Source organism: Muntiacus reevesi, chromosome 3 (assembly GCF_963930625.1).
Source record: "Muntiacus reevesi chromosome 3, mMunRee1.1, whole genome shotgun sequence".
Lineage (NCBI taxonomy): Eukaryota > Metazoa > Chordata > Mammalia > Artiodactyla > Cervidae > Muntiacus > Muntiacus reevesi.
The window spans coordinates 111,296,319-111,426,359 of NC_089251.1; the positions used below are offsets into that span (position 1 = coordinate 111,296,319).

The following is a 130,041-nucleotide window of genomic DNA, read 5'->3' on the forward strand; positions in this document are numbered from 1 at the left end:
CCAGGAACTTGAAGATGGAACCTGGCCCAGCAGTGAAAGCACCAACTCCTAACCACTGGACCAGCAGGGAAGTCCCAAGAGTTCTATTTTAGATATGTTAAAGCTGAGATGTTTGCTAGACAGCCAGTGAATTTTCAAGTGTATATTTAATATATGAGTCTGGAAGGTCGGGGAGACAGGCAAGACTGGATTATAAGTCAAGTGGTCAATGGCAGTATTTAAAGCTATCCGACTGATAGGGCAGAGGGTGGGTAGAGTAGAAAAGAGCCAAAGAGAGAACCAGTCTTTAGAAATTACATAGAGGAAGAGGAGGATCCAACCAAGATGACTGAGGAGTGGCCATGGAGGCAAGAAGCAAACTAGAGAATGAAGTGTCCTAGAAGTCAAGAAAAGAAATTCCTTCAAGCAGGGAGTAATCAATAGTGTTGAACAGTGTTGAGAGGCTAAGACGAAGGTAGAGATGGAGGTTATAATGACCTGAACAAGGCAGCTTTGTAGAATGGTGGGAATAAAACCTAGGTTTGAATGGATTGGAGAGAGAATAAAGATGAGAAAATAAAGATAGCAAATAGAGACAAACCCTTTAAGTGGTTCTGTAAAGAATTAGGATGATAGCTGGGAGGGAACTAGGTCAGAGAAAACTTTGAAAAAAAAAACTTTTTTAAAAAATAGAAACAACTTTTGAATAGGTTGAATTAGGTACAAAATTATAAAGATACAAAAGGGTAAACAATAAAAAGTCTCACTCCCACACCTTTCCCCCAGTCACAGTGTTTCCTTTCCTCATTCCAATGTTTCCATTCTATTTTGAATCCTTCTGGAGATATTCTGTGTTTGTACAAGCAAATATACATGTATTCTTCTACTTGCCCTCCTTTTAAACAAATTCACACATGATAGCTCATTCTACACACTGTTTCTGTCTCTTGCTTTTCTGTTTCTCAACATATCTTGGAGATTGTTCCATTTAGGTATACAAAAAGGTCTTCCACTTACTTTGCTTGTGGTTACATTGTGTTGTTATACTATAATTTATTTATTCAACCCCCTAGTGATTCCTCTTGATGAATATTTAGATTGTTTTCAATCTTTTGCTATTACAAAATTGCAATGAATAATTTTATATATAAGTCTCTTCACATGTGTGGCAATATATCTATAGGGTAAATTTATTTAGAAGAATTGTTGAGTCAAAGGATAAGTACATTTGTGAGTTTGATAGATATGGTTCCAAAATATTTCAATATAATTTGTACCAATATCTCTACCACCAGCAATGATATGAGTATGTTTCCCTATATCATGTTACTAATTGTTTTTATGTTTGCCAATCTAGTTAATGAAACATGGTTTCTTAGTGTATTTTAAATTTTCATTTATTTCTTTTAAGTGAGGTTGAATATATTCTCAAAAGTTAAAAGTTATTTGTGTTTCTTTTTCCTTGAATTGTTTCTTCTTATCTTTTTTTATCTTTCTTTCATCTTTCTAAAGTATTATTGGTCTTATTAATTTGTTGGACCTCTTAATATATTAGGCACATTAGCCTTCTCTTTGTGATATGAATTGTAAATATGTCTTTTCAATTTGTTTATGTTGATTTTTCTCTGAAGAAAATTTTTTTTACACAGTTGAATTTTTCTGAGTTTTGTGTCATACTTTGAAAACCATCCCCACCCCCAAAGTTTTCATTTGTTTTAATCTTCCAGGAGAGTTTTTTAAGTATGGGGAAGGAGATAACTAGAGTATGATCACACGATTTCAATAGAAAGGTAGAAATTGATAATGCAGGAAAGATTAAGGAAAATTTCAAGAACAAAGTCTATAACTAGGCTAGAGGAAATGTAAAACAAAGCCTAAATGGGACAATTGGTCTTTAATAAGAACAGGACACTCCTGAGAATATGGGTGTTCATGCAGATATAGGTTGGTGGGTTTGGTGGTGAGAGGATGAGAAAGTTCTTATCTGGTTGCCATGTTTTCCCAGTGGCATAAAGGCAAATTTATTAGCTAGGTGCAGAGCAGAAAAGGATGTTAGGGCTTGAGGGCAGTTGAATATTTAGAAGGTTCAGAGGCCTTACTGGATTAGATGTTCTAGTTCATATTCATTTTCCCCACCTTGGAACAAAAGATAATTTATTTAAAATTTTTGTTGGTATAATGATTCAGTCTGATGGAATGACTTTGTTTCCCTTTGAAACCTTTATATTTGGAGAATGCTTCATATAATTACATTAGTATAATTAACTTGGCACCAATGTGTTATGCATGGGTTCCTAGCAGTGTGGGCTTGTCTTCAAGAGGTATTTGGGCTCACTCTTTGGACAACAACTGAAAACTCTTCACAAATAATTCATTTTCTATACTTACCACACAGCTGGTAAAAGCTTAACAACTTGGACTTGAGTTATTTGCCTTGTTTTGTTCACTTGGCATATGTCCCTAAAGAGATAATTTGATTAGGTTGATTTGCCATTACTCAGTACTGAGTTCTGCATTTGTGTTTTTTGTTTTTAGTTCTACCTCTGTTTATTGGAGAAGGAAATGGCAACACACTCCAGTATTCTTGCCTGGAGAATCCCAGGGATGGAGGATCCTGGTAGGCTGCCATCTATGGGGTCGCACAGAGTTGGACACGACTGAAGTGACTTAGCAGCAGCACCTCTGTTTATTGCTATCAACCCATCTGCCTCCACCCAGCTCATGATTGCATGCTCAGTCATGTGACCCCATAGACTGCAACCCACTAGGCTCTTCTGTCCATGGGATTTCCCAAGTAAGAATACTGGAGTGGGTTGCCATTCCCTTCTCTAGTGAATTCTGCTTTTGCACGCTAAGCTACTGCTACTGCCTCAATGGCAGTTGTCTAGCCTGCATATAGCTGCCTTCGAATTTTGTCTTGGCCTCTGGTTAATCAGTTGTGATAGCAGAGTATATTTCATTCAAAACAGATTGTATGAGTCATATCACTTGAGCAGGAAAGAACAGTTTGGATCATTTTGCCTAGAAAGGGTCCAAGTACCTGGCAAGCCCAAATGGCTGCGTGAACTCCTTCAGTCCTCCCAATGAATTGTTCAGATCCTTTGTTTCAGTAATTAATTCTACAAGGAATCTAACTTAAGAAAATAATCCTTACCAGGCAGTATAGCAAAGTGGTTAAGAGTCAGATAAACTTAGAGTTGGATCCCAAACAGTGATGAGTAAGTATCTCCTAGAGTTTTATTTCTGTGGCTCTCGTCATCACTATGCAATTAAAAAATGAAAGAGCCTGGGACCTCCCTGGTAGCCCAGTTAGTAAGAGTCCACCCCAATACAGGGGACATGGGTTCGGTCCCTGGTCTGGGAAGATTCCACATCTCGTGGAATGACTGAGCCTATGTGCTACAACTTTTTTTTTTTTTTTTTTTTTTTACAGTCCAGGTCTTTATTTTTACACGCTTCAGGCCATGAATTCATAGGGAATGGGTTCTAACAGTTCGGGTTCCTTTCCATTGGTCCTCACAAAATTTTGCTGCTCTGGGTGGAGCAGGCTGGCGCTTCAGCTGAACCCAAGTCCCTTTCTCTTTGGCTTCCTTCTTTTTCTGATCATTTTCCTTCACACATTGTAGGAAGCTGTCTCAGCTCTTAGAGTGCTTAATATGCTCGATACGCACATTAATTCTCTTGGCAAGAATCTTGCCCTTAACTTGTTTGTTTACAATGATGCCAACAGCATGCTGGGTAACACTGTAGCCTCTCCCAGTTTTGGCATGATAACATTTGTGGGGCATTCCTTTTTGAACAGTACCCACTCCCTTGATATCTACAATATCACCCTTCTTGTAGATTGGCATGTATGTGGCCAAAGGAACAACTCCATGTTTTCTAAAAGGCCTAGAGAACATGTAGCGGGTGCCCCCTACTCTTTCCCTTTGTGTTGGTCATTTTGGCGAATTACTGGAAGATGGTGGTTCCGGCCAAAAAGTGTGCTACAACTATTGAACCTGAGCTCTAGAGTCAGCAAATCACAACTATTGAACCTGTGCTCCACAACTACTGAAGCCTACCTACTCTAGGGCCCGTGCTCCATGCTGAGAGAAGTCACCACAATGAGAAGCCCGAGCACTGCAACTAGAGAGGAGCCCCTGCCCTCTGCAACTCGAGGAAAGTCTGTGTGCAGCAACAAAGACCTAGCACAGTCAGAAATAAATAAATAAGCAATTTAAAAAACAAACAGAAACCCAAAAAACTCTACCACATCTCCATGGGGAGGTAATTCACATACCATAAAATTCACTCATTTTAAAGTGTAAAATTTAACGATTTTAACATATTCACAGACTTGTGCAACAGGAATCACTTTTGAAATATTTTCATCTTCCATAAAAGAACCCCCAGTCCATTAATCACTCCCATTCAATAAAACCCTACACAATCACTAATCTTTTTGTCTTTATGGGCTTGTCTATTCTGGACTTTTCATATAGAGGAATTATGCTACGTGATCTTTTTTGACTGGATTCTCTCATTTAACACAATGTTTTGAAGTTCATCCAAGTTGTAGCATACACCAGTACTTGAGTCCTTTGAATTGCTCAATTATAATTCCATTGCTCGAATATACCACTTTCATTGATCCACTTATCAGTTGATGAACATTTGAATTGTTTCCACTTTTTGGCTATTATGAATAATCCTGCTGTGAACATCCATGTACATCTCTTTTCATATAAGTATTTGTGAGGATATATATTTTTATTTCTCTTGGATATATCTTTGGAAGTGAAATTGCTAAGCTGTAGGGTAATCCTATGTTTGGCTTTTTGAAGAATTGCCACTGTTTTCCAAAATTCTGAGCCATTTTGTATTCCTGCCTGCAATATATGAGGATTCCAATTTCTTCAACCCTCACCAACACTTGTAAATATTTGTCTTTTGTATTATAGGCATGTTAGTGGGTGTAAAGTGGTATCTCATTGTGATTTTGATTTGCATTTCTCTAATGGCTAATATGCCAGCAAATTTGGAAAACTCAGCAGTGGCCACAGGACTGGAAAAGGTCAGTTTTCATTCCAATCCCAAAGAAAGGCAATCCCAAAGAATACTCAAACTACTGCACAATTGCACTCATCTCACACGATAGTAAGGTAATGCTCAAAATTCTCCAAGCCAGGCTTTGGCAATATGTGAACCGAGAGCTTCCAGATGTTCAGGCTGGTTTTAGAAAAGGCAGAGGAACCAGAGATCAAATGGTCATCGAAAAAGCAAGAGAGTTCCAGAAAAACATCTATTTCTGCTTTATTGACTATGCCAAAGCCTTCGACTGTGTGGTTCACAATAAACTGTGGAAAATTCTGAAAGAGATGGGAATACCAGACCACCTGACCTGCCTCTTGAGAAACCTGTATGCAGGTCAGGAAGCAACAGTTAGAACTGGACATGGACCAACAGACTGGTTTCAAATAGGAAAAGGGGTATGTCAAGGCTGTATATTGTCACCCTGCTTATTTAACTTCTATGCAGAGTACATCATGAGAAACACTGGGCTGGAAAAAGCACAAGCTGGAATCAAGATTGTCGGGAGAAATACCAATAAACTCAGATATGCAGATGACACCACCCTTATGGCAGAGAGTGAAGAAGAACTAAAAAGCCTCTTGATGAAAGTGAAAGAGGAGAGTGAAAAAGTTGGCTTAAAGCTCAACATTCAGAAAACTGAGATCATGGCATCTGGTCCCATCACTTCATGGGAAATAGGTGGGGAGACAGTGGAAATAGTGTCAGACTTTATTTTTTTGGGCTCCAAAATCACTGCAGATGGTGACTGCAACCATGAAATTAAAAGACGCTTACTCCTTGGAAGGAAAGTTATGACCAACAGCATATTAAAAAGCAGAGACGTTACTTTGCCAACAAAAGTCCGTCTAGTTAAGGCTATGGTTTTTCCCGTGGTCATGTATGGATGTGATAGTTGGACTATGAAGAAAGCTGAATGCCGAAAAATTGATGCTTTTGAACTGTGGTGTTGGAAAAGACTCTTGAGATTCCCTTGGACTGCAAGGAGATCCAACCACTCCATCCTAAAGGAAATCAGTCCTGGGTGTTCTTTGGAAAGACTGATGCTGAAGCTGAAACTCCAATACTTGCTTCCTCATGCGAAGAGTTGATTCATTGGAAAAGACCCTGGTGCTGGGAGGGATTGAGAGCAGGAGGAGAAGGGGACGACAGAGGATGAGATGGCTGGATGGCATCACTGACTCAATGGACATGAGTTTGAGCAAGCTCTGGAAGTTGGTGATGGACAGGGAGGCCTGGCGTGCTGTGATTCATGGGGTCGCAAAGAGTTGGACATGACTGAGTGACTGAACTGAACTGAACTGAATGGCTAATGATTCTTGAGTACTTTTTATGTTTTTTAAAGAAATTTTATTTTTAAAAATTTATTTAATTGAAGGATAATTGCTTTACAAAATTTTTCTATTTTCCATCAAACCTCAACATAAATCAGCCATAGGTAATTTTATTTTATAAATTTATTTATTTACTGGCTGCATGGCACAGCATGTGGGATCCCCAACCAGGGATCAAACCAACGTCCCCTACATTGAAAGTGCAGAGCTTTAACCACTGAGCCATCAGGGAAGTCCCACCTTTTTACGTTTTTACTGACCATTTACATATCTTCCTGAGAGAAAGTCTATTCAAGTCCTTTGTCCATTTGGAAAAAAAATGGACTTTTTCTTTTTTTTACTGTTGAGTTATAAAACCTTAAAAAATATATATTCTGGATGCAAGTCTCTTATCAGATTTGTAAAAATTTTTCTCCCATATGGTAGGTTGTTTTTTGTTTTCTTGATGGTATCATTTGCAGCTAAAGTTTTTTAATTGTGATACAGTCCAATTTATCTTTTTTTTTTCTTTTTCTGTTTGTCTCATCAATATTTTGAAGCTTCTCTCGTCTCTCTTGAACCTACTCCAAAACCAGGCTTTTGCCCTTACCACTCCTCCAAAATTGCTCTTGGTCAGGTCACCTGTTAGCTCTCTGTTGTTAATCCAACAGCCAACATTCAGCCTTCATTCTTTATGACAAAGCTCTTACCTCCTCCTTCTTGAAATATCTACATTTTATCCACTAGATTTCCAGGTCACTACACTCTCTTGGTTTTCTCCTACCGCACTCACTGACTGCTCCTGTCTAGGATTCAGACCTTGGCTTCTCTATTTTTTCTCTATTGGTGATTTCATCCAGCCCGATGGCTTCAAATATTATCTATATGCTGACAACTCCTTGACTGGTCAGAGTTCGTCTGTCCCAAACTCTGCCCAAAACATTCTTCCCCCAGGGAGCTCAGTTCGGTGCTCTATAATGACCTAGAGGAGTCATCTGATGGGGGAGAAGGTAGAAGGGAGGCTCAAGAGGGAAGGGATATCTGTACACACACAGATGATTCCCTTTGGTATACAGCTCCACATAACAACCTTGTGGAGCAATTATGTGCTGTGCTGCGCTTGGTCGCTTCAGTCTGGCTCTTTTCAATCCTCTGGACTATAGCCCACCAGGCTATCTGTCCCATCTGTCCATGGATTTCTCCAGGCAAGAATGTTGGAGTGGGGTGCCATGCCCTCCTCCAGGAGATCTCCCAACCCAGGGATCAAACCGAAGTCTCCCCCATGGCAGGCAGATTCTTTACTGTCTGAGCCACCAGAGAGGTCCAAGAATACTTGAGTGGGTAGCGATCCCTTCTCCAGGGGATCTTCCTGATCCAGGAATTGAACCTGCATTGCAGGCGGATTCTTCACCAGCTGAGCCACCAGGGAATTCCGAAGCAATTATACTCCAGTTTAAAAACAAAACATTCTTCCCCCAGATATACACATTACTGATAACCTGCTATGGACTGAATTGTGTTGACCCCCCGACCCATATTTATACATTGAAGCCCCAACCCCTAGTATACTATTTGGAGATAGGGCTTTAGTGAAGGTAATTAAGGTTGAACGAGGTCATAAAGGTGGACCCTGCTATAACAAAGTTAATGTCCACGTGAGAAGAGATACCTGAGAGCCACCTCCCTCTCTGTCCCCTCCCCTCTATGTCTCCTTGTGCGCACAGAACAAGAAGGCTACCTTCCATAGGCCAGGAAGAGCTCTCCTCAGAACTGGACCATGCTAACTCCCTGATCTCTGATTTCCAGCCTCCAGAACTTGAAAAAAATGAATGCCTATTGTTTAAGCCACCCAACCTATGGTGTTTTGTTATGGCAGCCTGAATTGATTAACACACACCACTTTCTCCAAGTTTTTGCTCAGCTGTTGCTTTCTCACTGAGGTATTTCCTCACCATCCTGTTTAAAGTTGCAATCCCACCTAACCCTGGCATTATCTTTCCCTCTTTCCTGCTTTATTTTTCTCCAATGAATCATTTGGCATATTATACCTATACTTTAATTATTTTTTATTGTTTAGCTCCCATCACTAAAATGTCAGTTTTTAACAGTAGAGACTTTTGCCCATCTTGTTCACCCCGTTTCCTTAATACCAAAACTAGGGCCAGGCAAATCATAGGCTTTTTTTTTTTTTTTTTTTTTTTTTTTTAAATCATAGGCTTTTAAAAAAATAAATGGATATTAAAAAAAGATACACGTCAAGACACTTAAAAAAATGAAATAAAATCTTTTCTATCACCAAAATTAATGTATAGCAAAATAAATACCTGATGAATGACCAAGGGGGGGGGAATATGAATGAATGATTGCCATCGTAGTTTGAGAATATATAATAAAATTCAGTATATTAAATAGGGATAACATCAAATTGGTTACTTCTGTGAAAATTAGCATTCAGGCCTTCATGGTTATGTCTTCGGAACCGTTAATTAACGGTTTCATCTGTTAACAAAATTCCTTCCCTCATGACTATTGCAAGCCACAGTTGGAGCTGAGATGGTCTTTACACCAACACCGTACAAACATAGCCCTGTCCTAGAGCATTGCACTTTTATGTTTCATTAAATACCAAGTGTACATTGGTGGCTCTGACTTCATTGGGAGATCCTCTTCAAAGCTGTGTGATCCATTGTTGGCCTTACTGTGCCCTCCTGTTTTTTACTAAATATCCAAATGAAAATGTTTGAATATGGGAGTACCAGCTTAAATATTATCTTTGCTTTTTTTTTCCTTTTAATCAAGATATCTGTGTTTTATGTTGGTCATTATACTTTGACAATATAAGATAGATTTGTTCTTGCTATTGCGTTATGGCAATTCTTTGTATATGGGATGAGAAGGTCATCAACAGAAAGACCACCAGTGAAAGACATGACCTCATTATTTTGATGATGGAACTCTTTGATGATGGATTATTTTGATGAATAAGTTATACTAGTAGTCATTGCAATAGGGACTGTAAGTAACAGAAGAAAAGTAACTGATTCAACTCTCAGCCATTCCTAAATCAACAGATACTCTGGCTAACTTTCATTAGAGTGTATACTTATTACATAATTTGTATAAGCAGCTTTGGTTACAGTCAGATATATCATGTTTGATACCTTCTAGTATAACATGGTACTTTATATTTTTAAGTTAATTTTTATTAGAGCATAGTTGTTTTACAATGTTGCATTAGTTTCTGTTGTACAGCAAAGTGAATCAGCAATAGGTAACTCCTTTTGGATTATATAACATATATCTCCTCTCTTTTGGATTTCCTTCCCATTTAGGTCATTACAGAGCATCAATTAGAGTTCCTTGTGCTATACAGTAAGTTCTCATTAATCATCTATTTTATACATAATAGTGTACATATGTCAACCCTATTCTCCCAAATCATGCTAGCCCCTCCCCCGCTCTATATCTTTACCTTCATTCTCTACATCGGTGTCTCTACTGTGTTCTCCATCTGCCAAATTGAAGCAGCATTTGGACCAGAAGATGCTACTATCCTTCCTCTTGTTTATTGTCATTCTGAGTAGAATCTCTTGTTTAAATTTGGTTTGGTCAATGGGCATTATTAGAAGGGTTTTTTAGAAGGTTTTTTTTTTTTTTTTAATTCAGTATAAATTCTACAACAAAGAAAAGAATCCTCCAAACTGCAGAGAATGAGATGGCATACCCTCAAGTCTTGAATGGTGAGTATCATGAGAAGTCCATCCTTAGTCATTCTGCAGATTGATCACTTCTCTTACTTTGTCACTCACTAGCATTTATTGAACACTTTTGTGGTGGCTACTTGCAAATGCTGGAAAGCTGAGTCAATAAGCTAAGATCCCTGCCTCATGGAGCACACAGAATGCCAACTATTACTATGTGTGATAATGCTATTATAGAGGCACATATATGTTTTAAAATTATGTGAAAAATGATTTAGGGAATGACATCACTATAATATTTTTAGAGATATAAAATGTTGGGAACAAATCATTCTTGAGTTTAGGATTCTTCATTTTGTCTGTTATTAGATATTTACTAAAACATATTTTAATGCTTCTTGAATGCTAGGAGTTGTCCTTGAAGAAAAATTAGATGTGGTCTCTGCCTTCATTGAAGGAGATAGACAGACATTAAACAAATAGAGAATTAGTTATTTTCAAAACTAAGAAGAGAAGTTCAAGGTGTCTTGCAAAACTATAGGGAATTTATGATAGAAGGAAAGCCACAAAGTCTATTATATGCTGTCTATTGCTATATAACAAATAATTTCCAAAATTAGAAACTTCAGACAAAAATTAACATTTATTATTCCACAGAATTTATATGGGTGAGGAGTTCAGGAGTGTCTGAGTAGTGTGGGCTCTGAGACCGTCATGAGTTTATAGTCAACGTGTCAGTCACAACTGTGGTCATCTGAGACTTAACTGAGGCAAAAAGAGCCAGTTCCAAGATGGCTCGTTCAGCTGGTTGTTGGCAGGAGGCCTCAGTTCTTTGCCTCATGGATGACTTTATAGAGCTGCTTGTCTCCAAGACATAGCCATTAGTTTTTTTCTGGGAAGAGTGATCCAAGAGAGAGTAACGCAGAAGCCACAAGTCTCTTATGACTTGCCTCAGAAATCCTGTACCTTTATTTCCACACTATCGTACTGGTTCCAGAGGTCATCCTTGTCAGCATGGGAGGGGGCATGACTACCAGGAGGTAAGACTATTAAAGACCATCTTGGAGGCTGACTCACTATGAATCTCCAAATGCAAGCTGGCTGAAGTCAGACTTTCAGAAGAACCCAATGTAACCATTTTATAAACAGCCTCTGTTCATTTTACTCAAGTCAGGTCATATTCAACTGCATATCAGTAGAGGCTTAGCATGATCCTGCTCCCTACCTTCCCCGGTGCTTCACACAGGAAAGATTCTGCCTGCAGTGCAGGAGACCTGGGTTTGATCCTTGGGTGGGGAAGATCCCCTGCAGAAGGAAATGGCAATCCACTCCAGTAATCTTGCCTAGGAAACCCCATGGACGGAGGACCCTGGTGGGCTACAGTCCATGGATTCACAAACAGTTCACACGACTAAGCAACTAACACACCTCTTCCTACCGTTCTGCCCCACTATCTTCCAGAAATGTTCATAGAGTACCTACAATCACTAGAAGCTCAGTTTTGCGCAGTGCAGAAAGATGTAAAGACAGAAAATTTATTCTCAAGGTACTCATGTTCTAGTTGAGGTAAACTCACAGTACAAGTGAGATAATGGAAGCATGAACAATTAGGTTGAAAAATAAATATCTGAGTCAGAACTTCCCTGGTGCTCCAGTAGTTAGGACACCATGCTCCCAGTGCAGGGGACCCGGGTTCAATCCCTGGTCAAGAAACTATATCCATCATGCCACAACTAAGACCTGATCCAGTCAAATAAATAAATAAATGTTAAAAGAATATATATCTGAGTAGAATAGGGGTCAACACACTATGGGCTTAATTTAGTCTATTACCTATTTTTATAAATAAAATTTTGTTGCAATACAACCCTTCCCATTTGTCTATTGTTTATGGTTGCATTTGCACTGCAGTAGGAGAGTTGTCTCATTGGGACAGAGACCTTATATAGCACCCTCTTTGCCCTTGACCTGTAAAACCTAAAATATTTACTATGTGATCCCTTATAGAAAATATTTGCCAACCCTAGTTAGAGAAATTAGAGGCTGCTTCCTAAGGAGGTGATATTTGAGATGAGACTTGGGGGAGCCACAGGAGTCCTTCTGCTGAAGGGAGCAGCATGAAATAAGTTATGAAGGGATATTTCCTAATACATTGGAGCGGAGTCTTTATTAGAGCAAGACCACACTATGTTAACCCCCGTCTCAATCACTGCGGCTTATGACTATAGGAATGGAAGGAACAAGACGCTGACAGGAAAACACAAGGCCCAACACTAAGGTGGCACCATAGCTCACAGTCTCACATACTTCTTCCTCCTCCTCGTATAAAGACATGAAGCAAAGCTTTTTTTTTTTAATAAATTTTTTTTTTAGTTCTACCACTCTATTGCTACCAACCCATTTCCCTCCACCCTCGTGCACACATGCTCAGTCATGTAATCCCATGGACTTCAGCCCGCCAGACTCCTCTGTCCATGGACTTTTCCAGGCAAGAATACTGGAGTGGGTTGCCATTTCCTTCTCCATGAAGCAAAGCTTTTAACGGTGAATTGTAGGCCTCTGTTAACTTTCAGTTAAACTGAGTTTTGATCACACTGAGTTTTGACCCCAACTTAGATGGAATAGAGGGGTCTGAAGAAAGGAGAACCCCTAGAATCCCAATCCAGTTGACCACAATGAAGATGAGATGTTTCACATCTCCTAGGTAGGAAGACAGTAGGTATGTAGAAGGCAAAGAAATGAAGTGAAGTCGCTCAGTCATGTCCAACTCTTTGCAACCCCATGGACTGTAGCCTACCAGGCTCCTCCATCCATGGGATTTTCCAGGCAAGAGTGGGTTGCCATTTCCTTCTCCAGAGAATCTTCCTGACCCAGGGATCAGACCCAGGTCTCCCACATTGTAGTCAGATGCTTTACCGTCTGAGCAACAAGGGAAGCCCCTGTAGAAGGCAAAGTAACACACAAAACTATACATCTGAAAATCTGCAGGCCAAAAAAAAAAAGTTATAGGACTTCCCTGGTGGTCCAATAGTTAAGAATCCTCCTGCCAATGAGGAAACATGAGTTTGATCCCTGGTCAATTTGATCCCTAAGATCCCACATGCCGCAGGGCAACTAAGCCCGTGAGCCACAACTTGGCCTGCATGCTCTAGAGTCTGTGCTCTGCAAAACAGAGTCACCACCTGAGAAGCCCTCACCCCACAACTAGAGAGTAGCCCCGATTGCCACAACTAGAGAGAACGTGACATAGATATAAATATATCTATATATAAATATATAGACAACTAATTAAAGCAGAAACAGAAAGTGGAAGAAAGACCAAGAATTAATTGAAACACACTAGAATTGGTGTTTATCCCAATTAGAGGGAAAAAAAGGAAGAAAAGATAAAGAATTAAACACTTTAAAAGTTGCTGTAAACATTAAATAAGAACTCAGAAAATCACAGTTCTAACTGTCATTCATTCATTAGGGGGCTATGCCACTGCCTGACAAAGCTTGTAAGTGGCTCCTATGATTCCAGTCATCCCAGGTCATCACAGAAACCCTTGTTCCTTTTAAGCAAGGTTGACCCCTCTGTATTCTTTCAATAACAGCTGTTGTAGAAAATTGCCTAAGATTTCCTTTTATTGAACTATGCCTGTGCTCGTTCTCACCAAAGTATCAATGCTATACTATTTTAACTCAACATTTGCCTTCGTACTCTGGATGGGGTGTTCATACCCCTTATTATCGTTGTTCAGTTGCTCAGTCGTGTCCGACTCCTTGAGACCCTATGGACTGCAGCACGCCAGGCTTCCCTGTCCTTCTCCATCTCCCAGAGTTTGCTCAAATTCATGTCCACTGAGTCAGGATGCTCATATCCCTGATTGCCTAGTATTTGGCCATTTGGCTTTCATCAAATGTCTTTAGAGCTCCTCTTATGGAACCCAATGCTAGCCTTTAAGCCAGTTGGCCTTTGGCCCTAGCTAGGCTAGTCCAGGGCACTTCTGACCCCTCCCTCAGAGGGAGATTCTAGCAACTGGGAAGAACCACTTCCACTTTATCTTCTAATGATAACTGCCAATTACAAACACAGCTGGTTTGTTACTTGTATTACCAGTAGGTCCATGGGCAAGTTGGTCTCAATTACGCTGCTGAAAACATGCTGAACATTCTTTTATTACCTCTCAGGAATAGTAGAAGGAAAACAACTTGACTTAATAGAAAGCATGCAGACTTTTGAGAGTAGCTTTCTAGGTCTGGGTACCAGAGAAAGGAAGATGGGTGGAGGTAGGGAGATGGGCAACCCCAGTCTTTAATAAGACTCCTCATTTATCCAGGGGCACCCAGACTCCCTCACTCTCTTCTCCCTCAACATACAGGACTTGAAGGGTCCCTTACCCACTCCAGTCTGACCTCCACCATTCCAGAGCAAGCTGGACCAGATGTGCCTGTGAGTGAGTTCTGACCATGCAACTGAGGTGATATCCTTAAGAGCGGGCAAACCAAAAATAGGAAAGGAACCCATCTCTGACTGACCAGGGACAGCAAAGCTGCCTGATGTTCAGCATCTTCCAGATTGCTATTTGAGGAATAAACTTCTGTTTTCTGTTTTTTAAAAAGAAAGAAGAATGTAGACTCTTGATTTAGGGTGGTATTTGAATATTAGCTCTTACATTTAATACTCCTGTGAACTGATTAAATCCCTTTAATGTCTATTAGCTTCATAAGTATAAAGTAAGATTGTTATATACTTCACAGTACTGTTCTAAGTAAAGAAACTAGGTATACCTGGAATATAGTGGGCAATCAATTTTAAATAATAGCCGTTACATTTCTAAAATTGAATACATTGGTTTTAAGTTAAAATTACAACTTGGGCCTTTTTCCTATCTCTCTCTCTCTCTCTCACACACACACACACACAAATCCAAAACCAAAATTGTGTTTAGAGCATTCCCTGTGATCTATAAGAAGATCAGGTTTCTAAGTTACTGAGGTTTTCTTTATGCCCATATTGGAAGGACTAACAGTTTGAAATCAGGAGGAACTGAAAAGAAAAGAAATAAAGGAGAACTTTTGATGGGAAAAAGCATATCTGGCTAAACTGTGTTAACAGAAAAGTACTAAGGTAATTCAATTTTCAGCAAGGTAATTTATCCAACAATTTAGGGCATCTGTAGGGAAACTGAGGATACTGGAGCTAGTGAAAAGGAACATTGAACTGTCTTTAAAAAGCCAATGCAACTCACTTCCAGGAAAAACTCTCAGATTAACCTATTTGCTCCTACTTTACACACAGCGCTAATAAACATAGTTATCTGGTTCCTAGGACACAGATTAGGAAGAGGACTGCCAAAGCCAGGTGCCTAGGAAGTAGCAAGAGGTACTATCTAACAGTTTAACAAAGGAAGGGGGAGAAGCCAGAAAGAAAATTATTAGAAGTACTTAAAAAAAAAAAAAACCCAAAAGAAGTACATCAAAGAACACAAAGACACACCAGCTTTGGGTCACTTCGGTTAGAGCAAAGAATTTGGTGTTTTTTAATATTTCCCAAGACGGCTCAGTGGTAAAGAAACTACCTGCCAATACAGAAGAAGCAGGAGATGCGGGTTTGACCAGTGGGAGAGGAGGAAATGGCAACCCACTCCAGTATTCTTGCCTGGAGAATTCCACCCAGAGGAGCCAGGTGGGCTGCTGTCCATGGGGCTGCAAAGAGTCAGACACGACTGAGCACAGTAGCACAACATGCATTACTTCGAACTCTACTTCTTAATGCTAATGCTGACCATGAGAAGAGCTTGGAGTGTATTTGCTGTGTGTTTCAAGAAGGCAAGCATCTATTTTATTTAAAATAATATTTTATTAAAGGCAGATTTTTAAACATCTTGTACTTAAAATGATTCATTTAGTTAATTAATTTAAGTTATTTAGAAAACTAATTCAGAATTTTCACATTCTCCAAAGGTGTTAGATAAATGAAGCTTTTCTAAATTGTAACAGCAGGGCTTCCCTATTGGCTCAGTGGTAAAGAATCTGCCTGCCAATGTAGGAGACACAGGATTGATTCCTCATCTGGGAAGATTCCACATGCCTTGGAGCAACTAAGTCCATACACCACAACTACTGAACCTGTTCTCTATGGAGCCCGAGAGCCACAACTGCGGAGCCCACGAGCCACAACTACTGAAGCCCATGTGCCCTAGAGCCCATGCTCTGCAACAAGAGAAGCCACCGCAATGAAAAGCTCACTCATCACACCAGACAACAGTGCCCACCACAGCTAGAGAAAAGCCTGCAGAGCAATGAAGACCCAGCACAGCCAAATATAAATAAAGTAAAAAAAATTTTTTAACTGTTAAAAAAATACATTATAATAGCAAAGTCAGAGTAAATACACATCTGTTTACATTGACAGGTCTTCTAAATGTGTCTTTAGATCTGGTTGGTTGCTTTGACCCTCCCCCGCCCCCCAAGCAAGAAAGACTAAATCATGCATTCCTCTACAAACTGACTAACAGTAAAAGTGTAACAAGTTCCCATTGGTATGCCCAGCCATGTAGAAGAGAAAAAGAGTAGAAAATAGGAAAGTTATGAGACACCAAGTTCTGAGTTCCCAAGGATTAAAGGATGATCGTACAAACAAACTCACAATGTAAATTATTTGTACTGCTAAATAACATGAATCTATACAAATTAGCAAAGATTATATACAAGAACAATTTCTAAGCCTAATGTGGTTTAGTCGCTAAGTTGTATCTGACTCTTGCGACCCCATGGACTGTAGCCCACCAAACTCCTTTGTTCATGGGATTTTCCAGACAAAAACACTGGAGTGGAATACTGGAGTGGTTGCCATGTCCTTCTCCAGAGGATCTTCCCAATCCAGGGGTCAAACCTGAGTCTCCTGAATTGCAGGCGATTTCTTTACCGACTGAGCCATCAGGGAGCCCTCTAAACCTAATACATACAAGCTATTGCTTAAGAACGCAATAATATGAAGTCCATTCATGCTCTTGTTCTCACCCTCTAAGATACCTCTGTGGCTCTTAGGGTTATTTGGTATTCAAGGGTCAAAGTATGTTGAAAGCAGAAGGTTCTGCAAGGCTACCAGCCAGGAACTCATGAGTATATCTGCTTTTCTTCCTTGCCGTCCAAGACCTCAGGGTCTTTCTTTCCTGCTTCACTCAGGAAGAGCAGGACTGTTCAAGACACAGTGAGGGAATCACCCAAGCACATGGCAGGTCGGTCAGGGCTGCCGTCTGTCACATATCCTCCCTCACACCCACTCCAGGGCAAAACCCCGTGAGAGCTGGTACCCTGTGTGCCTGGCATACAGCACAGGGCTGGCATGTGGCAATATCCAAGCATTTCTTGAATGAACATGATAGAGCGGTAAAGAAAGCTTGAGGTACCTGAAGCCTTCTTTTGGAAAGCTTTTCCCAGGAATAAGGGCATGACCTGGGGACATATAGGCTATTCAGGGAGTACTAAGCAGTGTACAACAATCTGTAACGGAACTATATGCCCCCAAATGAACTCAGACAAGTTTCCAAATCTAGGAAAAGGCATCTAGGGAAAATGCTTTTGTTATCACGCTAGTTTTTCTTTGGGACTGATCATTTACGTTTCATAACAAAAATTTGGCTTTGGGCAGCTTCATTCATTAAAGAAGAACATCTTGATTTTGGAGAACAGAAAACCGTTTCCTTGTTTTGCTGTTCAGTAGGGCAGAATGTTTAGACTGGCTGTCTTTTTTATAGAAGTAACTTAGCATACCCAAATGTCTATGTACACAACTGTTATGTTGCTGGAAGTGACAAGAGAAAACAATCCAGGTAGAAATGAACAGGAAAAGATGTTTAGGTTCCCTATTCTGTGAAGAGTAACGTAGGGAAATGAAAGCGAACTAAGGAGAGGAAGAGAAATGGGAGCTGAAGAAACAGCCAAGAATCAGGAAGAGAGATTGCAAAACATGCCCCCCTTAGCCCAAAGTGTATCTGCGTTTGCTTCTTTCTCTGGCTTTTTGGCTGTTTGGAGGTGCCAGGCATGCATGGCCACACAGCACACCCTCGACCTCTCCTGGTCACACTCTGTCATGAGTCACACACTTGAGTGCTGAGCAAAGAGCAAAGAGCTGGGCTCTCGGGGAGGAAGACGGTGCCTGACCCTGTGTCCACTGCTTCAAGGAATGGGCGTAAGGTGGCAGCACTGGTAGTGCCTGCAGGGGCTGCGGGGAGAAACTTGGCCTAGGGCCAGCTGTCCTTGAGCTGCTAAGTCCCAGGGAAAAGATGGAAAAGGGGAACTCTGCAAAAGGCCTCCTCAGTAGGGTAGTTAGTGATGGAAGGAAAAAGCCTTCTTCTGGGGGAGCGGTGGCACCCAGGAGCTCCCCTGAAAGGAATGCGGGAGGAGGTCACCTTGCTTGACACCTGCACACCTGTTAAAAGAACAACTACCACTTAAGAGGAAGGAGCAAGACGGACTGATGAACAACATGGATGGACCTTGCCAATTTCACCCGTGTGAAATGTCCCACACAGACAAACCTATAGAGACAGAAGGCAGGTTAGTGGTTGCCGAGGACCTGAGGCTGGGGGCAGAGAGAACGGTGCCGGTGGTCAGTCACTCAGTCGTGTCTGACTCTCGGCACCCCGTGGACTGTAGCCCGCCAGGCTCCTCTGTCCGAGGGATTTCCCAGGCAAGAATACTGGAGTAGGTTGCCATTTCCTTCTCCAGGGGTCCATCCTGGGTCTCCTGCATTGCAGGTGGTCTCTGGTATTGCAGGCAGACAAAGAGGGGGTGACCGCCTAAAGGGTATGGGATTTCTTCTTGGGGTGATGAAATGTTCTAAAATTGATTGTGGTGATGGTTGTGCAACCTTGAATAAGCTAAAAACCATTGAATCGTGCACTTCAATGGATGAACTGTAATGAAACCTCAATAATGCTGTTACTAAAAAAAAAAAAAAAGAATATTTAGTTATAAACCAGAGAGGAAATCTGAGTGCATTCTTAACCATTCTCTCCCCCCTTGGTCTTTGAATATGGAAGACTTCAGTAGGGATGAGAGAAATTCCTTTACCTGGAATCCTGTATCTCTAAGTCAGTGCCTCTTAAATTTTAATTTGCATACAAATCACGTGGGGATCTTGTCAAAATGCAGATTCTGTTTCCGAAGGTCTGAAGTGGAGCCCAAGACTGTGTATTTCTAAGAAGTTCCTTGGTATCCAAAAGCTGTTGGCTTGGAATTACACTTTAAATCGTTGTTGTTGTTTAGTCACTAAGTCCTTCTTAAAGACTCAGTCCTCCTTAAGTCACCATTTCCTTCTCCAGGGGATCTTCCCAACCCAGGGATCAACCCCCATCTCCTGCTGGCAGGTGGATTCTTTACCACTGAGCCACCAGGGAAGCCCCACACTTTGAATAGAGAGACTCTAAGAGACTTGGTGAAATTATATTTACTCTTTGATTGGAATCAGTATTATGTCTGCTCTGTATGAAGTTAAAATGCCAAGTAAATTTTTTATTTTGACCTTATCTTTACTTGTTAGAGGCAGAATATATATATGATGCTTCTAACAACAGTTAATACAGGTATGTTGAATAAATGTACATTACTAACATTATGGGGTCTATTAGCTTTTTCTTTATGGGCTTCCCTGGTGGCTCAGTGGTAAAGAACCTCTTGCCAATGGAGGAGACACAGGGGTGACATGGATTTGATCCCTGGGTCAGGAAGATACCCTGGAGAAGGAAATTGCAACTCACTCCAATATTCTTGCCTGGGAAATCCCATGGACAGAGGAGCCTGGCAGGTTACTGTCCATGGAGTTGCAAAGAGTTGGATACAACTTAGCCTGTGAGCACAAGCATGATCCGTTTTTCATTGATAAGTTCAGGATTTGGAATTTGTAAGAGAGCTGGGTTTGAATCCTGGCTCTATCATTTACCAATGTCATGGCCTTGGACTATCTGTGTTTCAGTTTCTTTGTTTATAGAATGGAAATACTAATACCTATCTCAGCAGATTTTTGTGAGTCACTCTTAAGATAACCTCTATTACTGTCATCAAATCTGTGTGAGGCGAGAGAGTTACCCCACTTTCCTTTTCACATCTGCACACTCTGTATTTTCTTTTGAATCTCCTAAATCTTGAAATTTTAGCTGTGTGGGAGATGCTTTTCTAAGATTATTTTTCTTTATCTGCTTGAAGAAGGTGTTGTTTAGAACTCTAGTAAAATCCATATGGAAAATAATTTTTAATACATAGATGTGTGTTTTCTTTTTTGTATGGGGAGATTATTGGTTCTGATATTAAGAGATTCAAAGTAAAAGTTCAGGATATTTAATTTAATAAGGAATTTTGGTCTCCCCAGTTCTCAAGTGCAAAGCTGAAATAATTCCACCACGATGGCTTTTGTTTTTGCTGAAAGGAATTTTCAAGCTGTTACTCAATTTCACTTCAGGGCTTCTGTTGTTTTCCTTTTCCTGTTACAGGTACAGCCGCAAGTTCTTCTAATGCCTGGTCCTCAGGGAAGCCTACGGAGAGAGGCAATTCGGGGAACCCTGTTTTAGAGCAGAGCTGCTCCTTAGTAGCTCCCCATGGAAGAGGGAGTCCTGCTGCAAATGACATGACATCACAGGCACACAACGTGGGCTAGAGTGAGGACTGCTGCTTCTCCCTCTTGTAGAACTCTAATCTGGGAGGTCCATGGACCACAGTGTTAGGTGAGCGCCCAGGTGCCTTGTTCTCCCATGTTATACTTGGGCTACTATCTGAATGTTAGTAGTAGGAGACTGCCCAGTGTATTTGCTTCCTTTTGTTTTTATATTCTTTTGACTTTTAAGCTGACTTTATCTCCTTGATTTTCCTGGTTTTTGGAAGAATATGTAGCAGATACCAATTGTCACTGGGGAGTTCCTGGTATGCAGCATTAGTGAAATTCATTTCTTAGTGATAAATCATTCTTGTTTTTATTTTTGTAAATTTAGTCTCTTGCCAACACCTTCTATCACTGTGTACTCAGCATTACCTATATGAAGACCTAAGCAATATGGAGACTTAAAAATACATTTCCTTCTCTGTTTTTTCAATTATAGAAGACTCTAATGGTGTCAGCTGGTAAATGTTTAGAGTTTAAGGTAAACAGCACTCTAACTTTTGTAAATACTGTAGTAGAAAACTGGTTTTGGAGATGTCAAAAACAAATTAAAATTTTTGTTTTATGGAGAATTATGTTGAAGACATAGTTTCAAATTTGAAGAAGGAAACAAGGGGTTCTGCCTCTTCAGTGCAGCTTTGAATATTTAGAATTTCTTCTGTTAACTGTTCTGCTTTATGTCACTGTTGCATGAGGGGCTCAGAAAGGCTGAACTAGAAACACCAGCCCCCTGGAAGGGACAGTCACGTGTTCATGGAGTGAGGAAGTGCTAGCTGCTGGCTGGGGATTTCCCAGGTCACTAATTTTGAAAAACCCCCTAAACATTGATCTTAATGACCAAATTCTTCTCTTCAATAGCAAGGATCAAAAGGTTGGAAGTCTGCATCCTGTTTCCTCATCTAGTACCAGGGTTCTGGTGAAGAGTTACCCTGGGGTGGACTCTAAGTAGACTTGTTCTTTCCTTTCTCATCTGGCCAATTAAGGACATTATTTGGTTTGGTGCATCTTAACCATTCATTTTGGTGGACAGTTGTTTCTCTTGTTAAAGGCCAAAGACCATTCTAAACCCAGAGTCAGCCAAATAGGTAAAACAAATATCTCTTAATTCCACATACCTGGCTTAGGAGGACTGGACTCCAATCTATCCAGGAATCACAGGCATAAGCACTGTGCCATACAGAAGCCTGAGCTCTGAGTGTAGCCAGTGTGGCATAGATTGCGCCTTGTGGACATTTTTGTGCCATTTAGTTCAAGTACAATTACCCATTGTGAGAGCCTATGTGACACTGAAACAAAAAGACAGAAGAAGAGGAGGAGCAGGAGGAGAGAAATTATCTCAATTCTCTTCTCCTCTGGGGGAAAAATGACTAAAATATAACCTGAGTGTAAGAGCATTAGTAATATGAATATCTTTGATAATTAGGCCAGTGATCTCAAAGTACTTTTAAAATCCACTATTTTCTTTGTACTCACCAAAGTCTCTTTAAGTTCCCATAGAATGGGAATTGCCATGTCTTAAGTTTTTCCCTGTTTCTCTTTATTCATCAACATTCTTGCAAAATGAGGGATTTTGCTCTGAGTGTTAGAAACTCATAAATTTTGAAGGAAAAAGGTATATACTGTTTTGGAGTTATATAATATCTTTCCTGTTAGAGATCATCCTACACTGTATTTAGGGGATGTACAAAAGTAGTGTATATTACAGTGTTGTACATCACAGCAGGGTAACTGTCAGAGAACCTTCCACTTACTGTAAACTGAATGAGAGGACTGGCATCCAAAATCAAAAAGTGGAAACTTCTAGACTGGTTTCAAAGCATCACAGTGAAAAGACAGTCATTTGACTCACAGAAAACCTGTGCTCTGATGCTTCAGAGCATACATAGTCCACATGATTAGATTTTTTGAGTCTGAAATCTTGATCATTACCCTCTATAAATGGATACAGCCTTTTGGAAATCTGACTTAGAATGAAAGTCTGGATCTTTATCCCCAATGATGAGATATTTTCAAACTCTTGGCTCTTTGCCTTGAATATTAGGTAGTTTGTTCTCCTTTAACTTTTTGTCTTCCCTTTCCACCCACCCCCAATCACTCCTAAGAATTACACTTCTAAGAGAGTTTTTGTTGTCTTTCTAGTACCTCATTCCTGTAAATTCCTTCTTATCCATGTTTTTGTTCTGTTTCAAGTAGTTTGGAAAATGGCAGTGTAGAATGTGTTTGATATAACCCTAGTCCTGATCAGGATTTGTGTGTATATATGTTTATACAGAGAAAGACTAGGTTAGATAGTACAGTGTATTCAATGGTGAAGCATTTACTAAATTAATTAATATCCAATTAGCAGATCACTCACAGGCAGTTAAAAAGTGATGTCAATGAACAGTTATGGGTCAACATGATTGCTTCTGTTTGCTGTTGCATTTAGTCCTAGCACCACTGCTACGGCAGGGTTCTCCTCTGAATTTTATTGTGGGACTTTAGAAATGTCTACTGCCAATAGTAGCATAAATAAGTATCCTAGGAGATAGTTAAAACAAGGAACAGGTTACTTAGTGTGGTTTATAAATATGGTTTTATACTGATACTATTGGAAATAGTCATAACATTAATTTCTAGTTGAAAAAATAAAATGCTTACAGGAATTTGGAGCCTAAATAGAAGACCCATTTGGGTGGAAATTGGGTCAGAACAGCACACGCAACTCAAGGATTGCTGAAGAAGGGCAAGCGCATAGAGTGAAGTTGCTTCATCATGAAAGGTGAATATTCAATGTATAGACTGTGTGCCCTTGGTGAAATTTATAAAATGGTTTCTACCTAAACTTTCTGTAATAGTTACCACTTGTGCTCATAATAGATTATTAAAAATTTCAGTAGCCGATCAGGTTGTGACCTCCTCAGCTCTAAGCTTCTTCCTAGAAAATATCTTTTTGTAAAAAATAATTTTATTTGTTTACTTATTTATTTTTGGTTGTGCTGGGTCTTCACTGCTGCACATGGGCTTTCTCTAGTTGTGGCCAGCAGGGGCTACTCTTTGTTGCAGCGCACGGGCTTCTCATCTCGGTGTCTTATCTTGTGGCCGAGCACAGGCTCCAGGCCCAGGGGCTTCAGTAGTTGCAGGTCATGGGCTCAGTAATTGTGGTCCATGGGCTTAGTTGCTCTGCGGCCTGTGGAATATTCACAGACCTGCATTGGCAGGTGGATTCTTATCCACTGTACCACTAGGGAAGTCGTAGAGAATATCTTAGGAAGGTTATGTAGTATCTCAGTTCTCCTATGTTTTCATCTTGAAAACACTGGCTGCTAGTCATAAAAAACCAGAGTATGTGCGAGTCGACTAGAATTCTTCTTTTCTAGTTACTTTGGACTTCCAGCTTTAGCTGGGCTAAAGCAGAACAACATCAGTCATGAACTCCGAGTTTTGTAGGACAGACTGCCATATTTTTAGGTGACTGTGATTGCCTGGGGGAAAAAATTACTTAAATGAGCTCTTGGACTTTGTTCTGAGGTCAAAAGTAACCTCACATTAAAAAATGGGTATTTTATATCATGATCTTGGTGTTTGGGGCAAAAATCGTACCTAATGTTGTGTGATATAATGTATTCTTTTGCTTGGACATAGTTTGTTGATGGACTCTATTAGACAAAATACATTGTGGTGGAGAGGAACGTGCATGAGTGTATGTGTCTGTGTGTGTGTGTTTAAGTTTTAAACGGTCTTTTGGGTAGGCTTGATGCAGTGTGTTAGGTTGTTTTAGCTTTGTCTTCTGTTCTCTCTATAGCAAGACTGGAAGAACAGCAACACACTTATACCCAGGCCTCCAGGATTCTCTTCGAAGGGTAAGCCAATTGGAACCAACCTACTGGTCTCCACCCCCAGCCCCTCTGTAGCTTCATTTCAATGTTGTTAAATCTCAGGGCAGAAAGTGATAATTTGGAAAAGTGCCAAAACCGACTGCAATTTTTCCTGGCAGCTTTCCCTTGGTGTCACTGTTAAGTTCTGCATTTCACTGGAGTACCACACCACTACTACTACAATGCCCCACAGCAGACTTTCTCAACTGGTCCACTTTCATCTTCGGAAGAAGCCATTTTTCAGTAGGGATAGATGGATTTACACTCTCTTAAAGCTAGTCTGAATGCTTTCCCTTAAGGGCCATTCACTTCCTGCCTTATGCCTTGTAAGTTCCTTTGGCTTTTCCTTGATGCTTACATAAAAAGCCTGGGATGATCATGCTGGAGTGTTCTCTTGAGGTGGCTGTGTTGCACACTTGCTGCTTTAGCCTCCTTTCGTGTTTCACAGGACTGTACGCCCTGCCTCCTTCCATTTTGTCAGTGCTCACTGGGTTTTTCTTTACTTTCCACCTCTCTTCTACAGATTTGTGTTGGAGCAAAAGACTCCATTCCAGATCCATTCCAGAGTTGCTATGAGAAACTTCCCCATTCTCTTTTTTTTTTCTCCTATCTCAGTAAAATGGCAGTGTAAGAAAGCTCCGTGCAATCAGGGTTGAAATAAATACCCACCTAGAATTTTTGATTTTCTTTCTGATATTCTTCTCCACTCTCAACTTTCAAAAATTTCCCTCACAATCACTTTACATGTGTGAAATGTTCTAGACTGGCTTTTAAAGAATAAAGCAGAACAAAAGCAGCCTGTATTGGTTTAATATGGGAAGTCAAAGAAAACAGACTTTTCCTGTTCCTGAGCAATACCTTCTGTATTAAAACTGGTGACCTTATCTTTCTTTGGTAGTGTTGTGAGTGTGTTGTTTGTGTTTAGTTCTCCAAATCTAAAAACAGCTTTGAGTATTAAGTGCTAAATACAAAATTGTCCTGTGTCTTCTGATGGACTATAAAGTGGCTTTCAAACTTCTTCGTAAGTAGGTTTTTCAAATATGCTCTGTCTCTGTGTCAGTTGGTGAATACAAACCTTCAAGGAGGCTTAGCAGAAATGCCCAAATTCCTGATATTTTCAGTGGTTTTATAAAACTCCTGTCTGCAATGGTTTGTCTTAAAATATTATTAATACTTTTACACTATCTTCTGCAAAAGAATCATCAGCAAGCTCACCAATGAGACAGGTGGATAAGGAGAATGTATATATTACAGTGTGAGAGAATTGGTGCCTTTCTCCTTCTGTTAGATTGACTGAGTCCTTGCTTTGTTTGAAATCTACCACAATCCAGATCAGCCTGGACCTTTATCTTATTTTACATTTCAGTTTTGAGGTAATTGATGGTGAGGCTAATTCTTTTTATAGTGGTACAGAGAAAGCAAGTTGACTTATACCTAAGGTTTTTCTTTTTTTTGCAGGGCTCCTCTTCTGGTGGAAAAAAAAAAAAGACTCATTGAGAAATTAACATTTCTCCAAATGTGTTCTTTCTTATTCTGAAAGATAAATTACTTCAAGTTGTTTATTTTAAAACTTTAAAATGAATGGCAAAAGGATCGAGACAAGCAGTTGTTGAGCCACCACCATGCTTGCTACCTCTGGACTTGCTTCTTTGGAATTCTAGGTGCTGGGCAAGTGCAATTTTACCAGGGTCTGTTGAGAGCGCCACTCGGACTCCGTTCCATTTTTCTCCGTGGCGATCCAGTTCGTATCTTACAGCTCCCGCCTGGAAGCCGGCAATGTAATGAATTGCCTTGACTCTTGCTTCAATCCACTTTCCTCGCTTAATATGCAGCCCAAAGTTTTGCAGCTCGCTGTCAGATGGTAGTGCTAGACTTTCACACTGCTCCCAAAGCCTCCGCTGGGGCTGTTTCAGAACACGGAGTTACAAACTTTAAGAAACAGACAGCTCCAGACGGAAATCCACGCCAGGCTTTGAGCTCTGCTTCTGGCTTCCGTCAACTGACATAGTTGCCCTTTTGCTCAAACTCGCAGCTCCAGTTCTCACTCGGGAGAGCTCTGCTGGGTGTCTGCTTGCTTCGCCGCGGCTGAGACGCGTGCAGGGCCACCACCCGGCGCTCCACCCGATTTCCCCGCCAGAACCTAGGCAAACCCTCACTTGGGTCCCTGAACTTAAACGTTTTCCTTCAAAAAAAAAAAAAAAAAAAAAAAAAAGTGGAGAAAAGAGGGAGCCGGGCCCTATCTTTTGTTTATGGAATTTTGTATTTCAGACACTTAGGGGAAGCAAATAGCCAGAAAGGAAAGACTGTCCACCTTGCAAACGTTTCCATCTCTCAGCAAACCCTCCAGGCCTGGGTTCCACATTTTGCAGTTGACTGCGTGGATTTTAATAGGTTGCTCCCTTACTCTCAGGCCCAATCCATGCGCACCATGCAGCCAGATTAAATGAGAGCACATCCTCTGCCATTTTCAGTCGGTTTGTCCTGGCAGCCCTGCCCCCCTTCCTTGGCTGCGGCAGCCGCGAGAGTTAAGGCTGAGCGCAGAAAACTCCGCCTGATCCTCCGGACCGGAGATCCAGTCCACGTTTGCCAAGTGCCGTGTGGTCGGGGACGGCGATAAGAACTCTCTCGTGAGGGAGCGAGCGAGACTTTAGTCCGGTTTCCATGTCAACGATTCAGTCCATATTTGCCATCAGGCTGTTGGTGGCACTGGAGCTTTCGTGCGGGTAGCGCTGTCCTAGTCCTAGTTCTCCAATCTGCGCCGGGATTCCTGAGCTGCCAGGGTGTGGGGTTAAAAGGCAGGGGCCGTGGGGGAGAAAACTCCACCAACGGGAGGACCCCCTGTCCCAAACCCGGGTCTCGGAGCTCGGGCCAGCCACGTGCCCAGCTCCTCCCCTCCCCCTCTTTCCCGCTGCCATCGCCCCTAGGGAAAGCTGATGGGCCAGTTTCTAAGAAAGTTCCCGTCCACTCGGCTGTCCCTGGGACAGTGATGTGGGCTCTAGATGTAGCCGTGGAAGAGGATCTTAAAGGATTTGAAATTAAAAAAAAAAAAAAGAAAGAAAAGGTGGGAAAGGAGAAATCCTACATTACCTCCTCCAACCCAAGTGGATAGACTTTTTTGCACTTTATTGCTAGATAAAGATGGTGGCTATTTTCAAAACAGCGTGCCCACGTGTCAGAAAGGGATTTTGTCACTGTCCAAATTTCACAGCCATTGAAGAAGGGGGATCAGGGCTTCCTCTGGGGACAAATTCATTCTGGCTTCCAAATTTTCACTGGGCTCCAGGTTTCTCATTACACTCCAGCTCTGAGGGAAATGGCAGGGTAATTGCATGTAAAAAATTATTCATTTGTGTGCAGGACTCAGAACTGTTTGCCAGCTCAGAGGCAGTTGATTAAATAGCCAAGCTCCATTTCTGAGGCAGCCTATAATTTGGTTTCTAGGACCTGATGCACCAGGAGAGTTGTTGCCCCTGAGGACTGTGAATGAAAGGAGGGCACTGGTCCATTCCAGTCAGTTAGATCCTGGTAGGCTGGTTTGGTTCTTGGCTTGAGGGGAAGAAAACACCACTCTTAGAGTCATAAGTTTGTGCCTTTTCAGTGTAAGATGATCTTAGGTTTTCTGGGGGTTAAGAATGAGCTCAGGTTTGGGGAATTATTCAGTGATCAGTGAGTGGCACAGCCAAAAAACTCCAGGGGCCGGCAGAATCTGGAAATTCTAAGGTAATGGTTCTGTGGTCATGAAGTTATTTACAACATTTAAGTGGGGATGAAGCCCTGGTGTCTAATGACTAGCTGACCTATCATCTCTCAAGGCAGCCTTGGGCTTGGTGAGGAGCTGGTATCCCCTCTGGCCTGTGTAGCCTGTCATGTCAGAGTATTCTAAGTCAGTCAGAGGAGGACAAGGCTGCTGCTGAGATGTGGTGGAGCCTGTGAATCTAGAATTTTCTGTGTATACCTCCACTTCACTCAGCATCTCTTAGAAAGTAATAGTAAAATTTAATGATGCCTTACAATGAAGGATAGAAAAACAAATTTAGGTTGCATCTATTTTCTGAGTGAGGTGTTAGACTGCACCTTTTCTCTTTTTAAGGAGAAAATGGTTCCCTCTATTTGGTCATCCCTGTTCGGCAGTGGTTCCTTTGAACACTCAGGTTCCACCAGTCCCTGGAGTCTCTTCTGTGTTCTGTTACAGTCTTACAGGTACTGTTTTTGGAGACTGGGGCCCTTGGTCATTGTGGGCAAAAGTGGGGCTTGTGTCTTCCTGCAAGAAAGCTGTCATATGTCCCCAAAATATCTTCAGGGGTGACAATATCAGTTGAGATGACCAGTTTTGATCTCAGACCCATTCTGATGTTCTGATCCCACTGTTGTATATGTTGACATTACCATTATTTCTAATGTTAAGTAGACAGCGGCAGCATTGGGTACGCTACTACTTTTTAAAGTCACCCTCCACTGCCCTCGTCTTTGTAAGTGATAGGCTAAGTGATAGGCCCGTCCCCTACGCTGTCTTATGACTCTGTAAAATGGGGATCAGGGACTTCATGCCCCTAGGGCCTGTGAGGACCGGCTAATGAGGGCAGAGAGAGTGGGAAAACGGACAGTCTGAAACAATGATCTGTCATTCCATGCAGCTTGCAAAGAGAATACAACGTAAAGTTCAGCTGGGTCTTTGGAGCAGGTCTGCAAAACGCTTTGAAGAAGGAAAAGTGCCGCGGAGATGCTAAGCAGCGGCCAAGAGACCAAGCCCGCTGCCGGGGGGGGGGGGGGGGGGGGTCAGGCCTGGGCCGAGGCGGCCGCGGTCTCGGGCTCAGGCCAAATTTGCGGCCGCGAGTAAAGTTCACGCTGCCCGCGGCGCGGAGGGGACCGACCTGGATAGGGAGGCCAGGAGGGAGGCGGCACGCAGGCTCCGGAGAGGCGCGAGCTCCGGGCCGGGTTTTCCCCGAAGCCTTCGGCGGCGGCGCTGCCGAGCGAGAGCGGCAGAGCGCCTGCCGCCGCCGCCGCCGCCGCCGCCGCCGCGGCTGGTTCTCTCCCCTCCTCCTTTGTGAGGGGAAGGGAGCGAGTCCGTTCCACGGCCTGCGCCCCGCTCCGCGCTCCGTTCCGGGTTTGCCAGGCGGCCGCGACGGCGCTGGGTAAAATGGCAGTGCTGAGCCTCGTGTCGGAGTGAGGGGGACTCGGAGGAGAGTGGGGCGCTCTAGCCGCTCAGTCCGGCCGCCCGCCCGCTCGCCCGCCCGCCGCCGCGCAGCAGCCTCGGCCCGGCGCCGCGGCCGGGGAGGGGAGGCAGGGCGCCCGGCCCGGCCCACGCTCCGACTCTGCCTGCCGGCGCCCGGGCTGCTGCCGCGCGCCCTCCAGCCCGCCCGTCCCGGGTCCCCCTCCCCCCGCTCCCTCCCTCCCTCCCCGCCCCCTCCCCCTCGCCTCCCTCCCTCCCCTCCCTCCCTCCCTCCTTTCTCCGGCAGCAGAAAGCGGAGAGTCACAGCGGGGCCAGGCCCTGGGGAGCGGAGCCTCCACCGCCCCCCTCATTCCCAGGCAAGGGCTTGGGGGGGAATGAGCCGGGAGAGCCGAGTCCCGAGCTTACAGAGCCGGGAGCAGCTGAGCCGCCGGCGCCTCGGCCGCCGCCGCCTCCTCCTCCTCCGCCGCCGCCGCCAGCCCGGAGCCTGAGCCGGCGGGGCGGGGGGGAGAGGAGCGAGCGAGCGAGCGAGCGCAGCGCAAAAGCCGCGGAGCCCCGCGAGGCCCGCCCGGGCGGGTGGGGAGGGAAGCCCGGGGGGACTCGGCCCCGGGGCGGGGTGGGGTGGGAGGGGGGTGAGAGAAGACGAGGACAGGGCCGGGTCTCTCCGCGGACGAGACAGCGGGGATCATGGCCGCGCAGGTCGCCCCCGCCGCCGCCAGCAGCCTGGGCAACCCGCCGCCGCCGCCCTCGGAGCTGAAGAAAGCGGAGCAGCAGCAGCAGCGGGAGGAGGCGGGGGGCGAGGCGGCGGCGGCGGTCGCGGCGGAGCGCGGGGAAATGAAGGCAGCCGCCGGGCAGGAAAGCGAGGGCCCCGCCGTGGGGCCGCCGCAGCCACTGGGAAAGGAGCTGCAGGACGGGGCCGAGAGCAATGGGGGTGGCGGCGGCGGCGGAGCCGGCGGGCCCGGCGCGGAGCCGGACCTGAAGAACTCGAACGGGAACGCGGGCCCTAGGCCCGCCCTGAACAATAACCTCACGGAGCCGCCCGGCGGCGGTGGCGGCGGCAGCAGCAGCGACGGGGTGGGGGCGCCTCCTCACTCAGCCGCGGCCGCCTTGCCGCCCCCAGCCTACGGCTTCGGGCAACCCTACGGCCGGAGCCCGTCTGCCGTCGCCGCCGCCGCGGCCGCCGTCTTCCACCAACAACATGGCGGACAACAAAGCCCTGGCCTGGCAGCGCTGCAGAGCGGCGGCGGCGGCGGGGGCCTGGAGCCCTACGCGGGGCCCCAGCAGAACTCGCACGACCACGGCTTCCCCAACCACCAGTACAACTCCTACTACCCCAACCGCAGCGCCTACCCCCCGCCCCCCCAGGCCTACGCGCTGAGCTCCCCGAGAGGTGGCACTCCGGGCTCCGGCGCGGCGGCGGCGGCGGCGGCCGCCGGCTCCAAGCCGCCTCCCTCCTCCAGCGCCTCCGCCTCCTCGTCGTCTTCGTCCTTCGCTCAGCAGCGCTTCGGGGCCATGGGGGGAGGCGGCCCCTCAGCGGCCGCAGGGGGAACCCCCCAGCCCACCGCCACCCCCACCCTCAACCAACTGCTCACGTCGCCCAGCTCGGCCCGGGGCTACCAGGGCTACCCCGGGGGCGACTACGGCGGCGGGCCCCAGGACGGGGGCGCCGGCAAGGGCCCGGCGGACATGGCCTCGCAGTGCTGGGGGGCTGCTGCTGCTGCGGCGGCGGCGGCCGCGGCCGCCTCGGGAGGGGCCCAACAAAGGAGCCACCACGCGCCCATGAGCCCTGGGAGCAGCGGCGGCGGGGGGCAGCCGCTCGCCCGGACCCCGCAGGTAACACGGCTGAGTGGGGTGGGGTGGGGGCTGTGGCGAGTGGGGTGGGGGGGTCCTGGGAGTGGGTGGCGGCGGCGGGGAGCGGGCCACGGCCGTGGGCTACCCCCAGTCTGGGGCCCCCACTGCTGGGGAGCTGCCATTGTCTCGCTCTTTCTCTCTTAAAATGGCTGCCCGTCTGCCTTCCTCTCTTTCCCTCCTTCAGCCTTTGTGTGGGGCTTTCCCTGAGGTGTCTGCTCCCCTCCTCCTCCTCCCCCGGTCCCTTCCAGCTCCGGGGGGTCTTCAGAGGGGTGCGGAGCCGGGTGTGCGGGAAAAGGGCCTGGCCCGGGGTGAGGGGGTGTTGGGGGCTCAGGTTAGGGGTGTAGGCAGCGCTCGGAGGTCGGGAGTTGAGTGAACAGTTCTCTGCTCACCTGCCGCTCCTCTCTGCCCTCCCTACCTTCCTCTAGGCCGGTCCCCATCTGTGCTTTCAAGGAGGGGGCCCCTCGGGCTCGGGGGGACCTCGAGGGAGGGCAGGGGCCTGCTTGGGAGCAGCTAGAGGCCGGCTTCGGTTCACCCTGGGCAGCCCGGGTCGTCCCCTGCCTTAGTCTCCGTCGGCCCAGTGGCCTGGGCTTCTCCCTGGAAGTGCTGGTAAACAGCTGAGTGATTGGAGTAGTAAGTGCAGATTGCTTTGGTTTGGGATTTGAATTATGGAGGTAAAATCCTTCTGTCAAAGCCAGGAGACAGTTGGTCTTAGGTTGACATCCTATCTGTGATCTGATTGGCTCCCCATCTCCTGCTCTTGGCCATTTATAATTGCCTCTGATGTAATGGTACAACAATCCTGATGAGCTCATAAACTTTTACACTCTGCTTTTCTGCCAGTGATAACCCAAACCATCGCTGCCACTATCTGCCTTTTATTCCAGAGCTGAAATTGGCTGTGACCTTGAGGAGGGAGGTTTAAGCAGCAATACTGTATCAGCAGGCGTGAGCCCCAGACAGGCTGCCCTTGTCACATTGTGCCTGGAACAAAAGAGGAGGCAGTAGCATTTTGCTTGTACCTCGGATTTATTTTGCTTGTTATGTTTTATGCAGCCTGAAATAGGTTCTGTGTTATCCGAACAGTAGCTGAGTTTTTCTCTACAATGGGTTTGCTGTTTGTTTTGGTTTTGTGATTTTCCTGATGGTATAAATGACTTCTTTGATGGCTCTGAAGATGCGTTTGTCTTGAGTAATTTTGACCCTGTTCGCTTTGCAGAATTGAAATTATTTTACTGAGCTTGTTATTGAGTGGCAAATGTGGGATCTTTATCAGAGGGGGTAAGAGAAAACTTTGAGAACTGGAGGCTTGCTGAGAATTTCACATTTAAGTGTTCTAAGGAAGGCGGGCGACATTCTTTGTTTACATGTTGAATCTTGTTAACACTTTCTTTTGTTAATTAAACTTTGGGAGAGCAGCTCAATTTAAAGGGAAGGACACCTTTCATGATCCTGAGAGGGACTGTTTCTTAAAGGCTTGGTTTGGTGAAATTTATCATTTATTCCTGGAATTAAAAAAAAAAAAAAACAGTTTTCTCTTTTGTCATCATTTTACAGCTTTGAAATACAGGTCAGTTTTTTTTTTCTCTGCATTTTAAGTTCCATTTATTTCTGTCTTCCAAGATAATAAAAATATGACCTGCAATGATACTTAAGATTTGCTTAGAAATTACAACTTTTAGGTATGTTTCTGTGCATTCTGCTTTATTTTGCTCTTCTTCTTTCATCGTGTTCTGTCTTTAATGCTTTGGTCAGGAATATTGGGTATTCTATGGGGTCATCTTATCTTTTCAAAGCAAGGGAAAAAGGCTTGATCCTTTTTCATGTCTGCCCCTCTCTCAGCAGTACCCAGTTATACCTTTGTCCTGTGAGATCTTGTTCACATTTTGTTCACTTAGGCGGCATAATTATATATATATATTCCCTCCCATCCTAGAACTGCTTTTCCACTGTTACTTGGAGCTGGGATTTTTTAAAGTAGTTGTATCAGATAGCAGGTTTAGAGGTCTGTGCCTTGACTCCATGTCTTCCATGATGTCCCATATCTGGGCAAGAAATAGGGGAATTTTAAATTGGATTCCTAGTGTTTGGAGGATAAATTTTGTTTTAGAACATCCTCTTGTCTCTGGGTCATTCTATAGTTTATATCTCTTTCCCCTCATTCTCTGTTTATTTGTGGAGGAGGGGGAAAGAGGGCTGAGAAATTTGCCTTTCTTAAACCATTGGAGGAAGAATTTGGGGTAAGTCAAGGCTCATTTAAAAACAAGTTAATTTGAATTCTTTTAAGTTTGGGGATATTCAGGCAAATTTTTTTTTTTTAATTAATATTTACTGTATAGCATTTTCTGCTTTTCAGTCATGAAAACAAATATTTGAGCATTTTCTATGTGCTTGATACTATGTTCTTTGCTGGGTAAAAGGTGGGAAAGTAGATACAGTCCTTGTTTAGAAGCTTGTCTATGCTGCCTTTGGGCAAATTTTCTGACTCCCTTTTAACATTACCAGGCTTAGCACTTCACACAACATAGATTCCTGTTGGATTTCAGTTCATTTGCCTATTCCCCTGAGACCCACGGCCATGGGCTAGAGAGCATTCACTCTTAGGAGAGACAGTGCAACTTCCAGTTTTGTAGGTTGCTTCAGATATGTCATCTAGGTGAAGGTTGTAGGTGGATAGATTTCGTACTGAATTCCTTTTTGCTACTTATGGATAAATTTGTCAGACCATGATGGCCTATTCTTAACATTCTTAATTAATAAGATATTGCTCTGTTCTTTTCTTTCCCTCAGTCTTGAATTAACAGTGTTTTGTAGATACTTGATTAACACATCTAAGATAGTAATGCTCTCCTTTGACTCTGCCTTTATGAAAGAAAGATTAGATAAATATGTATATTGTGGCTATGTCTTTTTTACAGGAGCTGGAAAGATCCCAGCAAACCAACTTTTCCTTTATGCCCTTTCATAAGTAAAATTGTATCTCAAAGAGTTGTATCCTGCTAGTAATGAAATACTTTTCAGTCACCTATGTGACTGAACATCACTTAAAGCTTTTTACTTGGGATGCTTTTAGCTATAGTACCTTGAGAGTAGTACCAGCTCATCAAAGTAAAAAAAATCCAATAGAATATGTAGTCCAGGATCAAAGTGAATTTGATTGTGGAAGCTTGGCTGTTAGTTCCTGCTATGGAAATATCAAATGATACTTCCGACTCCTGGGAAACAAACACAGGAATCCTAGGCTTATTATGGGAATGCCTACTGGCAGAAATTCTGGGCTGGCTGAAACACAGGACTCTTGGAGCTCTCTCAAGTAGGAGGGATCAGGGTAACCACATTGAGACAGCACTTAGTTGTAGGGGCTTCATGTGTCTCTCCTCTCCACAAGAGAACTGGGGGTGATGAAGTGGGGTTGATGGTGAGAGAAGAGAGAAAGCTGTCAGGACCAAGGCTGGCTTCTTTGTATTGGGCACTGTGGGGACTTTTTAAGGTTCCTTCCTTTGTGTGTGACACAGAGTTACCATGACAAGTGGCACCTGCTGTAACAAAATGTCCTGGATTGCATTAAACATTCATATGTTAGATTAACTCCTGTAGGGTGTGATGTCTCTAGCAGGCCTTTTACAAAGTTAGTGAACCTTTTTTGAAATGTGGGAATCCGCTAACAAAGTAATGGTCAGGGGCTTTTCCCATCCCCGTCCCTCAAAAAGTTGTATTGATTGGCTACAAATCCCAAAATTCTAGAAGGATCTGAAGCATGCAAATACGGTATTCAGAATAAATTGGCACTGAACAGTTCTGTTCTGCCAGTTAGCTGGAGTGGTACCTCGATTTCTGATATGGAGTCCTAAATTCCCTTTGCTTTTTATCTCTTGAGTTTTTCCCTGGTTAGATTGGACATTATCATTACTGTTGCACATCGAATTGTGTGTGGCGCAGTAGTGAGCAGAGGACTCGGGAAGAGGACCTTTGGCTCCATATGCAGCTCTGGATTAAGCTGTGTGACTTTGGGCAGGGCACTTGCCTTCTCTGTTTCATTTTCTCTCCCTCGGACTGCATGACCTTCCTCTCTGATGCTACGGATCTGTCTGTGCTTCCATACCTGGCTTGTTAGGAGGGCAGCCTCTTCCTGTACCTTTTTTGATAGGGATCTGGAGACCATCTTTCTTCCCCTGGGCTCATGGAACTCGAGGCTATTTTCTCTTGAGGATTTACAGAATCAAGCTCTAAATAGTTGGGTACCACTGTATCTGTGGCCCTTTGCAGAAAAGGCCCTGTCAGACTCCTTTGCTTTGAGACTGTTAATCTGTTTGTTATTAGTCATTCTACCTGGCTTGTGGTATTAAAACACTAAGTAGTAATTGAAAAAATTAGGCAGACTTCATTAAAGCAAGACTTGAAAAATAGTTCTTTCAGAATCTCCACGAGAGGATTTTAGTGGTAGATTAGGGAAGGGGTGAGGAGTGGATGTTCATAAATTGAATGTTAACACCGTTTCTTTTCCGGGGCAGGGTAGGAAGGTGGGGAGAGGTAGCATTAAGCTCTCCAGCTTCTTCGGGTGTTTGGGCAGGTCTAGGTCTGGTTTGGGCAGTTGGTTGTAATCTGAGTGCCTGAACTTGCCCTGTAAGTTTTGCTGAGAGAGGAGTAAAAGTTCCTGAGACAGGAACAGGAAAAGCTTAAGTGTTTCAGGGTCAACTTCGTAGGTGTATTGCTTTTTCTCATACTCCTGGGTTTTGTTGTTGTTGTTGTTGTTAAACTATGTGGTATGGTTTGCAATTGGTCCTGCATATGCTGTTCTTTCAGGTATTCTCCAGTGCCCCTGAATTTCCAGTCTTTCTCTTCTTGGTTTAGTGGTTAAAAAGTGTAATTTAGGCATCTTAGAGGGGTGCTAGAAGGAAGTTTCCCTTTATGAATGAGGGAAGGTGTTTGAGAATTCTAGCAGCTTCTTCTCTCTGAAGGAACCAAATGTTTCAGAGCTTTGTGTAAATACTTGCTGAGCTGTCAATATGTACCCAGGAGGTTTCTGTAGTAAGATGTAAACGGCTCTATAGAATGTTTGACAGGCAAATTAATAAACAGTTTTCAAGCAAAGATAATGCTAGTTTCTTTTCACGTGGTGGAATAAAATAACATTGAAGAAAAAGACCTGGGGATAGGGAAGAGAGAGTGCTGTGGGGGGGTGGGGGTGGAGGTGAGGGCAGGGAGCGTGGAGATAAGAGATGATTTAGAAGAATTTGAAGTGAAAAGATGATGCCATGGAAGAGAAACCTCCCTTGTCCTGGCTCCGTGCTAAGTTCAGGACACGTGGAACCCTGTTTAAAATCGATTGCAGTTTCAGAGTGAAAATAAACAGAAGTTTGGAAAGAAGGACCTAAGTTTCAGTCAGTGAATTAAGTGTGCTTCTAACGCTTTGTTTATGAGACTGTGAGTTGTAAATTTAAAGCCTTATTCTTTCAGAAAGGTTTTGTAGTTTGGTGAGATGTTTTTAGGGTCGGGGTTTGCGTTTTTAGAATACTATAAAAGAGAAAAAAAGATACTACAACTTCAGTGTTGTCTGTCCCAAGCCTCTGTTGTGCTTTGGCTCTCAGGATTATAAGCCCACTCCAAGGGCTGGTTTTATTTATGTAGTTTTTACTGGACTCCTGTGCATTGCTTGTTTATATATGAAAACTAATACCCAAGGTTTCAGTATAGTGTTTGGGGACTCACCAAAGCCTGCCTGAAGGGTTATGTGGGTAGATTCAGTTTTTGTTTTTAAAATTGCCGTTTTAGGATTAAACACGTTTCTGGGTTCTTTTGGTGAAACATCCTTTTTATGGAGGAGGAAGTATCTTAGAATTGTTTGAACTGTCTTCTGATCGTACTCTCCCTTGGTGGTCTTGTGAGATGACTGGATTTACTTTCTCAAAGTCTCTTTTTAAACATAATCCACTAAGTCTTGACACCAGTTTTCTTCGCAAGAAGTGTTTTTTAGACCAGATTCCTGGAAGTGCCTTTTTGACTCAGCGTAGTATTGATAGTGGGGAGTATGAATGTAATTATGGCTCTGACCATAATTTTTAGTTAGGTTCAGCTCACTTACCAAAGACTATCAGCTTGTTTTAAAACAAGATACAAAAACTTGGGTTGACACTGACATTGGTTATCCAGGCCTTTCCCAGTATGGTGGTAGGGAGGGTATTAGAACTTCAGGTTTGTTTCTGAGAGCCGGATTTCTAGCTCAGGGAGGTCTGGAGTTTCAGATGGGAGTGGGAAGTAGCTCTGTGTGAACATACCTACTAGATACTAGGGAGGGACTTGAGAGAGAGAGGTGATACCTGCTCCAGAGGAATCTCGTTTTCTTGGGAAGCCTGCTTATGCGCACACATTTGGAAACCTGCAGAGCAAGGTTTTATAAATGGATGTGGACCAAACTCAGGGTACGTGTGGCCTGAAGGAGTCTGGGGAGAAGGGGCAGTCAGATGTGGGCAGGGTAAACCTGGGACAACTTTTCAGAGGCAGTGATTTGTGAAGTTAAATGTCCGAAAAGGGGAAAGTTACTAATTTGCTTTTTCATAGTGCTACTCTGAGTTTCACGGGCTTTGCAGAATCCAAATTACACATCCATCCCCAGACCTGTAGTTGTCTCATTCTGGTGACTTTGGGAATTTGGACTGTAACCAATTCCATGAAAGAGTGGTTTCAGGGTCTTAGTGGTTCCTGTGGTTACGTGGGGCCTTTAGTACAACCTGCCAAGTTCTTGGCCAGTTCAGGGCCTCTTTTGTAGTAATTTTGGGTTTGGAAGGTTGTGTCACCTTCAGAGTTGTGTGCCCTGTACGCTTCAGTGTCAGTGGTTCAACTTTGGTTAGAGAGTCTGAGTTTTTTCTTTTTTGGCAGAGTTAACTGACCTTTCTTAAGACAGAAGCCCTGAGGTACCTGTCCGGATCTTAGACTGCTACTGTTTTTGAAGATTTGAGGGCCGTGATCAAGCTGAGTTGTTTGGATCAGACCTTATATTGAGGGATGTTGGGCATACGCAGTTTGCCCATCTGTTCACAGAAATGGCCTTTAATATTGTTTTTGACTAGACTGACTGTGGCCAAGAAGCTCCTAAATGCTGCAAACACATGCTTATTCCTTATAGGAGCCTCTTTAATGTAGTGACTTTGGTTTCTCTTTACCTGCTGGTCCATGTGTGATTGGATCACAAGCAGTTTTTGGCACTTCTCAAAGGGCTCTAAGTGATGCTTAACAGATAAAGGTGCTTGGAGGGTCCAGTGCCCCCCACCTAGAGGAGGAGGGTGGGTTACGCTGCTCCTGTGTAAAGGTGTATGGAGTTTTGAATACAGATTCTAGTTTGGAAATATCTCGCGCGCCACCTTTTCCTGGCCCGTCTGGCATTTTGCAAAAGTGAGTTTCCAGCAACTCGGAAGTGGGCACAGTGGTTTAGCAGCAAGTTTGTAGGGGCTGAGATGAACTCCTCAGTCAGTCTAGGTTTTAGAAGAATCCAAGTTTGGGTGAATGTTGACTTAACTGTCATGAGTATTCTTCCCTGAACTCACTCTTCTCCCTGTTTAAGTGGATGCCATTAGTTTTTATTGAATTTGAAGGGACACCTGAGTGAACTTTTGTTTATTTTTGTTAGTCATTTATGCATACTAGAAGATGGTCTTGAGACAGGTTGAATCTTTATTTCCCAGTGGCGTCTGCATTTTCTAAGGGTGGACTGCAGTGGGAAGAAGTCTGATGCCAAGAATGCATTCCAACATGCAGCCGAGTAGGAAATTTGATCCCTGAAATGTTGACTTAGTGTTGGTTATGGTACATGTTAGAAATCACTCAGTAATCCGGGACAGGTTTCTGTCGCCCTCCAGGAAGTGAATGTTGATATGAAATACTAAGGGGCTTTTGGGCGCTGGGCTATGTGCTCTTCAGGCCCAGAGTTGCTGCTTGGATATGAAGAGGAAATGTACCATGTGCTTTTTTTCCCCCCCTTTTTTGCATTTGGGCTTCCTTCTGGCTTCATAGCTTCTGGGTTCCCAAGTCTGCAGAGTTAGATATTAGACTTCCTCTTCCCTTGGCACTGGCGCATTCATGATTTTTTTGTGGCTCATCACCAGCAGCCAAGAATTTTGTATGCGTTTCCCTCTTAAACTTGTTAGCTTTCAGCTTGCTTGTTTATAGACATCTCTGTTAAAAGGAACTCCCCCTTCAAGATCTAGCACCAGCATGACAGCAGCAGGGGAGATTAGGGACTGGTGTGATACCAGTCATTTGAAAACCCATTTGCTGTGTGCTGAGTGTTTTTTATTTTGCCTCCTGTTTTCCTTGAGGTCACAACTTGCATGAGTGCATCTGGATCCAGCTGTTTATTCTCAACTGACTGGTGCCTGGTGTACTTTGACTTTAAGAAGAGTGTGAGTTCAGCCACGTGGTAGAGGATTAAAGGCTACAGCGTGCTGGGTGCTTCCTTTTAGAGGAAACAGATATGTCTTTGGGCTCTTCTTGCCCAGTGATTTCCCCTGTCTCTTGGGTAGACCTTCTTACTGCTTTCTGCTGTTCTTAAAGAAGTCACCTGAGCAGAAATGCTGGAAATAGGTTCCTGTTTGTTACTACATCTTCTCTGGTGAGTACAGATGGCATTCTCTCTTGCATTTTGGACAGGATTCTGTTCTGGCCACAAAGTGATGGAGTTTCATGAGCATTAGCCTGCCTTTTGTTTCTAGACTTCTAACTTTTTTGTTTAGGAATCTGGGCTGCCAAAGATATTATAAAAGATTTGGGGATCAGTTCTATAGGTAATGTGTCCACAACTTTGTCCTGGGCCAGGGATAGGCCAGGGACTTCACTGAGGTCCCTGTTTTCAAACTGATGGCATGTCAGAGGTGACCATTAATGACCATTACTGTGTATTTGAGTACTTACTATGTGCCAAGAGCTATGCTTGTGTCTCTCCATGAATTTCTGCATTTAATCTTCAAAACTCTGAGAGGCGGGTTCTAGTGTTAACTCTTCCCACTTTACAGGCAAGAAAGTAGAGTAAGAATGAGAAATTTGCCCTAGGGCAAAAAAACTAGTAAAAGGTAGATTTGAATCTAGGTTTGTCTGATTCTAACATTATAATGTTAGAGCTATCTAACATTATAAAATACTAAGTTTGCTTATCCAAAATAAATTATTCAAGCACTGGAGCTTGTTGAAACATTATTTTTGCAATAGTCTAGAACTCTTAAATGGGGTGAAAGACTGAAAAGCCTTTAGTTACAGTTGACATTATGCCAAGATTTCTGTCCCATCCATCTCTCCCATTTAGATTTTTATTTAGGTTTCTGATGAATGGCTGTATGATACCAGTGGTAAGAATTGGCAGCATTTGGTCCTGAGGCCCTGTTCTCTTTGACAGTGGGGGTGGAGGTAGGATTCAGACTCAAAGATAGAACCCTTCACCTTGATCTAAGTGAACAAAACTTGCATTATGAAAATATTTGCCGGGTGATTTTACTTTCTAGAAGTTGGAGCACTCACTGGAGAGATGAAGATTTTTGTCTTAATTTTCCACTTCAAGAGAGTGAACGCATAAAGGTTAAGTGCCTCACACAGTTTCATGTTAGAGTCAGTTCTGAAATTGAGGTTTAAAGTTACCTTAGGCTGTGTGACTTTACGCAAGTCACTTAACTTCTCTGAATCTGTATCCTCAACTGTGTAAGGAGGAAAACTACCTACCTTGCAACTGTAGTCAATGTTAAATAACATATGAAAGTGTTATTTTTTATCAACTGAAATTCAAACCCAACTCCTAGTTGGTAGAGGCCTCTGCTTGAGAAAGGGATAGAATTGAGTGCTTAAACACAGCATTAGTCTTTGCTGAATTCAAAGCTATCCCATAGTATTTAGCTACATCTGAGTTGTATTAATGCTAAAACAACAAAACCCCAACAGATTTTGTTAAGCATCTGCTCTAGTTTGAGAGGTGCATTAGTGCAGTGGTTCTCAGTGGCATCCCTAACCATTCGTCATCACCCAGCACTACCTGGGTCCTGTTAGAAGTGCAAAGACTCATCCAGACCTGCTGAATCTGAAGCTGTGGCAGTGTGTTTCAATAAGACCTTCAGGCCACTGCAGTGCACACTCAAGCTTGAGAACTACTGGATTTATGCTCATCTAGGCTACAGAGTATATCTGAATTACCTGCGGGGCTTCTTGCAAATTGTACCAAAGGCTAAAATGTTTCAGATGTAACTGCCCTGACATTATGTTCAAAGTATGTTATTGGTTAGAGAAAAGTTTAAAAGTGCTTGGAGTTGGGGGAGAAGAAAGGAAATACTTTTTTTTAAAGAAAATACTTTTGATATACATAGTATATTTTCTACTATGCAATAATGACAAACTCTGTTTATAGGACCTGGAGACTCCTTGCCTTCCATTTCTTTCTCTTCTAGCTCTTTGGTGGCATAGCATGAGGATAATCTGAACCTGTGATTTGGTTGTTTGATGAAGGTGGAAAAGCTCATTTTAGGATGGTGACCTATAGTGGTCTCCAAGTATGACCAGTTAAGGAAATTGCCTGAAAACTTATTCTTAAAATGCTACTCAGAGGCTAGTATGGGAGCCTTAATTAAATGCTGTGATATCCTTTCAGCTTGTTGATGGCCAGCTGATCTGAGAATCTGGTGGTCTCTGAGTAGATCGTTCTTAATAACGTCCCTCTGTCTCTCATCCCCGCCCCATTGCCCCAGTAGCCATCTTGCGTTTTGTTGTTTTTCCTTTCCTTGTGTCACTTGTTGTGAAGTCCTAGTAAATAAACCCTCTAAGAAGACTCCTGACAAGTTACCCCGTCTCTGAAGTGGATGAGGTCTCTTTGAGTAATGGACATTTGAGCCAAGACCTGTCCCTTGTTGTATGTCTTAAGGATTGTGGTTGGCACAGAAATGGAGGTGACACAAATGGTCAGACAATAAACATTAATAATGGAAAGACCAAAAAAAAAAAAAAAAAATAATGGAAAGACCAAGTGGAGAACCAGTGTTCTAGTTCATGTGGGCTTTCTGAAAACCCTATGTGGTTTCTGAATCCTTCCCATTAAAAATAAGTTTCCTGTACCAGACCGCTTGTCCCTCCTGCCTGAGTAGGGAAACTGTGATCGCTGTGACCCGGCTGCGATGAAGGCAGAGGCTTCCAGGAGGCAGTATGTTGGCAGTTGATCTATGAGTTGATATTTGTATGGACAGATGAATACTCTGGTAGGGATCATGTGCTCTATGTATGTTTCTGTGTTCTAGATTCACTATGTCATCCCTCTGCCATTTAGCTTTATTTTCTCTCTGTTCTTGCTTTCTTGCTTTTTCATTCTCTCCTTTGGTGTCTTAACTCTGTTAGTAGAATGCAGAGCACATGGAGACATCAGTAACTTTAACACATCAGAGCTGATAAAACGTCTTAAAAGAACTGGAGAGGCAATTTATACCACTTTCAGGTCAACATCATTTCAGTGAAGATTCCTGGTATCTGCTCACCTCTGTTGGAATGGCCTGGCCAACTAGAGGCAGGACTTGCCTTTGTCTAATTAAGTAATAAACCAGAGTTCCCTAGGTGATCTCTGCCTCTTCTCCTTTCCCACTTTATTTCCTTTGGTCTGGAGATTGTTTCTCAGCCCTCCTTAGTCTGTTTTGGGGGTTCTGTTGGTCTAGGACAGATTTGTAGCATTCTTGTTTTTCTTTCTAGTCTGTGATTTCAATCTTCTGCTTTCCCAGTGCAGCTTTGAATTGGCTTCTTTAAAACCCCTACATAAAACCTCAAGTGACCAATATGTGGTCTCATTATGGTATTTTGGGTTAAAATAAAATGAGATTGAGATAGCTGTGTTCACCCACCCAGACACATTTACCAAAGGGAAATTCTGTGTGCCTTGAATAAGACAGTCTCAAAAGAGTCTGTGAGCCAAAACAGACTAGGGGGTGGGGGTACGGATAAATATTAGCTAGATTTCCATAGCTTAGCATGCCAAATATCCATCCCAATTTGATTATACTGGCCAGAGATAGCAAGAAAGACAGCTGGTATCTTTGGTCTGTTCTCATGTATTTCTGGTATAAATGTTGATGAAGCTAGGCTCTTCTGTACACATTTGTGTGGACAGTGGTGTAGAGGAGGTTGGTACCCAGGTACGTTTGGAGCTCAGAAGAGAGAAAATTGGAGAATCTATAGGAAGGACTCTATGGCTTTTCATTTGGGGAACTAATGACCTTTAAAAAATCTGATTTGGAAGCATCTCAGAGGATGAGATGGCTGGATGGCATCACTGATGCAATGGACGTGAACTTGGGCAAACTTTGGGAGATGGTGAGGGACAGGGACTGGCGTGCTGCAGTCCATGGGGTTGCAAAGTGTCGGACACGACTGGGCGACTAAACAACAGCATAATCTTAGTAATGTTGGCTGTTCCTTCAGCCATTCTTTAACTAGTTTTATTGTATCTGTTGTAGCCCCAGTGGACTTACGGGGACCAAGGGAAAGGCTGGCATTTTTGGAGAGTGGTCCAAGGCAGCCCTGGGAATTAATGAAATAGTGATATGGCTGCCTTTTCTCAGTATCTTTATCAAAAATATAGTACTTGTTTGGATTGATGACAGTCAAAGCATGATGACAAACAGAATCCCCTACTGCATGTAAGTCACATTCCTACAGCTAAGTGATGTATCACAGATACCTTTTTTAGTAAAGAAGGAAAAACTGGCAGAATGTAGAACTGTGCACTCAGAGAAGTTTAGGATCTTTTTATATGACCCATGCCAGATCAGTCCAACTTTGGAGATAAAAAGGAATGGGGGATAGGGAGAGGGGAAGAGAGCTTTTTAAAAGAGAAGGCAAGGAGGCCTTAAAGTTTCTTGGTTAAGAGCAGTTTTTGCCTTTTTTCTTTGTTTTTGAGCAGTTACCCACGGAGCAATTTAATGCATGGAAGAAAGAGTAGTAGTTTAGAAACCAGGTTAAAAGAACTAGGTGTGATTTAGTGTTGTCCTTACTGAAAAGTTGATAGTTACTCTCCTGGGTAAAGTTCTGTTTGTAAGGTTATGTGACCCTTGTTTCTCCAGGTATCCCTTAAGTGTACCGTGTCAATTCATGATGAATGACAAATAGGTAGGGAAGAAAATATCTTAAAAAATTTCCCCTCTTGTTTGGGCTTGTGGTCCATCCACACTAAGGTCCTTTCCTAAGTAGAAGCACCAAGGGATGGCTTGCAGGAGGAAATACATTTTTTCTGATGTCAACCCATAACACTTAGTGCGGGTAGCAAGATCTGTACATTAAGTTTTTAATTATTAAGCATGTACTAGGGATACAGTACACCAATCTGTCTTCCTTGTATATCATCAAGATTTCTTAGGCTTTGATCATGCTTCATTTCTCAAGAATTTTCAGGATAAGAACTTTTTTTTAGCTCATTTAATGGTCCAGTCCTGTTACTGAAATATTGTCTAATTTAAAGCATTCGATAGTTGGGACTTGCCAGTGTAAGAAGTCTTGTGGCAAAACTTTTTTTGAAAAACCTGTATCTACCTGCCATTCGGCAGTTGCTTACAGTAATGCAGCAAATATTTAATGAGCTTCTACAGTGTATCAGGCACCAGGATTCTAATGCCACGGAGTACTTTCTAGTAGGAAAAGATGTATATATATAAATAACCACAAATAACTATATAATTGTGATTAACACACTGGGAAAGTACCACCTTCAATAAATTATCTTCCAGCTATTTCATAAAGTAAATATTTAATTTATGATTATCTTGGCTAGTGGGTGACTTTGTACTTGGGATGGGTACCAGTCAGTTCTGATTCCCTTTCCCTCCACTGCTCCCGAGTCAAGTGTTACAGGAAATTCTCCATCTCGGATTCAGCTTGTAATGGGCTAGAGTCCATTGTTTCTGAGAGGCTCTTCTTTGTGTGGCGATGCATTGCAGCACATTTGGCATCCTGCTCCCCAGGTAACAAACGCCAGTAACACTGCAGAACCGCTGTGATAACCAAAAAGGCACTTTTCATACATTTGTTTCCAAACACTTCTCAGGGGCTCGTATTGTTCTGGTTGAAAACTGCTGGACTTTACTGTCAGGATTCTTGGAAGGAGCTATTGAGCAAATTCCTTGGGAAGAACACACTGAAAGTGGGCGGAGCTTGGGAACTGGACTGGCCAACCCTCTGGTGTCCGGCTTGTGTGCTTCTGTTTTTTAAGTAGGTATTTTGAAACTGCTTTCAGCTCCATTCTGCTTTTTCTCCTGTTGAAGGTGTAGAGAGGGAAGTAATTTGTTAACTTCTAGTTGACCACTTTGGGTTTCTGGTCTTGAGTGTGTGGGACCGGACCTTAACTATTCTGGTTTCTAAGCTTTATTGCTAGAAATTTGGGATTTGTGTAGGATGATAATAGCTAACATTTTAAGTTCTGGAAGATAGAGCAATCATTTAAACCCAGACACATGCTTTGTATTCTATCTTGTAGCTTATATATTCTAGTCTCGGTTATAGACATTAAACAAGATAAATAAGTAAACTTTAGCATACAATATGCTTAGTGATATGTGCTCAGGAGCAAAGTTAATCAGGGGTCAGCTGCGAGAAGTGTGCTGGATTGAAATTTTAAATAGATGCATCAGGGGAGGTCAGTTTGAAGTGATATTTTACGTGAGATAGCTCACGTAATACCTGGAAGGAGAAAGAGTATTCCAAGTGGAGAGATGAGTGAGTACAAAGACTCTGAGGCTGGAGCATGTCCAGCTGGTTTAAAGAACAGTGTCTTGTGTTGTTTTGTTTTAACGTATTAACTTATTCAACCCTGAGGGTGCTACCACTGTCATCTCTATTCTGTTGATGTAGAAACTGAAGGACAGAGAAGTTGGAGGCAGAGCTCTTAGGACTGACCATGTTTAGCCAAAGCATTTCTTCTCGACATGAACGCTGGTAGGAATTGCCAGGACCTACAGAGTCCCACCTTCTCTTTCACAGTCTCCTTTCTTTTCCTTTTAAAGTGGGTAAGTGTGTTTTACATACAGGTGTCTTATGTTCCTTCCCAGAGCTTATGTTCTCCTCTAGGGTATAGACAGTGAACAGGATAAATAAATAAAGCTTATAGTAATTATTAGTAATAGGTGCTTAGGTGGACAAGACAGTCAGGCCTTGAGTATAAGAATTTGGGGAAATGTTCGCTTTGAGAGTGCTGCTTCCTTGGGAATCTGAGTTCCATTCCTGGTTTTGCTCTATTGGCCGGGCACTGCCCTCTTCAGACCATTGTTTGGTTAAGGAAACCAAACGTGCATCTGAGTTCTCGAGCCGCTCTGTGCTGGAGATGGGAGGAGACTTGGAGGGAGGCCATGGAGCCCAAATGCTCCCAGACTGGACCTGAGAATCGCCTGAGGAGACTCCTGGCCCTCTCCCAGAGCTGCTGATGCAGAATCTGGAGGGCAGGATTCTAGTATGTAGCTGAGGAGGTTAAGGTGCAACCTGGTTAGTACCTGCCCCTGTGTCCCCAGCTGGGCAGAGAGCTGGGGTGGAAACCCAGTCGTTCTCTCGGCTGGTGTACTCTCTTCACCATTTCATTCTTCTTTAGTTATTGTCTTGGGGCCTTGTGCGCCTACGTGCTCAGTCGCGTCTGACTCTTTGTGACCCTATGGATTGTAGCCCACCAGGCTCTTCTGTCCATGGGATTTTCCAGGCGAGGACACTGGAGTGGGTTGCCATTTCCTCCTCCCAGGGATCTTCCCAACCCAACCCAGGGATCAGACGCGTAACTCCTGTCTCTCTCGCATTGGAGGTGGATTCTTTACCACTGAGCCATCGGGGAAGTCTTGTCTTGGGGCCTCACTGTTTTATGTATTTTATCCCTATGTTTTAATAGTACCTTTCTCAAGAAGATGTGTGTCTTTCATAGAGGTTTTTGTAATTCATTGGAAATTGGGAGAACTTGGTTTAGTAAGTTTGGTCTTTCAAAAAAGTGATCATCATTTTTGGAAGACCACTTTCTCTGTGAAAGGTGGCTAATGAAAGTGCTCTGAATGAGAAGAACTTTATCATTTGTTGGGGAATTTATTACTTTGATGCTCTAGCTGCTTTATTTGAGGGCCCTTTCAGAAACCAACGAAGAAATAAAGATGTATCAGCCACCTGGTTGTGGTTTTTCTGTCATATGCCTCTTTTGGATGGACAGCTGAGGTCGTTATTACAGTTGGCTCTCATAATCTGAAGATTCAATGACTTTCCCCCTCTGGTCTCTTTTTTCTACCTTTAGTGAGTTTTTTTTTTCCTCCCCTGATCTTCTGGTTTGGAAGGATGGAGCTCAATAGCCTAAATACCTCTGAGCCTGGACAAGCCAGGCGTCCTTTCTTGTTCTCTGTCACTTTCGAGACTGTGGATTGGAAGGTCCTGAGTCTGTTTTCTGGTTGCAGCCCCTCCTAGGGGTTCCATGAGGTTGATGCTTCAGGCGATGTCTTTGAAATGAGCTCTTACTTAAAGCTTCAAAGAGGAATGTGCCCTGATCTTCAGGAATCACTTCAGTAAACAGAAAGGGGGTGGGTAGAACTTTTCATTGACTTTGGATTTTTTATTTATAGTCAGTGTGAACACGTACAGAACTTTGAAATAATTTTTTTTTTTTAAACTGTCTCTTTGGAGTGGTAGTTGTAAACTAGTGTAGGTAATTCCTCTTTCACCGCAGGCGTATGACCAGTTTGTTGAGAACTTGAATGAACTAGAACTAAAATGAAAGAATTTTCAGTCTCTTGTGAAATAGAAAAATGGGGTGTGATTCTCAGGTTATGAATGATAAGACATATAGGCTGAGTGGGTTGATTTCCTGGGTCAGGTATGGGTAGATTTGATGAGAGATTTTCATTATCAATTTAGATTCAGGAAATCATCAGTGAATGCCTCTGGTGAGACCAGATAGGAAGTAAAGAATTTCTTAACTGCCTTGGGTCACATTATCGGTGGGGAAATGACTGCTTAACTGCAAGACAAAACGAAAAGGAAGGAATCTCCTTATTGTCAGAGGCAGGATCTGGGATGGAACTGAATCAGCAGGTTTCTGGGCAACTTATCTGTGATGGGGGTTGGGCTCCTAGACCCGGCCTCAGAGCCTTGAAGTGTGCTGGAGGATGAGAGAAGAGTGGGTGAGGATACAGACGTCTGTGTGGCCGGGGAGGGGCGCACAACGAGAGTGATTTATGCTGGTCAGCTCGTGTGGCTCCGGGTGCAAAGGGCGGGTCTGTTTATGGAAGTCTACTCTGTCCTTCCTTAGATCTGAGTGGGACCACGTGGAGCTTGCGGGGAAGCCGAGAGCCCTTAACTTTTTTTACTTGTCCCTGCCTGGAATGCTGCTCAGTAGGGGAGGGTCCCACACGGGAACTGGATCAACAGCTGCTGCCCGTCCCTATAATCACAGGAAACCGAGGCCGGGTGCCTTTGTATGGGAGCTCCGCAGCCAGACAATAGTTTGTGCTGGCGGGGCCATGTGGCGCGTCACGTGACCTGGGGCTGTTTTCTGCCGGGGTCCTTACCCATCTGTTCTCTCGGCTCTTTCTGGGTTATCAGGCGCCAGTCCAAGTCCTCCCAGGCAGCCAGCTTCATGGCCAGAGATTACGAGCACTAACCTTCCTGGCAGGGGCGGTATGGCTTCGCGTTTATGCAGATTAGCCATGTGTTTCTCACTTCAAGGCGTTCCACAGGAAAAGCCTTTTCCTGTGTTTGGCTCTCAGTGGGCGGTTCCCAGCTTACTGTACTGGGACTCAGCGAGCAGCAGGCGCGCACGGGAGGGATCACAGTACACTGGCCCCCTCCCATTCCACCTCCAGTGCTACGTCACCACAACACAACCGCTCGCGCGCTCATACTGTTGGTGTCATTCATTCGGTGCCAAGATTGCTTTAAAAAATTCCCTTGGCCCCAGTTCAAACAGGAGTACAGCTGGGATGTGTTAGATTTTAGGCAGTCTGCCCTCAATTTGAGATGAGTTATAAATAGCAGTGCCGACTTCCTTAACTACCGCTCTCTGAGGTAAAATGCAGGTTAATTACTGTGGGAATCAATTAGGGGGTTCTTTCGGTTAAAGAGCCAGGGATGCTTTTTTTTTTATTGTTATTATTAAAAGTCATACAACAAATCTGGCCAGGAATAAATTTGAAAGCACAAGGAGTAGGCAATGATATTCTAGGTTTCTCCCGGCCCCAGCTAGTTGGCGTTTAGGGTGACAGGATGAGTGGCAGTCAAGACTTCGGCTTGCTGATGGATGCATTTGGGGCAGCCCCCGGCCCATCCCTCTCTGATCATGTTTTTGCTGGTCCTTGGGTACCAAATCTGGCTCCTTTGGTTTGCTGCCTGGTCACTTCCTTTCTGCATCTTTGGATTGGGACTGAAACCTGGAGCATTTCTCAGTGGAGCTTTTATTTCAAGAAAATTAAGAAGTTTCTCTTTCCTGTTGCCCCTACCATGTGGTGTGGTGCGTTTTGATGAATTGTATATCTTTTGCTTGGTAGTTGGGTCCTTGGTCCTGCCCTCTCTACTGCCTTCTGAACCAGTCGTGATCACAAGTTGGAGAATTTGGAAGTCAAGTGTGTTATATCTCAGCTACCCCTTAGGTGGTTATGGCTTCCCTTGGTGCAATAAGAAGTTGTAAGGGATTCCATTAACCCTCTGATCTGGTGGGGTTTTTAATTCCATTTGCTTAGAGCAGGGGGACTCTATGCAAGTGGTGAGTCCTAAATTGTTTGTTCTGAATATATTCAAAGGATCCAGCCTGCCAGGCATCCTTTTCCTTTTGATGCCCCTAAACAGCATCTTTTGATGCATTTCATTTGGCAGGCAGTTTGTAACACGTCCAGTGATCTGGAAAGAGATAAGTGGTGAATGGAGATGGGGGTTTTCTTATGGCTCTTTTCCTCTGTTTTATTTTTATTTTTATGAATGCAGGAGAGTATATAGCAGGGGGCCCCGACTTCCCTGATCAAGGGGGCAGCATTTTCCTCTCAATTATGTGTCTTTGTGGCAGAGCCTTTGCTTTTGAAGTGTAATCACAGTAATCTACCCCCGTGGTTTCCCATTGAAAGGATTTCCTCTCCGTCTCTCCCAGAGTGGAACCTCTGGCTCTTTGGTATTTCCCATCCTCTGCCTCTTCCTGGGTGCCTGCAGACTGCTGATACTGGTTTTTCTGTCTTGGATGTAGTAGGGATTTTTTTCTGGTCTACAATTGCTACTTTCCAATAAAACTGATTAGTGAAGATTTAAGGCCCCCTTCTCTGTTACAAAAGATTGGAAGATGACATTTCATCTATAACTGCAAGTCACAAATCTTTCACAATGGTTTTAAATGTCAGAAGTGTGAGTTCAGTCCCTGCCCACCTCCCCTCCTAATATGAGCAGATGTTGAACTTTCACATGAGACCAAAGTAATCTGATTGAACTGAATACATTTTAGTTTGCTAAGCTGTGTATTCTCTTGAAGGGAGGGGGTCAGAAATCTTATGTCCAGGAAAAGGAAATGTCTTCATTTCATTTTTTTTAAGAGTAAGAATTTCTTTAACTTGCATTTATTTTTGGTCTGCAAGGAATTTCTTCTTAATGAAAGAATCCTTGAACCCTTTATTAACTAGCCCCTACATTAGTAACTGTCCTTAATTGGGAGTGCAGTCCCCCTGATATGAGAGAGGAAAAAGTAAGTTGCCTTTAGCCTTTTTGTTTTTTAAGCAGTGTGTTTGTGGACGCCTGTGTAGTTTGATGACCTCCCTGGTTATAGGGTAGCACCCACGATTCTCCTCAGACATGTGCTCATTCTTTGACTGCTTGTTCTACCCTCCCTTCTGCTTTTTCAGTCCCATCGCCATTTTCTTCTGCCCTCAGAGTCGTAACCTGGTTTAGGGTTTAGCAGTGCCCCTGGTCCTTTGACTCGATGGTTTAATCTAGGGTTTCTATCCATGGTATCCTCTACCGCTTCCTAAAGACAGCCTGGCACATTGAAGTTCCCGAACCCTAGTTCTGCAGATGGGGTCTTGGGGGGGACTTTGAAGTAAAATAGCTGGTCTCTGACTTCCAAGAACTTAGCCTTGAGAGTTGCAGTCGGTTAGCTGGACAACTAAGTGCTCAACTTGTGCTTGTGACTGATTTTACAGCAGGACCTTTAGAAATGTGAAAGAGCAGAATGTGCTAAAGAACTGGGAAGTGGCTTCATGTTGAAGGGTTGAGTTTCTGCTGGTGGAAGCCATTGTGGGCAGGAAGGTGGGGCAGGATACAGTTGCATGGAGCTGAACAGTGGAAAGTTTGGCATGAGGCTGAAAAATGTGAAGAACCGGAGCACACTGTGGCAGACTTTAGAGCCAGGCAGAAGCACTATTTATCATTATTGATAATACTTACTATTCATTGGGTGTTTTAAGTACCAGGCACTGTGTGAAGTGTGTTATGTGCATTTTAGATAAAGAACTGATGTGTTCAGGGTTAAACAGTGATAGAGTTAGGTTTTGAATTCAAGTCTATCGATTTACTATGTTCTTTGCTCTTTTCATTTGATACTGTACATGATGCAGTAGGTGGGAAGTTTGGAGCTGTTGTTGAACAGGGAGGAGTGCAGATGATTTGTGAGTGTTGTTCTAGGACTGCAGTCCAGTATGATAGCCACCAGCTACATGTGATTATTTGAATTTAATTAAAAGTAAATAAAAATAATTCAGTTCCTCAGTCACTCTAGGCATATTTGAAGTACTTAATAGTTATATAACACAGAACGTTTTATTGGGCGTGTTTCTCTAGATCACTGGTTCCCAGCTAGTAATATACATTAGAACTGGGGAATTTCCTGGTGGTCCAGTGATGAGGACTTGGCGCTTTCACTGCTGTGGCCTGGGTCCAATCCCTGGTTAAGAAACTAAGACTAAGGTCACTCAAGCTATGCATCTCAGTGTGCATGTGCAGTCCAATATGCACATACTGGAATCATCCAGGGATCTTAGGGGATTCGAGGGGAGGGAGCCCAAGGCTTTCTAGACCCACTAAGTTGAAATCTCGAGGGACAGGCCCAGGCATTTGTGAAGCTTCACAGAAAACTCTGATCTGTAGCCCTGGTTAATAGCTGCTGCTCTAGAAGCTCCATAATAACCATGGTAGTGACTGCCCCTTGTGTATTGGGGAGACCTGGACTGACAGAGATACCCAGAGTGGGCTGGTGTCTGTTCAGCAAATGTAGTCTCTTCACCTGGGGGCCACATGGAAAGCAGCTGCAGGCTAGGATAAAATGGGAATCTCCTTGTCATCTGCAGCATGATGTGGCTGTGTAAGGCCCAGAGTCCTTGTAAGAGAGAATGGTGGTATTCTGGCTCCATTGCCAGGTGTTATCTGGGGAAGATCACATGATACTTATTACTCACTGGTGCAGTTGTTGAATTTGAATTTCCCAAAAGAATGCATGTAGCTCCAAAATTATGATCGGAAGTGTTGTTGGAGCTTCTGATACTGAGGCTGGACTGGGCAAAATTGTTCAGTTATGGTTGTTGGAAAGAGCACTTTAATAATACTGATATGTAATAGTGATTTGGGACATGGTTTTACTATGATTCTCATAGTTTAGAAACTTGGAGAGTATTCTTATGATCCGTGTTACCTTTAAGGCTGAGATTTGAGAGAGCTTTGCTTTTGCTTTTTTTCTGTTGATATTTAGAGGAATAGTCTCTGTGGCTTTTTAATCTTAGCTATTTTCTTCAAGACAGCTCAACTTCCTCTATCATAAAACACTTAGGTGTAGTATGCTACCAAAAAATAAAGGGGGATACGTACAGAGAACCAATTACTTGAGTGCCCCCTCCCCTTATTTTTTAGGTTTTTTTTTTTCCTTTTTTTTAAGGCTAAAGTAATGTATTAATTAGAGAATAATAAAACCAGAAGGGACCCATGCTGTCATCTCAGTCAGTGGTTCTCAGTGTGGTGGTCCCTGGACCAGCAACGTCAGCATCACCTGAACACTGTTATAAATGCACATCCTAGGCCCAGCCCCGAACCTCCAGAATCAGACTTTGGGAGTAGGTTCCAGCAGTGTGCATTTTAACCAGCCCTCCAGGTGATTCTGAAAGTATTCTAAAGTTTGAGAACCTCTGAATTCCGTAATTTGAAGTTACTGATATTCAGGTCCATGGTATTAGTATCTGCTACCCACCCCCAATTTAAGATTCAGTTTTCAAGTTTTATGTCAGGTCCAGGCCTGCTCTGCAACCAGGGTGTACCTAGTTAAGTGCTCAGAGACACTCCCTCCTCGCCTCCTCACCCCCAGGAGACATGGTTGAGTGTCTTGGGGAGGGGACAGTGTGCCAGGGCTCTGTTCTATGCAGCTCCAGTAAGGTAAAGTGGGGTCAGAAAATGAATGAGTTGATTGATCGTGTTGCACCGTAAAGAGCTGAAAGTTATGTTTGTAGTCAAATACCTATGAATTGAGCTCTCATTATTGGTACCTCTGTATCTTGCTCTTTAAAGAGACGTAAGTTCTACCCGCCTTGCCACTCTAAAGGAGGTGAACTTGTCAGTTGAGTTGTACAAGGCTCTTAAGTAAATTCATGGTCACAATTCCCTCAGCAACAGTAACTTAACTATGTTACCCATTTGGAAGAAAGCATAGATTTAAGTGCTTGTGCCATAGGACAAATGGGCTACTGATATGCAAGGAAATACGATTTCACCATTTAAAGACTAAAAACATCTAGATGCTTGTATATTTAATTTACCAACCACAGTGTTGAAGCATCAGTTTTGGTATTACTGAACAAGATCATGGCAGAGTATAGCGACACCAACCCTCCCAACTAAAGGGCCTATGTTCTTGTTGTCTATACCATAGAGTCCATGTATTCATTGCTCTGTACCTGGCCTGTTCCTTGGGTCTCAAGTAGTACCATAGTTACAAGGTAGAATATAGCTTACAAGGTGCTTTCATAAACGGGTGGTGTTTTTCTTTCACATATGACAAAATCCAGTTCTGAAGAAGGTTAAATGACTTGTCCAAGGGCTACTGGGTATATACCATTACTTTTTCATAGTAACTGTTTTCCTCTATGGTATACAGACTTGTGTGCCTAGGTTGTGTTCATATTGGCCAGAGGCCATCAAAGCTTCAGGTTAATGAAATGCTCTTTTTTTGTAGCCATCCAGTCCAATGGATCAGATGGGCAAGATGAGACCTCAGCCATATGGCGGGACTAACCCATACTCGCAACAACAGGGACCTCCATCAGGACCGCAGCAAGGACATGGGTACCCAGGGCAGCCATATGGGTCCCAGACCCCACAGCGGTACCCGATGACCATGCAGGGCCGAGCGCAGAGTACCATGGGCGGCCTCTCTTATGCACAGCAGGTAGATGGTGACTCCAATGACCTTAATCCTTGTTGCTGTCCAAGATCTAGTCTTGAGCTGTAGGATCAGAATGTGTCTTTGGTTTCTAAACCTCTTGAAAGGAACATAGGCCAGCTGACTCAATTTCAGTCTGCTACGTACAGGGCTGAGGTTGTGGTCATCATAGCATGTATACTTGAAGGAAAACTGCTCCCTGGCCACTTGCTATACATAGCTGTCTTCTTTGACCTGACTGGCCTGCTTGTATCCACTGTGTGGCTATCTCTGAAGGAGGTAGAAAGAAAGACAAAGGCAGTAGCTGAACACCAGTCCACTGCTACCAAGGAAAACCACTTACATACCATGTGTCCTGGGGAGAGAAGTGTTAGTTGCTCAGTCGTGTCCAACTCTTTGCAGCCACATGGACTGTAGCCCGCCAGGCTCCTCTGTCCATGGAATTCTCCAGGCAAGAATACTGGAGTGGGTTGCCATTTTCCTCCTCCAGGGGCTCTCCTTACCCAGGGATCAAACCCAGGCCTCCTGCATTGCAGGCAGATTCTTTACCATCTTAGGCTCAGACGGAGGGGAGAAGAGGCCTTTTGTGTTTCTCAAGGCCTTCAACACACAGCTGTCTGGCTTACAGTGAATGCCTAGAAGAGACTGGGAGTGGCAGGAAGGGGAAGATTGAACAGTAAAGGTGCTAATGGTGCTATTACAAGCATTAAGATTTTACTCGTTTCCTTTTGTCTGACCATCTGCACCATCATCTTTTTATCACCATTTTTTTTTTGTTTGTTTTGACAGCATTTTCTATCTCTATATGTGAGTTGAAAATGGTGTAAGGAATAGAATATTAAACCTAACTTTACTTCTAAGACTGTGAAGCAAAGTATGCCCTTAAATATAATTGCCTTTTTTTCACCCCACTGAGAAAATAGAGGAGATTTGGGGTGAATATTATTGGTCTTTTTTCTTTCCTAGTTGGCCAGATGTATCCCTCGTGCCTAGAATAGTGCCTGGTACAAGTGAGCAAGTAGGCTCTCAGATACTTTATGAATAAAGACAAAGTGAAAAAGAGAACCAGAGTAGTTCAGTCATTGGCATACCATCTAGACTACTAAACCCTAGGTTTTCAGTTGACTGGGCCAGTCTGCTAGTGACTCTTCATTGTGGCTAGGATACAGATTCCTAGCACTTATAAAAACAGTTTAGGCCATGATAAAAAAGAGTAGTCTCATTGGTGAAGACAGCTGTTCTTGAACTCTTGTAAGTTGCCCAAATTTTTATTAAACAGTGTAAATTTTCCATGGATGAATGTCGTCCATCTGTAAACAAACCAACCTTGTAACCCAGCTTGGCTGAGCCTCCTGGCTCAGTTTAACAGGGTTGGTAGAAAAACCCTGGGCCTTCCAAGTGTGAGGCTTGGCTTGCCTGCTTTCTGTACCCATCTTCAGGGCCTTCTGCCTAGCTTCTGGCAGAATACCTCACGTTTCTTCATTCAGAAGTGTCAGTGCTAAAAGTATCCTTTCCTTTTACAGATTCCTCCTTATGGACAGCAAGGCCCCAGCGGGTATGGTCAGCAGGGCCAGACTCCATATTACAACCAGCAAAGTCCTCACCCGCAGCAGCAGCAGCCACCCTACTCCCAGCAGCCGCCATCCCAGACCCCCCATGCCCAGCCTTCGTATCAGCAGCAGCCTCAGTCTCAGCCGCCGCAGCTCCAGTCCTCTCAGCCTCCGTACTCCCAGCAGCCATCCCAGCCTCCCCATCAGCCGTCCCCGACTCCATACCCCTCCCAGCAGTCCAGCACCCAGCAGCACCCCCAGAGCCAGCCCCCCTACTCACAGCCGCAGGCACAGTCTCCTTACCAGCAGCAGCAACCTCAGCAGCCAGCATCCTCGACGCTTTCCCAGCAGGCTGCGTACCCTCAGCCCCAGTCTCAGCAGTCACAGCAAACTGCCTACTCCCAGCAGCGCTTCCCTCCACCGCAGGTAAGATGTGTCCTCCCTCCACGTGACCGCAGACTTTGGGGGTTGGTGTCATGAGAACTTTGCCACATGAATTGACTCTCTAACTGAACTAGCTGCATAAAAACTTGTAGCTCTCTTTACTAATAGGGCAGTGGAAAGTTGCATAGACAGACAAGAATAAAAGATAATGGACTAGTTTTTGTTTTTGTTTTTTTTAAACTGAGCATTCAGAACTTGAGCATCCAAGTGAGTTTGGTCTTTTTTAAAACAGTCACTTTGGGAGACTGTCTGTACTGTACAGACTGGACTGTAGCCTGCCAGGCTCCTCTGTCCATGGAATTCTCCAGGCAAGAAAATTGGAGTGGGTAGCCATTCCCTTCTTCAGGAGATCTTCCCAACCCAGGGAGTGAACCTTGGTCTCCTGGCACATTGCAAGCAGATTCTTCACCAACTAAGCCACCAGGGAAGCCCGTTCTCAGTTGTAGCAAATACTTTTTTTTGAGAGTGGATTTGGGGAAATAACTAAAATTCATTTGTAGCAATGTCTATGAACAAGTTAGGTGATAAAAGTCTGAAAATAACAATTTGGGCTTTATTCTCTAAAGAGCAAAAAGGAGAAATGACTGAATGATGACAAGTCCCCTAAAGATTTTGTGCATTGGTGGCATTGTTGGAGTCTCATCCCAGGCCAGTGCCTTTAAAGGAAGCACTACTCATTTTAATGCAGAGGTTCTAGTATGAGTTTTTTGTTGGTGTTTTGAAATCAGTTGGTCTCCTTCCTTGATAGATAACAATTTGTAGTTAGCTAGATTTGGGCCTTTATTCCCAAAGAACAGTTTTCTGCCATGAAGCACGCTGGCCTGGTTTGTCAATAACCAGGCTCTCACAGCTTTTGTTTCTCTTGTTTTAGGAGTTATCTCAAGATTCATTTGGGTCTCAGGCATCCTCAGCCCCCTCAATGACCTCCAGTAAGGGAGGGCAAGAAGATATGAACCTGAGTCTTCAGTCAAGACCTTCAAGCTTGCCTGTGAGTATTTCTGCCAACCTCTAAAAGCTGATGAGGGCAGAGAGAAAAGCAATGGGAAGACCAGTTTCTGATTGGATGTTTTGGTGGTATTGAGCTAAATGAATGATGAACTATTCCTTAAATTCAAGCTCAGAATTCTGAATACGAATTGGTGGACCGACTTTATAGAATGTCTGTTTTGGTTTCCTGCCCAGGGAAGAATATATTTGTGATCTCTGTTCAGAGATCTCAACATTGTTTAAATGGTTTTTTGTTGTTGTTGTTATTGTTTGTTTTAAATCTTGGGCTCTTAGGCACAGACGCAACTGAGGGACAGAGAAGATGGAAATGGTAGAAGCATTGTCTGCTCTCCATCAAAGCTGAGAAAAAGCTCAGTGTTTTTTGCTTTTTTCTATATCTTACTTTTGAAGGCTAAATTTTTAGGTATTTGTCTTAACTTTTAGCTTGGTGGTAGAATCTGGAGTGCTTTCAGCATGGATTGTCACGTTTGAGCATGGAGGAGTAAAAGCAGATTTTCTGGTTGTTTTATGTGAATAGGTGCTTTTGTCTAGTAGAGTTTTTGGTGCCAGATACTTGATGCAGTGTTTATAGAATGGATGGACAGTATCCTGAAAAAGAGTATGGTCTGCTTATGAAGAGCTTGGGCTCTAGAGCCCTGGATCTGCATTTTGACTCTGCCACTAACTGTAGCCTTGAGCAAGTCACTTAATCTGTCCATGTCTTAGCTTTTGCATCTGTAAAATGAAACTAAAAGTACACACTTCATAGAGAGGTTAATATTAAATTAGTATAAAGAGAGTGTTGGTGCTTGTAGGCCCTCCATAAACATCGGCTCTAATGACTATCATCTTCAAGGAACTATACTCGATACTCAAAGGCAGGTACACCAACTGTTTAATAGTAGGCTGGTCCTGGGAGCATTTACCCTTGGTCTTGGCCCTGTCGCTGCATGTTGGCAAGTCCCTCAGGCTGGGCTCAGGAATAAAATGGACTGTCCTGAGAAGACTGTAGGCGGCAAACCTTTCCTTACACACCTGGCTTCAGTTAGGAAGTGGAAATTCAGCCACAGGTAAGAATAAGATTCTTTTGAAATTCTTATTCTACTTGGATTTGAAGCTTGTCTCTTCCGTCACTCTGACTTGTAAGAAAATGGCTTTCTGGATATTTAAGGGAGGAGATGGAAACTGACTTTATCATGAAGGCCCCATGGCTTCCCCTGAAGATCTCTAAGCCGTAACCTTGGGAGCACAAGGTCTGCGGGGTCCCTCAGCACCTGTAGTTCAGGCATCCAAGGCCAGGATGAATCGCCACTGTCAGCTAGGACCTCTGAGACTGTCGACTATTTCAGCTGAGGGGTTGGGGGAAGAAGTGTCTGAATAAGGCAGTCACTCTTGTTCCCTTCTCATTAACGTCTGTTGCAATCCTGTTCTGCATTCTGAACTTCACTGGAATGTGCTTTTTAACCTGATTCAGTCAGAACTGTATAACCACTCCCTCATCACCTAGCATCTGTGACTAAATCCGGGTGAGGTGGTACTGTAGCAAGAACTCAAATCGGTAGATTTCTGTCCGTGCTGTAAGTTGCGCCTCATCAGAAAGTTTCTGCTTGTTTCTGGTGACATTTTGGTTGAACTGCATCTGGTGGTTTTTAGTCCTGAGAAACCTAGCATACAAACATGCTGTCTGTTAAGGCTTGAGAGCCTTACACTGTTGAATCCAAGAGCTTGATTTGATCTACTGAAGTGAAGACACCAGTAGCCTGTAGCCTCTTGGACCCAGGAAAGAGTTGTTCCTGGGTAGCCCATCACAAGGAGCATTCCCAAGTTCAGGCCTCTGCCCTGGTCTTATCCAAACAGGTCGTCTGTTCAGTAGTAGTAGAATCTCCACGTGGGAGGTGAACTGGCAGGGCTATTGGCATCTTGTTTGTTGAATTGCTTTTTATCCCTCTGCTACTTAGACAAAGAAACAAAAGGTGGTTTATTCTTTGAAATTTATTCTGGTTTGATGCCAGATTTGCCTAGCCAGGCTGGGGAAACAGTCACATCTGAAGAAAGGAGAAGGCGGGATTTCCTGCAAGGAGCCCGCTCCTATCTTAAGCAGCTGTGTTAAGGGATCCCTAGGTTCACAGTGTATCCCTCCACTCAGCACGTGTTTGTGTTTGACTCCAGAGCAGATGTTCTGCTGACTGGAGGGCAGCCCCTTCAGTTTTTCACATCCCTCTTTCCACTCAGGCACCCTTCCAGCTTAGCCCTAAAGGCATTATGATTGTGACCCTTGATTTAAAGACTCAGTATGCTTTCTGATCCTGATTATTACAAAAATTAGATTTTGAGGAGTTTTTGCTCAGCTATTTTGTTTTGTTTTGTTTTGCGTTTTGTTTGTTTTTTGGCTCAGCTATTAACGCCAAACCATTTAGTTACTGTTATCCTGTTATTCCTCTATTTAAAACCTCTCAATTATTTTTGATTAATTTAAGAAGAAAATCCAAAATCCTTAATATTACCAAGGCTATCCCCAACTCTCCACCTCTTTCTGATTTAAGACTGGAGGGAGACCTGAGAATTTGCATTTCTAACAAATTCTTGAGGCTGCTGATGCAGCTAGACCAAGAATGGCACTCTGAGAACCTTTGTATGTGTGCTTATCACTCAGCCGTGTCCAACACTTTGCGACCCCCATGGACTGTAGCCCTCCAGGCTTCTGTCTGTGGGGATCCTCCAAGCAAGAATACTGGAGTGGGTTGCCTTGCCCACCTCCAAGGGATCTTCCCAACCCAGGGATCGAACCCAGGTCTCCTGCATTACAGGCGGATTCTTTAATGTCTGAGCCACCAGGGAAGACCTGAGAACCTCTGCTTCATCCTTTTTTGCTTTCTGCCTTCTCAGTTTCTGTAGGGCCCCATGCCTTTTCTGCTTCCAGCTCTTGCACACAGTCTTCTCTTTGCCTAAGGTACTTTTCCTTCTGACTTTTTTTGTTTATATTTCAGACTACATCTTCAGAATCATTTCCTCAGAAAACCCCTTAAGCTTCAAAATTCAGCTTAAATAATTTCTATGTTGCCTTCACTGACTAAAGGCAGATTTTATTTTTACTTTTTAAAAAATATTTAAGATGTATGAAAAGGTATAAAGAATAATCAGGTGCCTGAGCCAAACCTTGCTGCCACAGGTAAAAGCACCTTATATATCCATTAGGATCACTTCACCATCCTTGTGCCCAGAGAAGCATTATCCTGAATCTGAGGGGTTTTTGCTCCATGTTGCTAGAGCATTTTGCTAATACCTCTGGGTTGTTGGGTCTTTTCCACTAGATAGAAAGCTCCTGGAGGGCAGGCATTGTCTTACTGTCTTCTGTACCCCAAACTGTGTCTCATTATACCCGAGACCAGTGGTTCTCTACCTTGCCTGCATGTTAGAATTACCTAGGGAGCAAATGATTTTTAAAACCAATGGCCAGGGTTCACAGAATTCTGATTTGTTTGGTATGGGTAAGGCTTGGGCTTTGGCATGCTAGAAGCTCTGCTGGGAGATTCTGGTTACAGCCCTGGTAGAGATACTCTCTAGTCCAAACTATGTCAGGTTCCTTTACTACAATAGACCATCTTAGCACCCAGGCTTCTTGTCAGTGCTCGTCTCAAGGGTAATTTCTGTTACCTATTTCAAGCTCACTGAGGGTCATGCTTGCTCTGTCTTGCTCATTGCTGTCCTAATGCTTGTCATATAATAGGTTCCAACTGATTGACTAGGTACACCTGAGCAGATTCATTGCTCATCCAAAATGTGTATGACTGACAGGGTACAACTTGACCATATTGCCAAATTGTTGTTTTCCCTGCTAGTGCAAGACAGTTATTACAGGCTGTTATAGGACCACCCAAACTTCATTTTAGAGGATGAATTAATTTAATTGTGCTTCCTGACAGTGGCCTTAGAAAGAAGTGGGGTTAGGATTTGTCATTATCTTGTAAAATAGTCTCATTTCACCTTATGTTAAGAAGGTTCTTGGGACTTCCATGCTGTAGTCCAGGGGTCTAGAATCCACACTTCCATTGCAGGGGGCACAAGTTCAGTTGCTGGTCAGGGAAAACTAAGATCCCACATGCCACACAGTGCAGCTCACCCCCCCCCCCCCCCAAAAAAAGTTCTTGTAAGGGATAGGTGAGCAAATCTCGTGGTGTTTCATTAAGTCTTTCGTATTCTTTATTTGGGGGCGAAATCTGTAAGGGACTCATCTGAAAATTGGTTTCTGACTTTTGATTATAGTCATTTCTGAGAATGACTTGGAATAGTTGCATCTTGAAAAGCTTCTATTTAAGTGATTCATTCAAGTGTATGTGGTTTCCTTAAGAGTAATGATGGCTTCCCGAGTTTTTCTTACTGAGGCACATTTGTAAATTTACATGTTAGTCTTGCAAGTGTACCTGGAATAGAGTTTCCATTCAGTGGTGCAAAATGGATATAGGATTAAAACCTTTGATCTGGGGAAGTTAGCTGTATCACTGCTTCTCAAACTTAGGCATGCATTAGGAATCATCTGGAGATTAATTAAAGCACAGATTACTGACATCCACCCAGAGATTCTGATTCAGTAGTTGTCGGGTAGAACCCAAGAATTTGCATTTCTAACAAGCCCTCAGGTGGTGCAGTAGTTCTTAAGACCATACTTGAAGAGCAGTGAGCTTTGGTCTTCCTTTGAAAAGGGAAGAAAAAACTACTGAACTGGGAAGCCACAGTGGTAACTTGGGTGATAGTGGTGACTTACGCTGTCGTTTGACTCTTGATGATGTGGAGGGAAGACTGGGTTGAAAATGGGTGAAGGAAGAGAGACCTGGGAGAGACAGACTACCTGCAGCTGGGACCCCTGCGGTTTATTCCTAGCTTTAGGGAACCTCTTGCGTTGCCAGCTCCACCCTGGGAACACCTCGCTCTCTGGCACTCATCACTGGATCCCTTGTCTTTCCTCACTGCCTTTCTGTCAATCTCCCATTATCTCTCACCTGGTGACAGAGTCCTGAGCTGTTTCTTTTCTTTCCAAGTCCATCCTCAACATAATCACCAGTGTTGATCATCTTTAAAAAATCAAACTTCACAAGTTACACTACCTCTGACTACTGGATTCCTATAGGTCTAAGCCCAAGTGTGACATACAGAGTCCTTTGTGATCTGGAGGATTGAGGATATTTCAAAAAGAAAAGTAGGTAAACTCCCTGTCTCTGGAGTAAATTCTGGCACCCCATTTGCTCTGGTTTTTGTATAGAAGGCCTAGACGCATCAGGCAAGGGTTGAACTCCAGTACTTCTGAGGTAACCTGAACTCTTAAGTGGGTGATTCTGACTGTGATATGGTTGTAACCCTCAGGGATCCTCCTCTGTTTCATTGGTAAAATAGATAGAAGAATGTGTGCCTGAATGTTACAGTGAGTGCTGTCAGGGTTTGGTGAAGTCAGTGATCCATTTATGTCTAAAGAGTAGAGTGGGAGGGAGATTTAAGAGGGAGGGAACGTATGTACACCTGCGGTTAATTCATGTTGATGTATGAAAGAAACCAATATTGTAAAGTAATCATCAATCAATTAAAAATAAACATAAAAAAATAAAGTCGTAGAGGGGAGACATCATGGCAGAAGTTTAATTAGCATGAACTAGATATGGATGTCTTGGGTGGGATGGAAAGGAAAAGTGCTGGGCTGAGGCTTGGTGAGGGAGGGGTGCAGTGTGGATGACTTCTGGGGGGCTGGTCAGAATCAGGCTTCCTGAGGTGGGCAGGAACAGGAAGGAAACCTAGATCACAGGGGCTGGAGCCCTGGTAGGATAAGTAAGCCACTTGGATCTGATCTCATAGGCCTGCAGATACTTAATTAGGGCAATAACATGATGAAGTTAATGTTTTAACAAAAATAATCCACTGGTATTTAGTATGGTTTGGAAAGGGGGTAGTCTGCAAGCAAGGAGATGAGTTAAACTATTGAAAATTCTAGCATTCGGTGGAGTTCTGCTCCTCAGCCTCATTTACATAGCTACCTAGTCTTAGTTGTGAGGTGCTCAGGAAAGAATCTATAGAACTGGGAATAAGTGGATTCTACTGGCTGGAAAACTTAACAATCTTGATATACCAGGTTTGGGGAGGGTGGGGCTCTCATTGACAGAAATAGAAGGTTAATAGGAAAACTCACCTTTCAGGAGAAGTTGCGTTCCATATAGTGAGATACCTAAAAACGAATGCTTCATTGCTAGTTGGAATTTATTTAGGAGGCTGAAACTCGGGTTAGAGCTGAGTCTGGATCGAGTTTGAGAGTTGTCTGCATAGTGGTTAATAGTTAAACCCCCCAGGCCATGCAGCATGGAGCAGGGAGTCAGATGGAGCGCTGGACTGTGCTTGGGGCCGCTGAGTAGAAGTGACCAGCGCGTAACTGGGAAGGTTGGAGGGGGCCCAGAGTTGGGTCTTATTTCTGGAAGCCAAGGAAAGGGACAAAGATGGTCTGCATCTAATGTGTTTTCAAAGAATGTAAAGTTGAATTTGTCATGAAGCAGTTTATTGGGGTCCTTCTAAGGTAGGGAGAAGCCCTGACTTCTGAGCCTGAAGGGAAGGAAATGAGTAAGGGAAGGGTATAAAGGTGAAGAGGACTTTTGAAAGGCATGCTAGGAGGAGTCAGCTGAATCGGCCCAAATTCCTCAGCTTCATTTCAAGACCCATATATGTATAAAGCATATAGGGCACAAAATGGTGAAGTTGGCGCCGGAATGTTCAGTTCCGTCACTCAGTTGTGTCTGACTCTTTGCGACCCCACGGACTGCAGCACGCCAGCCTTCCCTGTCCATCACCAACTCCAGGAGCTTGCTCAAACTCACGTCCATCAGTCAGTTATGCCATCCAACCATCTCATCCTCTATCATCCCCTTCTCCTCCTATCTTCAATCTTTCCCAGCATCCCGGTATTTTCAGATGAGTCAGTTCTTCACATCAGGTGACCAAAGTATTGGAGCTTCAGCTACAGCATCTGTCCTTCCAATGAATATTCAGGACTGATTTCCTTTAGGATTGACTGGTTTGATTTCCTCGCAGTCCAAGGGACTCTCAAGAGTCTTCTCCAACACCACAGTTCAAAGCAAAGAGGAACTAAAGAGCCTCTTGATGACAGTGAAAGAGGAGAGTGAAATTGCTGGCTTAAAACTCAACATTCAGAAAACTAAGATCATACCATCCGGTCCCATCACTTCATGGCAAATAGATGGAGAAACAGTGGAAACAGTGTCAGACTTTATTTTCTTGGGCTCCAAAATCACTGCAGATGGTGACTGCAGCCATGAAATTAAAAGATGCTTGCTCCTTGGAAGAAAAGCTATGACAAACCTAGATAACATGTTAAAAAGCAGAGATATTACTTTACTGACAAAGGTCCATATAGTGAGAGTTATGGTTTTTCCAGTAGTCATGTATGGATGTGAGAGTTGGACCATAAAGAAAGCTGAGTGTTGAAGAATTGATACCTTTGAGCTGTGGTGTTGAAGAAGACTCTTGAGGGTCCCTTGGACAGCCAGAGTGTTAGGAAGATACAAAGAGGCACATCCTCCAGGAGTTAAACAAGAGATGAGAATCAAGGGCACTGGGTTAGCTTAAAAGGGACACTATATCCTTGATTGAAAAAGTCTTATTAGGCTGCTCTTGAAGATCTAGACCATACTTGCTTGCTCTGTTTGGACAGGAGTGAAAGTTGTTGATGCCAGGAGTGAGGTGAATAGAAATAGGATTTTTAATGTCTGTTAAATTATCGAAAGATTTTGATAGCTTGAGTTTCCAAGCCCTCCTTTACATTTCTACTTAACAAGAGAGTGCCTAGTCACACTCAGGCTTTACTACTGTGATGTTCTCAAATCTTGAGAGCTTGGGTTATAGTGATCTGGAAAGAAAAAATGGAAAGGAACTCTTACAGAATCTGAATCTTAAAGGGTAGGAGTGAGGCCAGGAAAAGATCCTCAGTCATAGTGAATCCTCCTGGAAGGGCAGGAATTGAAATGTACTAAGTTTAATAATCGCTTCTGTTTTACATGGGGAACTAAGGGTTGGAGTTAGAGTTTGAATCCAGTTTTCTCTGATATTTCAGGTGAAATATTTCCCTTAGCATCCCGCCCAGCAGAGGAAAGCCATGGACAATCTGATTCTCTCTTAATATTTATTCAAAAGCCTCAACCCTTTGTCATTTTTCATTTACTAGAATTGTCCTAAAAGGAGGAGTGTAAATGGAAGGCAGCTATGCTCACCACTATACCACCAACGCTCTAAAAGGAGGAGTGTAAATGGATATCCATTTCACTTTCTTCCCTCAGACCTCCCTGTGATGGAAGCATAGACGAGTTGTGAACTGAAGGGACAGGGAGGAAGGTGGTTAAATCTATAGGTCAGGCCTCTGGAGGGGCTCCCCAAGCAGGGCATCAGCTCCAACAGTGAAAAATTGACGAGAATGGTTATTTGGTTCCCTTGTGTTGTATGGGAGCAAGCCCTGTTCTGTGCCTTTTTTTTCTTAAACAGTGTCCTGATTAATGGTGAAACTTTAATCAGTCAGATCCTTGTTGCTGAGGAAAATGTAGTCCATTATCAAGCAGCACAGACATTACCTGGGAGCTTGTGAGAAATGCAGATTCTTGGGCCCTATACCAGCTTTATTGAATCCAACACTGTTAACAAGGTCTTCAGGTGATTCATGTGTCTTATGGTTCTGGAGCAAGGAAGAGTTGGACCCTGAAGCAAATGAAATATCCTGCCAGAGACTGTGTGTGTGTGTGTACACGCATGCGTGCGTGTGCGTGCCTGCATGCACACACATGCAAGTGTGCTGAGTCTTGTCCGACTTTGTGACCCCATGTCTCCTCTAATAAATGTTACGTTTCTAGTAAACTAGTTGTTCTGTGTGTGCTCTGGAAGTACCTGTATCTGCAGCCCAGAACCTACTATGGGGCCGTCCAGAGCTCCCAGCACGCCTCTGCAGCCTCATCTCTGGCGACTCAGGGGTGCCTTTAAGCTCCTCACAGCTCCTTGTCCTCACAAAGCCATTGTCCTTTGGCTTAAGGTGTGTGTGTCATCTCTGTTCCTCCTCCCTCTCCCCCACCTTTTTTTTTTTTTTTTTTAAAATGCCCAGCAAAGTTCTACTTTGGCTTCAAAACCTAGCTGTGAAATACCTTCTCTGGGACTTCTTCCCATTTGCTTCATGCTGGTGTAGCATTATGCTGGTACTTCTGCTTGAGCGTTCAGACCTGTGTCTGATATCTGTGTTAGGCAAATCTTAGTCTACCTTTGTTGACTAGCCCGTAGGTTCTTACTACGTACCTGAGCTTGGAGACCTGCTTTTCATTGTCTAGGTTTATTGGTGAGGGTTAGGGGAGGTGACAGAAATTCTCTAAAGGCTTAATAAACTGAAATGTTTGAAGGATTTAAGTTTTACACTATGTTCCCTTTTGTTATATTTCATGGTAAAAGAACGCAGGACCAACAGTTTTTGCCTAGGTTTTTGATGGCTTATTTTTTTAAGGGATAACAGAAATGTCCCTAGCAATTTTGGTACCCAGAGAAGCTGAACCATTCTGAGGTCGGTGACCTGTTTTCTTTATATCTGACTGTGTATCTGCGCTCGGTCCCCTTGAATTGTAACCCAGGTGCTCTTACAAAGTCTCAAAAAGGAAATCCCCACCCCCTCTGTCACATCTGCCCAGAGTGCTCAGAGCAGCATGTACCCTGTGCAGGTAGCCATCCCTTCTGTAGAGCGCGGTGCTCTGGCAGGACCAGCCAATCTGTTTCTCCATCTTAGTCACGCTGCTTCGGCCCTGATACTGCCGGGTGCCTGCTGGAGCTGGTGCTGCTTGCAGCAGATTGCTCTATGCTTGTTCCTGGGCCCGTTTCCTGTTTCTATTCTAGTTGCTGGTGGCTCAGCTCTGCTTCCTGCCTGTGTGTCTCACACAGATTCCTCTTGCTGGAACCTTTTGTTTTCTTCAGAAAACTTCATTCTGAAAACTAGCCGAGCTTTACCTCTAGTGTGATGGCTCCTGGGTTTAGTTAACATCACTGAGGACTGGTGGGAAATGCCCCATCACACCAAGCATGCCACTTGGATTTGACCTTGTTTTTTTCAGTTTGTCCCCACTCCTGCTACAGGAAGCTGGTGGTTTGTTACCTCAACCAGAAATTGGTATAAGAAGATAAACTAGGATCTTGTATGGGCCAAATGTGTCTTTGGTCATTAGCTGTGCAGGGCCGTGCCCTGGTTCTTTACCCCCTGGATTATGTAAACATATTTCCTGCTTCTGAGGAAGACAGTTGATACCCTCTCGAGCCCAAGCCCAGAGAATACTTATTGGGGGTTGGGCAGGTAATGCTACCCTCAGCAGAGTAAAAGCCTGCAGAGAATATAGGGATGGAAAGGAAAGCGTGTGCTGACTCAACCTTCCATCTTCTGTGAGCCATTCAGCTCCCCCCAGAGCTTAGAGTGGGAGGGAGAAAGTACAGGAAGATGGTAAAAAGGGAAGAAGTGAAGGAAGTTGTCCTGGACAAATGTATTTTAAAGTTCTAGGCTTCCCCATCTTGCGTGTTTTTCCTCAGAAGACTCTGACTTAGGGAATATGCTTTGTGAATAATTTCTTTCTTCTTCACAACTTCTTCTTCATGTCATCTGACAAAATTGTGTCAGTGGTTTCTACACGGAACCTAGGCCATACTAAACCCTAGGTAGTTTAATAGAGAAGGATTTAATATAGCAAATAAGGCTTGAAAATTGGTCGAAGGGCTGAGGGAGCATGTCTCTAGGCTTGTCCTCCGGGAATCGGGATCGAGACCTAGATTTGACCCACCAAGGGAACTGCTTGTGAGCCCCTCTCAGCGTGAGTGCTGCTCTCAGTCTGCTGTCCAGGGATCGGTGAGCCAGAATCCAGCAGCAGCAGCTGCAGCCACCAGAACTGTAGCACCCAGTTACCTGGAAGATGAAACCAAAATGCTCCTGTCCAAACCAGTGAAGGAGACAGAAGTATGGTCACTGCCGTACTTTGATCTAATCTTGAGTCTGATTCTGATTAGCAGAACCTGAATTACAGCCAAAAGCATCTGCAGGGAGATTCTGGGAAATGTAGTTTTTAGCTTTTTTACCTCTGCAGTTAGGAAAAGAGTAGCATGGAGGCAACATGAGCTACTCCACAGAAAATTCACCACAGTCACACAAACACCACCATCCCCCTCACCCTACAGTTTACATATATGAGAGCCTAAGGCCCAGAAAGGGTAAAGGACTTGGCCAAGGTCATTCAGTAACTGAGAACAGGGGTTCCCTGACTTCTAGCCCATGGCTTTTACTATGAGGATCAACTCCTATAAAGGATCTGCAAAAAGCTCCTTTAAGGAAGAATGCCATATTAAAAAGACAGACTTTGTCTTCCATATTTTCTTCTCTTTGGAGAAAGGAAAGGAGGTGGGATGGAGAGATGTGAGATTGAGACTTCTAGGCAAAGGTAATGATACTATAGCTTCTGGGTCTGGATCTGCTCCCCAGGAAGGTGTAGGAAGCATTTATTCTGGAAGGAAGAAACCTCAAAAGCTAGAATTTCTTGAATTTCCCGAGTCAACATATGGATGAACTCAGTTGCCTTGGTGATAATGACTTTCCTCCATCTTTACCTCCTCTTCCCCTTCTCTCCTGTTGGTGCTTTTACAATCTTCTGCAAAGCTGTCTGGGAGATGACCTCAGTGAGGTACATGCTCTGGTTCTGCCACTGCCCTCCTTCAAGAAGACCAACCGGAATCCAAAAGCTAGCCCCTAGGTGTGGGACTGCCAAGCTGTGTCTTGTCTTTCTGGGGGAGAGGGTGAGGGGTATCTTGGGCTTTTTGAACAAAGTTCCCTTAGCAATGCTGTCTTTACAGAAACCACTAGGACCCCTCTGCAGCAGAGTAAGAATCTGGGCCCAGAGGGGAGGGCCCAGAGGTGTGGAGCTGTGTTAACATACCTGATAAGTCATAGAATCAGCTCTGTTGTCTTTTTCTCATATTTCTAAGATGTTTGGTGTTCTACCTGAAAGCTGTTATGAAAGTGGTATGTGATCTAGTGCTGTTCCTCTGGGGACCACTGCTTGATCTCTTGTTCCGTCTACTTCTGTGGCCAGAACCTATTCCTTCTGTACACCTGCTGTCAGCATAGAATTGTCTGGTATTGTGACATAATCTCTGATTGCCCTGAGGCGGAGCTCACCCCCAAGCTGTTAGCTTGCTTCACATTTGACTTTTCCCAAGGGAACTAAGAAGCCTTGCCTTGTTGAAGGTGGGAACTGGGCGTTGAAGGTTTAAGCTGACAGCGTATCTGTCCCTTCCTGAAGGCCAGCTTTGATGTGGGAAGAATATTGAATGTTGTTTACCGAGATCAGACAAGGTAATTTTCTGATAGTTGGGGGAAAGGTAGGAGAGAAATTGAGTTCCAAATAGATTCAGAGAATCTGTATTCAGAGGAACTGTTATCAAGAATATTTATCGTTACCGCCTCCCCCTCCTTTGTCTTCTACCTTTAGGACTTGACTTTGTCTTTCCCTATATATAGAGTTGGTTTTTTTGGTTTTAAAGGCCTTCAGGGTTGATGGCTGTCTTTTCTGGTTTAAGATTCTATCCATTTCCCACTCAGATTTGTTTGTTCCGCTCCCTCCCTCTAAATCTTTGGATTTTATCTAGATCTGTAGGTCATGGTAGGGAAGACCACTGGCAGATACACAATTAGAGCTTTAAATATCAAACCGAGGCGGCCATCCAGCCCCCCAGACCTTGGTCTGCGCTGAGTTCAGCACAGTGCCAGTCTCACCTTCCCCGCTGGTGCACGTCACATCCTCCTTGCTTTCTGGTTGCTGTATCTCTGAGGAGCAGCCAGATGAGGTGGGAGCTTAAGGCAGTACCCCTCCCCCTTACATTTCTCAGACCCAGAATTCTACTGTGTTTTCTGTGTCATTTTCCTCTCCCCCTTTCCCTAGTCTCCTTGCTCAGGTTCGGGGATCCAGGCTGATGACCATGAAGGGACAACGGTCTGTGCGGTTGGCCTCCCTGATGGAATGCAGGACTTGGAGAAAGTAGGGAGTTCTTCCCTTCTTTGCCTTCTCCAGCTTTACAGTGCTCTTTTCCTGCTGGGATTAGAATAGCCCTTTTCCATAAATATGCACCGGCCTTGACTGCTTTAACTCAGACCCAGCTCTGCCCTAGTTTCATTTTTTTTTTTTTTTTTTCAAATTTGAGTCTTAGCTAGTGACCCTTAGAACACGCTGTACATTTTTGGCCAAGAGGTGGTTTTTGACTAAAGGAGACATTCTCTATCCTGGCCTAAGTGAAAAACCCTGGTAGGGGGAGGGGTGTGTGTCAGAAGACTGGTCAGGTAGTAACATGGGTATCGTACAGACATGGTGGGGTCTGTGACAAACCAGAAAGCAAGGTTTCAATCCATCAGCACTCTCTGGGAGTTCCAGGATCTATTTTCACAAGTTGGGAACCTGGATTTTTTTTATGTAGAACGTCTGCATCTTTAGAAAGGTCTCTGTGGGGATGTTGGGCAGTGGATTAAAAGGCTCTCTGGGGTCTGTGGGTTGGCCCAGGCAGCGTCTTGTGGGTTGCCCATGTAGCTTTGGTTCCCTTGAACTGATGTTTATAATTTTTCTGGGGATGGGGGTGTGTGTGGGGAGCACCATCTCTGTCGCCAACTCACATTGTGTTTGGTGTTTGTTTTATTGGTTTGGGGAGGGGCCAGTGCAGGGAGATGTTGGGCAGAAACACTCAATGTGATTCAGCCTCCAGCTGAGCAGATCTGTGGGAGCAGAGTATCGACCCCTGGAAAATCAATGGCTGCTGCAGTGGCCGAGCTGCCGTTTGAAGGGGTGCCCATTATAGGAATGCCGGCAGCCGGCACTCTTTTCCTCTCCCCTCTTCTCACCTCAACGGCGCCCTCAACCTTTACTCAAAGGGTCAGACCTCCCTCAAGAGATTCTGCTGAGGTGGATTAGGACAGCAGGTTCTTGTGTCTTTGTAATTAGATGGAAATTTCTCCAGTGACACAGAGCCCTGCCTCCCAACAGCCTCCTCTCCAGACGTTCCTCCCTGCAGTGCAATTCTGTCAAGAGTTCTTAGCAGGTGGCCAAGGTCCTCTCAGCGTCGCGCCTCTCAGTTTTAGTCAGGAAAGTCCGTTCCCTTGATGACAACACCAAGAGTCCCTTCTTCAACTGTGGAAGTCTAGAGAGAAGGGTGAGGGAGGGACTGTTAAAGAAGAGAGAGAGACTAGTAGAGATTGGATCTAAAGAGGATGCTTTTGAGTAATATTTATCAAGCATTTTATCTTTTGTGGGCCTGGCATTAATAGTAACATTGGAGGATCTCATCCCACGGGCTAGTGAGGAAAGGGGCAGATTTAGCACAGTGCCGCCAGTCCTGAACTTTGGTTCTGGAGGATCTTGAAGGGACTCTGGGTTTTGTGGAGGGAGAGGGGATCAGGAAAGTTATACTGTGGTTGTGGGAGGCTTTGCCCCCACGAAGCTGTTCTCATCTTTGAAGTTCCCAAGGCAGAAAACAGTTTTAGTCTATAGTTGCTGCACTGATAGTGCGACTTCACGCGACTGGTCTTCCTGCCCGGTTCTCTTTGAAAGCTGGGACATGGGCCGCCTGGTGCTGTTAAGGACGGTCTGTCGCCCCATTTGGAGCACGGCTGTGAGCAGGGGGTTGGGGCTTGCTTGGCTCATGCCCCTGGAAAGGAGCTTTCCCATGTTGGGAGTTGGAGCTCCTCAGCAAGACGCAGTGGTCCTGCAGTGGCTACAGGGCTAGATGAGGAAGAAAGTGTGAGGGTTTGAAATTATCCGAGATGAGGCCACCTGGAGGCCAGGAATGTGTTGACTTCTCTACGAGCCCCACCCCTGCACCTGATAGTAGGATTGGGGCACAGGGACACAGGCAGAGACCACATCCATGCTTCCATGGGACTTCTGCCTGTCTCCCCAGATTCAAAGTCATTCTCTCCCCCTCTCCATCCATCAAGTACCATTCTAAGGACCCAGAGGTGAGGAGAAGTACTGTACCCTTTAGTTCAGAAAAAGTAGGCTTAAATTAAGAAAGTTATAGGTGAAAGGGCTGACTTGAAATAACCATGAAAGAAAGTTTAGTAAGGAAGAGAGGCTAGGAAAGAAAGGGACACATAGCATGGTAGACTTGTGGAGTTGAATTATCTAGTTTTGCTCTTTCCTTCTGCAGAAGAACTAAGTGATGCCTAGTGAGGTTAGCTTCTCAGAGTCGTGTAGCTAACCAGCCAGCATGTCTGGAGACGGGCTGTTGCCTCACGTTGTGTGGAGCATGGAGCCCAGCCTTTGATGGTGGCAAGCCTCCGCCTCATGGTGGGAAGAGTGGAGTCAGAAATACGGGTTTAAACCCAGTTCTCCTGTTTAATAGATTTCTCTCCTTGGGAATCATTTAACTTCTGAGCTTCTTGCTTCTTTGCTAAAATGGGCATGATCACCTCAGAAGATGATGTGAGAATGAAGCGTGAGACAGCCATGTCCCCTTGGGTTGAACACCTGAGAGTCACGTATTCATGTCAGTTCTGAGTCCCTTCAAGAGGGAGATATGAAGGATCTTGCTTTACTCCTCTTTCTAACATTCTTTGAATTTGGAGATTTGGTCTCCTAGAGCTTTCTTTATGAAATTTAACACGTATATGTATGGGATTTCCTCTTGGAGGTGGGTGGGCCCTGAAGAGCGTCCTGGAGACAAGAAGAGTCTGACCTTTCTCTACTGTGCATTCCCCACCAGGCAGCCAGAAGGTACCGAGAAGAAATCATTCATTGTCCACAGAGCAATAACCTGTAGAAAAAGGGGAGAAGGAGTTTGGTGAGGGTTTTTTTGGAAACTTGGGGTGGGGGGTTAAGAAATAAGAGTTCTCTGAGCTTTTCCCAGAGCGGTTTCTGCTTTTCCACAGTGAACGCAGTCCAGGCAGGAGATGGTGCATGGTTCCAAATTGTAGGACAGCGCCAGGCTCCTTGTCTTTTCTTTCTTCTTCCTTGAAGTGTGAAAGTCACTCAGTCGTGTCCAACTCTTTGTGACCCCATGGGGTATACAGTCCATGGAATTCTCCAGGCCAGAATACTGGAGTGGGTAGCCATCCTCTTCTCCAGGGGATCTTCCCAACCCAGGGTTCGAACCCTGGTCTCCCACATTGCAGGCAGATTCTTTACCAGTTGAGCCACAGGGGAAGCCTGCTTCTTCCTTAGCTCCTGCTTAAACCCTGACTGCGGAGTAAGAGGCAGCCTCTTCTGTGTGTTGATTCGTTCCTGGCATTTCAGCCAGCAATGCTCTCTAGGGAGGGTTGGCATTTAATCTCTTGGACGAAGACCACTCATTGGAACAACAGAGCAGCAGTCATGTAACTCTGGAGTCCCTTCTAGTCTGGGTGGGTCAGATCACCCATATTTCCCTTTAGCAAAGACTGAAGGAAAGAGAGAATTACTGTACTGAATATTTGGGGTGGGGGAGGTGTTATAGAGGTAGTCTCTTCTTCCTCTGATCCCTGACAAATAAATGTTGCTTTAAAGAAGGCTTTATGAAAAATCAGGCCTCCCCAAAACTTATTTGCCTTAAGTCATTCCTAAGTAATTCAGTTTGTCTTTTCCTTGAAGTTTGTCAAAACTATTGCCTCCTTTCCTCCCACTTACCCTTCATCCAAGGTTAAGTTTCCCAGCCTCTTCTGTGTTCTTTAGGATTTCCTCCCATTCTCCAGCCTGGGAGCGGCCTCCCACCATGGCTGTGGATCCGTTAGGCTAGGCTGACAGAAGTGCAAGTGCAGATTTGGTCTCTTCAGTCTGTGCATTTGGACTTTTTTCATCTGGGACTTGTCATTTAAGTGAGTATGGCTGAATTGTGAAGTTCCTACCACATACACATGCACACCATGCTTGCACACACACACACACACACACACACACACACACATTTACTACAAGTGTGTGTGTAGGATTTACCTGGGGTGGATGGCTTCGCTGCCAGTAGTCAGCACAGCTTGGCAAAAGCTCTTCACAAGTGAAAGAATATGAGAACTCCATCTGGGGGGTTAACAAAAGCTCCATTTCTCAAGGATTCAGCCAAATTTCTGAGAAAACCCTGAACTGAACATTGCCATGAAACTTCCTTATTGATATTGTTTAATGTGTTCAGCAAAATGAACTGATGTCATCCTTGTGAGTCTCTGTTGGGAGATTGTTTAACCCCCTTCTGTAACCCTGATGTGGTATCTTTCTGCTTGAAAATGTACTCAATCAGGCAGCCAGTTCATGTTAGAACTCGCAGCTCCTCCCGCGAGAGCACCAGCAAACCCCCGCCCCACACCCCCGATGAGGTACAGGCTGTGTGATTTCGGGCATGGTTTTGTTGTGGTGTGAAGAGGAGGTGTTAGCTGCTGAGTTCTGTTTGTCAGCAGAGCCTGACAAACCCATGCTGGCACTCGCTGGGGCTGGGCAACCAATCACAGCTGGAACACTTATCGTCATGGAATCCCTATGGGCTTCCTCTATCAGGTCACATCCCAAAATAACATTGGGCAGTATTTCAAGTGAAGAAACGAAGGCTTTCGGGGCTGTAGCCAGCCTGGAGTGTGAGATTCTGTGTGAAATAGTTGGACCTGCTCCAGCGCTTTTGATCTGCATGGTAGATGAGCAATAAAATGCATGAAACACGTTGGAAACACGTGAGGAAATTCTCCCTGGCCCTGCTGCTTCCTTGGAACTGGCAGGGCACTGAGTGGGTTGATCCTCACCTCCTGTCTCTCAGCAGGATTGTGCTTGGAGGAAAGCAGAGCTGGGAAAAGAGATCTTTCCACTTACAGGGCGTTGCTGTAGTTTTTTCCAGCAGTCCTCCTAGGAGGCACCTGTTGGGTGGACTTGGGAAAACTGGGAACCAGAGTCCTGAAATGCTAAAAGGTGGCCCCACCAGAAAGGGTGAACAGGGGCTTGGATTGTTTGGACTTTGTGTGCTAAGTGTTGTAGAAAGTCGAACTCAGGCACATTGAAGTCTGACTCAACAGCCAGACATCCGGCTTTTTGTGGAACAAAAGACCTGAAAAACTGGCTTTTTGTAGGGTAGAAAGCAGAGGTGTGTCCTGTGCAATAACAGGACACGGAGTTTAGAGCAGTGTCCATGTAGATGGAGCGGGGAGACCTCCTTTGGAGTCTTCCGCCTTTACCTCTCCCTCTCATTTCCCAATAAAAACTCTTCCTGTGATTAGCTGGGACTGATGGGTGTGTCTTACATCTTATACCGCCGTGTGTTGTTGTGTCTCTTATTCCAGGGTCTGCTGCTGGTATTGCACTTTCCATATGGCCCTGACCGTGTGGTGCCAGTAGTTTCTTGCAAATGCCCCAGGGGCATCACAGACTCAGATTTGTCCAGTCATCTTGTCGTTTTAAATGACAGAACTGAAGTCTAGCTTGTTGCTAGCTTGCCCAGGGTCACAACTGATAACTACCAAGAGCTTTAGTCTCCTAACTCAAGTTTGTAATGCTTTTTCCTCAGTCTTTATGGTATCACAGCATAATGGAGAGAGAGAGAACACAGACTTTGGAGTTCAGCAGATCTGGGTTCAGAATCTTAATTTCTGTCACTTACTTGGTGGGTGGCTTGGGCATATAACCTAGTCTCTTGGAGCATCAACTTACTCCTTTTTAACATATTAGTGGTAGTTGTACCTACATCTGAAAACTGTGGAAAATAAGGAACTCCATAGCATGGCTCAGATGGTAAAGAATCTGCCTGCAATGCAGGAAACCCGAGTTTGATCCCTGGATGGGGAAGATCCCCTGGAGAAGGGAATGGCCGCCCACTACAATGTTCTTGCCTGGAGAATTCCATGGACAGAGGAGCCTGGTGGGCTACAGTCAGTGGCCTCACAGAGAGTCAGACATGACTGAGCGACTAACACTAACACTTCCACTTCCATAAAATGTTCGAAGCATCATAGATGCTCAAATGATCGTTAGTATTAATATAAATGCTCAGTTCTTTCCTGTGCTAACATTCTAGTTCTTTTTTTTCCCTCTTAATTTATTTGTTCTGGTTGCACTGGGCCTTTGTTACTGTGCGTGGGCTTTCTCTAGCTGCGGGGTGCGGGCTTATTGCAGTGACGTCTCTTGCTGCAGAGCATGGGCTGAGTAGCTGTGGCGTATGGACTCAGTTGCTCCACAGCACGTGGAATCTTCCCAGACCAGGGATGGAACCCATGTCTCCTGCATCGGCAGGCAGATTCTTAGCGGATCTATGGCACCAGGGAAGTTCAACATTCTGATTCTTAAAAAATTTCTTTTTTTAATCAGCCCCTCCCCTGACCAGTTGCTATCTGATGAAAAGGTTAGTTTTGAGGGACTGACCTCATACCAGTCAAATGAGAGAGATAAGAAGATTAATGCTGATTCTTCTCCTACTGTTATTCTCTGCCCAGGCATTCCAGTCCACGTGGGCTGCTGTTCACAAGTGGTTTATTTAGTACTTTTTCTCCAGAGGAGCCTCAGGGCACTTTACCAAAACTGACAGCTCTCCTCAGAGTGCCTCTGTGAAGGAAGCAGCCACGTTGCCATCACGGGCCTCTAGGCCCCTGGGATCCCTCAGCTGGACTAGGACATTTGCCTGTATGTCTCTGGAGAGCCTGATTTATAACACACTCTGTAAGTGAAGGAGCATTTGCAGGCTTTACTCTGACCTTGTAGCAGTGGTTGGTGAGCTGGTAGGGTTTTTTCCTTTTATTTTTGTTTATTGAGATACAGTTGACTTACAACATGGTATTAGTTTCAGGTATATAACATAATGATTCAGTATATGCATATATTGCCAAATGAGTACTGCAGCGAGTCTGGTTAACATCATCTGTAAAGCTCACAGGAGCTTCCTGGTGGCTCAGACAGTAAAGAATCTGCCTGTAGTGCGGGAGACCCAGGTTCGATCCATGGGTTGGGGAGATCCTCTGGAGAAGGGAATGGCTACTCATTCCAGTATTCTTGCCTGGGAAATTTTGTGGACTGAAGAGCTGTAGTCCACGGGATCACAAAAGACTCGGACACAACTGAGTGACTAACATATAGTTGCAGAATTTTTTTTCTTGTGATGAGAACTTTTGAAAGACGTCACATACACAGTTTTATTAACTCTAGTCGCCATGCTGTACATCACACCCCCTTGGCTTATTTATTTTATAACTGGAAGTTTGTACTGTTGACTCCCTTCTCATTTCTCCTTCCCCCTCTGGCAGCCAACCCATGTGAGCTAGCTATGTTTTTTTTTTATTCCACATGGAAGTAATATCATATGGTACTTAGCTTTCTCTGACTTTTTTCACTTAGCATAATGCCCCCAAGGTCCATCCATGTTGTCACAGATGGCAAGATTTCATTCTTTTTTATGACTGAATATTCCTGTGTGTGTGTACACACCACATATTCTTATTCATTCATCTGTCAATGGGGTTAGGTTGCTTTCATGCTTTGGCTATTGGAAATAATGTTGCAGTGAACATGGTGGTATATGTATCTTTTCAAGTTGTTGCTTTGGTTTACTTAGGATAAATATCCAGAGTGAAATAGCTGGATCACTTGGTAGTTCTTCTTCTTCTTTTTTTTTTTTTTTTCATTTTTTGAGAAACCTCCGTACTGTTTTCTCTAGTGGCTGTACCAGTTTATATTCCCACCAGCAATGCATAAGTGTTCCCTTTTTTCCACATCCTTGCCAATATGGGTTTCTTTCTACTTTTTGTCAGTAGCCGTCCTAATAGACGTCAGGCTCATTATGGTTTTGAATTGCATTTCCCTGATAATCAGTGATGTTGAACATCCTTTCTTTTTTTTCCCCTCCTCAGTTCCTCGGAAGGTCTCCAAGGATTCCATCAAATGGAATTGGGTGCCTCTATTGAAAGCGGCCAGAAGAGAGCAGAGGGGGACTTGAGTTTACTTGTACTATCTGAGCTATTTTTACCATGAAAATGTTCACGTTTTACTTGTTTAATTAAAGACAAATGTTTAAAACAATTTTTCAAGGCCATATGAAGAGTTCTTATCTTATGGCTGGACCATTGATTCTTGTTCTGTTCTAAAATACGCTGATTTCTTTTTCCTCTAAGCAAGTAGCTCTTATTACTAGAAGCTGGTGGTTTGGTAAGGAATGGAGACAGTAGGAAGGAATGCGAGGGAAGCTCCTGGTCCCTAACACAGAGCACTGGGCTGTGGTTTCTGTTATAGACCAGGGCTTAACAAGTGGCTTTCGAGGCCTTTTCTGGCTGACACAGTTGGCTCCCCTTGTCATCTTGCTGCCACTTCGGGTTTGCCCTTCTTGGTTCAGAAGCCAGGTGTCCTGGGACAGCTCAGCCCTCGACGTGGAAGGAATCCTCTGTTGGGATGAACCCAAGGCTCTTTAGAACTCCAGGTGCTTTAGTCCTTTGAGAAGAAAGAGGCCCTTTGGTGTTACCTGGAGGAGGGCTTCTTGAGTTCTCTTCCATGCTGGGACTAATTCTAATTGCATTTTTAAAAGCATGCTATGGTGTACTGGGTCTGCTTATAGGAAAACTAGCATTTTCTGAAATCTCAGCTAACTCTGAGAGCTGAACACAGACACAGATGTACATTTACCTGCCTGCCTTGCCTTCAAGGCAAGCTTTGTTCCCACAAAACTCAGCAGAAATACCCCCAACCTAGTGAAGTAACCAACTGGTTTGCAAAAGGTCCAACCAACCTGGACACTTGGGGAGAGCTTAACAGGTACGCTTTGATCTCCAGTGTTATTGTCGGACTCTAGGGTCAGGATCCCCTCGAACTCATCTTTCCAAGGTGAGCTTCTTATGGGAATAGGAATAAACTCAAATCAGGCCATTTTGGACTTTTTCTTCTTCAGATGTGTCTTTAAGAGAACTCCTTTCTTAACCATTTGAGTCTTAGGATTTTCCCAGACCTGAGCCTGTTCCCAAAGCTTTCAAGTTATAGTTAGTTCCCACCTTGAAGTTAATGTATGATGTTGAGCCTGTGGTGTTGCCAGAGAGTGAAATTGGGGCTGAGATGCATTTCCTGGGGTGAATATCTTCCTTTTTTTTTCTTTTTTGGCTGGACCACATGGCATACAGGTTCTCGGTTCCCTGACGAGGGATCAAACCCAAGCCCCCCTTCAATGGAAGTGTGGAATCTTAAGCACTGAACTGCTGGGGAAGTCCCTCTTTTTTTTTTCTTTTTCCGAGTATTTTTTCATATTGAGGTCCTAATAGCTAACCTTGGGGTTTACTGACGTAGCGTGAACTTTTTTTAAAGAGTGAACTCTTTTAGTTTAATTCAAGACACAGTCCCTAAGCACAACCCCCAAATAAACACCAAGTTCTCATTGAAACATAAAACTAAAAAAAAAAAGACTTGGTTTGTTCAGTTGGTAAACATTTGTTCATCCCTGTTATTGGCCAGGTGTTAGGAATGTAGTCCCAGGCCTCCTTGGCAGTTAAGGAATTGTCTGTGTAACATACCCCTTTCTTACCTCCTTCCCCTTATGTTTTAAAGTATGGCAACTTGGAGTGAGTTCTTGGTAAATGTAGGTTATAATAAATCTGATGCAGAGGGGATCTGTGAATGTTGCCCAAACTTGTTAACATTTTCTTATAGCTCCTGGTGCCATGCTGGCAGTGTTGTAAGTTTCCCCATTGGAAGAGAACTAAAGGCTCACTCAAAGAGCTGCTCTCTTACGACTATAGAAGTTTGGGGCTGGGAAAGAAGATGAAAGTACTCCATCTGCTTCTGGTAGATAGACCAGGGGTCAGCAAACAATCCCTTGTGGGCTAGCTACTTGTTGTTATAAATAATATTTTGTTAGGGCACAATCACATCCATTTGTTTACGAATTGTCTGTGACTACTTTTACACTCTGATGGCCTGAGTTGAACAGTTGTGACACGGACTGCATGGGCTGCAGAGTCTAAACTATTTTGTATCTAGCCCTTAATAGAGAGTTTGCTGTATGTAAGCTCTAGTATCATGAGTACATAAATGTGTGCCGTGTATTTACTTTGGGCTGTTTAAGGAAAATGTTAATCATGTAGTAGGATTGTTGAACAAAGAATCTTTCTCCCTCAAAATTGCTAATCCATATCCTTGTGTATATGTTCCAGGATCTGTCTGGTTCAATAGATGATCTCCCCATGGGGACAGAAGGAGCTCTGAGCCCTGGAGTGAGCACGTCAGGGATTTCCAGCAGCCAAGGGGAGCAGAGCAATCCAGCTCAGTCCCCCTTCTCTCCCCACACCTCCCCTCACCTGCCCGGCATCCGAGGCCCCTCCCCGTCCCCGGTTGGCTCTCCTGCCAGTGTTGCTCAGTCTCGCTCAGGACCACTCTCGCCTGCTGCAGTGCCAGGTACCTTCAAGTGCTGGCCTTTGGGGAGAGGGAGAGAGGACTGCTGTGTCCCCCGCATGGTATCAGGGAGTCCCAGCCTTCCACTGGCTGAGAGGGTCCCTTCAGCCTTTGAAGAAAGGAGGCGGGAGCCCCTTTGCCAGATCCTCCGGTGTATGTGATCCTGGGAGGTTCTTGGCTCTTCCCAGAAGCCATTTGCACTTCGAACTTAACCTGCTGACGAGGATTTCCAGGTTTAGCCGTGACTGGCTTACTTCTTTCTCTCTCTGGAGCAGGCAGCCAGATGCCACCTCGGCCACCCAGTGGCCAGTCGGACAGCATCATGCATCCTTCTATGAACCAATCAAGCATTGCCCAAGATCGAGGTGAGAGCCTGGGCTTCAAGGGAGAGGGGTGGAGGGCAGAGGCGGACCTTTGATCGATTATCTCTGGAACAGCTTTTGGAGAACTTTATGACCGTGAAGCTTAAGACAATCTCAGCAGCAGGTTGTGAAGTTAGGTTGGGCTTGGCCATCTTGGTGGCTCCAGAAATACGTTCCCCTACAGCTGTTTTTTGTTGGTTGTGTGTTTTGATGAATTACCCCTCCATTGTGCCTAATTTGGTTAGCAAATACTAAATACTCAGCATCAAATCTTTACCCTGTAAATCCTACAGCGTTTTTCAGGGATTTGGGGCAGGGGTCATTGCCTTTTTTTTTTTTCCCAAACCTCCATTTAGTAGAGACAGTTGGCATGCCCTGGGTTAATGACTATGTCACTTTTGAGGGTGCCTAAAAGAGCACATAATTATACAGCAAATAAGAGACTTCTTGTAAGTATTTGCTGAAGAAAATGTAGATGGTGAAGTCGTAGGATAAGGGAGAGCATTCGTTCCCATGGTGCTGAGGTAATAACAGTGTGGACACTACCCACAAACAGGTTACATGCAGAGGAACCCCCAGATGCCCCAGTACAGTTCCCCCCAGCCCGGGTCAGCCTTATCTCCACGTCAGCCTTCCGGAGGACAGATGCACACAGGCATGGGCTCCTACCAGCAGAACTCCATGGGGAGCTATGGTCCCCAGGGGAGTCAGTACGGCCCACAGGGTGAGTATACTACCCAGGTAGGAGTACATGGGGGTGAGACTAGAAGAGAGTTCCTTGTTTGATATGCTGCTGTCTGGGTTATAGGAGTAGAACTACGTTTGCCTTAAATCCACCCAGGCCAGGCCTTAAAGGAGAGCAGGACTGCCATCATGGGAAAGTTCTTGAATCTCTCTGAGCCTGTTTCATCTGTAAAATGGGATAGGGTAATTTAGCCCAAGACAGAGCACAGACACCTAGTAAGTGGTAGTTATTGGTTATTAATTTTTAGTTTTTAGTAAATTAGTCCCAATAGAATAGATCTTTGCTCAAAATCAGCCCTAGATGGATCTCAAGCTGAATTTCTTAGACAGAGCATGGAAGATGAGTGTGTAGAAAGGGGAGAATTCCGGGGGTTGAAGGACCTGGCTAGCAGCAGAGCCAGCCTTGCCCTGTGCTGTGCTGTCTTTAAGATGAGGGGCAACTGGGGCCTGGCTTTATACACTCCTGCCACACCCTTCTTACTTTTTTTTTTTTTAATGGACTATGAGGTTTTGTTGTTGTTTTTTTTAAAGAGATCATGAAATTGGTCTCTTTCCAGACCAAATATTGAATGATTCCCATTGTTTATGTCTTTAGAATTTTAGAGTTGAGTGTTATTGAGTGAGTTGCCAGTGAGTCACTAACCAGGTCTCTGTTTCTTCTCTCCTTCCCCTCCTAGGAGGCTACCCCAGGCAGCCAAACTATAATGCCTTGCCCAATGCTAACTACCCCAGTGCAGGCATGGCTGGAAGCATGAACCCTATGGGTGCTGGAGGTCAGATGCATGGGCAGCCTGGCATCCCACCTTATGGCACACTCCCTCCCGGGAGGATGAGTCACGCCTCCATGGGCAACCGGCCTTATGGCCCTAACATGGCCAATATGCCACCTCAGGTTGGGTCAGGGATGTGTCCCCCTCCCGGGGGCATGAACCGGAAAACTCAAGAAACTGCTGTCGCCATGCATGTTGCTGCCAACTCTATCCAAAACAGGTAAGACCTGGGAAGTGAAGAGGGAGGGTAGCAGTGCAAGGAAAGCATTTCATCTAATTGTGAGGCGAGCATTTAATCTAATTGCAGAGTCGTTTAGATCGTTGAGATACTTCTGGACCTAAACCATGTTATCTTGGTAAATAGGCATTTTATAGAGAGCGCTTTAGAAAACCGGGTTTCTTTACATTGAAAAAGACAGCAGAAGTGCTGACTTGTAAGCATCTTAGATTGGTATCAGATATCATATGTAAAGAAATTTATAAAGTATACATTACTTTTCCTAGTAAAATAGGTCTTCGGAGATTATTTCTTCTGCCAGTCTAGCTTCTTGGTTTCCAAAAATATTTTTAATGATGCACATGATTTAGGTCTGTGGTGTGGGAAATGGAGGATGGTAAGGTTGTGGTTTGCCATTTCTCTTACTCTTCTGTGTGGTCCTTTGTATTTGACTCTGATGCAAAAATGCAGAAGGCTCGTGTGATTTGGTTTATGACTTCAGCATTCATCTCTTCCTTGGCCACTGGCTTCAGCGACCATGATTCTACTGTTTCTGAAGGCTCTGTCTGTGTACCCCATTGCTGATGCTGACAGTTCTTAAAGTGACTCTTAACTGGGATGTTGGTGAACAAAGGTAGAATAGGGTAATTGAATAAAGAGAGGTGGTTTTGGTAGTACTTTAGGATGATAGAAACACAGAGTTTGCAGTAGGCCCATCAAGGAAGAACCCAAAGGGGTGTTCCCTGGTGGCCTAGTGGTTGGGATTCTGGCTCTCACTGCCATGGCCCAAGTTTAATACCTGGTCAGGGAACTGCAATCCCACAAGCTGTGCAGCGTGGCCAAAAATAAATAAAATTAAGGTGTTTCGGGTTTTTTTTTTTTTTTTTTTTTTTTTTTTGAGGTGTAGTTAAAAATACACAGCCCTCCAGGTGCTATGCTGTGAGTTTGGATGGGGTGACGTGACAGCGTAATAAAACTGAGCATTTAATCTAGGCCTTTTGCCATAGTGAGGGCCCTTAAATGGAAGCACAGCTTGACTTTGGAGATGCATTAAAGGGAGGCAGTATTTAAGAGACACAGTAAGACTCCATTCTTCAAGGAGTGCATCCTTTAAAATTGAGCGATGATTTCGTTTTGGTAGCTTAAACCCTCTTAGAATTTTCTGTGGGTGGTAGAAAATAAGAATATCTATGTGCATGGTTGTAGTTTGTGGGACCCATAAGACTTTCCCTTGTAAGCCTCCCTAGATGATCTTGGCTCACACAGCCCTGTTTACCTCAAGTCCTAATTTGAAAGCTTAGTGTCTCTAACTCTTGTCTCTCACACTCTGCATCTTCTTCCTTAGGCCACCCGGCTACCCCAATATGAATCAAGGGGGCATAATGGGAACTGGACCTCCCTATGGACAGGGGATTAATAGTATGGCTGGCATGATCAACCCTCAGGGACCCCCATATCCCATGGGTGGAACCATGGCCAACAATTCAGCAGGTAAGTCATAAGCATTGCTCACCCCAGGGATTTCTTCCAGAATGGTCTTCGTGTCACAAACCCATCTGACTTTTCTCTTCTTTTGTAGGGATGGCAGCCAGCCCAGAGATGATGGGTCTTGGGGATGTCAAGTTAACTCCAGCCTCCAAAATGAACAACAAGGCAGATGGGACACCCAAGACAGAATCGAAATCCAAGGTAATGGCTTATATCTTGACTCCTCAACTTTCTGTCCCATCCTTTCAGTGATAGGAAGGAAAAAGAAGAGAGGGTGATTAGATTCCAGCCTTTTATATGACACCGACTAGATAATCTTGGCAAAGGGTGCTGTTACCTCTTCTTAACCATGAAGGGTCCCAGGATAATCATTCATTGAATTAGGTTTGAGTTAGCCCAAGAAGTCCTAATGTAAATAACATAGCGTTCTCATGGCTGTCTGATATGGAGGAAGTGCCAGCCCAGCAGAGGAGAATTCTCTATGCTGTACTCTCTGAAGCTGTGACCCCTGTTCTTATGCACTGATAGATGACGTATGTCATGGGTGACTGGTTGTTGTCTTCCTGGACCTTACTCAGAACAGCAGGAATGGTTGGTGCCCTATGTTCTATAAAGGGGGAGAAGAGGCGGGGGGTGGTTTGGGTCCTTGACCTCTCTCAGATTGGTCCTGGGTGTGCTCTCTGTTGGGCTGTGTGGCATTCTGGGGACCTGCTCAGTATTTGAGTCATTTAAAATATTTCTGCCCTTCGTCATACCTCATTTTCCCTACCTTATAAAGTAGGGGAAATAACAATCATAGCTGCCACCTCTTGTGGACGTTCACCTCTGGCTTCCAGACCCTTTTAGTCATCCTCATGTCTTGGATAGTCATCCAAAGCCATTCAAGCAGAACCATTCCTTTCTTGAGAAGAGGAAAAGTTCCTTTTCATTTTAGTCTATTGTCTCAAGGTCATATTTTGAGTTTCTTGAGTTCTCTGAAATGTCTGTAAAAGTGTGTCCAGGCTCCTAGGTAGCAGTGTGGGTGTATTAGTGACACTGATGTCAGGTGGACAAGGGTTTGACTCGCAGTCCTGCTACTGAAACACTAGGAGATCTTAGGCAGGGCCTCCTTGGTGCCTGCAGCCTTACCTTTTAAGAGAAGGATAATTTGTAATACCTAATCTGTAAAGGCCTCTGGCACAGCACTCAATACCTAATGTATAGGCAGGGTTAGCTTTGTTTCTTTGCAGGAAGGTCTAGCTCCCTTCTGGTTTTTGTGAAGGCAGGGCAGATGTTAGTGACCACCCCAGAATAAGAAGCTTTACTGCTGCCCTAATCAAGGGGCTTCTGAGACCCCTAGCATAGGCTTTGAATCTGACCAGTTCCTATGAATCTTGACCTGCCCCTTCCAGAAATCCAGTTCTTCTACTACAACCAATGAGAAGATCACCAAGTTGTATGAGCTGGGTGGTGAGCCTGAGAGGAAGATGTGGGTGGACCGTTATCTGGCCTTCACGGAGGAGAAGGCCATGGGCATGACAAATCTGCCTGCTGTGGGTAGGAAGCCTCTGGACCTGTACCGCCTCTATGTGTCTGTGAAGGAAATTGGTGGATTGACTCAGGTGAGTGCCTGGCACTTGGCTTCCCCTGTGGTTTCAACAAGCCTTTCTGTAGGTACTCAGTGGCCTCACTGGTGCCATGCCTCCCACAGGCACATCACCCTCCCCTGCTCTCTGAGCCACATACTGACAGGCCAGGGAGCTCAGGCCTTCCAGAAGACACGGCCACGGGAGGAGGCTGAGATCTCCATTGGTAGCGTGAAGTATTAGCCTTAACTTACATGTGCCCAGAGTCCCCCTGAGTTGCAAAACAGGGCAAGTCTATGAGCATTCTGATTCCATGGCAGGCAGTTTGGAGTATGAGACAAGGGCAAGATTCAGAGAGGGGTCTGGTTTTTAATTCTTTCTTAGCCACTTACAACCTAAGTGACCTTAATCAAGGTGTATAACCACTCCGAACCTTCATTTTTCTTATTTGTAACGTAGGGACAGTGTGTATCCTGCTAGACTGTTGAAAGCTAGGGATAATCAAACAAAACTTGGAGCAAGATTTCTGCCACGTAAATTGGTCTACAGGATGGTACAAGGGAAGCCAGAATAGTTGCTGATCCTTTCATTCTAGAAAGCTTCTGAGTGGAGATGGGGACTTCAGGATCTATTAAATAGAAATAGTTTATGAAGGAAGAAGTAGGTGGGAAATTGTGTTTAGTTACTCTGTATGGGAGACTTAAATGAATGGATTAATCTCCACTAGAAACCCGAACTGAACACCACCCTGAGCCTTGCGCCTGCCCTGATAGCTTAAATCTTTATTTTATACTCAGCCCAGGAGTCAAACAGGTGAGGCAACACTGGCAGACAGCCCATTGTGTCTTGCAAACTTTCTTTCTATGTATGTTCTGTAGTCATCATACCAGGAGCTTGCTATTGGATCTGAATGTGCAGCTGAGCTCAGGGGGATGCATAGTGGGAAGGGGTGGACTCCAAATCTTCTAAATCAGAAGAGGAAAACAGCTGTCACCAGCAGAAGAGAAAATGATTGGAATGAAGCCAACCAACAGTCAGTTATGAATTCCTTCTCCCTCAGGCTTTATTCCCCTCCCTCACAAAAGGAAAACAAAATAAAACAAGACACGTGCACACTGCCACATAGCCAGCGTGGGAAGCAGAGCCCCAGCAGGCCTCTGAGGTGACCCGGGTTCAGTACTGCCATTCTCCCTGGTGTTGAGCTCTCATAGTCAGGGCACTCCTGCCTGTAGAGAAAAGGGGCGTTGGGTTAGGTTTGGCATACTTTTTGATTGCATGGGCTTCTGGATTCACCAGACCTAAAGTGAGGTATCGAGGGAATCCCAAAGCCCAGGGGTCTGTCTTCCAGTTTCCAAAAGGTTGCCAGCCTTTTAGATGCTGTGATGTGATTGAACTCTAAAGACAGTTCAGAGAAGATAGAGTGCTGTTATGAGTTAGGTTGTGAAGGCTCCAAGAAGGCAAAAGATGAGTCCTGAGCTCTTCTGAAGGATTGATAGGGTCTGGGTCAAGGGAGGAGCTGTTCCAGTTGACTGGCCCTGATAGCATGAAGATGGGAAAGGGTCTGGAATATACCCTACCAATGCCACCTCCAGCCTTCCAAGTCTCAGCTCAGACATTGCCTGCTCTAGGAAGTGCTCCTGGTCATCACCCCTCCATCTAGACTGTTCCTTTCTTTGCTTCCTTATCACTCTTGTCTCTGGTGTCACAGGTACCAGATCAGCAGGTGTCAAAACATTTTGAACTCCCTGTGGATTGGGACTGGAAAGTCGGTGTTTGTAGCCCTTGAGAGACAGGCTTATTACATGGTGGATGAATAAACATAAGAATACCTCAAGGGGAATTCCCTGGTGGTCCAGTAGTTAGACGCTGCCACTGCAGGGGACGCAGGATCGTGCCCCGGTTGGGGAACTAAGATCCTGCATGTTGTGCAGCGCAGCCAAAAAACAATTACATGAAGAAGGAATCCTGCCTCGCTAAAGCAGACAGACTAATTGTAGGGATGGGAAACAGTGTGTTCTGAAGCTGAGGAAAGGAAGCAGAGCTCTAGACTGGTCTCTGGGAAGGTAAAAAAGAAGTCATGGGGCCTGAAGCATCTCCTGGACAGTCAAGACAGTGACTGCTGAGGGCAAGGGGCTTGTAGTCATACGTCACTGAGATGCGGGAGCAGGGACACAAGAATGTCAAATTTGCAAGAAGCCCTACACTGAGAGAAAAAAAAAAATCATATGAAAACCCCCAGTTTGACAAAGTAAGTCAGGCAGGGTGGTTGTTGATATTGCCACACATCTCCATTTTATAAAATGTTAGTGTTTATCAGTGAATGTAAAATATGATTTGGATCTGATGGTGCTTTGCACATCATTTTTCAGCAGTACACTTGTGTAACGCAAAGCCCATACCTTCTGAATTCTGATCTCTAATAGTGATGTAAAGTTCACCCTATTTAGAATAAGCGCTGTCTGACAGTTGCAGTGATCTGTGGATAAAACCTGCTGAGGGTAGAGGGATTAATGTTGGCTGTATACTATCCACCAAGCAGGATTAACTTCTGTGGTTAACTGAGAACTGTGATTTCACAAGATGAGTACTTGGTCGGTCGCCTGACGGGGTTCGGGGTATGTGGGCAAGAAGACCAGATGGAAGATGCACCCCGACTCTTCTGGTTGTTGTACAGGTCAACAAGAACAAGAAGTGGCGGGAACTTGCGACCAACCTCAATGTCGGCACCTCAAGCAGTGCTGCCAGCTCCTTGAAAAAGCAGTACATCCAGTGTCTCTATGCCTTTGAGTGCAAGATCGAACGGGGAGAAGATCCTCCCCCAGACATCTTTGCAGCTGCTGATTCCAAGAAGTCCCAGCCCAAGATCCAGCCTCCCTCGCCTGGTAAGGATGGGGTGAGCAGCCTCACCAAGGCTCACCCTGCAGGAGTAGCATTCCAGGACCCAGGCTCCTCATTCAGCAGTGGCCGCCACCAGGGATGTGTGCTCTGTCCTGTCCTACCACAGAGTGTAACAGGTTGGCAGACTGAAGAGCAGGCGGTGGCGACTCCCTTGGGAGGTAGTTTGCAGCAACCCTTAAGTTTAAATTTTCATTGTGCACCTGGCGCCTTGCCAAATGTTTGTAAACTAGTGAGTGGGAGGGACACTGAACAAGTCAGGAAATCTGACAAATAGCAGTGAGGCAGGCCATCTGGGAGCCTTGGCCCACTGATGTCAGTGCCTTAGAATGCAGCTCAGACTAGAGCCCTGAATTCCCCAGGGAGCTGTGGTGGTAGTGAATGGGAAGGAGGGGGTGGGGTGGGAATATGAATGGAGCGCCTCTGCCCACCCTCCTTTCTGAGAGGAGGATGGGGCCTGGACTGGCATGGTGAGGGAGGAAGGCCAGGGCCCCTAGAAGGTGGGTGTGAACACATGTGCCCTGGGGTTGACCTCGGAGGGTGTAAGCTGTGCCTGAGATGACTCATCAGCTGGGGAGGCCCAAGCCGCGGGGTATCTGCTGCTGAGAATGGTAACTAATGGAAGCGTTAATTACTGGTACTTGCGTGCTCATCAGCTTCAGGGAACATTCAAACTGCTGGGTGACATTGGGTTAGATGTTTGAGAATAGGAGTTCCTAGGTTCCTACAGTGCTGTGCAGGTTTGGAGTAAGAGGGAACCTCGCCACCCAGCTTTGTGTACCAGCATTACAAGGTATGATAGGTTAGACAGGGTCCTTGGGGAAGTAAAGAAGAGGAGTTGGGAATCTGACAGAGACTCACGTCATCACCAGCATGCTAATGGTCTCCAAACCTGAACAGCAGTGAGAAGCGATGGAACCCTCAAATTCCCTTCTTTATTACTGGCCTTGCCGATCTCCTGCTGAGAAGGCTGATTTAGGTTTTAAAGAACCCTAGTTCTAGCCTTTTTAGTGTTCCTCTTCAAAGAGATCCTGGGGCATTTGTGTTTCTGTGAGAGTTTTCCTGCTCATCCTGTATCGCTGTCCACAGCAGGATCAGGGTCGATGCAGGGGCCACAGACGCCTCAGTCAACCAGCAGCTCCATGGCAGAAGGAGGAGACCTGAAGCCACCAACTCCAGCATCCACGCCACACAGCCAGATCCCCCCCTTGCCAGGCATGAGGTAAGGCCAGGAGCAGGGCCAGGCGGCCTGGGGGATCCTGGACAGAGTACATGAGCTCCTGTGTAGCCCAGGGTGTGTTCCTGCTCTGTCCAGCCAGTGACTCCCAAGTGCCTTGCATTATTGGAGGAATTGCTTTATTTAGGGTTTAATTGGCTCCCTTCACTCTTGAGTAGGAGCAATTCAGTCGGGATCCAGGATGCCTTTCCTGATGGAAGTGACCCCACATTCCAGAAGCGGAATTCCATGACTCCAAACCCTGGGTACCAGCCCAGCATGAATACCTCCGACATGATGGGGCGCATGTCCTACGAGCCAAATAAGGATCCTTACGGCAGCATGAGGAAAGGTGACCGACTGCTGTTGGCCTTCTGTCATTGAGGACAGGGCCAGGGCATGGGGGCATTTGAGTAGTTTAAGGTTCTTGTTGCTCGTCACGCCATCCCCTTCATCCTCCTTTCTTGTCGTCTTCTCCCTGGGCTCACACATCATCCTTATCAAGTACATGTTCTTTGCCGGTTGGGGCCTTTCTAGATCTCTGTTTCAAACCAGTCAGGAAAACAGTTGGAACAGACCTGAACTCTGAAGCGGGTCTGGGCCTTTGGGGCAGGCGAGGGAGAGGTTGCCCAGCCTGCTGACCCACCAGTTACTCACTGCCTCCCCTTTTGCTCTCAGCTCCGGGGAGCGATCCCTTCATGTCCTCAGGTCAGGGCCCCAACGGCGGGATGGGAGACCCCTACAGTCGAGCTGCCGGCCCTGGGCTGGGAAATGTGGCAATGGGACCGCGACAGCACTATCCCTATGGAGGTCCTTATGACAGAGTGAGGTAAGCACGTCCCCCCGCCCCCACCCTGTCCCACCCCAACACCCCACAGCTATCATGGACCAACCTGCTCTTCCGATTTTGTTTAGGACGGAGCCTGGCTTAGGACCCGAGGGAAACATGGGCACTGGGGCCCCGCAGCCGAATCTCATGCCTTCCAACCCAGACTCGGGGATGTATTCTCCCAGCCGTTACCCGCCGCAGCAGCAGCAGCAGCAGCAACGGTAAGTAAAGCCTGGTCGCCGCGCTGCTGTGACTCAGGCTTCCCCACTCCCACCCTGATTGTCCGCTTCTCTCCTGCCCACAGACATGATTCCTATGGCAATCAGTTCTCCGCTCAAGGCACCCCTTCCGGCAGCCCCTTCCCCAGCCAGCAGACCACAATGTATCAGCAGCAGCAGCAGGTGAGGAGGGCCGTGGGTGGGCTGATCCACAGGTTCCCCCCCAGAGCCAGTTAGCAGGCCGAGTTGAGAAGTCCCTTCAGATTGCTTGGCGTTCTTCTCCCACCCCGACAGCCGGTTTTGTGTGAAGAGTCGAGCCTTCAGTCTCTTCTTCCCTGTTTGGGGTCTAGGCCCATCTCCAGTGCTCCATGAGGGTTAGGGTATTTTGTATTTTGACTTTTGAACCTTTCTACATTTTTCTGCTTAGAGCAAGGGAGAACCAGAGGGAATAGAGAATGATTCTTGCTTTCAGAAGGAGCTTCAAAAGATAACTCATAAAGGTGGCTCCTTTGTTCCCGTGGAGTTGCTGTCCTCTCTCCTAGAGGGGCAGAAGTAAGCCCAGCACGTTGTCTGGTGTTGCATCTTGGCAGCTGTGGTCTTGCGTCCCTGAGTGCAGAGTGTTAACTTTCTCTCTGCTTCTGTCCCCGTCTTAGAATTACAAGCGGCCGATGGATGGCACCTACGGCCCTCCTGCCAAGCGGCACGAAGGGGAGATGTACAGCGTGCCGTACAGCGCGGGGCAGGGGCAGCCCCAGCAGCAGCAGCTGCCCCCCGCCCAGCCCCCGCCTGCCAACCAGCAGCAAGCTGCTCAGCCTCCCCCTCAGCAGGACGTGTACAACCAGTACGGCAACACCTATCCTGCCACTGCCGCCGCTGCTACTGAGCGCCGACCAGCAGGCGGCCCCCAGAACCAGTTTCCATTCCAGTTTGGCCGGGACCGTGTCTCAGCACCCCCTGGCTCCAGTACCCAGCAGAACATGCCACCACAGATGATGGGCGGCCCCATACAGGCATCGGCTGAGGTTGCCCAGCAAGGCACCATGTGGCAGGGGCGCAATGACATGACCTACAACTACGCCAACAGGCAGAGCACGGGCTCGGCCCCGCAAGGCCCCGCCTATCATGGCGTGAACCGAACAGATGAAATGCTGCACACGGATCAGAGGGCCAACCATGAAGGCCCGTGGCCTTCCCATGGCACACGCCAGCCCCCCTATGGTCCTTCTGCCCCCGTGCCCCCTATGACAAGGCCCCCTCCAGCCAACTACCAGCCCCCACCAAGCATGCAGAATCACATTCCTCAGGTATCCAGCCCCGCTCCCCTGCCCCGGCCAATGGAGAACCGCACCTCTCCAAGCAAGTCTCCATTCCTGCACTCTGGGATGAAGATGCAGAAGGCAGGGCCCCCAGTACCCGCCTCGCACATAGCACCTGCTCCTGTGCAGCCCCCTATGATTCGGCGGGACATCACCTTCCCACCTGGCTCTGTTGAAGCCACGCAGCCTGTGTTGAAGCAGAGGCGGCGGCTCACAATGAAAGACATTGGTAAGGAGACCTCCTTGATTGGGTTGCTTAATCTGCCTCTTTACATCTGGTTCAGTGTTCTGTCTCCATCCTGATGTTCTGGATGAGTTAAAATCTGATCCAGTGTTGACTAAAATAGAGCCAAGGAACTTTGAGTGAGGAAGAAAGCAGCCGATGTCAGGCTTTACTAAAGGAATTGCCATGCAGTGATGTCTAAGCGAGCCTAGAAGCCACGAGGGGCAGATGTGTGTCCTCTCCCAGATGGGAAGTGCCTCTCACCATGTGTTCTCTTCAGAGTAGCCTGACTAATGAGCCAGCTCGGGGTGGGGGGCCTCCTGCCAACCTGGGCATGGTGGATGGACGACGTGGAGGTTTATTTCAGGAACCCCGGAGGCATGGCGGGTAATGATGTCCCTCAAGTCTGGGCTGCTGGCAGAGAGCACGTGGGCATTAGACACCATTAACATCCTGCTGTACGATGACAACAGCATCATGACTTTCAACCTCAGTCAGGTGAGTCCAGGTGCTGGGGGAGACCGGGAGGGCCTGGGGTCTTCTTAAAGGGAAATTACGCCCTCCCTGGCCAATGGTCTCCTTTATTTCACTTGTTCTTTTGATATTTTCTATGCCGATACTTTGCCACTGGCTATAGGCCTGATAATTCGTGTTAGTCAATTAGGACTGACTTCAAAGGGAGTTTGGGGGAAGATTCTTGGTATTGGTAAGAAGGGCAGATTCTGCTGATGTCAATGAGGACACCATATTTTCTAGACCAAAAAGAACCTGGGGTCTCTATCCATGAACCTGTGGTCTCTGTCTGTGGGCAGAGCTGTTTCTTTATTTTCACTTTCTTTCTTCACCCACTCTGAATAGTTGAAGTCTTTATTGACAACCATTTTTCCTAAGATGTAGAATGGAAAGTGTGAAGAGGTGTACATTGTGGGGCAGCAGGGGAGGTTAACACAGAGATGGCTTTCCAAATTCCAAACCTTCTCTCCACAGACATGTAGCTGGAGTTTTCTCAGCTAGGAAGAGGTTCTTCTGCACCACCCTACTCTTTGTTTTGATCATCCTCGGTACCTTCCAACCCATCCATCAAGGAATTGACTAGCAGGGCAGTGTTAACTAATAGTTGCGTTTACCGGGCCCTCGCTTCATGCGAGGTCCTTCAGCGGGGCAGTGTTACTGACAGTTGTGTTTACCTCGCCCTCGATTTGTGCGAGGTCCTTCGTGTTTCCTTTTGTGTCATCCTCCCTGTAGCCATCTGAGCAGATGTGGCTGCTTAGAGATAAGTAAATAGGCTCAGAGTCTTATTTTTGCCCAGGTTCACACAGCTGTTAGCAGTCTTTCTGAATCCAAAGCCTGCTTCCCATGAGAAAGAAAGGAACAAATATTGATTGAGCAATTTCCATAAGCCAAGCACTTGACGTATTCCATTTAGACCTCAGAACAACTCTATGAAATTTAGGAGTTTGCATCATTTTCAGTGCAAAGATAGGAAAGCTACAGCTCAGAATTTTAAATCACACAGATAGTTCCTGGAAAAGCCAGAATTCAAACCTGGTTCCTTCTTGAAGTCTAAAGCCCTATTTTTTCCTTTCAGTTATACTCTTCAGCCAGAGATTAATCTGACTGGATTAATGTTTTCTGCTAGGCGTAGGAAATAGTCTGTACAGGATCTAAGCTGTAAAGTTGTACCAGCTTGGGAGCATTGTTTAGAGAGCATAAGCCTCATCCCATTTACTGTGTTATGTGATACACAGAGGTCCAGCCTCCTGGAAAGTTAGGGAGCTTGGGGAACAGAGTAGACGAACACCTGTCCAGCCTGCCTTGTGCTGGAAGGCATCATCCCAGCATGCCTAGCCTTGGGCTCCACTTCAGTGGAATGTAGAGAGTGTCCTAGAGGGACAATGGCAGTGACCAACAGGTAGGAAACTGAGCCTGGTGAAGAAAAGCAGAAATTGGTTGAGAAAGGTGAGGTGGAGCAGAGTGCAGAGTTGCTGGTCAGCATGTCCATCTGCAGAGGCAGGATTCTGTGAAGACTGGGCTGAAGGAAGAACTTTGTGCTAGGCAGAGGAGAATTTAAACAACTTGCTTTGTGAACAGCCTTTGGGAAAGGAGAACCCTGACTCTGCCAGTGATACAGATGTGTTATCTGGAAGGGAAGAAGGAAGGTTAGGTAGAAGACCTTGGCAGGCCTCTCAAGTCAAGAATTCTCTTAGCCACTTTTCTCCCTTAATTTAGTTCCTGTTCTTTCTCTTTTAGCTCCCAGGGCTGCTCGAACTCCTTGTGGAATATTTCCGACGTTGCCTGATAGAGATCTTTGGCATTTTAAAGGAGTATGAGGTGGGTGACCCAGGACAGAGAACACTATTGGACCCTGGGAGATTCAGCAAAGCGTCTAGTCCAGCCCCTGTGGAGGGGGAGGAGGAGGAAGACCTTCTAGATCCCAAACTAGAGGAGGAAGAAGAGGAGGAAGTCATTGAAAATGATGAGGAGATGGCCTTTTCGGGCAAGGACAAAGCAGCCTCAGAGAATAGTGAGGAGAAACTGATTAGTAAGTTTGACAAGCTTCCAGTAAAGATCGTGCAGAAGAATGACCCGTTTGTGGTGGACTGCTCAGATAAGCTTGGGCGCGTGCAGGAGTTTGACAGCGGCCTGCTGCACTGGCGGATTGGTGGGGGCGACACCACTGAGCATATCCAGACCCACTTTGAGAGCAAGACAGAGCTGCTGCCTTCCCGGCCTCATGTGCCCTGCCCACCAGCCCCTCGGAAGTATGTCACAGCGGTAGAGGGAACACCAGGGACAACAGAGCAGGAGGGCCCCCCGCCTGATGGCCCTCCAGAAAAACGGATCACGGCCACTATGGATGACATGTTGTCCACAAGGTCTAGCACACTGGCCGAGGAGGGAGCTAAGAGTGTAGAGGCCGCCAAGGAAAGCAGCAAGTTTCCATTCGGCATCAGCCCAGCACAGAGCCATCGGAACATCAAGATCCTAGAGGATGAACCCCACAGTAAAGATGAGACCCCACTGTGTACCCTTCTGGACTGGCAGGATTCCCTTGCCAAACGCTGCATCTGTGTCTCCAACACCATCCGAAGCCTGTCGTTTGTGCCAGGTAACGACTTTGAGATGTCCAAACACCCGGGGCTGCTGCTGATCCTGGGCAAGCTGATCCTTCTGCACCACAAGCACCCAGAACGGAAGCAGGCACCACTAACTTATGAGAAGGAGGAGGAGCAGGACCAAGGGGTGAGCTGCAACAAAGTGGAGTGGTGGTGGGACTGCTTGGAGATGCTTCGGGAAAACACCTTGGTCACGCTTGCCAACATCTCGGGGCAGTTGGACCTCTCCCCGTACCCCGAGAGCATTTGCCTGCCTGTCCTGGACGGACTCCTGCACTGGGCAGTCTGCCCTTCAGCTGAAGCCCAGGACCCCTTCTCCACCCTGGGCCCCAACGCCGTCCTCTCCCCCCAGAGACTGGTCTTGGAAACCCTCAGCAAACTCAGCATCCAGGACAACAATGTGGACCTGATCCTGGCCACGCCCCCCTTCAGCCGCCTGGAGAAGTTGTATAGCACCATGGTGCGCTTCCTCAGTGACCGAAAGAACCCCGTGTGCCGGGAGATGGCTGTAGTACTGCTGGCCAACCTGGCACAGGGCGACAGCCTGGCAGCCCGCGCCATCGCAGTGCAGAAGGGCAGCATCGGCAACCTCCTGGGCTTCCTGGAGGACAGCCTTGCTGCCACACAGTTCCAGCAGAGCCAGGCCAGCCTGCTCCACATGCAGAACCCGCCCTTTGAGCCAACTAGTGTGGACATGATGCGACGGGCTGCCCGTGCGCTGCTGGCCCTGGCCAAGGTGGACGAGAACCACTCGGAGTTCACGCTGTATGAGTCACGGCTGTTGGACATCTCGGTATCACCGCTGATGAACTCGTTGGTTTCACAAGTCATTTGTGATGTACTGTTTTTGATTGGCCAGTCATGACAGCCGTGGGACACCTCCCTCCCCGTGTGTGTGTGCGTGTGTGGAGAACTTAGAAACTGACTGTTGCCCTTTATTTATGCAAAACCACCTCAGAATCCAGTTTACCCTGTGCTGTCCAGCTTCTCCCCGGGAAAAGAAGTCTCTCTTATTTCCTCTTTCCTCCCCCTTCTCGCCCCTTCTTCACCCTCACCTTTCTATTCCCTGTCCTCACTTTACTCCCCTCAGGACCCTGCCCTCTTTGAAAAGACAAAGCTCTGCCTACATAGAAGACTTTTTTTATTTTAACCAAAGTTACTGTCGTTTACAGTGAGTTTGGGGAAAAAAAAATAAAATAAAAATGGCTTTCCCGGTCCTTGCATCAAGGGGAGGCCGCATTTCATAACTGTTTTTAATGGTTAAAAAAAAAAAAGGAAAAAAAGTACAAAAAAAAACCCTGAAGGACAAAAAAGGTGACTGCTGAACTGTGTGTGGTTTATTGCTGTACATTCACAATCTTGCAGGAACCGAGAAGTTGGCAGTTGTGGACAGACCCTGTCCGCTGGAGAGGCCTGTGCAGTAGCGTGTAGACCCTTCATGTACTGTACTGTACACCTGATACTGTAAACATACTGTAATAATAACGTCTCACACGGAAACAAGAGAAACGCTGGGTCAGCAGCAAGCTGTAGTTTTTAAAAATGTTTTTAGTTAAACGTTGAGGAGAAAAAAAAAAAAAAGGCTTTTCCCCCAAAGTATCATGTGTGAACCTACAACACCCTGACCTCTTTCTCTCCTCCTTGATTGTATGAATAACCCTGAGATCACCTCTTAGAACTGGTTTTAACCTTTAGCTGCAGCGGCTGCGCTGCCACGTGTGTATATATATGATGTTGTACATTGCACATACCCTTGGATCCCCACAGTTTGGTCCCCCTCCCAGGTACCCCTTTATAGTATGACGAGTTAACGAGTTGGTGACCTGCACAAAGCGAGACACAGCTATTTAATCTCTTGCCAGACATCGCCCCTCTTGGTGTGATGCTGTACAGGTCTCTGTAAAAAGTCCTTGCTGTCTCAGCAGCCAATCAACTTATAGTTTATTTTTTCTGGGTTTTTGTTTTTGTTTTTGTTTTCTTTCTAATCGAGGTGTGAAAAAGTTCTAGGTTCAGTTGAAGTTCCTGATGAAGAAACACAATTGAGATTTTTTCAGTGATAAAATCTGCATATTTGTATTTCAAACAATGTAGCTAAAACTTGATGTAAATTCCTCCTTTTTTCCTTTTTTGGCTTAATGAATATCATTTATTCAGTATGAAATCTTTATACTATATGTTCCACGTGTTAAGAATAAATGTACATTAAATCTTGGTAAGACGTTTGTGAGGCTTTTTATTTTCAAACTGTTTAAAATCTTGACCTTTTAGGGCTTGGGGGAACTCGTCTTGTTCTTGCAGATCTCCCATGGTATGTATGCTCTCTCCCTAAATGGTGACATCCTGGCCCCTGTCATTTCTGTACCATATTCCACTTGACCTTCCACAGTGTAAGTCTGAATTTAAGAAAGCTCTGTAGCCCACTAGGCTGCTCTGTCCACAGGATTTCCCAGGCAAGAATACTGGAGTGGGTTGCCATTTCCTTTTCCAGTGGATCTTCCCGACCTGGGGAATCAAACCTGTGTCTCCTGCATTGGCAGGTGGATTCTTTACCACTGAACCACCAGAGAAACCCAAATTACTAGCCTCTTGAAATAAAGTGGGTTTAAGTAGCCAAAGAAAGTAATGATACTCCAGAAAAAGAAACCTTTTGGAAATAGTTGGCAGAGAGAGTATCTCTCTTCCTTTTTTTTTAGAAATACTTCCCCAGACCAGCTCTCTCCCCTGATTCCAGATTAAAGCATTCAGCTGTCTTCTTGACACCTCTGCTTGGAAATTCAGTCTGAACATGCCTAAAAAGCCCTGTCTTCCCCTAGAAGCCTCAGGAAATGGCAACTCCATCGCTTGGCCAAAGACATCCTTGATTCCTTTCATGTCCCCGTCCAGGTTGTTGGTACCCTTCAAAAAATAATCCTCAGTCCAGCTGCTATCTCTGTAGTTCAAGAAACCATCTTGTCTTTCTTAAACTTTTAAAATATCCTCCAAACTGGCCTCCCTGCCTCTGTTTTGCCTGGTGTTTGAATCTATTCTCAACATAGCAGCCAAATGCTCCCATTAAAATCTAAGAATCTAAGATCAAAATCCTTCAATGCTTCAGCCTTACTCTGAATAAAAGTCCAGATCCTTATAATGATCTATGTGGCCCTCAGTTATCTATCTTGCAGTTACCTTTTTGGTTTCCTCTTCTCTCTTCCCCATTCATATTCCACCATACAGAGCCATTTCCACCTTGGGACCTTTGCACTTACTGTTCCCTCTGTCTAGAAACTTTTGCCAGATAACTGCATAGCTAAAGTCCTTGTCTTTTTTGAGTCTTTGCTCAAATGTCTCAGTGAGTCTTTCCCTGCCTATCTTATTTAAAATAATTTGGGACTTCCCTGGTGTTCCAGTGGTTAAGACTCTGCTTCCATTGCAAGGGGGTGTGGGTTTCCATCGCTGCGGGAAGTTCCACATGCCGCGCCATATGACCAAAAAAAAGCAACCTGTTCCCCTGCCTCATTTCCCTTTTCTGCTGGATTTTTCTTTATAGCACTTGTTACCATCAGACTTATTGTATATTGTACTTAGCTATTGTCTTCCACTGTAATTAATGTAAGTTCTCTGAGGGCAGGAAGTTTATTAGGTTCCTTGCTATATTCCTGTCCTACAGAACAACCTGGCACATTGTAGCCACTTACTAAGTAGTTGTTGAATGAAATGGTAGATGTTGGCCAGACACAGTTACTTTAAAAGGTTAATGTTGCAATATATAGCTTCTCTCTTGACTGACTTCCTTAAGGACACAATGGAGCAACCAAAAGCAGTATCAGAAAATGCTATCATCATGGACATTTAAAGTGAAACTTGAAACAACAGCTTTCTATTGAGTACCTACTTGTGTACCAGACATAGTAGGGCAAATAATTCCCCAACAGTTCTGTACCTGTGAGGTAAGTAGTCTGGCTCCCATTTGACAGTTGAGAAAAGGAGCTTCTTTGAACTCACACACAAAGGCCCATGACTCCAAGTCCCATGTTCTTAATACACCCTCCACCTCCTTCCTGGGTTGAAGGACAACCAGGAGTAACTGGATCTAGTTGCGGAGCACAGCAGGCAAGATTTGGTTTTTGTTGTGTTTAGCATGAGGTAAAATTGTTCCATTCATTTAAATCAAGTGTTTGTCAAACTAAGTGTAGTTGTTAATATTTGGGTCAGGGACAGGAATGAATTTCTATATTTCTCCATTGAGAGAGGGGAAATAGAGACAACTGGCTAATGTTTGTCAAGCTGCCTTCCTAGAACTCTCTGGGAAAAAAACTAAATGGCAAACTTTTCATATCTATATTTTGGCAAGTAATACCACTAATGGATATTTTTGCTCTGGGCCTCTGAAACTCGTTTCTAGTCAAGAAAGTGCATTTCTGGGCTGTGTGTGGAACATTACCTAGGAGTTTGGTTTCCTGGGTTCCTTTCATCTGCTCTCCTGCAATGCAGGAGGAGCCTAGCCTGGTCTCCAGTTTCTGACTGAAGTTACCACATGCAGAAAGAACTGGTGGCCACTGAGCTGTGAGTAATTTGCTTTGGAGAAGTAAATAGAACCTAGCCAGTGGAGAACCCAGGGGTGTGGCCAGTAGTTCTTTCCCAGGCTCCTCCCTCCCCACCCCCCAAATGACCTTAACCTTCTTTCATAACTGGAGAGCTGCCAAGTCCAGCCTAAACAATACTCTCAACCTCATTGGCTCTTTCGCCCTGCAGCCACTACCACCCCCAAGTGGCTAAGGCCCTTTCCACTAGGCCTCTTTGTGGGGTCAAGGCTTTCTAACTACTGAAAGGCAAACACCAAAGGGTGAAAAATATCTAATATCCATGGCCTTTAAAGGATCAGCATTTGACTGCTGAAATTGAGAGGAGGGTGGGGTCTTTGTCGCAGGGTGGATGGGCATCCTCAAGTGATACATATGGCAAGGCCAAAAAGGATGCTTCTGGTGGTGGCACCCATAATTTCAAGATGGATTTTAGCGTCATCCAGCATCCTTGAAAACTTCCAATAAATGCCCACAAAAAGAATCCACATGAAAAGAAGTAGCATAAAGTTCTGGTAAGGCACATCTGCCTGTCATCACAGGCATTAGCACTGCCTGCTAACAGTTGGCAGATCAGAGGCCAGTGTGGTCACTTTTGTCCCATAATGGCATGCCCTCAAAACCAAGATCAGCATCAGCTACTCCATCCTTCCCATAGGATTGTCTTGTCCGACTCTTGTGAAGGAAGTTTAGTTCTCATGGAACACTCGCTTCCTTTGAGCAACCTGACAACTTCTTCTCTCTAGCTACCTTGCTTTGCTCTGCCATCACATTTGGAGATGGCCTTGGCCGTCTCTCAGTAATTTTGTCTCTAGACACTCCATGGTCCTAATCCTATGGAAACTACCAAACTTCCTTCACATCGTCAATGGGAAAATCACTTGCTCCCCTTTTTGTTCAGGGAGTTGTAACAGCCCAACTTTATCGAGCAATTTGTGCCAAGCACTATAAAATCCTTGTAATAAATGATACCATCATGGATTATGATGTCTACCTTCTTTGTGAATTGTATCTTTTATCACTAAAAATAATTCACCTTTGTTTCATTTAAAGATTAATTTAAAAAGGATACCATCATCTCCATGAGGACAAGGACCGTGTCTGTCTTGCTTCAGTGTTATGTTCTCATCCTCATTACATAGTAGTCCTATTTTGTTGAGTAAATCAAAAGGTAAAATTGGAATTTAATGAAGGAAATAGTAGGTAGGAACTGTTAAGACTTGGTCTTCCCTATGTAGAATTTTCAATATAGCCCATAAAGACCCATAGTTGAGTGAAAAAAGGAAGAGAGGGAAAGAGGTAAACCTGAGAAAGATTTAAAATAGTGTGGGGTGGTTAAAAAAAAACCAAACAGCCAGGGAGGTTTTTAATTCAAATCCCACCTCTGTCACTAGCTGTGTAACTTCAGAACTGGTCACTTTCACCCTAGCCTCAGTTTCCTCATCCATAAAGTGCAGGTTAAACAAACAGATTTATTCACTAGATCCTTACTGAGTACACACAATATGCAAGGTACTAAGTGCTGGAAACACCTTGGTGAACAAGGCCCCTTTCCCCCCACAGCACTTACATTCCATAAGAGGAAAACAAGACAATGAAATAATCCATGGACAGGACAACCAGGTGATCATAAATGCCATAAAGAGAGCAGAATTAGGGTGGTGGGAAGTACAGGGTGGTGATTGTGGTGGGGTAGACAGAGAAAGCTCCAAGGATGTAGCATTTCAGCTGAGACCTGAAGTGGATTGGCCAAAGGGTAGTCAGTCGGCAGTGAAGCATTTCAAGCAGGGGAAACAGCAAGAGCAGAGCCAGGCAAGTTCAAGAAAGAGAAATGCTGTAACTCTCTCACATTCTAGGATTCTAGAAACAGTGGTGCACTGCTTACATTGTTTAATTTAGTCAGAGATTTGTATTATGAAATCGTTTCTTGGTAGTGTGGCATATTAACTTCTTTAGGGAAGCGGCTGAGTGGTGTAGAATCTTTTGGGAGCCCTGGGGTAAGTCTCAGTCTCCCTGGCTCTCCCACAGCGCTGGCCGCTCAGCTGGCTCCCTATGTGGATGCAGGCTCCATTTTAGCAGCAGACTCTAAAAGCAGACTAGAGAGAGCTGCCTCCTCCACTACTTACTCACAGCCCTGGAGGCCCAGAACCCCTCCCATCCCACCTAGTATTCCTCCATTCTGACAAGCCAGAGCTTTGTGAGCACAAGATTCAGCCTCCTTGTTTTCCAGTCGGAGCAGGAGCCAGAAAATGAAACAGGAAACAGAGCGGAAGAGGAGGGGGGTGGGTAGTAGAGAAGGAAAGGAAGGAGAAATTGCAAGAAAGTAGAGCTGAAGATCTGGACAAAGTTCTACCTCTAAAGGGTGACAGTTGAGCTTTTAAAAAAAAAACATTCTGAATTGTCACAATAGACGCCTGTCCTTTTCACAAGTAGATTTTTGAGAGAATTTGGTGTGTGAACAGAGGGAATCTTAAGAATGCATGTCTTTTTCCCTTGTGAATTCACAAAGGAAGGATAGTTCATTTCTCGGTTTTGTCCTTACAGACAGTACTGCTTGGAGCCTCACAAACTTCTACAGATTCAAGCCACAACCTTAGGCCCCAGTCACGAGTGTAAACCCACAGCTTTGCCGACTCACTCACATGCCTCTGGAGCAGAGAACAAGGGTGTGTCAATGAGAAACCTAGGGTTCTAAGCCCCGTTTTTCCTTCTCCAACACTCCACGACTAAAACGTGACAGATCCACCTTACACGCAACAAATATCTGAGGGCAGTTTAGGTCTCAGGGCCTGAAATGAGCTATAAAGAATCCAAAGATACAGTCCCTGGCCCCCACAGAACTGCTGTGGGCTGCCTGTCTTTGCCTGGAGAGATAGCAACCACCTCTTTTGTTCCCACCCACAGGAGTAGCTGTGGCGGAAGATAAACCCCTCCCTCAGCCAGGGCTGTGGCCAGAGGCTAACCCAGACCCTAGCTTCGTTTGGAGGGCAGATAACTGAAACCACAAAGGGCGCTGGAATCCTGAGAAACGAGAAATCCACCAACGGAGAAGGATTTATTATCTATTTCCTTTAAGGAGGGTGCAAAGTTGTTCTAACAGTTTCCGTTACAGGGGTACCAACTGGCCGCTCCTCCCTAACAGACGGTTTTGTTAAGTTAGCTTCTTTTTTCTTCTTTTTTGGCCCCACTTCCTACAAGAGAAACGGCTTCAGTGAAGGAGAAAGGAGTCGTGGGGGGCGTTCTCAAGTTTCCTTCACCACCTTCATTAGCCACCTGACTTAGGGCTGAGGACTGAAGCAGGACAGAAGGTCCCTAGTAGCCGGAGGGGAAAGTCCGGGGGAACCCCCACTTACTTCACACCCAAGACGCGGGGTGCCGCTGCTGGCCACAGAAACCCCAAGAAGGCTTTTCTTTCTACTCAAACTACAGCTATTGTGTGCCAGGCTCTGTGCTGAGCTGCTCTTGCCTGACAGCAGGGGAAATGCGGCTCCGGCTTCCGTGAAGGGGCCGCAGGGCAGCCCCCAACTCCGAGGGCCTCGGCCCTCAAGGGAACTTATGGATGTTTGAGGGGTGGTTCGAACTCTTCCAAGAGCACCGACGCTGAGACAGCAACCCTGGAGGACTAACTGAAGGCGGGGGGAAGGGGCTAGCGGAGCGGGTACTCCTCAGCTGTCACCAAGGCTGGCAGGGGCCAAGGCAGAGGGGCGCTGAGTCTCGGGGCTATGCCGTCCCCGCCCCGCTCTGCCGGAATCAACATGGCCGCTGCGGAGGGGGGCGGGGCAGCTCCGACTCCCGGCCGGAGCGGGGCGGGGCCGCCACCCGCGGAGCCAGTGCGCAGGCGCGTCCGCTCGGAGCCCCGGATGGAGGAGCTAAGGTTCGGGCCCCGCCTGGGAGGTTAAGACCCGCCGGCGCTGGGGACCCGGCGCCAACTTCGGAGCCTAGGAGTTTTGAGTGGGGGGAGGGAAGTCGTCAAACGGAGGCCGAGGGAAATGAGGCGGATGCCGCCGAGAAGCGAGGAGCCCCGCCCCCTCCGCCATAGCGGCCTCCCAGTGCCGCCTCTTCCTTCACAGCCTCCCCCCTCCCCTGCCTTCCGGTCGTAGGCCGGGCCGGACGTCGCCGGCCCCCTCCAGAGTAACCCCTGAGCCGTGGCCCTTTGGGGAGAGGAGATGCCCATTCTCTGCTTGGGACTCTTGTCGAAAAGGAAACGGCCTGAACGGGCTTCGGACCCGGGTGGGCGGGCAGAAGGCGGCCGCTGAAGCTGGCGGCCAGCAAGGCCTCTGGTCCCGGGGACCTTGGGTCCGTACAACACCCCTTTCCCCCGAGGATGTTAGTCTTACCCAGAGGGTCCAGGGCTTCGATTCAACAGGTTTTCCTGTCTGCTCAGATGGGACCCTCCCTGCCCTAAGCATACAAGAGCATGCGCTGTCATCTGACAAGTACTGAGCTTGGAGTTGGGAGATCTTGGCTCTGAAAGAGCGCATCCGCTTTGGCAGGAGTGAGGGCTGGTGGAAAGACTGATGTTTCAGACAGAAAAAAAAAAAAAAAGACGTTCTCCTTAAATATATCCTTGGGTGTGCCACTTGACCCTAGTGAGCCTCAGTTTCCACATCTGTAAAATGGCGATGGTAATTACACAGGGTCTAATGAGCTCTCTGGTGTATTATTACTCACTTCCCTGGGGCATATTTATCTCAAGGGAAAAGAGAGTAAAACTAGTTGCTCTGTAAGTGTCCTGCCAGTTCAGAGTCTGCTTTCGTAAAGGGGTTGTTGGGAAGTGAGGGCCGCAATTAGCTGATAAGGAGAGCTCACTGGCTTTATTCTCGTTTTCACTTGGTTTGCCTGCAAACTAAGTGTAGGCTACACGTCTTCTGTGGTCGCTGGGTCTAGAATTTGAGTCTGGAGAGACGAAGAATGGAAGCCTGGTGAAGAGGCAGAGGTGGGTTATGTGCTTTTCTGTTCCCGACTCTTCTGCATGTGGGTGGGAAGTGAAGGAAGGTAAAAAGTGAATTCATCCTAGGATAAAGAACTAGCGGCCGTGTAAGGTTGGCTGTTCTTGTTTCTACGATTCCTCTCGATTCAGCGAGTCAGATATTGGCAATGTTGGGTAGATTCACAAACTACCGCTGTTCTCTGGGGCTTTCGAAAGCTTGCCTTTGAACTGAATTTTGATGAGCAAACCGGTGTGGCGTTGGTGGCCCCTCCCTTCCTCCAGGCCTCCTGGTGATGGAGTAATCAACAGGCGCCCCCTTGTGCTGAAGAAAGAGAACTGTTGCTTCTGGAGAAATTGTATTTTCCTGTGGCTTCTGTGACTTTGTCGTTTTGCTCTCAACGTGAGATATGGTGGGAGGAGTACTTGGAGGAGAGATTTTATATCCAGAGCCAGTGAACTGGTGAAGCCATATCCAGTTCCTGCCACTTCCAGTAAATCAGAACACAGGTTTAATGTGCCTGTGTGTAATGCTAGGCCCTGGAAGGATAGTTGGGAACAAGATAGACAAAGCCCCTGCTCTCATAAACAACTTAAATAAGCAATAGCTATAAAGACGCCAAGGGAGAGGGTAATGAGAGCATATCACATAGTCTAGTGAGGGTCACAGAATTCCAGAAACAAGTGATACTTAAAGGTTTGATTGGTGTTAAGAAAGGAAAATCCAGCCCTCCCTCTTAATTTTTCAGTTTAAGTACAGTATTTTTCCTTTAGGGTTAGTTCCTCACCCCAAGTTGATGAGCTGCCTCTGATGCTCCTGCCCTCCCTTCTGATTTCTGACTGGTTCTGTAAGAGCCATTGCTACTTCTGTGAACCCGAGGAGTTGTGTTTTTTTAAAAAAAAAAAAAAAGAAGAAGCTGTAAAGTGCATTCCTTCCCTCAGAATGGCTTTACAGTTGTTTATACATTGCTGCCATTCCAGTGAAGAGATGGGAAACAACAGTTTCTTCATCTGTAGTAGTCGACTTTGTCGTCCCTCTCAGTTTGTTTAGCTGGCTGAAGTCCTGCTGAGTGGTGGTTTTCTTTTCCTTCTCCACTTAATTTAACAGACCAACTGAACACACATCAGAGTGCTTAACTAGAGTGTGTAGTCATTATGGTCTTCCAGTTCAGTTCTATGCCCCACTTTTGGGACTCTGGTTTGGGACCTAGTTTATTATTCTGGGCGAGAGGGAAAGGGCACACACCAAATAATAGCAACTGCAGTGTAGATTTGGTAGTACTTTTTTCACACTTCAGTCCATGTCACCATCATGACAGTTTCATGAGACAGACAAAAAGAGTCCAATCTCACTTTCACCTAGAGAACTGAGGCTGAGAAGAACAAAATGAAAACTTGTGAATGAGAAAGTCAGGACTTGAATCCAGGCCTTTAGTTCCTGCACAGGGACTCTCAACAGACTTTTAAAGTTTTTCTGTGAGCTTAGCTTTCCAGCTTCCTGCCTAGGGGAAGTGTGGAACTTCCCCTACAAGAATATAGTGCTTCAGAGTGATGGGATGCAGTCCCATCTGCCTTTAAGATGATTTTTCTTCATTTAGGAGGTTAGGTGGTTAAGTTTGCCATAGTAATGCTGAAGCTGGAGGGTGTTTCTATGAAGAATGCTTTCAAGAATTGACTTTCTGCCCATGTGTGACATTTCCTCCTTGGGTTTTGGCGTTTAGAAGCCTGAGGGAGCTCAACCCTGGCAGCAGCCCCCCTGAGTTCCTGGTGGTGAGAGGATGTGGCCCCTGGATCCATCCCGGAAAGAGGTCCTGGGGTTTGCAGTCAGCTGCCGTGTCCTGACTCTGGTGCTGCAGGTCAGTCTCTGATCTTTCATCCCGAACGTGCCATTGCCACATGACTGAGCTATGCTAAGAATAGGCCTCATCTTTCAGTTTCCCAGATGTGCCCCTCCACGTGACTAGAACTATAGAGACCTAGACCACATAGCTGAAAAGTGGACAGGACTCTTAGAAATGATCTATTAATCTCTTATTTTACACATGAAATGGCTGAGGTCCAGAAAGGTTCAGTGGCTTCCTTAAAGTCACAAGACAAGTTCGAAAAGGTCCATAATCATACCCCAGGTTTCCTTACCCCTGGGCTACTGATCTTTCCACCAGGCCATGATATTTGGTAACCTGATGCCTTTAGGGTATGACAGCTCAAAGCATTACCCTGGGTCCCCAACCAGGAGGCTGAGCACGGTATCAATCAGTCGAGTGCGAGAGAGGGGGTACTGTCCTGAGACCATCTGTGTTTATCTGTTTAATCATCAGTGTCTTCTCCTCTTCCCCTAGCTGTGTCCCCTTCCTGTCTCACTCACACACAACCTCCAATGCATTTGGCAGCTCCCTTTCCCTTCCACGGCTGCCCTTGATACATACTTTAATCCGATTTCAGGTATATATGAACTATATATGGTGCCTCGCACAGTACCCACTGCTTGTAGGTCCACAGTAGCTATTATAATTGAATGTACGTCAGTAGCCTAGGGATGTTTTGTCAACATATTCTGTGTGCCTTTCATCACAAGCACGTTCTCTCTGAGGCTCATAGCTGGTTCCTTTGTGGAAAATTCCTTTCTGCTCTCCTCCCCAACTATATGTGGCATAACAGGCTCTGTTAGGTCCCAGGTTTAGTGAAAATGGTCTTCAGCTTGGAGCCTAGGACTGTACTCTGTGACTATCAGTCCTGTCCCACTTGTTTTCACTGTTCAAAGTGCCCTAGTAAAGAAATTGACCAAAAAAAGAAAGAGCCTTAAAAATGAGGTTGTACTCCTGTGGCCAGGCTTGGGAAAATTGACTTGATGATGACTTTGAACCAGCATCAGCCGAGTGATTGGCAGAACTAAGGAAGCAGTCCTGTGATCGGATGACACCTGGGATAGGGTCCCAGGAAGCAGGGGCTCTAATTCAGGTGGTGATTTGGAAACAAGCGTGTTTCCTCTGTGCTGTTCACTCAGCCACCAAATTTTATTAAGTCCCTGCTCTGTCTGTTCAAAGAACTGCTAGGTGGGAGTACAAAAAGTCACAATCTGTTTTCTCTTAAGTAGCTGACAATCTAATGGGGAAAAAAACGTATAATAATGCTATTTCATTGTCCTCCCCTTCCCCACTGGCAGCTTTAAAACTCTTGCCATTAGGTTACATCCCCAGTTACCCCTCATTGTTGCTGTCATCTCTGCTAGTGACAGCTCATTCTTTCTCATTCCTTGAAGGTTTTAGCTCCTGATTCACTGTTGCTCTTTCTAGCATTACTGTATATTTCTTGGTGGTTTCAATATTAATAGAGCTGGTACATCTAACCACTATCTACTGTCTTTCCAGTTCACTCCCTCAGGACTTATCCATTGATTCCAGCTCTGTTTCCCTGTCCCTCACTCACCTCGTGGCTTCAGCTCTCTTTCTTACCCAGCTTAGAGTCCATGATCCACCACACATACATGTACAACTCACTTGCTCCCTTCTTCCTGTCTTAATCACAAGACAAAAGCCCAACCTTGATTAAATTCGGTTCCATGTGTACTCTGTGCTGGCATCTGCTCAGAGAAAATCATACAACTGTATTAACTAGTCTCTTTTTATTCAATACCATTAACCCAAGTGAGTCCTTAGTGCTGCCTGGCAATCTTAGTGTATTTCCCTGGTCCAGTCCCTCACCTATTCTCTAAATTTTTCTGCCTATCAGAATCACCTGGGAGAGCTAAAAACAACCTGAATGCCCAGGTTGTACCCCATACTGGTTAAATCATTAATGTTGTGGAGCAGAGGAGAAACCCAGGCATCTTGTATTTGAAAATCCAGTGCACAGGCTATTTTGAGAACTAGGGTCAGAAATTACTTACTTTACACACTTTTCTTCCTTAAGTCTCCAGCACCTTTTCCCTAACTTGTTTTCCTGAATGAAAATTCAGAAAAATAGAAACAATAAGAAGCAACCTTCTGAATACTTCCTCCACAGCCATCCGCAAACCTACATCTGCACCTCTGCGCCTTCACTGCTGAAGGCGGGGTGAAATGTCTGTCTTCTCTAAACTAAGGTCAGCTCCTCCACTTCCATAGAAGATTCCATCCCCTTTTGCTTGCTCCATCAATTCTTCCCTTTCTTATTCACATACACAGTGGTTTCTGTTCTGCTGGATTATTCCCATTGGCAAACAAATATCTCCCACTTAAAAAAAAAAAAAGATTTTTCTTGACCCCACAATGTCATTTACCTACTACCCCTCTTTGCTCCCCTTTACAGCAAAAATCCTCCAAATAGTTGTCTATATCTACTGTTTCCCTTCTCCCTTTCTCTGTTGAACCCAGTCTAGGCAGTCTTCTCTCTCCTTCACTTCAGTGAAATAGCTCTTGTCATAGTCACTGGTGACCTTCACTGTATTGCTAAATCCAGTGGTCAGTTTCAGTTCCCATCTTACTTGACCTGTCAACCACATTTAACAGAGCCGATCGCTCCTTTGTTTCACTTGGCTCTATGACACTGTGCTCTCCTGTTTACTCCCAACCTCACTGACCCTTCCTTCTTTACCATTATTGCTGGATCCTCACTCTCTTTGGGCCTCTAATTGTTGGCATGTCCAGGACCCAGTCCTCAAGAGCTCTTCTTTTCTGTATCTGCACTTCTTCCCTGGGTGATCTCATTCAGTCTCACACCTTTTATTGCTATCCATGCACTTATGACTTCCGAATTTATATTTCCACCCCTGAAGGTTCTCCTCACCATCAAGATTCATATATCTCACTGCCTCATTGATCTATGCACTGGAACATCCACTTCAAACTGAACTTGTGATTGTTCCCCAACGTGTCTTTTCTTCCTCATTTTATTAAATGGTAGTTCTTCCACTTGCTGAACCAAAGTACTAGTTCTTCTTCATCCCACAGGCTCTCTTCAATGCCATCATCCCAGACCATCGTGCAGAAGCCTTCTCTCCTCCTCGGCTCGCCCCCTCTGGCTCTGTGGACCAACTTGTGGAAGGTCTTCTGGGTGGCCTATCTCACTGGGATGCTGAACACTTCCTGTTCGTTGCCGAGCACGGCTACCTGTATGAGCACAACTTTGCCTTCTTTCCTGGTTTCCCCCTGGTCCTATTGGTGGGGACTGAATTGATGAGACCCCTGTGGGGGTTACTGAACCTACGGAGTTGCCTGCTCATCTCAGTAGCACTGCTCAATTCCTTGTTTTCCGCGCTGGCTGCACTTGCACTTCACGACCTGGGCTGTTTGGTTTTGCACTGTCCCCGCCAGGCCTTTTATGGAGCACTGCTCTTCTGCCTCAGTCCCGCCAATGTCTTCCTGACTGCTGGTTACTCAGAAGCCTTATTTGCTCTCCTGACATTCAGCGCCATGGGGCAGCTGGAAAGGGGCCAAAGCTGGACTAGTGGACTCTTTTTTGCCCTTGCCACTGGTGTACGATCCAATGGGCTAGTCAACATTGGCTTCCTCGTACATTCTCAGTGCCAAGACTTTTTCTCATCTCTCATGGTGCAAAATGCTCTGAGACAGCTCTTGAAGCTGATGGGTTCTGTGTTTCTGTCAGTGTTCACACTCGGCCTTCCCTTTGCCCTCTTTCAGTATTACGCCTATACCCAGTTCTGTCTGCCAGGCTCAGCCCACCGCATTCCTCAGCCCTTGCTGCAATTAGCTATAGACCAGGGCTACCGAACTGCAGAGGGAAACAAGCCGCCTTGGTGCTCCTGGGAACTTCCCTTAATATACAGCTACATCCAGGATGTCTATTGGAATGTTGGCTTTCTGAGATACTATGAACTCAAGCAGGTGCCCAATTTTCTACTGGCTTCACCAATGGCTGTATTGGTTGCCTGGGCAACTTGGACATACGTGACCACCCACCCTTGGCTCTTCCTTACACTTGGGATGCAAAGGAGCAAGAACAAAAAGACCCTAGAGAAGCCTGAACCTGGATTCCTCAGTCCTCGGGTGTTTGTATACCTGGTCCACGCTGCAGCGCTGCTGCTGTTTGGCAGTCTATGCATGCATGTTCAGGTGAGGTGGACTCCTGGCTGGGAATAGGTGTGAACACAGGCTGAGCCCATTGGTCAGGAACAGGCAGGACAGCTAACTTCTTCCATTTGAGTGACCTGTACCTAATTTGTTCATTCAACTACTATTTGGGGGTGTTTTTATTGTGAGTCCCTGAGTCAGACCACTGAGGATAGAGCATGAATAAGATAAGATTGCTGCCCTTACTGGGTCTTGTGGTCAAAATGGAGAGGCAGACATTTAACAGGTAAATGGTAAAACTACAGTATAGTGGAATGGAAGAGGAGATCCTTTTGAGATAAAGTATTGTGGAAGCACAGAGGAAACTGTAGCCAACTATCCAAGGAGGTGAGCAGGGCATCATATGTAGGCTGGGTCCTGAAGAGTAAGAAGAAATTTCGTTTAAGAAGCAGAGGATGAGCACTCTGGCAGATGGAAGGGCATGGGTGAAGACACGAGAGTCCTAAAAGGACCTGATCTGACTGAGTTATAGGGATGAGCACAGAGAATGTCTCTGGGACCTTCCTCTAACATACAACTGTACCTGGAATGTCTCCTTGAATGCCGACTTTCTGAGGTACTCTGAGCTCTGGCAGGGACTCGGTTTTCAGAAGGGACGTCTTGTGCAGTATTCAGTCAGTGGTGAGGATGTCGAGGGATGGGAAGAGTTTGATTGTACATCCGATTGTTTTTGTTCCTGGTTGTGGCCTCAGGTCAGGATGACCCCGGGGAAGTCTTTTGGTCTCCATACTGGCCACTCCTCAGCAGTTTCTGCCTCTTGGAGGTGCACATTGGCTGTCTTTAAAGTTCTCCAAGCTATATGAATAAGAGGCACAGGGGAAATAGAAAGTAGCATTCTGTGTTTATAGCCAGATTAGCTACTGGAGTGAATGCCAGCAAAGCTTAGAGTTTCCAGAGATGAGGGAGGCCATTTGGAGACCTGGCTCTGAACACCCCCAGAGGGGCCATGTTGAACCACAGGATCCCCTGCCTCTTTCCTTCTGCTTTACCATCCCCAGGGCATGAGAGAACCGCTTCAGGTTCCCAAGCCTCAGGGGCAGCCCAGAGCTTAATATATATTTATTTATTTGGCTGTATCAGGTGTTAGTTGCAGCACTTGGGATACTTAGTTGTGGCATGTGAGATCTAGTTCCCTGACCAGGGATCAAACCCAGGCTACCTGCATTGGAAGCACTGAGTCTTAACCACTGGACCACCAGGGAGGTCCCCAGCCTAGAGTTTAGAGTCCTGCTGCTGCTGCTGCTGCTAAGTCGCTTCAGTCGTGTCCGACTCTGTGCAACCCCATAGATACAGCAGCCCACCAGGCTCCCCTGTCCCTGGGATTCTCCAGGCAAGAACACTGGAGTGGGTTACCATTTCCTTCTCCAATGCATAAAAGTGAAAAGTGAAAGTGAAGTCACTCAGTCGTGTCCGACTCTTAGTGACCTCATGGACTACAGCCCACCAGGCTCCTCTGTCCATGGGATTTTCCAGGCAAGAGTACTGGAGTGGGGTGTTAGAGTCCTGGTCCTGGGCTAAAAGTGCACCCCATGGAGTTTTTAGTATTGATTGGCCCATTATTGTGGTAATTAGTCTGTAGTTATGTTTATTTGTAACATTGCAATCACCTGGCTGGTGTTGTACACAGCTTTATAAAGCAGATCTAAGCTCTGCTGAATGAGTATCTTTTCCAGTATAATAAATTCCTAGTCTGGGAGCTGTAGTTTACCCAGTAGCAGGGAAGTCCCAGGCTCATCCACTTGAGGCAGTGAAATTCCAATAAATGTGTGGATTTCCCCCTCTTGTGATTCCAGGTTCTCACCAGGTTTTTATGCTCCTCCAGTCCTGTTGTGTACTGGTTCTCGGCTCACTTGCTTCTGGATCAAGAACCGCTACTGAGATCCCTAGAGACTGTGCCTCCTGCAGGGGACCCCCCACCAGGACAAAAGGTCCCCAGAAACTCTATCATGGGACTCTTGTACAACTGGAAAACTTGTTCTCTGGTCACACGATGCATTCTAGGCTACTTCGTGACTTACTGGCTCTTGGGACTACTCCTCCATTGCAACTGGCTGCCTTGGACATAACCTGGAGACTTAGGGGACAGGCCTGAAGCAGACGTAACCAGGGTCTGAAAGTACAAATACACACTGGGGCTGCCTGTGCTCCCTGGTATCCTTACTCTGTCCATTAGAACCTCTCTATCTGAACGTTGGTTAGGAATGGAAGAAGTGAAAGCCTCTAGAGAGCCCTTTCTGGTCCTTGCTGTGGCAAATTTTAGAGTAGTAACTGGTTTCTCTATAAATGAAGAAATCTTATTCCAGATCTATGTTGTCAATCAACCTTAGCAGAGATAGTCTGAAACTTAGCACCTACCCACATGTAAATTTAAATATAAATTTCATCAAAGGCTCTAGCTGACAAGGTGGTCATAGTTCACACAGTGATGATGAAGGCCTGAACAGTATAGCAGCAATAGTAAGTAAAATGGGACCATCTTTTCTAAATGGGACATTGTTTCTGATGAGTTTTTTCATGATTTGTTCACTTATTTATATGAAAAATCTTACAAAGAAATGCAAATTAAACAACATTGGTTTATATCTAATGAACTACCTTTTTATTTTTATTACTATATTGGCTTGCAGGACCTTAGTTCCCCAACCAGGGATTAAACCCAGGCTGCGGCTACTGCTGCTGCTGCTGCTGAGTCACTTCAGTCGTGTCTGACTCTGTGCGACCCCAGAGACAGCAGCCCACCAGACTCCCCCGTTCCTGGGATTCTCCAGGCAAGAACACTGGAGTGGGTTGCCATTTCCTTCTCCAGTACATGAAAGTGAAAGTGAAAGTGAAGTCGCTCTTAGCAACCCCAATGACCGCAGCCCACCAGGCTCCTCCATCCATGGGATTTTCCAGGCGAGAGTACTGGAGCGGGGTGCCATTGCCTTCTTCTAAACCCAGGCTACTGCAGTGAAAGTACTAAACTGGACTGCCAGGGAAATCCCATAAATTATCGTTCAAAAAAAATAATACAAGACTTCCCTGGTGGTGCAGTGGTTAAGAATTCGCCTGCCAGTGTAGGTAGGGGGACACAGGTTCGATCACCGGTCCAGAAAGATTCCCACATGCCGTGGGTCAGCTGAGCCCGTGAACCACAACTGCGGAGCCCATGCGCAGTGGCTCCTGAATGCCGGGTTCAGCCTGAGTGGCCACCGCAGTGAAAAGCCTGTGCACCGCCACGAAGAGTAGCCCCTGCTCTCTGCAACTAGAGCAAGCCCACACATAGCAACGAAGACCCAGGGCAGCCAAAAATAATTAGAAAAATAAAGATTTTTAAAATAATAACACAAATTAACGGCTGAGACCCTGCCACATGCTCTGCATCAAGTTATTTGAGGGGAAAAGTCATGGTAAGAAGAACATTTCATGAGAAGGCAGAAGGCCTAGATTCTGGTCCTCTCAGTAAAAACCCACTTACCAGCTGTGGGACCTTTGAAGAGTTTCCCGAGCCTTAGTTACATCTTCTGAAACTAAGGGGAAATTGTGTTAGCCTACTGGAAAAAATATCTAGTTCTTCTGTTTTCAGCCCGTAGAAGAAACTCTCCCTCTTAGGGGCAACTCTGAGGAGTAACTTCAGTGATCTTTCCTTTGAATGAGGGGAAGCACTGACATTGCATTGACTTGGCAACTAAGGCTCCCTGTCGTGTGTTAGTCAACCTGCCCAAGGCAACTAAATGTTCAACTTGGTGAGCAGTGACTGGATTTCCTGCTCTTCCCGAGTGCCTATGCTTGCTTTATTAGTAGACAAGGATCAGAGGAACCAACCATCACAGCAGCAGGAATTGATAAATTGTAGGTAAGTCCAGGGTTGAATGAAATGGTATTTTCTGGCACCCATTTGGTTATGGGCCTGTCTGTGTAATTGTAGTAAAAACCTTGACCCCTGCTGAGCTCTCATTCTTTGAGCCAGGTCAGAGGTTCTGCATCATCACCACTCATTCCCCATTTGAACCAAAAATTCCAGCAAGCAGAAACTTCAAAATAGATGGATAAGCAGCTTCTGGAGAGCCCTGAGAATTAGAATTATGACATACTCCCTCTGACCATGACTGAAAGCTCAACTTGCCAGCTGAAGGGATGCTCCTGGCTGAGCCCCAGCACCCTCTGCTGGAGCTCCTAGTCAGCCTGGCCAATAAGCACTTCCCATCCATTGCTCTAGTTTTAGCACAGCTGAGAGAATTTGGTCCAGAATCAACTGCTTCTGAAAATGTACACACAGATCAGGACAGCCCTCTGCCTTCTGCCAAGGCACCCAAGTGCCCTTCTTGGCAAAAGATAGTCACCCCTGCCCTAGTGTCCCTCCAGTTGGCAGAAACTGCTCCCTCCCTCCTCAGCAACAGCTGCAAGTCTGGGGCCTTCCACACTGTGTGCAAGAGGAGTTGAGGTCCTGAGTCAGCTCTTCCATTGCAGAGGTAGGAGTACTAGGTTGTTTGCCCTCATGGATGAACCTTGCTGCCTCTTTTGGTGGTAATCAGGACTGATTATTCCCCTACTGGAAGAGGTGACTCAGACTCCACAGGTTAGGGGGTGATTTCACTGCTCTGGCAGCCTCAGCTTAACCTTCACACTGGATCTTATCACCCCAGAAACAAATGATTTCAAGGGCCAGAAACCCTTATAAATTGGAACCTCTCCTCAACTAATGTCAAGGAATTAAATCACTCTGGTATTTTGCAAAGACCATTCTAGTTACAGTTGGTCATAGAGGAGATAGCTGAGAACCCCAGCTAGGTGGACACCTGGTGTGACCTGGGACGGACACCATTTTCTCTCTGACCTTGGAGGGATCTAGTCACTGTTCTCTAAGGAACTAAGGAATGGGCTGATTTTATGGCCAGCAGCTGTCTTTTTACTATCCTATTAACAGTCTTTAATAGTCTGGGAGAGGGACATGAAGGGCCCAAGGCAGGAAGCTTCCTGTTTACTCTGAGGTCTAACAATGCTGCAGCTGGGTTGGGCGTCTACAATTTCAGAGAAAAGTCATTTCCTTCTGAGACCCAGCTAAAACAGAAACCAGACCCTTCATGTACCTAGAAGTAGATGCTTTTTTGTTCTTTAATGAAGGTGGGAGGAGAGGGAGTGTCTGACATGTCTTTACCAGCCTCCCTGGAAAAAAAATCACTTTTCTTCAACTGACCCTCTCACCTTCATCTAAAAAACGTAGTGTGTGGAGGCTCGTGAGATTTGAAACTGATTCTCTGAGCAGTTGTTTAGTAATGCCTATTCTAGGGGAATAAAGAAGACTGGCATGCCTCTTGTCCTCAAATAGCTGTTTGATAGAGCTTCTAGCAGAAACACAGGCTTGTTAAGGGAAAAACTGATAAATTCTGGGGAATGAAGAGACACTTAAAACTTCTTGCTCTGTATTTCTCTACTTGAACTTATTAATGATGAGGATGAATTTTCCTTAGGAAAAGGTAAGTGTGGTACAGAGTTGGTGGTGGTGGTTTAATCACTAAGTCATGCCTGACTGTTGTGACCCCATGGATAGTAACATGACAGGCTCCTCTGTCCATGGGATTTTCCAGGCAAGAATATTGAAGTGGGTAGCCATTCCTTCTCCAGGGGATCTTCCTGACCCAGGGATCAAACCCCTGTCTCCTGTGTTGCAGGCAGATTATTACTGAGCCACCAGGGAAGACCCCATGTTACAGAGTGAGTACACTGTAAATTCACACAAGATGGAGATTCCTCCCAGCTTGAAATACTTGAAAAGACTTCACAAGGGATAGACTTTGAAGGACAGTAGGATTTGAAAGTTAAGGCCAGAGAATGAGTATAAGAAGCAGGAAATGGAACAGAACAAGGAGAGCTCAGTTTGAGTGGAACTTGAGGCGTGTCGTTGTTGAGATCTTAGCCTTGAAATCAGCTCCAAGCCCAGCTCCACCATGTACTAGCTGTGTAAAGGTGAGTGAGGTACTGAATCTCTAGGCCTCTGTTCACTCATCTGTAAAACGTGGATAATACGGTCTACCTCATAGATATGAATAATAGCATTGTCTATCTCATAGGGTTGTTGTGCAAATTAAATGAAAAGGACTAACAAAGGAATAGCTGCACTTTGGACATGTTGAGTTTTGGCCATCAGCACATTCATAGGCCAGGAGAGGTGGAACTGGAGACTGGAGTCGGAGCCATCCACACTGACATGATAATTATAGCAGCCACGATATTGGATGGGACGTCTCTAAGATGGGGATGCTATCACTTACCACACAGAGTAGTTATGAAGCTTCAGCTAGATACCTGATAGAGCACTAACTAGCATAGCACCTAGCACATAGGAAGAACTTAATGAATGGTAGCTATTTTTTACTGTCATTATCATCATCATCATCTTCATTGTCACTGGAAGACCAGGAACAAATAGCATCAGGTGGAAAAGAGTTTCAAGAAGAAAGAAATGGGGACTTCCCTGGAGGTCCAGTTAAGACTTGTTTGATCACTGTTCAGGGAACTAAGATGCCACATGCTGTGCTGCACGGCCAGAAAAGAAGAAAGAAACGGTTACCAGGTTCATATGCTGTTAAGGAAAGGATGAGAAAAGCTATTGAATTTAGGGATTAGGGATATTAATCAGGGTAGGCTAACTGCGGTAACAACTCCCCAAACTCAGTGGTTTAATAATAAAAGATTTTTCTTGCTCACATCAGAGTCTAGTAGAGATTTGGGGAGGGATGCCTGCTCCATCAGGTCGTTTGGGACCCAGGCTTCTTCCATTTCATGACCCGGCCGTCCTTCAGATAGATGCTCAGAGTCCTCTGCTTGCAGAGAGGTTTTCAGGGGCCAGAGCTGGGAGAGTTGTACGTCACTTTCACCGTCGTTCCATTGACTGGAACTCGGTCATGCGGCCACATCTAACTCCCAGGGGAGGTTGGGAAGTAGAGTTGCCAGATAAAAGACAGGATGCTCAGTTAAATTTGAATTTCAGGTAAATGACATGTATTTTTTCAGTATAATTAAGTTCCAGATATTGCAGGAGACATGTAAGAAGTTGTTCATTGTTTATCTGAAATTTAAATTTAATTGGATATCCTGTATTTTTATTCGCTAAATTGGCAACCCTAGTGGGAAGTGAAGTCCGGCTGTGAGTTTAGGACAAAGGGAACACAGATATTTGTATGTCAGAGTATGCCTCAGTCTGTGTTTGTGAATCAAATGCCTGTTTTTGCCCTTCCCACAAAGAGAACAGTTACCCCTCCCAAGGGAGATACTCCCAAATCCCATCTAGGTACTCAGTTCAGCTCCAGGTCACTCAGTCAGCTCTAATATGGTTCCTTAAGGTGATGATGAACTAAAAAACTAAAAAAGTTATCCATGGGAGAAGATTCTTAAGAAGAGGGTATATATATATATGTATGTGTAACTGATTCAGTTTGCTCTACACCTAACATTGACACTGTGCTGTAAACCAACTATGTTGTTATTTAGTCACTAAGTCTGGTTCAGCTCTTCGAGAGCCCATGGACTGGAGCCCACCAGGCTCCTCTGTCCATGGGATTTCCCAGGCAAGAATGCTGGAGTTGGTTGCCAATTCCTTCTCCAGGGGATCTGCCCAAGCCAGGGATCAAACCCACATCTGCTTGGCAGGCAGATTCTTTACCACTAAGCCATCTGGGAAGCTCAAAATCAGCTATACGCAAAAAAAAAAAAAAAGAAAGAAAGAAAGAAAAAAAAAAAGTATACACACCCATAAGGAAAAGGTTGGTGGAATTCTCTTGTGAATCCATCTGCTCCTTTGTTGGGAGTTTTTATCCATACCCTACAAGAAAATATACAATGATAGAGCAAGCTATCTTGTAAGCTTGTAGCTTGTAAGCAAGCTCAATGTAAGCTCCTAGTCAGAAAAGGAGAGAATGGAAGATGTAAAGCTGTCACTTCCAAAGCAGTTCTGAACTTCTAATGGTCAGAGTTGTCAAAGCTGTCTTCCCTGGGCCTGGGGAGAGTTCCTTGATTAACCCTGGCTTGCTCTTGGAAAGACTCCTTTGTCCGTTGCTCTCCACTGTTCTCACAGCTCCTGGCTTGTTTATCCTTCATGGCCACACAGGAGATGGGCTTTGGGAAGTATGACCTCCTTGGTGAATGTTCAGCCACTTCCTGCTGGTACAAGCATGGAGGCCTAAAAGTTACTTTAAATCTTGGCCAGCCAAAAGCCTATGTATGTGTGTGGGGAGGGGGTAAGATATACATAGCATAAAGTTCATCATTTTAACCATTTTTAAGCATAAAGGTCAGTGACATCAGGTATATTCCCATTGTTGTGCAACTGTCACCACTTCAAGGTTCATCCATATTACAGAATGTGTGAAAATTTCCTTTCTTATATACAATGGATAAATAACAAGTATTGCACAGGGAACTATATTCATATCCTAGGATAAACCATAATGGAAATGAATATAAAGAAGAATGTATAGGGAATTCCCTGGTGGTCTAGTGGTTAGGATTCCAGGCTTTCATTGTCATGATCCAGATTCACTCGTTAGTCTGGGAACTGAGATCCTACTAGCTCTGCAGTGCTGCCAAAAAGCGAGAAAAAAAAGAATGTATATATGTGTATAACTGAGTCACTTTGCTGTGCAGCAGAAATTAACATTGAAAATCAATTATGCTTCAATAAAAAATAAATTTAAAAAGACTTCCATTCTTTTTAAGGCTAAATAACATTCCATTGTAGGTATGTTGTTATTGTTCAGCTGCTCAGTCATGTCTGACTCTTTGCAACCCCACAGACTACAGCTTGCCAGACTTCCCTGTCCTTCACCAACTCCCAGAATTCTCTCAAACTCATGTCCATTGAGTCGGTGATGCCATCCTATCATCTCTGCCTCTGTTGTACCCCTTTCCTCCTGCCTTCAGTCTTTCCTAGCATCAGGGTCTTCTCCAGTGAGTCAGTTCTTCTCACCAGGTGGCCAAAATATTGCAGTTTCAGCTTCAGAATCAGTCCTTCCAATGAATATTCAGGACTGATTTCCTTTAGGATGGACTGGTTGGATCTCCTTTCAGTTCAAGGGACTCTCAAGAGTCTTCCCCAACACCATAATTCAAAAGCATCGATTCTTTGGTGCTCAGCTTTCTATGTAGTCCAATTCTCACATCCATACATGACTACTGGAAAAACCATGGCTTTGACTAGACAGACCTTTGTTGGCAAAGTAATGTCTCTGCTTTTTAATATGTTGTCTAGGTTGATCATAGCTTTTCTTCCAAGGAGCAAGCTTCTTAATTTCACGGCTGCAGTCACCATCTGCCCTGATTTTGGAGCCCAAGAAAATAAAGTCTGTCACTGTTCCCATTGTTTCCCCCTCTATTTGCCATGAAGTGATGGAAATGCTGTGAAGAAAGCTGAGTGCCAAAAAATTGATGTGTTTGAACTGTGGTGTTGGAGAAGACTCTTGAAAGTCCCTTGGACTGCAAGGAGATCCAACCAGTCCACCCTAAGGGAGATAAGTCCTGGGTGTTTATTGGAAGGACTGATGCTGAAGCTGAAACTCCAATACTTTGGCCACCTCATGTGAAGAGTTGACTCATTGGAAGAGACCCTGATGCTGGGAGGGACTGGGGGCAGGAGGAGAAGAGGACAACAGAGGATGAGATGGCTGGATGGCATCACCGACTCAATGGATATGAGTTTGAGTAGACTCAAGGGGTTGGTGATGGACAGGGAGGCCTGGTGTGCTGCAATTCGTGGGGTCACAAAGAGTCGGACACAACTGAGTGACTGAACTGAACTGAATTGAACTGATGGAAATGGATGCCATGATTTTAGTTTTTTGAATGTTTAGTTTTAAGCCAACTTTTTCACTGTCCTTTTTCACTTTCATCAAGAGTCTCTTTAGTTCCTCTTTACTTTCTGCCATAAGGGTGATGGCATCTGCATATCTGATGTTATTGATATTTCTTCTGGAAATCTTGATTCCAGCTTGTACTTCATCAAGCCTGGCATTTCACACGATGTACTCTGCATATAAGTTAAACAAGCAGGGTGACAGTATACAGCCTTGATGTACTCCTTTCCCAATTTGGAACCAGTCTGTTGTTCCATATCTGGTTCTAACCTGCATACAGATTTCTTGACCTGCATACAGATTTCTCAGAAGGCAGGTAAGGTGGTCTGGTATTCCCATCTCTTGAAGAATTTTCCACAGTTTGTTGTGATCCACACAGGCAAAGGCTTTGGTATAGTCAAGTAAGCAAAAGTAGATGTTTTTCTGGAACTCTCTTTCTTTTTGGATGATCCAATGGATGTTGGAAACTTAATCTCTGGTTCCTCTGACTTTTCTAAATCCAGCTTGAACATCTGTAAGTTCACGGTTCACGTACTGTTGAAGGCTGGCTTGCAGAATTTGAGCATTAATTTGCTAGCAGTGAGATGAGCGCCCATTTAGTCAAAGCTATGGTTTTTCCAGTAGTCATGTATGGATTTGAGAGTTGAACTATAAAGAAAGCTGAGAATTGATGTTTTTGAACTGTAGTGTTGGAGAAGACTCTTGAGATCAAACCATTCAATCCTAAAGGAAATCAGTCCTGAATATTCATTGGAAGGACTGATGCTAAAGCTGAAACTCCAATATTTTGGCCACCTAATGCGAAGAACTGACTCACTAGAAAAGCCCCTAATGCTGGGCGAGATTGAAGGCAGTAGGAGAAGGGGATGACAGAGGATGAGATGGTTGAATGGCATCACCGACTCAATGGACATGAGTTCGAGCAAGCTCCAGGAGTTGGTGAAGGAAAGGGAATCCTGGTGTACTGCAGTCCATGGGGTCACAAAGAGTCAGACACACCTAAACTGAACTGAACTGAGTGCAGTTTTGCGGTAGTTTGAACATTCCTTGGCATTGCCTTTCTTTGGGATTGGAATGAAAACTGACATTTTCCAGTCCCGTGGCCTCTGCTGAGTTTTCCAAATTTGCTGGCATATTGAGGGCAGTACTTTCACAGCATCATCTTTTAGGATTTGAAAAAGCTCAACTGGAATTCCATCACTTCCACTAACTTTGTTCATAGTGATGCTTCCTAGGTGAGTGATCACACCATCGTGGTTATCTGGGTCATTTTCCCTTGATATCTCTAATTTTCTTGAAGAGATCTCTAGTCTTTCCCATTCTATTGTTTTCCTCTATTTCTTTGCATTGTTCACTTAGGAAGGCTTTCTTATCTCTTCTTGATATTCTTTGAAACTGTGCATTCAGATGGGTGTATCTTTCCTTTTCTCCTCAAAGTATGAAAGGGCAAAAAGATATGACGATGAAACGTTATTGTATGTATACAGCACAGTTTATCTATTTGTCTGTTGATGGATATACTTGGATAGCGCCACCTTTTGGCTATTTCAAATAATGCTACTAATGAACACTGAAAAGTGAAAGTGAAAGTCCCTCTGCTGCTGCTGCTAAGTCGCTTCAGTCTTGCCCAACTCTGTGCGACCCCATAGTCAGCAGCCCACCAGGCTCTTCTGTCCATGGGATTCACCAGGCAAGAATGCTGGAATGGCTCAGTCCTGTTCAATTCTTTGCAACCCCATGGAATATACAGTCCATGGAATTCTCCAGGCCAGAATATTGGAGTGCGTAGCTGCTCCCTTCTCTGGGGGATCCTCCCAATCCAGGGATCGAGCCCAGGTCTCCCACATTGGGTGAGCCACCAGGGAAACCGAAGAGTACTGAGTGGGTAACCTACTGCTTCTGCAGGGGATCTTCTTGACCCAGGAACTAATCCAGGATCTCCTGCATTGCAGGCAGATTCTTTACCAGCTGAGCCATCAGGGAAGCCATGAACATTACAGTTGCCTGCTTTCAATTCTTTGGGGTATATACTGAGAAATATATAGTGCTGGATCATATGTTAATTCTATGCTGTTGTTGTTGTTTTAGGAACCGCTGTACTATTTTTCATAGCAGATGCACCATTTTGTATTCCCACTAGCAATGCACAGGATCCAGATTTCTCCACATCCTCACCAACACATATTTTCCTTTTTTGTCCCTTCTTCTATTTTTTTTTTTTTTTAAATACTAGCCATTCTAGTGGGTATGAAGTGGTATCTCACTGTGGTTTTGATTTGCATTTTCCTAATGACTAGTGATATTGAGCATCTTTTTATGTGCTTATTGACCATTTGTAAACTTTGGGGAAAGTGTCTATTCAGATCCTTTGCCCATTTTTAAAAATAATTTTACTTATTTATTTTTGGCTGTCCTTTATCTTCATTGCTCTACAGGCTCTTCTCAAGTTGCGGGGAGCAGGGCTACTCTCTAGTTGCGGTGTGCAGACTTCTCATTGCAGTGGCTTCTCTTGTTGCAGAGCACAGGCTCTAGGTGCATGGGCTTCTGTAGTTATGGCTCCTGGGCTCTAGAGCCCAGGATCAATTTGTGTGGTGCACAGCCTTAGTTGCTCCATGGCATGTGGGATCTTCCTGGATCAGGGATCGAACCCATGTCTCCTGCATTGGCATGCGGATTCTTTACCACTGAGTCACCAAGGAAGCCCTGCTCATTTTTAAATTGGGTTGTTTCTTTGTTGTTGAATTGTTGAAGTTCTTTATATATTTTGGATATTAATCAGATATGTGATTAACAGATTTTTCCCCCCATTTCACGTGCTGCCTTTTCACTGTATTGATAGTGCCCTTCAGTGCACAAAATTTTTAGTTTTGATGAAGTCCAATTTATCTATTTTTCTCTTGTTGCCTATGCTTTGGTATCATATGCAGAAAAATCATCACCAAATCCAATATCATGAAGATTTTGCCTTATGTTTTCTTCTGAGAGTTTTATAGTTTTAGCTTTTATGTTTAGGTCTTTTATCCACTTTGGGTTCAATTCTGTATGTGGTATAAGGTAAAGTTTTTACTTTCTTATACATGTGAATATCCAGTTTTCCCAGCACTCTTTATTGAAAAGACTGTGCTTTCCCCATTGAAAGGTCTTGGAATCCTTATTAAAATCATTTGACTATATATGCAAGGGTTCCTAAGCTGTCTATTCTATTCTGTTGTGTATATGCCTGTCTTTATGCTGGTACCACACTGTTTTGATTACTGTAGCTTTGTGGTAAGTCTTGAAATCAGGAAGTGTGAGACCTCCAACTTTACTCTTCTTGTTCAAAATTGTTTTGGCTGGCTATTCAGGGTCCTTTGAGATTTCCTATTATATTTAAGTTGTCAAAGTTTGGGTTGTTGTTTTTTTTTTTTTTTTTCTTTTTTCAATTTGGGCTCATAGTTTCTTTGACAATACCATTACCTCAAAATATTTTTGGTGTGTAAGTCAGAATTCTCCAGAGAAACATAACCAATAGGATTGTGTGTGTATGTGTATCTATACCTACCTATCTATTTATCTGTCTATAGAGAGATTTTAATGAATTGGCTCCTATGATTGTGGAAGCTTGCAAGTCCACAATCTGCTGAGTAGGCCAACAGCTGGAGACCCAATAGAACAGTTGATGTAATTCAAGTCTGAAGTCAGTCTACTGGCAGAATTCCTTCTTTCCCAGGAAAAGTCAGTTTTTTTCTGTTAAGGCCTTCAACTGATGAGATGAGACCCACTTAATTTATGGAGGATAATCTGCTTTACTCAAGTCTTCTGACTTAAATGTTACACTCACCTAAAAAGTACCTTCACAGAAATGCCCAGAATATTTGACCAAATATCTGTATACTGTGGCCTAGCCAAGTTGACACAAAATTAACACAATATGTTTCTGCTCTATTTGCTTCTAGTCAGATCCATGCAACACAACCACACTCCAGTCCTTTTCTAGATAAAATTTTCAAGCTGATATATTTGTCTCCTCCTTATCCCTTTGCCTCACTTCCAATGTAATGATGGCTACATTGAGGTCATCTAAATAATAAGTGGGAAGGCCACAGCCTTCACCTGATATTTGCCTTAGAGATGACCACATCTTTCAACTCATGTTGTCTGAGAACTTTTTCAATCTTATACAATTTCTAGTCCAGAAATAGTCACTTTTACTGACCCTGAGAGGACTATCGTTTTTGGACTTAACAGAAGCAGAAGATATTAAGAAGAGGTGGCAAGAACACACAGAAGAACTGTACAAAAACAATCTTCATGACCCAGATAATAACGATGGTGTGATCACTCACCTAGAGCCAGACACCCTGGAATGTGAATTCAAGTGGGCCTTAGAAAGCATCACTACGAACAAAGCTAGTGGAGGTCATGGAATTCCAGTTGAGCTATTTCAAATCCTGAAAGATGATGCTGTGAAAGTGCTGCACTCAATATGCCAGGAAATTTGGAAAACTCAGCAGTGGCCACAGGACTGGAACAGGTCAGTTTTCATTCCAATCCCAAAGAAAGGCAATGCCAAAGAATGCTCAAACTACCGCACAATTGCACTCATCTCACACACTAGTAAAGTAATGCTCAAAATTCTCCAAGCCAGGCTTCAGCAATGTGTGAACCATGAACTTCCAGATGTTCAAGCTGGTTTTAGAAAAGGCAGAGGAACCAGAGATCAAATTGCCAACATCTGCTGGATCATCAAAAAAGCAAGAGAGTTCCAGAAAAACATCTATTTCTGCTTTATTGACTATGCCAAAGCCTTTGACTGTGTGGATCACAATAAACTGTGGAAAATTCTGAAAGATGGGAATACCAGACCATCTGACCTGTCTTTTGATAAACCTGTATGCAGGTCAGGAAGCAACAGTTAGAATTGGACATGGAACAACAGACTGGTTCCAAATAGGAAAAAGACTACGTCAAGGCTGTATATTGTCACCCTGCTTATTTAACTTACATGCAGTACATCATGAGAAACGCTGGGCTGGAAGAAGCACAAGCTGGAATCAAGACTGCCAAGAGAAATACCAATAACCTCAGATATGCAGACGACACCACCCTTATGGCAGAAAGTGAAGAGGAACTAAAAAGCCTCTTGATGAAAGTGCAGGAGGAGAGTTAAAAAGTTGGCTTAAAGCTCAACATTCAGAAAACTAAGATCATAGCATCTGGTCCCATCACTTCATGGGAAAATAGATGGGGCAACAGTGTCAGACTTTATTTTTTTGGGCTCCAAAATCACTGCAGATGGTGATTGCAGCCATGAAATTAAAAGACTCTTAACTCCTTGGAAGGAAAGTTATGACCAACCTAGACAGCATATTTAAATGCAGAGACATTACTTTGCCAACAAAGGTCTGTCTTTTCAAGGCTATGGTTTTTCCAGTAGTCATGTATGGATGTGAGAGTTGGATGGTGAAGAAAGCTGAGCACTGAAAAATTGATGCTTTTGAGCTGTGATGTTGGAGATGTCCAACATCTCCATCTTGTTGAACTGTGATGTCCCTTGGACTGCAAGGAGATCCAACCAGTCCATCCTAAAGGAGATCAGTCCTGGGTGTTTGTTGGAAGGAGTGATGTTGAAACTGAAACTTCAATACTTTGGCCACCTCATGCGAAGAGTTGACTCATTGGAGTCAAGACCCTAATGCTGGGAAGGATTGGGAGCAGGAGAAGGGGACGACAGAGGATGAGATGGCTGGATGGCATCACCAACTCGATGGACATGGGTTTGGATAGACTCCGGGAGTTGGTGATGGACAGGGAGGCCTGGTGTGCTGCGATTCATGGGGTTGCAGAGTTGGACACGACTGAGCGACTGAACTGAACTGTACTGCTTGAAAAATCACTAATCCTCACCTAAGTTCACCTCTTTATTCTAATACTTTATAAAGGTACCTGTGCTAGTTATTAAGTTATTGTTTCAGCCCCAAATCCACCCTTCTTTCTACTATGAGATACTGGAGCTGGGACTTTGCAAATCACATTGCAGGCTCTATGTTTGACTCTGCCAGTAAGGGCCACTAGAGGGAGATAGTGAGGTCAGAGGAGGAGGAAAGGACTTTTCTTCAGCTTGCTTCCTGTTCCTGTGAGATCATCCTAACTATGCTCCTTCACCCCAGCAGCAGCAGTGCCATCCTGTAGCAGCAGCTGAATCCACTTTGCAGTTTTTTCCAAAAATTGCAGACCCAGCTTCATGGCGTACCAATCAGAGACACCAGCACCATCTGTGTAGCACTCTTTCTCAGAAGTGTTGGTCCCTCCTCCAAGTTCAGAGGTACCAGCCACCAACACTAGACTTAGAGGTCTGAGTTTCAGCTCTGTAGGACCTCTCTTCTAAGTTTCCAAGTTTTAGTAATTCCAGACTCTTCCTTTTGTTCTCCTAGTCCTAGGAGTTTAGATGCTTCCTGCTGTTGCTGCCTCCATAGTATCTGTTTTCTTTTCACCCTTTCGGATAACTAATAACAATGTTATAGCTAGAATAACCATTCTGTTTATTACATTTTCTCCAGTGAATTGTGAGGTTTCTTTCTCATTGGCAGGACCCTGAGGGATACAGAAATTGGTACTAGGAGGGGTCCCAGGGAATCAAAAGATGGGATTAGGGAACTGTTTTGGTTGTGTCATGGGTTTGAATGTATTGAGCTTCTTGCCAATGAGAAATGTGATGCTGCTAATTCATGGCATGCTGTGGCAACATGATTAATCAAATTATCACCTGTGGTTAGTTGTGATGAGTGCTAACTAAAGCAAGTGCCTTGGGGGCCCAAGTCGTTGTTGTACTTGACGGTTATGGCAGTGATGATGACTACAGGGACTGTGTGATGATGACCACAGAAGGAATTCTGAGAGCATCAGAGTCCTTGCAGAAAGAAAATGACAAGCTAGGGCCTTTAAACTCTCAGCTCAAATCATGGTCAGAGAGTCGCAGAGCTTCCATGATAGCCCATAAAAGATCTTTTATTTCTTGTAGTCACCAGACTTATTTGCTACAAATAGAACAAAAATATAGTGCATGTTGTTGAATGTTATCAGTTGAATTCAGTCTCTTACTAAGCCTTTCCTGTGACTGAGAAGGAATGGGACCTTGAAACTTGGAATGGACACATCTGGTTTGACACTCTTCTAGGTTCTCAGAGTCTTCATTCCGCCAGCAGATGGGAAGAAGAGCTGTGATCAGTACTTGCGAGTTTTATGGGACAGCCTATCACTTCTGGCTTCCCTGGTGGTTCAGTGGTGAAGAATCCACCTGTCAATGCAGGAGATACAGGTTCAATCCCTGGGTTGGGAAGGCCCTGTAGAGAAGGAAATGGCAACCCACTCCAGTGTTCTCATCTGGGGAATCCCATGGACAGAGGAGCCTGGTAAGTTACAGTCCAGGGATCGCAAAAGAGTTGGGCATGACTAAGTGACTAAACAGCTGTCACTTCCACTCACATTCTGTTAGCCAGGATTCAGTATCTCTGTAACAGAGGCTGGGAACTGTGGGTATTGATAAGAATGCTTAGTTTATACCACACTAAATGGGTCACTCCAGTATGCTTGCCTGGAAAAGCCCATGGATAGAGGAGCCTGGTAGGCTAGAGTCCATGGGGTCACAAAGAGTCGGACATGACTGAGTGACTTCACTTTCAAATGGGTCACAGTGACCCACTGAAGATAGAATTCTTGGGGGAGTAACACAGAAGCCAAGCTGCAAAAAGCTAAGAAATTATTAAATGACAAGGAAGAAGTAGCTACTTTTACTAAAGAAGTATTAGCTACTCTTATTTAATAAGAGTAAATAATGAGAGACAAGAATGGCAGAAAGCAAAGAGGAACTGAAGAGCCTCTTGATGAGGGTAAAAGAGGAGAGTGAAAAAGCTGGCTTAAAACTCAACATTCGAAAGACTAAGGTCATGGTATCTGGTTCCATCACTTCATAGCAGATTTTATTTTCTCGGGCTCCAAAATCACTGGGGACAATGACTGCAGCCATGAAATTAAAAGAAGAAAGCTATGACAAAATTGCTCCCTGGAAGAAAAACTATGACAAATGTAGACATCATGTTAAAAAGCAGAAACATCACCTTCCCGACAAAGGTCCACAGAGTCAAAGCTACGGTTTTTCCACTAGTCATGTACAGATGTGAGAGCTGGGTCATAAAAAAAATGCTGAGCACCAAAGAATTGATGCTTTGGTATTGTGGTGCTGGAGAAGACTCTTGAGAGTCCCTTGGACTGCAAGATCAAACCAGTCAATCCTAAAGGAAATCAGTCCTCAGTATTCACTGGAAAGACTGATGCTGAAGTGGAATCTTCAATACTTCGGCCACCCGAGGCAAAGAGCCGACTCATTGGGAAAGACCCTGATGTTGGGAAAGATTGAGGGCAGGAGGAAAC

The 130,041-nt window shown here is 45.0% G+C and overlaps 2 protein-coding genes and 1 pseudogene across 12 annotated transcripts; 2 read left to right on the forward strand and 1 right to left on the reverse strand.

Annotated features, from left to right (window-relative positions):
- Positions 1-3,436: 3,436 nt before the first annotated feature.
- LOC136163112 (large ribosomal subunit protein eL21-like) lies at positions 3,437-3,924 on the reverse strand (annotated as a pseudogene).
- A 26,444-nt stretch (positions 3,925-30,368) lies between these two features.
- Positions 30,369-98,467, forward strand: ARID1A (AT-rich interaction domain 1A). Of its 5 annotated transcripts, none has more exons than XM_065930141.1 (20): positions 30,369-31,565; positions 54,718-54,930; positions 56,448-56,900; positions 57,790-57,906; positions 81,055-81,295; positions 81,565-81,657; positions 82,211-82,378; positions 83,076-83,388; positions 84,731-84,876; positions 84,965-85,074; positions 86,265-86,474; positions 89,113-89,320; positions 90,423-90,555; positions 90,726-90,901; positions 91,228-91,378; positions 91,465-91,599; positions 91,683-91,779; positions 92,250-93,141; positions 93,503-93,633; positions 95,386-98,467. In XM_065930141.1, exons 1-20 carry the CDS (start codon positions 30,420-30,422, stop codon positions 97,114-97,116), a joined length of 6,864 nt encoding a protein of 2,287 aa, XP_065786213.1. In that variant the 5' UTR covers positions 30,369-30,419; the 3' UTR covers positions 97,117-98,467. The 5 variants fall into 5 exon arrangements, with proteins under 5 accessions (XP_065786213.1, XP_065786215.1, XP_065786214.1 ...); XM_065930143.1 differs by having other exon boundaries at positions 90,729-90,901; XM_065930142.1 differs by having other exon boundaries at positions 81,568-81,657.
- A 6,168-nt stretch (positions 98,468-104,635) lies between these two features.
- PIGV (phosphatidylinositol glycan anchor biosynthesis class V) lies at positions 104,636-114,392 on the forward strand. 7 transcript variants are annotated; one of them, XM_065930147.1, is made up of 5 exons: positions 104,636-104,684; positions 105,667-105,746; positions 107,459-107,593; positions 110,666-111,787; positions 113,599-114,392. In XM_065930147.1, exons 3-5 carry the CDS (start codon positions 107,516-107,518, stop codon positions 113,869-113,871), a joined length of 1,473 nt encoding a protein of 490 aa, XP_065786219.1. In that variant the 5' UTR covers positions 104,636-104,684; positions 105,667-105,746; positions 107,459-107,515; the 3' UTR covers positions 113,872-114,392. The 7 variants fall into 7 exon arrangements, with proteins under 7 accessions (XP_065786219.1, XP_065786222.1, XP_065786223.1 ...); XM_065930150.1 differs by having other exon boundaries at positions 104,641-104,684; positions 105,662-105,746; XM_065930151.1 differs by lacking the exon at positions 104,636-104,684 and adding an exon at positions 104,688-104,704 and having other exon boundaries at positions 105,662-105,746.
- Positions 114,393-130,041: the final 15,649 nt, after the last annotated feature.

Bases quoted from the DNA above. Each gene is read 5' to 3' on its own strand.
- PIGV (XM_065930147.1), top strand. From the start codon at position 107,516: ATGTGGCCCCTGGATCCATCCCGGAAAGAGGTCCTGGGGTTTGCAGTC. The intron at 107,594-110,665 runs GTCAGTCTCTGA...TTCATCCCACAG, and splicing joins TCCTGACTCTGGTGCTGCAG to GCTCTCTTCAATGCCATCAT. The intron at 111,788-113,598 runs GTGAGGTGGACT...TTGTGATTCCAG, and splicing joins GTCTATGCATGCATGTTCAG to GTTCTCACCAGGTTTTTATG.
- ARID1A (XM_065930141.1), top strand. From the start codon at position 30,420: ATGGCCGCGCAGGTCGCCCCCGCCGCCGCCAGCAGCCTGGGCAACCCG. The intron at 54,931-56,447 runs GTAGATGGTGAC...TTCCTTTTACAG, and splicing joins GCCTCTCTTATGCACAGCAG to ATTCCTCCTTATGGACAGCA. The intron at 86,475-89,112 runs GTGAGTGCCTGG...GTTGTTGTACAG, and splicing joins AAATTGGTGGATTGACTCAG to GTCAACAAGAACAAGAAGTG.